The sequence below is a fragment of the Chelon labrosus genome (genome assembly GCF_963514085.1).
Source record: "Chelon labrosus genome assembly, chromosome: 6".
NCBI classification, from domain to species: domain Eukaryota; kingdom Metazoa; phylum Chordata; class Actinopteri; order Mugiliformes; family Mugilidae; genus Chelon; species Chelon labrosus.
The window spans coordinates 7,189,155-7,309,582 of NC_140342.1; the positions used below are offsets into that span (position 1 = coordinate 7,189,155).

Genomic DNA, 120,428 nt, shown 5'->3' on the forward strand with positions numbered 1-120,428 from the left:
GAGAGAGTGTGAGTATTGTGTATACTATAAGTGTTAGGTAGGGCTGTGGTCTTGATATGCTGTTTTTCAGTCTTGAAATACAAGTTGCGGGGGGGGGGGGGTGCAGGTGGGAGGATAGTGATGTGGTCTGGGCTATAAGGTCTTTTGTTCCAAATTTGGTGCAGTGCATCAAAATGCCTTTGCCGTCGTAGGGCAGCACACACAAAAGTCTCTCTCTTTCTCTCTCTAGCATTCAACTGTTTGGCCTACATCTTCTTTGCATTGCACTTTCTATTTTTTTGCATTGTTTCTTGTAGCCTATGCTGTGTGTTGAGAGTCAACACACACGTGTCTTTCCCCAAACAGGCTAGGTTCTTTACTTCTAATGTTTGAAAAGTCAATTCTAATGTATTCTGATAGGTTCAAATAAACATTCAAAGTGATAGTAAACACACTGTAAAAGGTATTTTGCCTGGCTTCTCCCCTTGCAGTCCGATTGCATCAGACAACAGACTGAGACACAAACGATCATCCTGCACCTCATATGCACCTGCCCATGGTAACCTGATTTTTTTGGTCACACGGTTTCCATGGTAACCGTGCAATAGTCTTGACAGGCAATGAGGCCGGTTGTATAAGCAGTGTACTATATTACACTACTACGGAATGCACGTACACAAACACACACACAGAGTTTGTCATATAATTTCAGGTATGAAACTGGAGTTGTGTTTGGGGTAAAGGTGTGACGGGTGACTGGTACGCAAGAAGCAGTGGGGACATTCCACATGCATCAAATGCCAGATGGAAAACAGTGAATGTTGGCTGACATTTTGAAAACTGCCTCCAGCTTGTGTATCAGACACACTACTGGGAACCACAACAAAAATGGCCTTTAAAATAATAATAAAAGTTAAAACATGTAGTGAAAGTCAAAGAGAAAGAGAAGTAGTTGTGTACAAATTGCACAACTGCAAAGGTATGACATATGAAAGTGGCTTATTGTGTGAAATAAATAAATTAGCCTTCAGCTAAATACACCAAAACATCAAGTTTCAGAGAGAGAGACGATGTCTCTTATTAAAAGAATTTCTGCTGAATTTTGCAAGAATGTTTTTTACATGGTGCGTTAACGTTAGCAGTGCTGGATATTAGAGAAAAACAGATGTTTTTCTCTGGAAAATGCCCTTGCAATCCATCCGGAAAAGTAATTTAGAATTACACCCCTCCCCTTATTGACATAAATGAATGAGTTAATTAAAGTTAGCTTGATTTATGATAATCAAATAATGATTGATGTAGATTTAATTAAAACACACAAAGCATGATATAATCTTTCAGGCCGTATCAAATATGGAAAAAGAATGAATAAAGTTATCTTACTATGTGTTATCTTATACATTAGGTTATTAATATCTGGAGGTGGCCATATGGAGAAAAATTGTTACTGATTAGCCAGAGTATAGATTTTGACAGTTTACCTACTAGCTGTTCTTCCAGAAGAGACATTTTAACATTATTAGTTGAATAAAATAGTGACATTTGTTCACAAAAGGGCCAAAAGACATTGGCAATAGTATACCTACTAAATAACTGTTATAATGTGCATCTAAATAGGATTGTTATTCTGTAAATGTCCAAGGCTCAAGATATATAATGTGTAACTATGATTATTTACCATAATTACCTTACTCCTTATCAGCCTTCTTCAGTTTGACACACGTCTCAGAAAGCAAAGTACACGGGTAACTGATCACATTCATTAAGTCCAGGACCCCTGGAACCAGAAGTGGCACAGCTAAACACTAATTTGTGTCAATAACTACACCTGTTCAGCTCCTGGTATAACAAATGTATCAATAAAAAGGACTTCAGCTCCACCACCTGGCTCTTTTCTTTGTTCTCTGAGAGTGCAAGGAAATGACTACACCTTTGCCACACAACACAGGAGAATATTTTTGACATTCAGCTTGGTAAAATCTGTACTGCAGAAGGAAAATGGGAAATTCAGTAATAGCACAAATTACCGTCCAACTACTCAGATTAGAGGACCAAACTTGCAGTAGAGGATATACGACACGTCAAGACATCTAGATTGTTACCATAGGTAAAACTCCAGCAGACCCTTTGTTGACCTTCATATGCTACTGTTGCGAAGTTAGACAAACAACAGCAATGCAAGAGGGTTCAAATATGTTGAAAACCTGCAGACTTTGTCAGCATTAAAACTCATTATGGTGATTCTTCAAAAACATGAAAGACATACAGTGATGTGGGGGTACAGCAGAGAAAATAACCATCCACAAACTGCTGAAAAGACTAATAGTTTTTCCAGTGTCAGTCGACGTTAGCAAGGTTGCTAACATTAGCTGACCCGCCTCCATGTTACCTCCAGACTGCTACTACAATGCTTTGGGAATGGACCCACAACATGGCTATTGCTGGTATGACCTAGCAACAGTAACATACAAAGTTGGGACTTGACAAAGGATAGCCTTCTGGTTGGTGGTCTGCAAACCAATCAGAAGGCCAACAAAAAGTTGATCTTAAATTTCACAGTGAAAAGAGTATACAAATTATTTCCAGTTTCCTATAATGATAAAGTCACGAATGTAGTTGCAGAGCTAATTGGAGCCGGATAATAATTTGTCTTCATACTGAATTCCTGTCAGTCAGGTCAATCAGGTCAATCCGGTTAAACAATGTATTTCATCAGTCAGAGTGTTTTTTCAGCAGTAGTTTGTTATCTTTTAGGCCATAGACTTAACACAATTTTCTGGTTATGTTGGAATGCATGCATGTAGTGTGCAGAATACTGTAGCTCCATTACACTACTAAGCATGCATTTCATGTCTCCAAATGAAAACATAAAAGGGCTCTTTGTAAAAGAAAAGTGGACAATACATCCATGCAAAATAGACTATAGGAAAAAGGGTAAAAAGAAAGCCGCAATTTTAATCTGTGTTGTCATGCAGCTGTGATAGAATGAAAACATTTACTTTGAGAGATAAGATCTGAAATGTGTAATAAATATTAGTATTAGTAAAATCAGAGATAAATCGGTACATGAAGGAGCAGAGAAATGCAATTAAACTTCCGTGAAAGCTGCAGTTAAAGTTAATCACTGGTAAACATGTTTAATAAGTTTAATATCACCAAATTTACATAAATGCAAGTCTAGGTTCTAGATACACTACCGTTCTTACAGTGGTAAATATTAAGAACTGGAATCAGGAAAATAAAAATGAAAATGTTACGCTCAAAGTTGAAATTTCACCATTCTGGGACAATTTTGTCATTTGAAACATGCATTCATGTAAAGTATAAATCACAATCACAAAGTATAAATCCTGTCTGTCGTCCTGCCACTGAAGCCTCAGAATCGCAATTGGTTCTTCAGTCGCAAAGGCTGCCTCTGCTCCTCATACATACTGACATACGATCTCAGAAGGTCCTCCATGGTGTGCGCCTGAAAAAGGAAGGAAAGAATGTTTTAGTTAGAAAATCCCTCAAATGTGCTCATCGTTCCGGGAGAAATGCCTTCAGTATGTATGAACATACAACATTTAAAGCGGTCTACTCACCTGTGTGGTTTCACAGACAAAGTTGCTGGTCCCGATCAGGGTCTTAATGCTCATCTGGAAGGAGTTACCTCTGCTGTGGTACTCTGTGATGCGGCTGAAATTGTGCACGACCAGCTGTTCCTAAATGGGTTTCAGTACGGTATAAATACGTTTCATTATTTTTGTGACGACAAAACACAATGATCTAGCAGAAAAATACATAAAGCTGAGATTGAATGTGACTAAAATGTAAGAATTGTGTGGAATTATTTTTAATTAACAGATGTGACAAGACTACACACGCTGGTATTAATCAGAAACAGTGAACATAATAATATCAACAACTTAAGGCTAATCTTTGAACATACCTTTGTTTTTGGGTCTATTAAGATGACCCCTAGCTTGCTGATGGCAATCAAAATTGCATTTGGGTAGCTGTTGTCACACGTTTGCTGCAAATGACAAGAAATGACAAATCAGTTTGTCTATTGGTCTGTTAATGTAACTGTTTTTTTTTATCCTGGTAACTTACTTTAACTTCAAAAAAGGCACAGCCAAAGGTTGTCCATTTTGAAATGATTTTCAGGAATGCAATTTTGGCCTCTTCCACAGTGATGCCACTCTGCTTGTTGTACGAGGAGATGATATGCTGCAAGCAGAATGCAGGAGGAAAACGCTCAGTGATTATTCCTTTAAAATGGATCGAGTTCCTGTCACACAGCTGTGCATCTCTTCCTTTACCTTCTTCCACTCATCAGCGGATATGATTTTTAGCTGGTCAGCAGGAACCAGCTCTCCCAGCATTCTGGGGATCATGACAAACTGCGACCTGTCCGAGTCTACTTGGACTCTGAACAGCAGCCCACCCAGATCATACATGTCCTCTCTGGTGCAACTGTGGTGTCCCCGCAGGTACTTGGGCATCTCCTATATGGAAGAAAAACATGTCATACATCATGATAAATATGCATCTTAAAAGCAAGAATAAAATCTCAGAATGGAAACTGTGATTATCGGATATATATACCTGAGGGAAATGGAACATGCGATCTGCGACCGGGTCTTTCCCTGGGTTCACATTGAACCAGAGCTTCCTCTTGAACATAAACAGGCACGGCATGTTGGCCTGATTGACTGAGAATCAAGATTTGAATTGAATAAATATGGAGAAGCACTGACATGTAAAAAAAAAAAAAAAAACTCAATGTGCCAGCGTGATGCATTACCTTCTTTCATTTTTCTAGCTTTTTTTGGAGAGTCTGACGTCTGCCTTATACTGTCAAAGAAATACTTCTCATCGACCAGGCTGGTCATCTAAGCATTGAAGTCCACATAACATCCACATAAAAAAAAGGGGAGAAAGCAAATGTAATTTTTATATGGCCTTGGATATCCAAGTCAGGATTTAGATCATTGTCATATAATCTGTCACATGACAATGTAGGCACTGGTTATGAAACGGATACTGACAAACATACTTGGAATGTTAACCGACCCCACCTTGCTAGCTGTTTTCATGTACAGGCCAAATCCGTCAGCTGAGCTTAGATGGAGGTGAGAGGCAATGCTGACGCACAGTTCTTTGATCGTGGTTGTCGACTTCACCTGGAATAGCTGCACAACAGCAAGACAAGACGTATTAGTGTTGGGATGAAAGTCCACACAGCCAGCAAAGCTAAAGCTGGATATAGATTCATATTTTACACACGACATGACATGGGAGTCATGCTGAATTTCCTGGGTTCCCAAAATCCCCAAAATTTTAATCTGGGATTTTACATTTTCATGGTAAATATATTTTGAAAAGACAGGGGGAACAAAAGGAAGCAAGACACAGTTAAGTTTAGTTCCAACATCCTTCCATTAGCAAACAAAAAGAAGTAAAAATGACAATCAACTGACACCAGGTTCACGAATAATAACTTCCTCAGAATGAACAGAATTCATTGTGTCTTACATCACTGGTGTCATCTGGGAAGTGGACTTTCTGGAAGATCTTAGTGCTCTTCTGTTGGATGGCGTCCACTTCTGTCGCATGGGGAGGAAGCATCCTGGGCTCCTTTCTGTGGATACAGATCAGCCGTATTCATTTATTGCACATACACACCCTAAATACATACATACACCTGATTTAAAGTTTTTATAAAAAGGCTGAAAGTGACATTTCAGTGACATAAAGTCAGCAGCTGAACTTCAGCTGTAAACATTGAGTAGCAATTCCATTTCAAATTTATGGATTCAGTTGTTAACCATTGTTCAAACCATTGTGGCAGTTGCTGTTTCCACACACAGAACTGTGACAACCTTTAAACAAGGAGTAAAAGCAATCATCAAAAAGTCATCTAGTTTGAACTATTCATCAAACTGATGAAATATTAAAATCTACTCCATGCTTGTATGGCTACGCTGTTCCAGGAAATATACCTTCTGGGGTTTTTTTCGGACACATCTCCCAAAAATTAAACCTGACATATTCGGTATCTTTAGAAACTTTGGAATCATCACTACAGTTTACCAAAAGGTAATGTGGACTTTGTAAAGAGAGTAATGCTGTGTTTTTGCCAGATGTGAAATTGTATTAATTACTGCTGCAATAATATTGAACTCAAAAGGCTTCTCAACCAATTTTAAACATAGTGTAATTCAGCACCATTCATTTGTCTTAAAAAGTAGGGCTCAACCTCAAACAGCTATCTAATATCTTCTGGTTTTAAACAATTTTAACCTTAAAGACCCCACCAAGTTGCATATATCAACTGTAGTAATCAGAATTTACTCTGAACCAGAAATGAGTTCCATCAGTTTTGACAATTCTGTCATTTTGGAGTCCATCAAGTTTAAGGTGCAACTTTAATGCTAAATGATTGGACTATAAAATAATAATAATGATAATAATAATAATAATAATAATATTCAATATATTTATTACAGTTACAATCATTATGGACAACGAGTTCTTCAAGTTTCAGATTTTGTGATGAGATGATTTGTTCTCATCTCCTCACATGTGATCTATTACTTCTAATTCCTATATCTAGCTCCAGACTGACCTGCATATCTCCTGCAGCCTCTGCAGGCAGCCGGCGGACAGTGGGTCTCTGGGCCGCGACTCCAGGAAGCGAGTAGCATGTTTTATCAACTTCGGACTGGGCGGGAACAAGCCTGTACACATCCACATCAGCTCCCACCCATTGTCCGTACTCGATCTGACAGTGAGGCAGAGCGAGGTAAAGGAAAAAAGGAGAGAAGATTAGATATGCTGGCTACTGATTCGGTGCGACGTATATCTGAACATAACGAAAGGAGCACCTGTTGCTGTTGTTGGTCATTTGTCTCATAATCTGGCAGTAGATTTCATCCTGTAGTTCTACATGCTGGGTGGCAGGACCGAAGATCTGGTCAGTGAGCTCAATCTGACTGCGAACGTGTTTGACGGGGTAGTCGCCCATGTACTTCAGGATAGGTAGCAGCAAAGGTTAAGGACTAAAACGAGGAGGTTCTTTTACCTGATCCAGAAGTGCTCTTTCCTTTAAATCTACATTTTAAGAATAAATTGGCAACAACAACAACAGCGTGTATTTCTATGCTACTAAAACTGCCCTTAGTCGCAGATATTCGTCAATCAATCAACAAAATCACCCTAATGTGCAAAAAAGCATATTTTTTTCACAGGATATCAGAGAAGGCATTGCAGGCCAGGCTGCTGAGATCAGAGTTGCGGACCAGGTTCATCATGAGTGGCTGTTTGAGTGGGTCTCTGGAATAGACCCACAGTTTCTCATGGACCCCTTTGGATGCGCCAAGCCGACCGCCCTCTTTGCCAGCAGGCCTGTGACACAGAAGCAATGCAGGGTGAGTGGACCATTAAAACAGCAGTGACTTAAGGTTTTTTTTCTTAAGTTTGCAATATTTTGAAACAGCATGGCATGCACACAAGAAAACAAAGAACTAGTATGATATATTTGTTTCTATATGCTCTGCATCACTGCAGCTTTATTTCTGCTGCCAACTAAATCTAAACTTATTTCCAAACTCATTGTTGGGTCAATATTCCATTTTGGAGAGGTGCCATTTTGAAAAGTGACTCTCATCCAGTTTTAGAATTACCTGAAGTTGTCAAGTGCAAAGTCTTTCAAAGATGCAGGAGCCATTGCGTCTTCTCCCTGAAATGTAGTCTTTGTGGCCATAGATTTCTTCTGGCTCGAACTGAGCAATTCCTGAAGGGTTAGAAACGAGGTGTCAGTTACATCACATGGTGGGGCTCAAATGAAGCAGAGGACTACGAAAACATTGCTGCACAGACCTGAAAGCTCAAAATGGAAAAGTTCCATGTCTTTACACCCTCTGGTCTCAGTCTCTTACTTCCTGTCACGACAACAGTCTTCCGTGGCATCTAACACTAACTAATAAGTTCGAGATCAAAATGTTACTGTACCAGCATTTCATCAGATGGCTTGTGGAGAGTTGGTAGAAACTGCACAGTGTCCTTGTTGACTACACCACTGCTGCTGGTGCGCTGGTTGGTAGCTCTGAAGCGGTCACGAGGTGAGTATCCTTTGTCTTTCTCGACCAGCAGCAGGTCCCCTCGTTTGCAAACTAGGAGCGTGGGGTCAGCTGCAGAAGCAGAAATAGAGAGAGAGAGAGAGAGAGAGAGAGAGAGAGAGAGAGAGAGAGAGAGCAATGAATGAGTGTTTTGGTGTGAGCCTCTTTACATATACTGTACAGTATGTGCTGCAGACTCTTACCTGGTTTGGTGACATCCTGCTGAGCCACAGCATACAGTGAACGCTGTCTCAGCCCTTCCACATTTTCCTCTATCAGGGCTTCCATGTCCACAACTTCCTCAGAATTCAGGACAATGTCCCCTCTGAGTGTGCTCAAACTCACGGACTTGGCGAATTGGCTGTCACAGGAGAGATCATAAACATCGAGGTTTTAATTCCGTCATTCTTTTTCAAGTACAATTAAAAATGCTTTGCAAGGGAGTACCTCGTCTTTTGGACTTTCTTTACTTCTATGTAAGGAATCTCGAGGAATCTCTTGTCTTTTCCTTCCACAAAAAAGATGCCACTCCAGTTTACAGCTACAATGAACCTGTTTTTGGGCAAAGGAGGTCCTGGAAACAAATATAAGAATGTAAATGTTACAGCAGTAGAGTTGTTTGTGGTCTGTCGTCAAATTAAACAGATTGTTCAAATCCATCAAGGATCTTACGGGAACAAAACAGTGCATGGCAAGACGTACATATTTAAAATATTAACTGTATTACATGGTGACATCAGGCCAGAAATGTTATGAGCTGCTATACGCATAGATTTTTAAAAATGTTTTTATAATATGAAGTATAAAACTAAAGCATTTTTATGTCATATTAAACACAAAGATACGTGGATTTTTATCACAACCTGTGATGGTAGTTAAGATTCTGCATGCCAGCCAAGCTGTACATTGACTGACCTGAAGTCATTGTAACTTCATAAAACTTAGAGAAGTAGAGTGGCCATTTCTCTCGGGCGCTGTCGACCAGTTCTCCTTTTACTCTTTCAGCAGTGTGCGTCCCCTTGGCATAAGGACCCTGCAAAATCAGGAAGTAAGAAGTATCCTCAGGTGCTTCGCCTCTATTCTACTCAATTGAAGATGAAATGAAATTGAAAACGGGTATAAACAGTACACACACACACACACAATTAAATAGGCACCCTGGAAATGAAGAAATTCTATATTGTTTAAACACTAGACATGGCTCTAATGCCACAAACATACGCTAATCCAGCTTGTTTATAGCCTTGCTCAAAAAAGACATAGAGCAGCGTTTTTGTTTTGTTTTCTTATTTACCTTTGAGTGTGCTGTGCTGATGAGCTGGATCCACTTAGACATAGATTTATTCTCAATGAGCTCTGTGGTGATGCACTCCTCAACCACCCTATGGACTTTCTCGCTGCTGTGTGGCATGCCAAACTGGATGTAAAAGTGCTTTGCAGCCATCTGGACGTAGTCATCCTCCTGAGAGAGAGTTAATTAAATACAGTTGACACGAACCAGTCTTTCTTCATGATGCTTATTTAAGTGTGACATAATTCAAGATCCTGTATGAGAAACGTGCATCGATAACTAAAACAAGTAAGAAATAATGAACCAATTTGCAAGTTTGGTCTCTGAAACTTTTAAAAACAAGAATGCTTATTGCAATATCCTTGAGCAGAGGGTGGTGTTTTAAAATGGTTTTTATAAACAAATATATTTATCTACTATTGCTTTAATTTAAGAATAGCAGCAGATTCTGTTGTAAGACATGTGGTAATTCAACTGTATGGCCAATTTGGAGGATGTAGTTTGTGGTGCTGTTAAACAGGATTAAATTAAACACAAGAAACAAGTGTTTCTAGGGTTGTCAAAATAATAGAAACATGTGTCGGTACAACACAGAACAATTCAACAGTGCAGGACTTAGTGCAGGACTGTTATATTAGAATGCATAGGTTTTCAAAATGCTAGCACATTATTCAAGAGTCACATGAACTGGACACTCATCATCATTATTTGCTCCATTATTTGCTTGTGTTCTTTATACTGTATTTGACAGGAAATTTCACAAATGAGATCAAAGTGGCTTTGCATAACATTTTATAAATGATCTATCCATTAAATGAATTAAATGAAGCAGTTTCTCCCCAGAGCCTTACCTTATCACTGGAGTAGTCTCCGGACTTGATTCCCTTGATGACCTGCCTGTAGATCAGATCAGTGCTGACTGGGTCCACAGAGCAGTCATGCCAGGGTGTGAACAGTTCTTTGCGGAAGGAGAGCCTCCAGGGGGCGTTCTTCTCCTCGCCGCCCTGCCTCATCATCTCTTGCTCGCACTGAGACACTGCATCAAACACGTGCTTCCCACGGCTGCCCAGAGACCACACCTGGAGACAGAAGACCAGCAAAGACTGAGTGAATGCGGTGCCTGTATGTACTCAACTTTCAACATCAAACTAAGTTTAGAAGCTGGAATAAAAAAAGGTGCAGAATAATGAAGAGGGAGACAAATAAGAAGCTGTCACTGGCCTTGTCAAAGAGGCCGATGTACAGGGAGAATCCATAGATGTCTTTAAGGCCAATCCTGTCAGCCACAGCTTGACAGACTTCAGCAGAAGTGGAGGCAGACTCCAAATGTAGCCTAACATCACGGCCGTCCATTAGAGTCACAGACACATCTATGGGCTTCTTGGACTTGGCAGCCTGTCAGTATGGAGGAGGAGAACAGTTAATATATTGATCATTTCAGTCATTGCTCAAAAAAAAAAAAAAAAAACCATCAAAATAAAATGGCGACTTCAGCAGCATAGCACAGCTGATGGTGTGTTTTTACCTCCAGCTCTACCCAACAGGGACACTCCTTCCGTTCTCCATTGGCCATTGTCCGACGCAGGCGCTGAGAACAGTATTCCTTGTAATCAGTTGGGCATCTTCTGATAAACCTCTTCAAGTACTGTGGAGCAGAGGAGAACAGGACAGAGTGAACAGGACGGCATCTGGCTAAGTGTGAACGATAGAGACAGAATGAGGACTGCATGGTAGGTTTTCTGTGATAAAAACTGCCTCAGAACAGGTTAAGTATCTGAGACGAATAAACACAAGATTGGTGCAGTAGTGGACCGGATGGATACACATTAAAAAAAAAAAAAAAAAAAGCAGCAATGACTTAACCTTTTTGTCCACTTATGAAGCCGTCTGTTTGCAGAAGCTAAGGCAGTGCACAAACTATACGAGGATTTTAAGAACAAAGGCAAATATTTCTCATAAGCCTTTTATGTGGATTAAACATAAAATGTGGCATTTAAAACAAACAGAACTAGAGTATTTAGTCAAATAAAATACATATTTAAGAAAGGTAATTATTAGCAGACCCAGAATATTTGAGTTTACAGAATATACGTATACCAGGAAGACCTGAACTTCTAGAAGTATGCAAGTTTATCATCCTTGAACAATACGAAGCCAAAGCATTCCTTCACAGTGATAATTAACCGAGTTATCTTTTCAAATTACAATGTGCAATAACGGGAACAAGAGTTTTGATAACAAACTGCGGGTGAATAGTATGACTTCCTGCAGACTGACCTCCAAGAAGAGGTCTGATGGAGGGAAGAACCCAACACAGATGGAGAGGAGAATCCAGCCTTGCTTGCAGCTCTTAACCCTATTATTGTTCACCAGCTGCTTACAGATCTGACAGTAGATTTCATCCCTTCATGGGCAGAGAAACACAACAAGAAAAAAAAAACTTTCAACTTTCAACCAAAATTTTATTCATACGAAGTTATACGAAAGACAAGAAAACCATTTTACCGTATGTCTGGCCTTGCCAAACCATATCCAACAATAATCTGAAGTTTTTCCAACGGGGAAAGTGGCCGGTCCAGTGTCGGACCCTCTCCAATCAAAACGTCCTGTTCTTCTATCAGGTCCTCTGGCTGGTTAAGAAGACAAGAATATGAACAGGTCTGACACAGTGAACATTATGAATGAACAGAGGAATAATGACTGAAAGATGAATGTTTTAACAACCTCCTCAGGAATGGCTGAGACTTTTCTGTTTCCTCCTCCAAGCTTTTGCTTGTTCTTCCTCAGTATTTTCTGTTCAGAATTGATCAGCAGAGGATAAATAACAGCATTTATTTCGCTTTCTGTGTTCTTTAGTGTACAGCACAAGGCAGTGAGACATTCGTAATAGTTTACCTGGTCGAGTCCCACTAGGTTGCTCAGCCTCCTGCCCTGTCTGGAAGGCATATGACGGGAGATGTTGCTTGTTGCCTGTGACGTCGTATCCAAGGATTTTGGTTCTATTATGTCATCCATGAAACGCAAAATAAGCCACCATACGGTCAGACATGCCTAGACGAGTGAGAGGAGAAGTGTGAGATAGAAATCTTTGGAGTTCACAGTAAGACAGCTGTCTGTGTGTCTTCTCTGCCTCTCACCAGAGCATCGCTCTCATCATCGTGGTGCAGAAGAGGCTTCTTGAGCCTGTGGCTGACATGAGTGTGAGTAGCGTTGTTCTGGAAGTGAATGACGCTGAACTGGTAGAACGAATACTCATCGTTGACGTCATCTAACATGTCATCCTCCTCTTCCGCTGAAGAGGTAGAGGTTGTTGAGGTTGAGGATGGCGTAACGACACGTGGTACCTCTGACATCTGTTTTGTTTCCTTAGCGCTTTGCCTCCTTTTTTCAAGCCGTAGTTCCCGGTTAGCAATTTCTTCCAGTTCCTGCTTAATCTGCAGGCCAATTAGAGCTTGGGACTCTTCCTCCAGACGTAAAAGCCCCTTCCTTGCCCTGTAGCCTCGTACCTACAACCCGTTGCATTTAAGTTAAATAAGAAATGCATGGTAAGATGCATTGAAAACACACCACATTTGCACTAAATTTAATATGTGACATTCATTTAGGTCATGGTATATCGAAAAATAAGCTGAAACTGAACAGGCTCTCTGAACAGGGGAGGTGGACTGAGGTATAGTCTGTCACCCAAAAGCTGCACCCCTGTTCACACCTTGAGACTGGAGTCTCTGGTCAATAATGGGTCGTTAGAGTACCATTCATTGGGAAAGAATAACATGATCAGAAACAGACTCCCAAAATTATAGATTGAGTATGGTGTTGTTAACAGACCCCAGCTGTGTGAGTTTCAGATCTCCCACAGATGTTCCCATTAAAGCTCCCCAACAGTATTTTAGAACTGAGGAGGCTACTTGGTGAACCATCTTCTAGAAACCTTTCAAGTCCAGTTGCCTTCATTTCAGCTTGTTGTGACGGCCACCTGCCACTAGGGCCTGTTTTGTGTTTTTCCCCTTGTCTTGTCTGTTTCTGCAGGTACCTCAGTGGGCGGGTCTAATTTGAGCAATTGGGAGCACTTGGCCAGTCTCCCTGAGCTTATAAAACCTGGCAGTCACAATCCTCACTCTCTTTCACCTTCCACCTGGACTCCTCCAACATGGGTTTTGGTTCTGTTGGCTTTGGCCTGTTTGTTCGTGACTGAATGCATTTTGATAACAATGGATATTCCCAAAAATATCTCAAATACATTAAAAGTCACAGTAAAACCCACTTAAAGAAGGCCCTCATAAAAGTACAGATATTTTCTAACATATCACAAACAATCTTTAGAGAACGTATAATAAAAGTACAACAAATGCTACACTGCAGTATCTAGAGTACACGTACCTGCGCCTGTATGGTAATCGCTGCTTCTCGCTGTCTCTGGTACTGTGCCTGGAGATTCCGACTTCGGATCTTTGACACCAGCCGTTCAAAGCCACGCTGAAGCGAAGTGGGGAGGAAACGTAGGACAAGGTCAAAGAACTGCCTTTAAGTCCACTTCAGATATCAAGATCAAAGCGTTATGTAATCAACTCAGCTGAGTTTTATAAGAGGCTGTAAATCATCAAACCTTGGTCCTCACCTTCTGTACAGTGTAAGCTCTCCAGTTCCTCTGCAACACCACGGTAGCCCTCCGCTTCGTCAGAAAAGCCTTCCTAAGAAAAGAAGTGAGGGACAATAAACTATCACTGCCAAAATCTGCTGTCTTTTTTGTGTAACATTATCATCATCATATCGTGGGCATCACAAAGGCCAATAAAACAGCACTATCAGTCGCTGTAGTAAAGTGACACGCACATCCATTCTAACAGGGAGAGATAATGTTGATGGTTTCTCTTTCTCATTTTTACTTTACTCTTCTTAGCAACTGCACCTGTAAATATGTCTCAGCATGACCCTCTGGATCACCAAAGCTACCCTGTTGAGTTCTTGCTCCCTCCGCCGCTCCAGGAAAGCATCATGTGCATCCTGAAATAAAGCAAGAAAATACTCATTTTTGATTTGTCCAGAAAATCTTTAAAATCAGATTTCATAGCAGTGAACTACAGTGTACACCAACAACTGAATAATTTACTAGAGAATGGAATGTGTGATTCATTTTGTTACATACATTACACAGGCTACAATACAATGTGCTTTGAATTCTAATCTTTCTGCACCTTTAGGAAAATTTTGGTCCTGCCCATTTTCCACTCGTGCTTTCCTTCAATCTCTGCCTTGCAGATGGCTTTACAACAGTGCCTAGGCGACGCCTGGAGAGACAATAAAACATTCATTTGATAAGTGCAAAAAAGAGAAGCTAATTCCTTAAGACATAAACTAAAAGAATCTCATTCATCCATCTGGTCATTAGAGTGACATTTGCTGTGATAAAAACATTTGGGGTTCCACAAACACATGAATGGATTTTAAATCAGTCAACAATTTTACTGCATGGTGACATTACAGTTTTGGGGTCACAGACGGTCGTCTTCAGGAGCACCCTGTAGCGATCCACGAAGTCCTTAATGGTGTGTCGAATGGGATATCCCAGTTTGCGGATACGGATCGTATCCAACATGCCCGAGTATCTCAGCTGACGCATGCAAAGTTCTCTGTCAAACACCTAGAGGAGATTAAAGTGGTTATGAGTAATGTATGTTGGTTACATCCAGAATGTTTAAAAGTGTCATATTCAACAGTGACAATTAAAATCAGACTTTGTGTTCTTTCTTTGTGTATTGTTTCTTATTTTAGACTATGTTTAATGTACCAAATGGGAAGACACATTGCTTGTATAATATTCCGAGCAAGGAAGTTTCCCAGTGATGATGCCAAGGCAAAGGGCAGGGGTGCCCAATACGTCGATCGCAATCAACTGGTAGATCGCGTGCCATTGGAAAAAAAAATATGTTTTAAATGTTAGTCTAATCATTTATCTGCTGCACCACCAAAACAAACAACAAGACAAACGTTTATTTATTTATTTTTTTCACTTCTTATTGCGACATGCCCGTTCAGCTGCACACATCCACAGCGTGCACAACTTCAATTAAGACTACCATCTTTCTTAAAGGGACATCGCCATTTTTCTAAAGGTGCAGTGCACCACTTTTTCTATATAAAAATTAAAACAAATATACTCAGTCTAACCGCACAGTGGATCGATGCTGATTTCCAGCTGCAAAAGCTTCTGCTCCATTACTATTTAATGTACACATGAGTGGGGTCAAGTTAAACATTCTATTTTGAATTTTATTTTATTTTATATTGTGCATTGTTGGAATGTGCTAAATAAATATGTTCATAATTTTGTAACTGATTTATTCTTTGAAACATTAATATTAATTTATGCAATTGCAATGCCTTGATTTTAGTGAGGTTAGTACACAGTCATAGCCATAAATGCAATGGTACTAATAATTGTCACAATAATTTCTTTCGGTGCTTGGTTTTCGGCCTTGGTTTCTTCATTTCGGTGCATCCCTAACATATGTATATATATATATATATATATATATATATATATATATATATGAACGATCACAGTGACAAGGCTAACATGATAATATTTCACATGTATAATATGCACATTCATTCATTCATCTTCTGTAACCGCTTGTCCTGTGAAGGGTCGCTGGGGTATTTGTGGGCGGTGGAGCCTATCCCAGCTGTCATCGGGCGAGAGGCGGGGTACACCCTTAACAGGTTGCCAGTCCATCGCAGGGCTAATATGTACGTTCACCAAGTTATTGTGATAAACTTACAGTACAACTGAATCCAATGGAAACTTTTTAAATTCTTTTTTGTTTATTGTGACTAAAGTCTTTCTTATTTTCCTACACAGTCACACACCAATAGTGGGAGTGCGACCACGCTAAGGGGTTAGCTTACCAATAGGGATCAACTCTGGGTTCGGTGCCTTGCCAAAGGACACTTTAGCATGTTGTGGGGCTGTGGATCAAAGTTGGTGGGCAACCAGCTCACAGTCCGCAAACTGCGGGGACGGTGATCATGTGCGCCAGATTTCATGGGGTTCCATCAAACAGTTACTGTGACTTTTTACATAAAACAACAAATGGCAACATCATGGATGACTACATTTGCATCAGTCAAACTAGTAGTTCATGTTCCATAAGAAAGGAGAAACATTTGACCAACTAGTGACTCTTTAGACTAAGAAAACTGACCACGTTAATCCTCTGGAGATAATACAGTGTCTGTATTTATGTCCCAACAGATATTTATGTCTGGACTAAAGTGACGGATCGACCAACAACTGATACTACCACCCTACAACCATGCTGCAATAAAAGCACCAGGAGAATTCATTTTTCCAATCTAAAGGGAGAGAACAACTCCCTGATTACTACCACAGCACTTCGCACTGTGCAGGTTATGTTTCCAGGAAATTTGCTCTGTTGGTTAACGGCACAAAACAGGAAGGAATCTTTATTTATCCAGCACAATGACTGATGCTATAGGGAGAGCAAGACAGATGGGAAAATCCCCTTTGATTGCCAACGTGTCTTTAAAGGGAATAAAAGCAAACGCGGGGGGGGGGGGGGCAGGCTCACAGCTACATCCTTATCATTCCAGGAAACAACACGGTGTAGAGGAAGTGTTGTAGTCTCTGTAAAGTTAACCTTTGTCCCACCCTTCATCTCGTCTGACTATTTCCAGCACAAGATCACTCGGCGCACGTAACGACTGTCATGTGTTGCTGTGGTCATCCACGTATACTGCAGTAGTTGCTCTTTTACCTTGGACTTCTTGGCATTGTTGGGTTTGAAGCAGCGGATGAAGAAAGGCTGGCAGACAGACAGAGCCTTCATGAGGGAGTCCAGAGAATGACGGAACTGGCCGCTCAGGGTCGGCACTTGTTTGCGGTTTTCAGAGTGAGTCTGCAAGGATGACGGAGAGAGAAATAAACTGATGAGACCAAGCCACCGGTTCAGTGGCGACTGTTGCACCGGGTTCATCATTAATGCATGTCAAGAGTATACAGCTGTAAAATAAATATTGAAAACAAGCAAAAAATAAATAAATAAATGAATAAATAACTATTACAATTGGCAGATATTTTAAATATCTGCCAATTGTAATAGTTATAAGATCAGTTTTCTGTGTTGGAAAAAAAAAAGATTTGTCTCAACAAACATGTGACATTAGCATGTATTGCAGCACAACCATACCCTTAGAGTGTTCCTGGACATTATGATGACCCTGCTGTTGTTAGAAGTCTTCATCCCATTGGTTGAAAGCTCTTCCTCAAATATCTGGTGCAGCAGCTTATTGGTGGACTCGTCAACCATCATGATGATGTCAAAACTGATAGCATCCCTGTTCTTTTCAAGGAACCCTGGAAAATAAACAAACAAAAACAATATATTGCTGCATTCTTGCACGGGTTAAGATTCTAATAAATCAGAGTTTGTTTGTGTACCATTTGACTCGTAGTAAACCACGCCTGCAAAGTGGCAAATCCCAAAGTCTGTGTCGTAGCTGCTCTTGGAGGCAATGTAGCAGCTGTTTCCTCTGTGTTGCTGGTTCATCTTGTTCAACAAGGTGAAGTCTGAACCCTGTGACCCCCCCATCAAAATATTTCTATTAAAAACGTTTTGTAAAGTTGTCATTATCAGGTTTGACAGTATAAGCACAAGACTTTAATGAAATAATACAATCGATTACAAAGCATCCCAATAGAACGCTACCTTTGGGAAATGGCTCTCCTCGTCGATCAGAGCCAGCAGGTTACAGGGTTGCCCAGCCAGAAGGTCGAGGATGTTCTGGTTGTCGCTATACTTGATGTTATTCCACACAATATCCTCCCTCTGGTACTCCTCCTGCTCAAGCTTGAAGATGTGCTCCACGAAGAACTGCTGCAGCTTCTCATTAGCAAAATTTATGCAAAGCTGCTCGAAACTGTAAAAACAGAGCATTGCACGTGCCCATCAAAATAAATTTAACTGTTAGGTTATCAAACAGTTAGGCTAAAGGGAGAGGTGCAGAGACGTCTCTTGACCTGTTTGTTTGGAAGTTCTCAAAACCGTAGATATCCAGCAGGCCGATGGACAGGTAGGAGTGTTTGTGCTTCTTGGCAATGTTCTTATAGATGACTTTGTTGATTTTCCCAGTAATCCATATGAACAGCTTGTCGTAGATTGCCTGAGAGGACAGCAGGTGATTACAGTTAAATTTAGTCTTACACGCATTTTCAATCAAACTAAACTTAACTGAACAATATAAAAGAAAACTGGATCCTGCTTGACTGCATGAATACAGCTAGTATCAAATATTTTACCCTCTCTGACATTGAATGATTGGGTCCTTTGCTTATGAAAGGCAGCGTGAAACATTTGCCAGGCTGCTTTCCCGTCATCCTGTGTCAGGATCCACACATAATGCTCTGAATCACCCACTGACTTCACTCATTGACCTCATTACCTTGACGAGGGCGTCTCTGCAGTCAGCCGCCTGTTTAGCGCTGAGGGGTTTTGTCACTCTTTCTCTGTTGGTCAAGAAGGAACGATGAGTCAGACTGTCTGCCAGGGAAGACATCTCGACCTGCAGGGACCAGACACAGGCAAAAAATTAAAAAAAAATAAAAATGTAACTAGAGCCTTTTTAATACTGAAGCACATATTCTTTAATAGACAAAGAAAAGCCCACCTCCAGTAGTGATGCCGCGGTGCTGAAATGTTCTGAATGGCTGACGTCGCTGGTTTCCAGGTTATGTTGAGTGGTGGCTGATGGGAACACCACATGTAACAATACAAACAACAAAGTGCAAACCCATGAGATGATATTTCATTAGATGTGTGTGTGTCAGATGTTCAGTCCGAAAGAGGAATGTAGTAATGTTACTAAAACACTAGCAGAAGAAACTTTTCTGCTTACCTTTTTAACACATTTTTATTTGCTAATACTTTTACTCAATCTTTTCTTTTTCTGTTTATTTTGCCTGGTGTATTCTTCTATCAAAGATAAGCTGTTGGTTGTGTTTAACAAATAATTGTTAAAGAAACAAGTCCATTCAGCGTGGCAGCTCCCATTCTTTACATCCAGAGCTTTAAATCTTGTAGTGTTCTTTTGACATTTATATTATCATTCAGGACCCCAAATATGAACATAGAATATGTATACCCCCTATGTGTTTTAATATCTTTAAATCCTATTTCTGGGGGCAAATAAAAAAACTAATTGATTAAGTAAGTGATTTAAAAAGATCATCATCCACCCCTTCTTTTCATTTCATTGTTTTCAATACTGAATGAAATATAGCACCCATTACAGTCAGGAATAGTCGTTTGAATTTAATAATAACCTTAAGTTCACAAATTATCTTAGACTACTTACACTCAAAGCAGATGTTTCCCAGGTGCAACATGGCCGCCAGCAGCTTGAGGATTTCCTGACACTGGTCTTCTGAGAACGTCAGGATTCTCATGGCGGAATGAATGCGTTTGTAGTCTTTAGCGTCGTTCCTGCTCTTGCACGCAGTGCAGTCACCCTAAAGCACAGATTTACAGTTATTGGACGATACAAAACTACACATAAAACAACATGTAATTTGGTAACTGTGGCAAAATGACTTGCAGTACCTTAGTAAGGTATGCATATTCCTCAGCATTTCCAAGTCTCAGAGCTTTCTTCTCTTCTGCTGTGATTCCTGCCAGCATGCAGTAAAAGATGTGGTAGTTGCGTTCCTCCAGGGCCTGAGGTTGTGAAGAATAATTAATTATTATTTGTACAAAAACGTTAATTAAAGGCGTTTTCTGACGAGTGGATGTAAATGAACTCAGATGGACGAGGTAGTACGGTTTCATGGTTCAGTGTAGTTACTGATAGAGATAGTAACAAAGCATATAAAAACAATATATAAAGAAATAAAGATACTGGATAAATAAACCTGACACAGATAAGGTTCTGTGCTTTTATAGCTTTACAGTACATACCTGCTCGCCACAAAGATAACAACTACCGTAAATTTGTTGGGGCTGCCTCACCTGATGGCAAACGCGGGACTTCTCCAGGAGATACTGCTCCACGCGAGCACCTTCAACCACTCCCTCCTTGTTGAAGAAGATCTCCAAGTATTTCCCAAAGCGACTGGAGTTGTCGTTGCGGATTGTTTTGGCATTTCCAAAAGCTGCAAGGGACGGCAAAAGGCAAATGTTACTGCTGTTCTGGCTAGAGGTTCGTTACGGTGGGGCAGGGGTTAGCACTGTCACCTCACAGAAAGAAGGTTCTGGGTTTAAACCGGCCTGCTGTGGCCTTTCTGTGCAGAGTTTGCATGTTGTCCCTGCGTGGGTTTTCTCTGGATGCTCCGACATCCTCCCCCATTCCAAAGACATACTTGTTAGGTTATCTGGCGATTCTAAATAAGCTATAGATGTGAATGTGAGTGTGAATGGTCATTTGTCATTCTGTGTTAACCCTGGGATAGACTAGCAACCTGTCCAGGGTGAACACCACCTTACTATCTCTGTCTGGGGATAGGCCCCACACGACTCTCTAAGGATAAGTAGTAATAGATCATGGATGGAAGAGGTGTAATGCATGTACATCAGTGTGTTGTGCTTGTGTAGTACCTTCTAGAATTGGGTTGGACTCCATTATCTGCTTCTCAATGTGCTGTTCAGAGAGCTCACCACTGATTGCTGTCAAGAACTGCAGGATTAGTTTCATGCTCTCCGTCTTCCCTGCTCCAGACTCCCCACTGACAGAGACGGACCGAAAGTCAGCAAAGTGCAAAGTGCTGACCAACGACATGCATTGTATTCAAGACTATCCAACATGCTCTGACCTTATTATGCAGCACTGGTTTCTGAGTCGGCGTGTCATGTTGAAGTAGCAGGCTTCAGCGATGGCAAAGATGTGTGGTGGGAGTTCCCCAAGCTTTTGACCGTGGTATAACTTCACCTGAAGGACAACATGAAGCCTTCATCTTTTTTCGAGCACACAATTTAAAGGACAATGATCTACAACTGGTGTAGGTCTATGATGTTGAAAGTCCTCGGTCATGCATGGCCTTACCTGCTCATGTGAGTATATTGGATAATCCTTGTATGGATTTACTGCCACCAGCACTGAGCCTGTGTAGGTCTACACAATCAGGATAATTGTCGCATTAGACATCTGGGACTTCATCATATATCATTACGTCTAACATCTGAAGTAAAGAATATCTCTTGGAAGATAGAAATTCAGCCTTGACCTCAAGAAAAATTCATTTTACAAGTCAACAGCAATGTTATTTTGTCAACAGAGCACCCTGGTGCAGGATGAGTCATCAACATTATCACATCATGTACCTGAGGGTGTCAAACTCTAAAATAACACTGAGAAAGCCTATAAAATTATCACTGTTGAGCCCTATATTGCACATACCGTGCAAGACAGAACAGATAAGAACAGTTAAACATGGAATTTGATTTTATGGGGACTAAGTTCTATTGTGAAATATACTTGTTTCCCCTTATTTGTGAAATATACATTGCTGCACATATACTGATCAGCCACAACATTAAAACCACTGACACGAGAAATAAATAACATTGACCATATTGTGACAATACAATGTTCTGCTGGGAAACCTTTTGTGTAGATGTTACTTAGACATGTACCACCCATCTAGACCAGACCAGGTACCCCAACCCCTTAGCAATGACACTCCTTGATGGCAGCAGACATCCCCAGCAGGATTACATACAAAAATAGTTTAGGAACAACTCAAAACACACACACAAAAAAAGCTCAGTGTGTTGACCTGGCCTCTAAATTCTCCAGATCCCAAACTGATCAAGTGTCTGTGGGATGCAATGGAACAAGCCTGATCCACAGAGGCCCCTCCCCTCAACTCATAGGACCCAAAGGCCCCCACTAACAACACTCTGTTGCCAGACACCACAGGACACCCTCAGAAGGCCCATGTCCATTGTCTGATGAGTCACAACTGTTTTGGAGGCATACGGGAGACTTAAACAATATTAGGAAAGTGGTCATAATGTTATGCCTGATCAATGTACAGTACAAGACAGAACAGATAACAGTTAAGCATGGAATTTCATTTTAAGGGGACTAGGTGACATGTTCTGAGATAAGTCGACTTGCTTTCTTTTGACTGTGAAATATACATATCCACAAATATAATGTGATGTTAAAGCAGGGATTTAAGATACTATCACACGTGTCAAAAGGCTGTTTTTGTTAATACTGTTCAAACAAATGAAACTGTATTGGAAACATGTGACAGTGAATTATTATTGTAGCAGACCAAATGTACTCTCTCTAGTGTGTGTGTTACACATGTGGCTCACATAGATGGTGCCTTCTTTGTATCTGAGCATCAGATTCCTGAGGAGGCCGGCCTCCGTCATGTCCCCAAGTTTGATCATGTCGTCCACCCCTTCGACTGACGTTGCATGCATGGTCCTGAGAGACGCTTCCTCCTCCTGCGACAGCCTGCGCTCCTGAAAAATAGGTCAAAAGGAGGGATACACCCAACGGTGTAATAAATGTTGGTGCTTTATGGCATGCGACGTGAACAACACTCGTTTTGCCCTAAGACCAGAAAAAGGTGTCTACCTTTCCCTCATCGTCCACCAGAAGCCGTTGACCCGATGGTGTTACTTTGACCTTGGCTCCGATGGGTACCTCGATGTTCGAGTCCACCCAAACCCAGTCCCCCTTCAGAAGCAACACATCATAAATGTGATGATAAACGCATCAACATTAAGTCTTCATTGTCTTTCAGAATCTACAGTTTGAGTTTACGTTATTTCCTTGAAAAGAATGACTCCAGGGAATTGTGACGTTAGACGTAAAAACAACTGAATGATAAAAAGTAAGCGTTACCTGGCATGCAATATTCTATCAACAAAATCCACACCCATAAGACTGTAATCAGTATTAAGTATTTTTTCAGCCTTACCTTCCTCAGCATCCCAATTTGCCACTTTCCTACTCCCTAAAAAAGTGAAATCCAACTGATGACGTTCAGTTCTGAAGGTTTCCTGATAGCCGAGCTGAACGAACTTCACTGCATTTGACAAAGTCCACTGTTTCGCTGGGTGCCACCGGTGAAGGTGAACGTGAAAACAAAAAAGCATTTATTGTAAGACATCCATCATCCCTTTAAGCCGTGATCTTCATTAACTCCCGTCTTGGTTTTGTCTTCATGTCTCATGAATATCGGACCAGAATGGGGAGGGAGAGCACAGCTCTCCTATCACTGTACTGAGGTTTTATGGCACTTTGACTTTGGACTGGCTGTGACGGACAGGAAGAAGGAGACGGATATTCACTTCTGGTGAAACGATCTGTTACATGTGGGGAGAATATATATTATGCCACCAAAGGAGTGTCTTCATGACCACCATGATTAAATTTCGGCTCGTCAGGGAGTTTTTACAACATAAAATGAACCCTTACAGTGTGAGCCATACCAGCCGTACTACAATGTGAAGCAGTGTGATATGCAGTCAGGTTGATTATATATGGGTCTATTTTAAAACATGTGACGACACGACGTATCAGATATTGATATCGAAACAACTTTTGGCACACACGCCCTTCATGTAGATTTACCAGGGTCACTGAGTGGGGTTATGAATTTATGTGCAGCCTTTGGACCCTGCTTGTGTAAACCAGAGATGCAGCTGTCAAAGCAATAAAGATCTAAATATGAGATTAATATTTTTTATATATTTTTTTTAAATGAAGGACTAGGTCTATCTGAAAAGAGACTCAATTATTCCTGTGGCTGCTATAGTTCAAAACATAGTCTGCTTAATATACTGCAGGGAGCCTGTGATAGTGGGTCAGTCAGATCACACAGTAACGTGTGTGTAATTCTGTTATGATCTTCCGTCATCTCCTAGTTGTCAGGTTAGAAATAATTAGTTTTTGTTGGATTTTAAGTCATAACAGGCTGAGGTGGGAGTCACCGCTGATTATTCCGTGACGCCAGCGTGTTCAGCTCTGATAAGGAACTCCGTGCAACAGAATCCAGGTGGAGAATAAAAAGCCTCATAAATACCACTTCATTGCACATGCTACTGGGAGCATAAGATATTGGACATAAAGATTATCTCTCTCTGTCAATTCATGAGCCTGATCTTCAGTGTCGTAAGCAGCAGGCAATTTTCACTTTCCAGTGATACTGAAAAAATATCTCAAACATCCTCCTACAAATAAATACTTTGGATTTATGGGCAAATAAACCAGTCCTTGGTGTGAAGGTTTTACTGCCGTTATGACCCGTGGGTGCATCGCTAAAAGACTTAAAGCAGTTAATGTCATTAAGTGATCTTGTGGCAAAGGTCACAAAGGAAAGTTACATCCATCCAAGACTTTATTTAAAAGGAACATAAGTATGAAACTGTTGTCAACGTAAATCTGAATTAATATACATTTTCTGGCCTTGCAGGGTCAAAAAAAGATATCCCAAACATAAACGACTGATTTATCTCATTTTCTCTCCAACTTCTGAGTGAAGTGTGTGATTGTTTTACGAGCCAAATGGATACGTTTGTGTTCTGTGTGATGCTGGGAAAGAAGAGAAATATTAGGTATCATTTGAGTTGAAAAGGGTGCGGACTATACCCATTGTTTATGATAGCAGTCATGCTGGAATAACTCCATGTAGCAGCGGGTTTATCTTTGATTAGGTGTCACTGATTAATTCACGACACCCACCTGACAATGAAAACCACAGAGATTATCTGTGTTTATGTGCTATATACTAAACAAAAGAGGGCAACGCCAGTGTAGTTTATTAGGGCTCATCAGTGTGTTTCAAACAGCACCTAACTAACGTAGGTTTAAGTCCTCTGTTCTTCAAGCACCGACGCCAAAAAGTGGTTTTCAAGAAACAAAAATAAAAAGAACACAGTCTGTCGTTCATGTTCTTTCCTAGAGACACAGACAACTGTTTATTGCTTTGTATGAGGTACAGCAGACTATACAGAGAATGCACTGAATACTGACCAAGCTACACTGACAATATAACTTTGCAAAAGATCCAAAGAAATTGTATCTGAATTTACTTTTGAGTTAACTGCATCTGAAGGGTCCCATGATTTCTTTTTTTTTTTTTTTTTAAACCCTCATCAGAGACACATCCCACTACATCAATACAGTTGTTATACAAGACCTTAACACATTGGGTTAAAATACATCTAAAGATTATGTCAATCCATGTAATACAAAATCATTTTTAAAAAATAGTTTGGTGGGGTTTCAAAAAAAAAAAATTAAAAATTAAAAATAAATCTGACACAATCCTTAAACCAATCTCACAAAAATGGATTTAACGCCAGAAACATTTATCTGTGCAGACGTAGCAGCTACTGTAGGAGACTGCATGGCACTGTTCAATCCGAGTCAGATGAGTGGCAACCCAGGAGGGACCCACATCCATTAAGAAATGTGCAGCTGCACTGAAACTTAGTCCTGATTTGATCATGTTAATGAAATTCACATTTTATATTAAGGAAGTCCATTAAGTATGTGTGCTGTGCAAATGAAATCTTACAATATACAACACAGAAAAAGCAGCTGGAAGCAATCTGAAGGACGAAAGCAAAGACAAAATTCATTACGATCTCAAGGCCACCAACAATTTTAGCAGCAATTCACATTCAAGTTATTCCTGTTTCCCATTAAAACAATAATAAGTTAATAAAATATTAAGCTTTGGCCTGGTTTTCACAACAAATATAGAAACCATGCACCTTTGTTTATACTGGAACAACAACTTGGATCGAGCATACCCTCCTTTAAAGAAAGAAATCTCATTCATGACTGTGACAAGACTAACCTGAAGCGGCTCATCCCCTGCATCACATGACTGACACCTGAGAGGAATCTAAAGAAAACTGTCCCTGGAGAAAACACAGTGAAAGCAAACTAACACTGCCATATATGGCATGCAGTAGTTGCAACGTTTCTGCTTTGTGAAGGTTAATGCATCTGTTGTGAAGTTGGAAGTAAAAAAAAGTTTTCACTGCTCCATTTTTACCATTTGAGGCATGTAGCTGTGTGTGTAACGCCACAACAGGCCAAGCTAAAATCCACCACGGCCAATCAAAGTAGTAAAGAAGTAAAATTCAGTAGTGTGGCACTCTGCTTTGCAAAACACAAACACTGGTCTCTTCTCAAGCCAAAAGCAGGAAGCCAGTCAGTAATATTAAACTAAAAATAGTTTAAAAAGTCAGTTGTCACACATTAGACTGTGTAAAAGAATCAAACCACATCTAAACTGACCTCATTAGATCAATAAATCAACAGCAAAATAAAACTGCTACAGTTTCTTTCACCTTCAGACCTGAGCCAAAACTCAATTTGAAATCCTTACTGATTTACAGAGTGACAACAGTATTGAGATCTGGTTAATGCACATTTAAACTACTTACTATATATTTTATGTTCCAACCAGCCACTTTCTAAAGTATGGTAGATTTTTCTTAAAGTCAACCTGCACAGACCTTTTGCTATATTTCCGATCATGTACGTGACATGTGCTCCATGCAGTGAGTGAGTTTAAACATCAAAAATCAAATCTTCAAGGGACATATACTCAGTGGGAATTTCAAGTGAAATCTGACTCTGATCTGACTGGTAATTTCCACGCTTACCACTGCTAACACTGGTCATGTCTTTGAATCAGTTAAAGAAAATGCACAATGTAAACTTCCTTGGAAACACGTAAGTGTTTATGATCTGCTGTCCTCAGGCCTCTTGAGCACTGCGCTGTATTTCATGGGCGCATTGTCTGATTGGAGCTGCACCTCCAATAACGTGAAGATTGAAATGACCTGTGAATAGAAACAACTCATTACGACTGCGTCATTGTACACTAGCTGTCCACTTGTTAGGTCAGAGACAATAGTTAACCATCCTAACCACCTCTAGCTGCTCTACTCTGCACGGAATAAGACTTTATTTTTTTAATCTTTTGGCATATCCCAATAATACACACGGAAACTGATAGCAAATAGTCTGGTAAACCTGTGTCTTTAACATTTTACTGCTGATTTGACTATACTACTATAAAAACTTCCTTGTAAAGAACTATAAAAACATGACCTCACGCATACATTACTACATATACTGAATACTGTTTTCATTTGTAACAATAAGAATAACAATTAAAAAGAATTTTCAGCATCTGTGGTTCTCACCTGCTCTACAGTGGGGCTCTCTGAATCCTTTGGTGCCCAGACCAGAGTCAGCTCTGATTTCTTCCCCACCTTACGATGGTGGAATGAGTTCAGGCCCGCAATAGACTGAAGGTGGAAACAAACGATTTTAAACCATTTCTCTTACCATTGTGACTTGTTGGATTGTTTTGTTGTCACTCATTGGGCTGTCCCATTTCTCTCTCTTGAATGACATTTCTTTATTTTTTGTAGATACTTTGAGAACTTTGCGTAAGTTGAATGACAAAGCTGAACACAATGTTACCTATACAGTCAAAAGCACAGCTCTAATTAGATCAACTATGAAATGAAACCACTTTTTAGTTCTTAAATATAAAAAAAAGGCATTAACTGAAAATACTAACTGAATCGATTTTAACTTTAAAACGAGTATGCACATACATTAGGATTGAAATTGTTGAGGTTAAATGAGCCTATTGGAGCTGACCTTGCAGTAGATGCGTTTCTGCACTCCGTACCGGAGAACCAGCACGTCAAAGGACTGATCCAGCACCCCCATCACCATGGCCTCAGAGTCTAGCGGGCCACACTCCTGTGGAAAACAGACCAAGACAGTTTCAACTGAAAAGGCGTCATATTGTGGCAAAGCCTATTCCCATCCTCAGCGCTGAGTCTATGTAAAGAACCCTCCATCATCCATGAGATTCCTGATTCCAGTTTTGAAGCTCATCAACAAAGTCTGGCACATTGACAATGCCAGACTCTCTGCTAATTCAAAACTGGGTCAAGAGGTGGAGTGTAAGAGGAACTGAGGTTGGTGGGTGATGCCTGGGTAGATAGCTAGCAGCCTGTGACGTTGCATACTTGTACCACAAAGCAGCCACACCCTTAATCATGTGTAACCTGAAGTCTAAATTCACCCTCGGTACAGCTATCATGACCATTTTTATTTTTCCTATAATGTTGGTCAGACATCCAAACATGGCTGTCAACAGGGATTTAGTTGCTTCTGAGACATCCCCAAGTGGTCATTGGAGGAACTGCAGTTTTTGGCAAATACAAAGACCTTTTACAGCAAATACATTTGTTTTCATTGGGTACAGAAGATTAAATGCTGAGATCTGGTTACCCACCTTTACAAATACTCCAAAGAAGAGCTCAGAGCTGAGCTCCTGGACCCTCTTGGACATAGTCTTCTTGTCATTACAGTGTGATGTCTGCTTTTGAACGTCCGTTGTTGACAGGCCTAAATGAGGTCCACATTCTGTATGAAGAGTCAGCAATATCAGTATGAGCCAAAAGAATACATACAGTAATTAACATATCACAGTACAGGGCTAGAAAAAAAGGTAACAGGGCGAACAATGAATCAGCTCAGAGTGAGGTATGAAGTTGTTTTGTTTGGTATTACAACAACAGAAGCAGTCTCTGAAACAACAGAAACTCTGTCTTGCTGTTTTAAAAGCCTGTTTTTGTGTGTCAAAGAGCCTTTTGTTAAATAAATGAAAAAAAAAAGAGCACATACTCAGTGAAGATGCCAGCAGCCGGTGCACAATGACGTCAGCATAGCGTCTGATGGGTGATGTGAAGTGTGTGTAGAAAGGAACGTTGAGGGCATAGTGCTTAAATAACTTTTCCTCCTTCAGTACACCAGAACAAAAGTACATCGCCATCTGGGAAAAAAAAGCAATGATCCAAATGAAATAGAGTAACTGCTTTTATACATGTTTTGTTCTGAATGAGGAGTGATTCAGTATATGACAATGTTGCATTTAACCTTCATTTGGTTTGCATTCACAAGGCAATCAACAAAGTCCTGACCTCAACACTACTCTAGAAAAATCGGAACATTTTAATGTATATGCTGAGAACGCACGCATAGATAGATGGATGAACAGATACTTTATTTATCCAATGGGATATATTTCAGATCAGGTAAACTGCTTGATTATATAATTATAAACTTAGAACTGCAGCTATGTGTGTTTTCACTGCCCTGGGAGTGTGTGCAAGAACCAAGGCCGATTAGAGAAGGTGGTTATGGTTGCTGTGTTAACACCAGCCCAAATGAACTGGCCTGGTAGGGAAATGCTCCTGGTTTCAGAACAACAAACTAGGTGTGAAAGCAACCGTATACAAATATTACTGACCATGTTAATATTAAAAGTGTATCTAAACAAGATATATTTGAACATATATCCAAATCCCACTTATTTACTTGCTGATGACTTTGACCTGAAATGGCCAGATCTATTACAAGCCACTGGGCAAATTATCTTCCCAATTCTGAAGAATAGTATGTACACACAAAAGCTTGATAAACAGAAAAACACATGTAATGAAAAATACTGAGTTCTAACCTGCATGGGTCTGGAGCACATGTGAGTGAGGACTTCTTTTCTGGCACTGGAATACTCATCATTACCAAGAATGTTATTGAGACTCTTCTGCATGTACAAGAAGTAGAAAGGAGATTTTACTTATTAATACTGATACGGGAGACAGAACTAGCCACATTTGACACAATGGTAATCTGCAACAGCACAAATGTTACTATAAAGTGAACCAGTTTTAGTAATTGGTCTGATCATGTATGCATTACATGTAATGCTCCTGCAGACGACAAGTCAATGTCAATCCCCAGCTGGTCACACAGCTCTTGCAGCTCATCCACCATCTTGGCTTTTGGGGGAGGGTGTCGCCTGAGAAGGGCCAACTCTGGGAATTTGCGGTAAATGTGGTTGGCTGTTGCCATGTTTGCCAGCAGCATGAACTCCTCCACCAATCTAGAGAACAGTTTCATGTATGATAGGTTAACAGCAAGAAGAGGAAATTACATATCTATGCTAGTCATTCTAAACCAATTCATTTGTCAAATCAATAAGCATGGAGATGATACAGACAGATTCAACTGAAGGGTGTACATAACTCACTTGTTACTGTCTCTGTACTGGTATACATAGCAGCCTTGAGGCATCATTGTCTCTTTGTCCAGTGTGAAAGAAAGTTTCATCTGAAAGAAACAAAGGAACTATAAAATATAGAGAAAATACCACAAGACTAAATGAAAAAATATGATCTTGGCTCAGATGAACTTGTTAAAAGTTGCTGAGCCATCTCTTGAAATTGCCCTGATGTGTAGTTTATATTAAAGGTATGGATACAATGAACTGTGACGTCACCTCCCATTGCCTGTACCTGGCACATACATACATAAGTACATAAGTACATAAGTATCTGGCACATACATACATAAGTACATAAGTGCATGAAAGGAAATAACTCTTCCAGGAAACCAATGAACAAGGAGGAGGTAGAAAGAGCAAGAAACCATAGTACAGAGCTAGCCTGAATGCTTCTGAATGATGCTGATCAGTTGTTTAATAGTATATTAATTTTAGATGATAATATTGTTGTGTAAATATGTGTGTTTAAATGTTCAGATGTTAGAAAAAGATTTAAAATGAGAAATGCCTTCTGTGTGCTCTTGAACCTAGTCATTTTGATCATTTCCATTTCCCTTCTCGAACACTGGTTCTATAAGCTGAAGAGCAAATCAGAGTGATCCCTCTCACCGATTCATTCTGCTGCCGATGAACAAATGGCTTGGCATGTCTCGGACCAAAGCGAGCGTGTGTGGGAGGCAGTTTATGACGTATCTACATTAGCTCATAGCAAGCATAGGTTATTCACCAGAACTAACCTGGTCTAGTCTGAGTGCTCCTCCTGAGAAGCGTTGAGCTCGGAGGTTCTTTGCAATAGAGTGCAGGTTGAGAACAGCTTGGTGGATCTCATCAATAGGGTGCATGGGGTCCACAGGTGGCAGCTCCTCAGCAGAGAATAACTTCTCAGGGGCCTCAATCATGCTCTGAGCGTGGTCGTAACTCAGCTTCACACAGGAACAGATGATTGAGCGGCCAAACCACTCACTCAGGATCTGAGGGACGGACAAGAAAAGTGGACCTAAATAGATGGACCAGACACGGGCATGGCACCAAAGGCACTTAGGGAAAATAATCAATGAGCCAACATGTGTCATTTTAATATGAGTATACCTTTCCCTCGGGTGTAATTTTCCAAATAACAGAGAAAGTGAGTCTGTCCGTAAGAGGATTCAGACTGCACAGCTCCTCACAGAGCAGCCTAGGCAACATGGGGATCACCTGGAGAGTGACAAAACACAAAGACTGAGAATTTAAGAGGCATATACTCAGAGAAACATTAGCAATGTGATCAATAAAATGTCATATCGACAAAGGACGTTACGAAGAAAACAAATCAAATTAAATAAATCCAAAACATTTTTATTATCAAGGATCACTCACCTTTTGAACCAGGTAAACACTAGTTGCTCTTTGACTGGCAACGGCATCCAGAGCATTGCCCTCCTCCACGAAATAACTCACATCAGCAATGTGAACTCCCACCTCAAAGTTGCCTGTTTTAAAACAAATAAAATAAAAACACAGTAAGGACACAATAATGCTATAACCTAACCTTCCCCACTCCCAGTAAATTATACCAACAATGAAAGTTTTGAGAGAACATGGATTATAGATTCGATTGATGTGTGCCCAGAATCTTTTTTTTTTTTTTTTTTTTTAAACAGACAAACTGACAATAAACCTAACAAATGAGACTGATTTAGAAAAATACAGACATCAAATACTACTCTTTGTCTCCATCTGGTGGTGAAAAATACCACAATCCTAGCCTTTTACTCTGGAAGTTCAAGGACAGACGTTACAGTATGACCCTAGCCTGGAAGGAAGCCAGACAAACTTCCTCCACTTTTTGCATCAGAAAGGAGGCCTGATTGCTCCATTGGGAACTGATTATGCTTGAGCAAAAATCTGTCTGGCCAATCAAATCATTTGGATGGGCCTTATATGGACGAGAGAATAACAGCAATATAGTCATCTGAGCACAGTGGAGTTAGAGTCTATTACAACTAAATGACTCTAATTGGCTGTAAGACTATCAAATTGAGTACAAAATTTTTTTTTTTCTCTGTATCAGTTGAAACACACCCCATAATGAAACCCCAAAGGCGTGTTAGCCGACTCATATTCTGATAAGAATTGGGTCTCGCTATGCTAGGCTAGTATGACTCTTCTCTTCTACATGAAAATGCACAGCTGACATTCTGGTCTCAGTCTGAGTTTACACTAAACTATTCAGAAAGCCAAAAGTGAGCATGACTGGCTTTAATTATTCGTGACACACTTCCTCTTTAACACGCCAATTCAATTCAGCTCTCACAAATGTGTGCCTCTTCAAGAAGTTCATTTGCTGAAAGTTTGTCGTTTGTTATTTCCAGAAAATCCTTTATGATATTCATGAACTACCAATTATCATTATAATAAGTAAGAGTTAAACAGCATTTTACCATCTGGAAGCTGTTTACAGGACAAGGCATCATCCAGATCTCGGGCAGTTGCAGGGTCGATTGTGAAGATACACTCCTTCCTAAAAATCATAAACAGTCCTTTGTGACATCATCAACTAAATAATGTGTACTGCTCTAATACCCACAGAAAAATGAGATGTGATGTATATAGTATAAAATATGATGCCACTTAAAGAATACATTAATAAATCAAACTTAAAAAAGAAATGAGAACTACACAAACATATGTGGGCTATGAAGTCCTACCTCAGGTCTTTTCTTTCTCTCAACTCCTCAGGTGGGATGGTCCAGGGCAGATTTTTAGGGAGGCAGTCAAGCACCTCATCTGAGAACTCAGAAAAATCAACGTCGTACTCCATCAGGATGCCCTCCGTCTCTGGCTCAATTTCTCCAGCTTGACCCAGCGTCTTAGCAAGGTGCCTAAGGGAAAACATTAAGAGTCAAAACGATTAAAGGCAAACCAGAGTAAACAGTCGCCTGCAAGATGATTACAAAATGATTACACTCACCCTTCTGCAAAGTTGCTTTCCCCTGCCCAGTTTGTGATCCGACAGATGAACAAGGTGTTGGCGTAGTCAGCTGGGCGGGAACTAAAGTCCTGGGGACAGTCGGCAAGGGGAACGTTGATCCGTGGCACCCGGTGATCTACAGGGGAAAACATGGCGAAGGGCTTGTCTGGGAGGAACTTCAGGAAGCCAGTTGCAGCTCGTGAGTGTTTCTTCTCAACAATGTACACCACCTGATAGACAAATGAAAAGGGAAAAGGAAATTAAAAAGTAAATATATCTGCCTCTGTATATACATCCTGAATACAAGAGAACAAATTACAAATCACTGCTAAAAAAAAAAAACAAGTACACTTTTGTGATCTCAGGCTAATGTTTATGCAAACTTGGTTGTTGTGGTAATATAGTGTAACCTATTTGGGTTTTATGTGCATTTAGTCACACTGTCTCAGCTTTACAGTTTCACAAAAGACATTTGTAAGACAAAGAGGGGGTTTGTAGAAGAGTTTAGTGGAGATGTATTAAAATCCAGTTCATACAACAAGTCATTTAGAAGTTTTTGTAAGGCCCCTGTTAATGCTTTATGTATTACAGTGGTTGATTTTATTTTAATCCTTTTGAAATGCCTGGGGAAAAAAAGAAGAGAAGGGGTGAGTAAGAAACACAGCACAACAAATATTCAGGTATCTCACTTTAGCAGTCTTTTGGAGGATTTCCCCATTGGACCTTGGGGCTGAGGGGTCATCCAGAGGTTCCCCTAATTCCATCACAAGAAAATATTAAGATGTATTAGCTGAACTTTCGCACAACCGTTTAGATTTGTGGTTGCTTCAGTGCTCTACATAATCATTCAAACACAGTCTTTTGACCATTACCAAATTCAGCAGCTAATTCCACATATAGCAAAACTTCTTCACAATACCTGTGTCAGTGATATTCTGACATTTGCTGCCAACTTCATCGTGGTCGTTGCATTGGTCCTCCTTAACGACATCAGGCCTGGGGATGTGTTCTGACTTTCTCCGAGTGTGTTCTCTCTGGGTTTCTGACTCACTGGCACCCTCACAGTCAGTATCGGACCTCACAACCTAGACAGGAAAACATTCATCGGGTCAGCCTTTTACTGTCCTGTGGAGGACTATCTAAAATAGAATTGGGCTGATGCTGTCACAAAGTGAAAGTATAGACAAGTGTTTACCTTCCACTGCTCCTGAGGGAGTACTTGCACCACCACTATGTCTCCATTTAGGGCTCTGTTGCGAGCTACTATCCCATCCAGAAATATATCCCGCTTGTCATCCTGCGAACATAAATGAAATGGTTTGCCTTCTGTCTGACTTTCACTTTTGATATTAGCTTTTCAAGATGGATGCCAATATGGCAGCCATTTTGAAAAACCCAGTGAACAGAAAAACAAGATTCTGAGTCGGTGAGCAGGACAAAAAAAGGCAACTTACAGGAGACGGGATAAAAGCCTCATAGAACTTCTTAGGGTTGATTCTTAATTGTCCCTGTAAAAAAAAAAAATATATATATATAGGTTATTCTACTGATCATTGCTTCAACAGTGATAAATATAGGTGCTCTGGCTGTTTTGTTTAGGAACCCAAACTAAATGGCACATTATAAAGATTTCCACATCATTTGATCATCTTGAGTTACTTAATCCATACTCCATACTTACTCAGTCTCATGTTTATACCTGAATAAGTTCTCCTCTTTTGAGGCCTTGGGAAACCTCCTCAGAGGTCATGTAGGATTCAAACACTTGTTTCTTAGATCCTCTTCCTCCTTTGTTCTTACGCTTGTCAGCAGAACTGGAACTTGAAGCTGAAAATAAAATAATGAATTTAATCACAAACGAGTAATTATAGCACATAGCATTATAGCAAACTATCATATTTTATAGTGACTTAAAATACACTCCATAAAAACTGACGTACACCTTACCTTGGGGCTGCTGCAGTTTTTTGTCTTTGGGGGATTTGGGTCTTAACTGATCATCAGACTTTACTATCCCCTCTTCTGGTTGCTTTGGCACGTTTTTCTTCTTGGACTTCTTTATTTTCTCATGTTCCTGCTCACTCGTACTGGCCTTCTGTGGGGACTGGGGACGTCCGACAAATGAGTCGGTCTCTTTGGAGGCCACATTTCTGTTACCGTCCTTTTTCTTCTTTTGCTGCTTTTGGTGTTTCTTTGCTTCATTAGGTTTTAAAGAACCGAGCTCCTCACCAGACTCGATGTCTCCATCGTGGCTGGTGGCGGTGTCCCTTCTCTGTCCCCGTCGCTGCTTGTCAGACACACCCTGCTTCCTTTCACAATCCTGCTGTGCGTTACGAAGGCTTAGTTTCTCCATGTACAAAGACAATGAGCTCTCTTCTCCTTTACTTTTCATGGAAGAGGGGGAGAAGTCCCTTGAGTCAGAGAAATCATTTGGCACGTGGTCCCTTTTTTCCTGTGGTATATTCATCTTGTCACTCTGGGCTCCGAGTGGTGGGCTTGGCCCATTTTCTTCCTTTTGACATGACAAGTCCTTTGAATATTGTTCCAGATACTGATTGAACCTGGTGCTACGGTGCTGGCTAAGAAGCCTGGCATAGGCGTCTTTCTGAGGAGGAATGCCTGACTGATTCTGGCTACGCTTTGGCTCTCGGCTGACGTTGGCCTTCTTAGGTTGCCTTGGTGAATCCATAAGGTAGTCCCTCTAGGTGCTGTATCTAGAAAGATAAACAAACAACAAATACACTGAGTGCTGCCATTCAATCATCAATTCATCAATCAATAAATATAGGTCTCGGTGAGAAACAATGGTTACAATTGACGATATGAACGAAAGATGAGGTCGTTTCTTAGCTTCAAAATGGAAGCAATTCGCTAGCTAGTTAGTTTAAGTTACAATGTATAGTTAATAATATTAGTAATAAATAATATTATTGTCATGGCTGGAAGTCTAAAGTAATGCTATCTGAGGTTACATTTAACTGGACGAGAAAACAAAAGTCTTAGTCCACTGTTTTCGGTTTTAACGTAAACCCCATCTTTAAGTTGATGTTACTTAACGTTGCCTAACCGTTAGCATCGCATGGCTAGCACCAGCTAGCTGGCTACTTTCTAGCTAACGGCAGACGCTGGTTAAGACTATTTGTACGTGAGACAGACTGCGACATTAACTACACGAATATAGTTACGAATATAACGAAAATAACCACAAACACTGCCAAATCCAATAATGGTAAACATTACCTCACTGACTACGAAACAACTTGTGTAACGCTCACTTATGGGTCATTCACATAAAATGATGGCTAGTCTTCTGTTTTTTTTCTTCTTCTTCTTCGGCTTCTCTCGGCTTGTTATCGGATCGCAAACAACTTTATGGTGTATACCGCCCCCTTTCTGTACAAGCGTGTGCAACACCGTGTCAACGTTTCGGCCCCGGTTGCTATGGCAACATTTGCTGGCGCTAACAACAACTAAATACAGCACGGTTTCCAAGAATGTTGCCACTTACACCCAGTTCATGCTGATTAAAAGATATAAATCTTCCAGCACTTTCATCGGTGGCTCAGTTGCTATTGTGTTTCTTCATATGGTCATTGATACTGACATTAAAAAGACATTAATGTTAATGAAAATGTACATGATTTTCATTCATTTTAATAAATACATAAAAATCTGAGATTTTCATTAAACTGAGAGTGCCAGTGATACACTGTTTTACTGTTTAATTGAATATAATTAAATCCGTCCATTTTCAACTTGTCCCCTTCCACCTCTTTACAGTTTATCTACTATAAGTAAAAAAAAAAATGCAGTTATGAGTGATCTTGTTATCACCGCATGAGCAACTGAAGACAAAGGACAGTGTTTGGGTGTTAGACTCTGAGTCTGAATCCACATCATCATTCCAGTATCCACTCAACAGCTCTTTGATTTTTCTGTTGAACTACTGTGCCCCCAGATGGCAGCAGAGACAGCATTTCATTCTGTGTTTAAACAGGCGTTCTCCTATGTGTGTCAATTGTGTAAACAGCTCCTCCTGTGTAATGAAGAAGATAAAGACAGTAAAGCAAATAGTCGGACACATGTAATGTCTAGGTGTGAGTGTGTGAAATGTTTTATTACAGGATGAAGGATGTAAGGTATCAGCTGGAGATTCTCCTCTTTCTCCTGAGGAGCTTCTTTCACACCTGTCTGTTCACGCTTCCGAGGTACAAGACAACTTATGAAGTCTTTTCCAAACCCACGCACGTAGTCAAGTTTTATGCAGCCTACGCACACACTCACAGATAGCTTTAGCTGTGATTGCCATTAAATCAGTCTGGAACTGGTAAAATACAAAATCTCATAACAGCATGTGTTAGCAAAGGCTCACTTAAAAAAAGGAAACACCCCATAGCAAATATTTTGCTCAACTTTCTGAGTGCCCTTTAAATTCCCCCAGCTGTCAACATCTCAATGCATACATTTCCTGAGAGCAATACCACCACTTGACGAGGAAACATCTGGTCTATACCACCTGAGCAGCACTGTTTGCAAAGCAGGGATGATGTGATTGGATTCTTTACATGAATTAATTAAGCCTCACCTGCTGTTGCACCATTAGATATACTGTATGTCAGATTCAAACAGCATATACAGATGGGTTTTATCAGCATAACAGCTGTTAGACAACTATTACTGAACTAATATGGAACTGAATTAATGTGACACAGTCCACATACTTATTTTAGATATAGTATGTTTAGAGTAAAATAATTCTGCTCTGTGTTTGTATAATATAATATAATAAAATTAAATAAAAATATAATATAAAGTGTAAAGAAACAAGAGAAACCAAGATTCAGCTGCAGATTTACTTCAACTGTATGAAGTAAATCTGCACCTTTGGTTAGCTCGCTGTTGCCTATTCCGGCAGACCCTCAAAAAACACTTAAAATGTCACCAGTGTTAGTTTCAGATTTGAACACAGAAACTCTGCAGTAATTTAGATTAATTCCAGGATTTAAATTTGATCTTACACATGTGCTTTTCAAAAAATGTTAAATGGCTTTAAACACCATCAGAATTAGAAAACAAGATGATCGAATGGTGTGTGTGTGTTTCGTTGGAGAAGATGCACAGAGGAAAACAGGGTCGGGAGTGGGCTGCTACAGTGTGCATTTTAATCAAGCCCTCTGGAAAATAAACAAAAAGTGATATTAAAGAGAGCCTTATACTTCGCTATGCTCCATCTATCCATCTGTCTATCTGTCTACAGATAGATAGATAGATAGATAGATAGATAGATAGATAGATAGATAGATAGATAGATAGATAGATAGATAGATAGATAGAACTAATTCACCGGGCTGCATCTGTCTTCTGACATGAGCTGTTCCAAGCCTTCTCTGTCATTTTTTTTCCTGCTGGTTGATCTGACTTCTGTCTGTCCAAAGAAGTCACCACTCTCGGAAGTCTTTTAAGTCTAACCTGCTCTTTCTATTCTTGAGGCTTATGGATGGTTTGCACCTTGTGGCGAAGCCTGTGTATTTTCTCTTGTGAAGTCTTCTCTTTGTGTGAGACTTGGATAATGACATGCCTTCCTCCTGGGGAGTGTTCTTCACTTAGATGGGTTTTGTGAAGAGGTTTCTCTTGATCCATGAAATGGATCCTATGATCATCCTCTACTGTTGTCTTCTGTGAATGTCTATTTTTTATTTATTTATTAATTTTTTTGCTGAGCTTACCATTGTGTAGTTTTTATCCCCAAAGTATTTATTTTGCCTGTCCCTACGTTCCTGCTTTCTCTCTGATGGTTTCAGTTTAGTGCAGCCTAAGGATGGTCTGTTTGAGACCTGCACTGAGAGGTCCTTTAAACGCATGTTGAGAAATCACGGCAACAGTTTCTAAATGTGAATATCACTCATGGAAACAACTCCAGACTTTTAACCTGCTTAATTAATGAAGTCATGATGAGGGAAAGTCCAAGAAACATCTTTTGAGTCAACTGTCCAATCAGGGAAGGGGGAGTTGTTATTCCTGCATCTTTCCTCCATGTGATTTTGATATGAATCCCCTGAAATTAAAGCTGAGCATCTGCTCTTTCAGTCCACATTCATTGTACAACTCTAGCTAGAATATGTTTAGATAAACAGCTAAACAATAGCAATAAAACTGTGCCCAAACATAAATGGACATAACATAGTCTAAAGGCTGGGTGAGATACTGAATAAAATCCTTTTAACATGCATGCTTTGGTCTGATGGGAAACTGGAAGAGACCCAAACAGACATCAAGCAAACCCTCACAGACACATTTCCTTTTGGTTGCACCATATACTTTGGCCATTAATCTGGAACAGTGCACTGATATTGGCAGATAACTTTTTTGACCAGCTGAGAAATTGTCCCATTTTTGGCAGACCGTACCTTGGGAAATCAAGGAACAGATTTCGGCAGAATTTTTCATCTTTATCAGCTACCGCCACTGATCTGGCAGCCAGAGTACTGGCATTTAACTGTGACTGATTCTGCAGTCAGGGGAAATGGGATCTATACACTGACGTTATAAACTGTGAGTTAGTCCTGATGGAAAACAGAACTTCGGACAATTCACCTCGAATTTAGTATAAAACAATCAATTAATTTTCACCACCGTTCTTCATCCTGTTCTTCTTCTTTTTTTCTTCTTCTTCTACATTTTTGATGCTTTCCCGGCTTTTCAAATGCAGCTGGTATGAGGCAATGGCACATGTTATTAAGTAAGTTGATATCCATGAGTTGCATCATGTTTACTGTACTTCTAGAGTCTATACAGCAACCAAAGTCCACTTACAGAGTTTGGATATTGTTGACTGTTTGTCCAGATATATTAGCATGGAGATGGGCAATAAACTTCCACCTTAATTCACTTAAACCATAATTGTTCTGAAGACAGATGACTTCATACGATTTCAAGAACATTTTACACCTGTAAAAAGGAGCTTCATGGCAATTAAACATGGTTGAGTGTCAGGGTATAAAAGGTACATCCACACTTATGTGTATGATGGTTACGGATGGCTTCTCCCGTTAGTGTCTGATTGGAGCCTTTTATTAAAACACACCCTTTAAAGCTAGACAGGTTAAAACCTCAGGCCACCTCCCCACTGAAAGCACCTTCACTTGCATTAGCTCGAACGCAGCTCACTGCAGCAGCAAAACAGACCCCTTCATGTTGGGGTTGGAAAAGAATAGGCATCAGAGGAAGCACCCTTTTGCTCCTAGCCACTTTTATTTCACTCCTTTGCTCTCTTCTTAGGAAACCGAAAGAAACCTCCGGGAGAACAGAGGGTGTGGGTGAAGAGAACGGCTGGTACAGCAGCCTGTACCAGTGTTGCGGTTGCATGGGCCCAAGTTGTAAAGGATGCAGATGAAGCAGCAAACGCCTATCAAATATTCATCAGACCAGGGGAGGCAGCGCAGCTAGTAAAAAAAGATGAAATATAGGAGCAGGAGCAGTCACTTTGTGCAGCTTCTCGTCGCTTTCGCTCGGATGCTTGCTCTCAACTTCTTTTCTCCTTCTTCGCTGCATGCACACCTTTTTAATATAGCCTGAAGACTGCTTAGTCATTCAGTCAAATGTACAGTATACAGAAAACATGGTTAGGCTAGTGATTTTTAGGATTTACATGCACTTTCCTGTCTGTTCTGTTGAGAGTGATCAAGTTACCCAGGTTGGTTGGTGTGAGGTGTGTGTATACTGTAGTTCTAGTTGTACATGGTGCCAGAGCAGACAGGCTCCAGTCCTCATCATTGGCTGCAGCGGACAGCATGGGGAGATCTCTGTGTCGTCACCTTCCACTGCCATGGCAACGGCCTGCGAGTCACCCCGGGCGAACAGCAACACCCATTTACAGTCAGGGGCGGACTTCTGATCAGACTTGAAGAATGTCAGAGCTGAGTAAGACAGAGACACAGAAGGACATAAACAATGCTGTCACGTTTTTTAGTTTTTTTATGATCAGAGGCAGATGGACGCTCTAAGTGTCTAACCACAGAAAGGCAGCACAGACCAGAATGCCCACTCTCGTTTACTCAGTGCGAATAAGAAATGTGTCATACAAGTGACTGATCTCATCTCTGACTCCTATTGTTCACGCTTACTCAGATTTATTCCCATCTGTATATTATGTCAGTTTAGCTCTGTCAGTGTACCGCATGTAACATTTAAACAGTGGGGCCATTGTTAAGTGGACATCCCTCTCCTTCAGTACTTCAAAATCTGAACTACTTTATAGTTTGGACTTATTTTATCATTAAAGATAAACTTAATGTAACACCTTATGGTAAAATGTCAGGCAGCAGCAAGGCTTAAAGACAGGAGTTTCTGATGGTAAAGAAATGGTGTGGCGGTTAGCACTGACCCCTCACAGCAAAATAAAAATAAAAAGTGAAATGACTAAACCTGCTGGCCAACTGAGGCCTTTTTATGCCAGGTTTGCCAGTGCGAATGGTGGTTTATCAGTGTATCACACTGAGTCTATCCTCAACCCAATGATAGCTGGGATAGGCTCCAACCCCCTGCAACCTCCAGGCTAAGCAGTAATAGATAATGGATGGACAGAGTAGGACGCCTTCACGTCTCCGTGTTGTGCTTCGAATTGGGTTGGACTCCAGGATCTGTTTTTCAATCTGCTGTTCAGAGAGCTCACCACTGATTTCATCCAAGTACTGCAGGGTTAGTTTCGTGCTCCCCGTCTTGTCTGCTTCAGACTCCCCACTGACAGAGATGGACCGAATTACTTGGGAATGTTGCATGTTGTACTGTGTGTGCCGTTTCTGTGCCTTCTGTCTAGTTGTGTCCATATAGTTGGGATTGCGTCTATTTTTAGCTACTTTATGCCCTTTAAATTTCCTCTTCAGGACAAATAAAGTGAATTGAATTTAATTAATGGTATGTAAAGTATAGACCAACGACGTGTATTGATGGATGAAATATTTTGCAATGGTTGTGTCAGTCAGCTGACCTGATCAGGCTAAATTTCACTTGCTGAAGTGAAATTTCCCATTTGCTTATCTCTTACCTTATCTAAAGTCCTTGTAAAGCATTGTAAAGCACGGTATTGACTTCTGGACTGTCTGTTTGGATTTCCTTGTTTCCCGTGTTGTTTTTAAGTGGCCCTGTTTCTTTCAGTTAGTTGTACTTTCTGTCTATTGGTCTCACCTGTTGTTCCCTTCATTAGTACTCAGCGTATATGTAGTAATGCCTCTCCCTGTGTCAGTTCATCCATTCACTTACCCTCATGTTTCCTAGTGTTTCTGGTCACTCACCTTGGATATGCAGTATATGATGTGCTTACCTATGGTGTTCTTTCCAGAATGTTTTCCCAGTTTTTTCCATGGTTGCTTGTTCCCTCGTTTGGAAGTTTGACTTTGTTGTTTTTGGATTATTTAGATTACCCTGCCTCATTCGCCTTTTATCTCTTTTATTAAGTCACATTAAACTGAATGTAATTATTTCATGCAATATTGCTTATCTGAGTGTGTCCTGCATTTGGATCGTCCCTTTCCCTGCCCCACCTACAACAAGCGTCACAAACGAGGACAGACGTTCTTTGGCGATGTCCACCCAAGAATGGTGCCAGACCAAGATTTATCAAAGTTTTAAAGCATTTTATCAATGCTAGGTTAATTTGTCCGATCACTTTTAAACCCCTGTGTACACAGATGGTTGTGATTCCTACACCCTTCCTCAAATTTGGGTACTTACAAATCTGCACTTAAAACATATTTTCATATAACGTTAATGTAACTTTAATAGATTTTAGTTAACAGCTAATAATAAAAATTGTGTCAGCAATCAAACTGTGGGCTATGTGGGTCTCTAGCTGACTGAATCCTGCTGCTGTAGTTTGTCTGTGTCAAGAGAAGATAATGATGTGATACAACCAGTGTCTCATTTTCATGGTAAAATATTTAGTAATTTGATAATATAGTAATATATGGGTAGTTTTAGTAAATGTGGTAAAACAGTTGGATGATATTTTTGATAATTAGCTGTCCGCATATTTTTGGACAGATTTCCCTGCACATAAAAGCCTCATCGACCCAATAACAAACAGTAGATACAGCCTAGTCTGATTGCCTCTCACCATATTCTGCTTTTTGGATTCTGTTTTATTTTCTATTTGTAGACTGAGTGTAATTCCCAGGTTGCTCCTCCATTCTCATCCCTCAAGGCTCTGCTTCATCACCACCGCCACCCTCGCGTTTCTTCCTACGGGCGCTACTTTCAGCACCGGACAGCTCCCATCGTTTCCCACGCTCCGCCCACCTCCGGCAGACTGGCAGTAAGAAACAACCACACACACACGGGTGGGCGACACTTCAGGTGGCCTATTAGGATTTTATTGGGAGGGACGGAACTTCAAGAACAATTTGCTCCCTTCCTCGTCGTTCCACTCCTCTCACATGGATCTCAGCAGGAGTAAAAAAAAAAAAGAAAAAGAAGAGAGAGCACTCGCTTATCGCTTCGTACGAATGGATTGCGGACTGATGGGGAGTCGGTGTTGTTTTTTTCATGAGTTGGGAGGCTGGGGGGTGTCTGGGCAGCTGTTGTGATCACATTGTGTTATTATAAAAACGGAGCAGAAGAGAGGGAAAGTCTGCGTTCTCTTTGGCGCAGACAAAAGATGCACGGATGAAGAGTGTTTGGTCGTTTTCCAGCTTGATCCCGGGGATGAAATCGAGACATTCTGTGGCGTTTTAAAGTGTTTGTGATCTCTTGAAGCAGCTGGGGAAAGAGGGTGGCTTTGGTAATGCTCGCCACACTTTGCCAAGTGGCCACGGTGTTTCCTCGGTGCCTGTGATAAGGAAGGAACGATGGCTCTCCTAGTCGTCCCTCTGCTCCTGCAAACGGGGCTCGTTCTGGGATCAAACTACGGTTACGTGGAGTGGTCCGACAATGACCGAGACGAGAAGAACCCACCGGTCTTCAGCACCCAGAACACCAACAGGGAGCCGCCCCACCACCCGACCTACCCGGTACCTGCCACCGAGCGCGCGGTGGTGGCGCACAAAATTGAGGAGGACTTACCGAGAGTGGTGACCGCTTTTCTGCACACGGGGGACTCCTCGGCGCTGAGACAGGTCAACTGTTCCCGGAGGTACGAGCTGAGCAGCCTGCGGGGCGGCCTGCACGTCGCATCCCACTATTCCCTGCACAGCATTCTGGACACGGTAGCGCACGCCACGAACTTCCTAAATGTGATCCTGCAAGCCAACAGGTCCCGTGAGCAAACCTTCCGCCGGGACATCCACTGGTACCACGCGCTGGTTCAGAGCATCCTCGAGGGGGATCCCAAGATCCACAGGGCGGTGGTGACCTTACACACGGACGCGCCAACGCCGGGGCCACACGTTTTCCTCCAGGCCACTAGAACCGAGAAGGAGGTGGTGTTGCAGGACTTGTCCGGCTCTGCGCACCGTCAGTTGAAGGGCAGGGGTCCGGAGGCGGACTGGTTTAATGAGTTTAGGGACGGCAGGAGATTCCCCATGCATAGAAGAGAGGAATCAGGGTACAAGAAGGGAAGTTACCTTCTGGACAAAAACCAAATCAAGTGGTCTGCCCCTTACCTGGAGTGTGAACATGGGGCGTTTGTGCCTTACTGGCTGCTCACCTTGTCCGCTGGCTTCTATGGACTGAAGAGCAACTCAGCGCCAGAGTTCAGGTGAGTTTGTAAAGTGTGTGAAAGTACTCGTTGTCTTTATGCAGAAAAACACATCATATTCTATTTTGTATTACATGTATTAAAGGAGAAGCTCTTTTTAGGCTACAACTGATTGACTGTCAATCAATCAACTAGACCCAGCTATTAAAGTCACCTAACATAAATACGAATCCATCTGAACTACTAATAACTAATAAAAATAGATGGTGTAAAGGGACCTTCACAGACACAGTTTGACTTCTTTCATTTAATATGCTCACCTGTCAAAGCACGACCGTGCCGCTCTAAAACTGCAGCCTACAAACTGATGAATACTGCAGGCTTTTACTCGCTGTGTTTGTTGGTGAAGGGATCTATTCAAGCTGGTGTTTGTGTGTGTGTGTGTGTGTGTGTGCGTGTGTGTGTGGGCAGCAGGTAGGTGCATGAAAACAGTGATCTCATATTTCAAGGCTCCAGTCCAAGAGTGTCTTGAAAAAATCGATTGAATCATGAATAAACAATGCAATATCAACAGCTTGCATTCCAGACCTACACCTAAACCACACTGATCAGCCACAGCATTAAAACTACTGACAGGAGAAGTAAATAACATTGACCATCTTGTGACAATTCAGTGTTCTGCTGGGAAACTTTTGGACCTGGCATTCATCTGGATGTTACCAAGACATGTACCACCCACCTAGACCAGACCAGGCACCCCCACCCCATAGCAATGACACTCCTTAATGGCAGCAGCCATCCCCAGCAGGATGCAGCCTGACACAGGCACACACACAAAAATGGGTTAGGAGCGAACACAAAAGGTGTTGACCTGGCCTCCAAATTCACTAGATCCCAAACTGATCAAGTATCTGTGGGATGATCCACAGAGGTCCCTCCCCTCAACCCATAGGACCCATAAGACCCCCACTAACAACATTCTGTTGCCAGACGCCACAGGACACCCTCAGAAGGGTCCATTCTCTGATGAGTCACAACTGTTTGGAAGCACAAAGGAGACCTATACAATATTAGGAAGGCGGTCATAATGTTATGCCTGATCAGTGTATCACTGACAGATATGTCAGTATGCTCAAATCATTCTATCATTCATAAATTCTAACAGAGAACCTTAAATCAGATCCTCATACCAAAATATAAGGATAATGTCATGAAGAGTTGTTTTTCTCTGTATGAGGAAGAGGGCTCCCTGCAATGTGACTATTTAAGCACATTTATGTCCCCACAGTGTATCTAATACAAATAAACAGACACAAATCTACTTCCACCTCCAGCAAGTTGTTCAGCAAAATCAACAATAACTACAGCCACGGAGTAAACACGACAAGTTGGATTTTGGCAAACGATGCTCAATGGTTTGTAGGCAGCAGTGTGTCGTGCTTGTGGTTTGGGCCTCAGCCTGGCACGCATCCACCCGGTTGACGTGTCCCTGAGCAAAGTGCTGCATCACTACCTGCTCCAGGGACAGTCACTCTCGCAGCTTCATGACGTGCCCATGGAGCCGCTATGGACTTTTTAGGGGAATCGTGCCGCATAATTCTTTGTTATCGCTTCAGGGGGTGTGATGAAGACGGCCGAGGACATTACCACAGAAACACTTTTTTCTCGCTCCTCAATTTTAGCTTTTATTGAAATCCCACAGACATTTACTGCAGCTGCTCAAAAGTTAAGGATCTCTCTTATATACAGTTTTCTGTGATGACTCAGACAGTCCGTCTGTGACGCCTTGTTCGTCTCTAAAAAGGATTTATTGCCTGTCTGGGATATTGCCCATATAAAACCACCAACACGCCGCCATGAGGATGTTTAACTCATGGTGAAATAGAAGATCTGCTTGCGTTGGTTGCCCAAGGCGTCCTGAAAACGTTCAGTGCGATTAAATGAATTTAGCGAACAAATTCATAATTAAATCAAATGACTATTTCCTGCTCAGCCAAGAGGGTTTTGAGAGAGTTTAAATGATTGTGACATTTTACAAGAGACTGTGATCTGTGACATTTAGAGGGAGGAAATTCGGATACTTTGATTCATGCATTAAATCCCATTTGTGAGGTTGCACAAGAATATTGAGAAGACACAGGATTACAGAGAAGTAATTCCTGCACTGCTTTTGCACTCTGAAGCAGCAGTTATTTTTAGCAGCTGACTTTTTGGAGGGGAAGATGTTAGGCATTGCCAGTGCCACGCTCTATTTTTCTTTCTTCGGCTAAAAAAGATTTTTGGAGCTTTCAATCATGTCACGCAGTTTTCACCAGCGATTAGGGTTTGCTCAGGTTTTCTTCTCTGACACGCAAGCTCGGAAGGTGTTATGACCTGAGCGCTTATGAGGAATTCTTGACCTATTTGCTTAAGGCATGACAGTTTATTTCTGTTTAAACTACAAGTCTACTTACTACATTTTTTCCCCCATACTTAACTTTCAGCCAACACAGACAAAAAGTCCTCAAAGGCTATACATGAAACGACAGCCGCTGTGAGTGCTTGTCAATAGATTCATCTCTGAAACAGAAGAACTAACCCCATATGTCGAGGAAATCAACGTGATACTCTTAAAAAGGCAATAGAATAAGAGGATCTCCAGGAGAATTGGTTTGAGGTTTATCAGAATTGACTGTGAAGTCAGCAGAAGGAGCTAAGACAGAAGTTAGAGGGGAACACAGTAAAAAGTGGTTGTACAGTCTACTCTGTACACTGAGCATAAATCTTGGCTGCAACTACACAACTACACGCAGGCTGTTTTTCTCCTCACTCCGCTGTGCAAATGCTGAGTTGTGTTCTGCCGCTCCTTGCGCTCATCTCAGCCCTGTGATGACATTTCTAAAAATAGTGAGGTGGTCGGCTCTGGACAGAAAATCATAAGCTGGTGGAGATGATGGAGTCAGTACCTCCATGTCTTCTGCTTTCTATCTCAAAGCAACCCTTTTTCCTCACACTCCCGTCTACCCCCTGTTCTCGCTGGCCGAATATAAAATTCATTCAGTTTACATAAAGACTAAGACAGCCGCTGGGTGCCGTAAACCTAATGAGAGCAAAAGTGGCAGAACTTGGGCATAATGATGGAGGTGGGGAGACTGCTTTGAAGCAGCGTGTGGTCATTAGTTTACATTCAGTATTGCTGTTTAATGCGATTTAGCAATTTATGTTGTTTGCTGGCTCTAAAGGTGCAACAAGCAACACTTTGATATCTGTAAATCATGACCGCAATAAAACAGTGAAATCCAAACAGAGCCAAAAGAAACAAATCATAGGAATCATTTAGAAGAATCCAGTCTCATCTCAGCTATAGGACAGAGGCAAGGAGAGAAAACATACTCACCAAGAGAGTAATAACTACAGAAGCCCATTTTTGGCTTGAAAAAATAAATACCTCTATCAAGCATAACATTATGACCACCTTCCTAATATTGTGTAGGTCTCCCTTGTGCCTCCAAAACAGTTGTGACTCATCAGAGAATGGACATGGACCTTCTGAGGATGTCCTGTGATGTCTGGCAACAGAATGTTGTTAGTGGGGGCCTTTGGGACCTATGGGTTGAGGGGAGGGGCCTATGTGGATCATCCCACAGATACTCAGTTTGTGATCTAGTGAATTTGGAGGCCAGGTCATCACCTTGTGCTGTTCTTCATGTATTTTTTAGTTGTTCCTAAATCATTTTTGTGTGTGCCTGTGTCAGGCTGCATCCTGCTGGGGATGGCTGCTGCCATCAAGGAGTGTCATTGCTATGAGGTGGGGGTGCCTGGTCTGGCCTTGGTGGGTGCAACATGTCTAAGTAACATGCACAGTATGGTCAATGTTATTGAGGGTCGCGGGGTCTGCTGGAGCCTATCCCAGCTGTCATCGGGCGAGAGGCGGGGTACGCCCTAGACAGGTCGCAGTCTATCGCAGGGCTAACACAGAGAGACAGACAACCATTCACACTCACATTCACACCTGAGGCCAATTTAGAATCACCAATTGACCTAACCAGCATGTCTTTGGATGATGGGAGGAAGCCGGAGTACCTGGAGAGAACCCACGCAGACACAGGGAGAACATGCAAACTCCACACAGAAAGGATTTGAACCCGGGACCTTCTCGCTGTGAGGCATCAGTGCTAACCACCTCTCCACTGTGCTGGCCCCAAACTGAAACAACAACTACAAAGGATTACAAAGACATTTTGATTTTGATAGTACCCTGACAATTGTTTCTTCTAGCACCATCCAAGATGGCATTTTTGTTTCTTGGTGAAGTATCTCCAACAAGTTTCAACAACGTACAATCATCAGGTTACAGTTTAAATGACTGCAAATAGGATCCTTTTCCCATCAGTCTTAGCTGTACATTGTGTTTATTGCTTGTATTGCCGTGTTGACACACTCAGCTGGGATTGTGACCATAATAAACTGCATGTTCCAGTCAATAGCATGACATTGTGAGTAAGCTGTACAGCCAGAGGCATTATAAGAGAGAGACAAAACTCGACTTGGACAAGTCGGAAACCCCACAGATGGCGCTTATATGACCCTTCAGGGTCAGGGTCACAGTTCCAGCTATGTGGTGACAGGAGCAGGTGGTCTTTGAACAGTATCTGTAGTGTGTCTCGGCTAACTATAGTCCTTACTTGAACTAGCAAGGCATCAACTGCTCTGGAGGGAAGAAGACCTTAGTCAAATCACAGCACCCTGGATTGAGTCATAAATTAAGTTGGTATTGTGAAACAGAAATGCAACCTATGAAATCCTTATTTTAGGGCAAAGTTACCGAAAGTTATGCTTTTTTGTTTTTGTATAAAATTTGAATGGCAATTCTATAAATGCAGTCTGATGTCCAGGTGACCATGGAAATGGTAGTTATAGCTGCTCACCCATTCATTTCGATAGGGTCCTGGTCTTGCTATACCAAATAACTGCCACACATTGTCAAAAATATTCTGTAAGGTCTATGATACAGTTTCACTGAGCTACTAATATGGATCTGTGGATTGGGAACAGGTTTCCATAGCTGCAAGTGAGAGAGGGGAGGATGATCCACAAACATCCATCTTGTTTAAGGGTAAAAAGGAGCAATTATGTCATATGAATTGATTTGAAAGAAAAGCTCTTTCAGTTCTACTGAGAAGAGAGGTTTGCTTTTACGTCTAAAATAATATGTTTTTTGTTAGCAGAAATATTAGTGAGCAAGTTGTGGTAGCAATGACCTTAAGGAGCTATAATGCAATGCCAATCACAAATGATACATATAATGATGCACATTAGAGTCTGTCCTGGCTGTACCTTTGCTTCATGATGATTAATTGCATGTGTTGCTGACATTTTTTTTTAATCCACTATCTGCCACATCTTTTACCTGAAAACTCAGACTGGATCTCACACACAGACACACGCACACAAGTTTTTTTGTCACTTAAAGGTATACACCAGTTTCCATCCCTCTCTTTTAGCCTGCTTGTGTACTTGTGGCCAAATCCTTTCTCCGTGGCTGTTTGTTCCACTTCCCAGCAGGCAGATGGAGGTACAGGTGTCAGGCTTCACACCACAACAAAGGAGAGAGAGAATGCATGTGAGTGTGCAGAAGAAGACGGCGTCCTTCACGGGTGTGTGTGCGGTGAAAGAGAGAGTCATGGAGAGTTATATGTCCCGGCTTGGGTGTAGACACAGAAGGCTGTGCGACAATAGCTGCAGTGAACCTAGGTCCACCAGTGTAAGTCCCAGACAGTGTTCCTCCGATACTGTATTGCGGTCACATCCCTGAACAGTATTTAACCTTATTCACTCCACAGTGTGATGGCTCACTGCTGCATATGCCTGCAGTCTCCATATATTAAACTTGTTGTTTGTGCCTCCAAGCAGCAAAAGTACAAGAATTTGTCTCACTTTAGCAACGAAAACCTCCAGTATCGGAAATGAATAGAGAACAAATGAAGAGAGAACACTACATCTTTTAAACTTTATGCTTGTGTTTGCAGAGGGAAACATAAGAAAAGATTCCAGGACTTCCTGCACTGGCGGCATTAATACAATATAGATAAACTCACAAAATCCATGTTTCAAGGATAAGTTGCTATTTTCTATATATATAGTTTTTGTTATTGTCAAGAAATCCCATGAAAATATCACACAAATGTTTGCTTCCTCTGTCACCCGAAACACAATAATTAAGTGGTTGACGTGTTCCCTTATGATGATGAACATAAGCATCATATATTCTTTTGATTATAAATATATATCATCCTGCTGCCTGAAAAGCTCACTACATGACACCACAGGACAACACAGAGCAAAAAGTCAAATAATCCACTGCTGAAAATAGTAAATGAATTGCCCAACATGTGCTAAAAACTGCAATACAGTACTGTAGGAGTACATTGATTCATTAATTGATTCATTCATTCATTCATCTTCTGTAACTGCTTGTCCTGTGAAGGGTCGCGGGGGCCTGCAGCCTATACCAGCTGTCATCAGGCAAGAGGCGGGGTACACCCTGGACAAGTCGCCAGTCTATCGCAGGGCTTGTAGGAGTACAGTATTACAATATTAAAACATAGGACTGGCAAGTAGTATTGATAGTCTATTAGCAGAAATGGAATATAGGATTCACAATTATGTTTTCATTAGAGTGTAATTACCTGTAGCTATGAAGCAATAGCTTGGAGGGAGCCCCTCACATGGAGGAAGGACTGACTCCAGAGAGGGCTTTTGGGGGTTTTAATTGAAGCAGCAATCACCATACAGTAGATTATCCTAGGGAGGTTTATTCAGCTGTTTGCAACCGGCAACCTCACCTCTAGAGTCCCAAATAGTTTTTGAGTGAGTGTCCCGTACCACTTGTACTAGTTGGAACCCTGGTGGTTTTCCAAGCGATCAAGCAGGTTGAAGCGGCACAAATTCCCACAGTTATCTGTTGTTCAGGTTACCAGTGTGCAAGAAGAGAAACAGAAGGGAGAAAAGTAGGTCCACGAAGAAGTCAGGAGGTCAGACACACCTTTCATCTCATATGAACAAATATGACACGCAGTCATTTTCAACAACACTATCATCTGTAATGAAAAAAAAAAATATGTTATTGAAAAGCATGATTCAGGAGAAGCCACCACTGTATGAGCTAGTCCTAGCGCTTCTTGTTTCCTCTGAATTGTAACTACAGTGCCAGCTGCTGGTATGGAGAGCTGTTTCTTCTCACGCATACTACTGCATGTGTTCAAGGGCAAATGTTTGGTCTACATGAGGTTGACATGAGGTATGTCATTGATTGTCAGATTAATTTACCTCAGCGATTTCATCTAGCACAGGGATGGGCAACTGGCGGCCCGCGGGTCGTATGTGGCCCGCGACCTCACTCAACGTGGCCCTTAGATTAATTTTTGAAAATTATAAATCTGTATCCTCTGCGGCACTGAATCAGTTGTAATGACACAGTTAGCCACTAGATGGCGGCTCTAATGCAGACGCCGCCTCGCACACGCTTCCACCGGGTCTTCTCTACCAGTGAAGAAGAGGCGTTGAGCCGTGGCTCAGAGCGGAAGAGAGAGAAGACTTGATCGAGAAAATCGTGTCTTTCAGGTGAAAGAAGGTTATCTGTTCACAGAATGTAAAGGCAAACCTATGTGCTTAGTCTGTTTGGAGACGCTGTCTGCCGTGAAAGATTTCAATTTAAGTTGCCGCTACAACACTTTGCACAAAGCTAAATACGAGAAGTATACTGAAGCTGCAAGGGCTGCTATCGGACCTTAAATCAAAAGTACGCAAACAACGGCGGCTTTTTACCAGTGCCCACTGCTGATAGTGGCGAGGTAGAGTGGGCATACAGGGAAAATATTGAACTGTTTCTTGGTGTAAAAATGCACAAATTAATTAAAAAAACCAAAAAAAATCACAGTAAGTGGTTATTTTTTGTTTGCTTCAATAAACACACACACACACACATACACACATACATATATATAATTATAAATATATATACTATATTCTAATTGTACACACACAAACATATTTAAAATGGCAGTTTTATCATATCTGGTTAAGTGCGCGGTCCTATGTGGCCCTCCGGTGTGATGAAAAATTGTGGCCCCCTCCATCATTTAGGTTGCCGACCCCTGATCTAGCATCATCAGGCCAACCTTTTTGTGGCATTTGCATAAGAAAACATAATATTGTTGTCATCTTGAGGTCTTGGTTGCTCATGTTAGGTGCTAAGTGCTAGCTTAGCATGTTAGCATGCTAAGTTAGCTGGTTAGGATTTAGCAGTTGGAAACACAGACGAGGTGGCCGAGTGGTTAAGGCGATGGACTGTTAATCCCTTGTGCTCTGCACACATGGGTTGGAGTCCCATCCTCGTCGGAAGTGATTAGAATAGTTTACTTATCAGAAAGGATCCCTGCATACAGTATGCAAACTGTTCTCCATCTTACAGTCTAACAGACGATACTTGGATACATGTACCAAAAGACTGAAAGGCAGTTTCTACCATTGGACTCCTTAGCTCATAACACTGGATACTGAACATACACCCTATCTACTAATGCGACTGCAGTTTTTACCAACCACTGGTCTCCTTTTGAAAATTTTGTAATATTTGTACTGTGATATATTTACTGTACTGTTGTGCTCTTTTGTGCTGCTTGTGGCTGAGGTGAGCAGTTCTCTTATCCACAACATTTCATTGCACTGTTAACCCTGAGTTAACCTGCAAATGACGCATTAACCCTGAATCTGAAAGTATGCAGGACTATCTGGAGCAAAAGTTGCTTGTGTGTTTGGTGTGTGCGAAGCTTAGTAGTCTAATATGAAGCAACAAGAGATGTACTAGAGGTGAGTAGACCCGGTGAGGAAAAAGAGGAGACTGTCAAGTCAAAATAGTTACAAAAATATATATTTTCAGCCAAATATCAGTAAAAACCTGATACAGCATCACTAGCATTCAGATATTGTTCAATAAAATGAGCACTAATGTTCAACAAGCACAATAATAGGGAAGGTTTAAGAAGGATCAGATGTAAAAACAACATTTTATTATTTTGTCAGAGGAAAAAAAGCTTCTTTTTACTAAAAGCACTTTTTAGTTATTAAAGAAATAACATAACTTAATGAACACTGCTGTTTCATTTTTCTTTAACTTTATCTCCCTCCCTCCCTCCCTCTTCTTTATTACTCATCTCTTGTCAATTTATTTCCCGTTTTCCATTTTATTCATTCCTCTCTATTACCACCTCCATTCTCCTGCTGCTTGCACCTTTGACCTTACTTCCCCTGAGCATTGCTCTTCCTGTTCTTTTTAATTTTCCTTTCCTTCATTCCGGCCTTATCTGCCTCTGCACCCTCCCTTTGCTTCCTCTCCCTCAAAATGATTTGCTTAACCTCATATAATTTTGTCACCTCTTCCTCTCTTTTCTCAATTCTTCTACATTTCTGTCCTTCATTTTTTATCTTGTCTCTCACCTTACCTCTATTTCACTTTTCCTGTAAAATGAACTTAATTTTTTACTTCAATGATAACATATATCTGAGTCTGCATTTTCTATTACATTTTTTTGCCTAAAATTTAATCCGGTCATCATTTTCATGACTCTCCTTCCCTCTCCCTCTTTCTCTCCTCTTTTCCTCGTTTCTTTCTATCAGAGGCGTCGTTCGTGTGGATGTGAACCTGCAGGATGTAGACATTGATCAGTGCTCCAATAGTGGCTGGTTTGCTGGGACTCATCGCTGTAATCTCACCAGTATGGAAGTAAGTCTGCTCGACAGTGCTTTTGTCACAATTGCAGCAATGACAGTGTGCCCTCTTTATTCTTTACTAATGTTTTATTTTTTTTGTGGTAATTTTGGTGTGGCGTAAATGATATCACTGTATTACCTACAACCATTGATTCATTCATATGTTATGCAGTCTGTTCACAAATGTCCTTAATACCTGCTCCAGTGCTAAAATCAAGTCATAAACGTGCCCTGAAACAAACTGTAAAAGTAAAGTCTTGCAAGGGACTTTTGATATGAGCTATTCCTGCTGGAAAATGGTACTTATTAAAGTGTATTTGACTTGCTTATCCACTTGGTTGAGAGCAAATTGACCAAAACCGGCCTAAAAGTATAGCTGTCCATTCACTTAGGCACAGTCAGCGTAGTGTAAAATCAAGGGAAACTTGTAATGGATGAAAGTTTTATACAGCTGCAGGCCCTACACAATGGATTTGAATCTCAGCAGATTTATCAGATGTAATGTTGTCATAGGGATTGCTCAAATTCAGATTTTTGCAACAATGAAATCTATATTCTTAACCTGAATACATATGCTGAGAAAAGACAGCTCATGTGCTACATACTGTGCGCTGCAGATATGTATAGCCTGTATAAAAACAGGCTGCAACTCAGCACCATCCATAGCCTTTAATAGTACTCCACAGTGTGTTGTAAGATGGGATAGTGTACCCAGGTTAAAAAAAAAAATGCAGTATTTCTCTGAAGCCTTCTCTGTGTACTTAACTAATAACTTTGACTATGAAATTCACCCGTAAATTGTTGATTTGCAGTCGCCTTCTCTCAAGGCGTTTGACAAAGTTGTTCATTATCTACTGTTCCTCTGCTAGCGTTAGCAGATTCCTTTTCAGATGAGTGTGCATTTTAGTGTTGATTTACATATTCTACATATTCATCTCTACTGAAGTATTTCCACACGCTTGATGAACCGCTGCTCGTTTGCTGCAATGACCCACTGGGCCCCTCGCCCGTCTTCTCAGAGGCATCCATGTCGGTATTGTCACATGATCAGTGACTAGTCGACATGATGCTTTAAAGCATCATGGCACAGCAGTGAAGTCAATAAACTGACTGGTTGACTAGTCCGTACAACCCCTGGTATGTCATTACTTAGTTTAGCATGCTAGCATTTGCTAATTACCGTAACACGGCGCATAAAATATAGCTGAAGCTAGTGATAATGTTTTACAGGTATTTATTCATATCAAATTTCATGGCAGTCCATCTACAAGGAAGAAAGAGGTAAATTCTGAACACTGCTGTGATCCTGAAATATTGTGTGACATGAAGATCAGAAGAACAGGGGATTACCTCAGTCAGTATGAACCATCTTTTAAAAAAGGCGACACAATTTTATGGTTGTCCATCTAATGTTGAGACATTTCAGTATGAATCCAAATGGGGACCTGGGAAACAGAAAGACATTACCATGCATATAGCCTCAACGCTCGCAACTGCTGCCATTAGTGCATGGAAACACGTCTGAGAAATGTAAACACACAATACTACACTACATGGTTCCTGGAGAGTGCCCTGTTATTGTCGAGAACACGGTGGTTGTCAGTGGCGTGTGTATGTCTTCTCTGAGACATGGTGTTTTTTTGGTTTTTTTTATCTGTGTGACCATCGTGATGGAACTGGCAGCAGACATATATCACATTTTGTCACTTTCCAAGGTGAAGGAGAGACAGAGAGTGTGGAGTTAGTTCTGTCTGTGAGAGTGCACGTGCACGTGAGCGGCGCTCGCCTGTCGCTCGTGTCGGTGCCAATGCGTTGGTTTTATGTGATGTTTTGCAGGGGAGCCTCCCTGACTCCATCAGGGCTTGGTGGCTGCTCAAGCTTGCGTGGCATGTTGCTGGCCATATGATGTATAATAAATGCAGTGTAATGGATTGCTGCACGATGAGATGAATTATTGACCATACTCTTTGTCTGTGTGCCTCCCCCCTTCTCGGCATATCATGGGGGGGGGGCTACAGAGGAGACAAAGCAGGTCTCCATGTTTGTCTTGATATGTTGCACTGTTTCCTCTGCATCGTTCCATCTTGATCCCAACTCTCTCATGGCTGCTGTCTGGTACAATCTGAATGGTCCTGTGGTGTTGCAGCTCTTCTCTTCAGATATGTGACTATGTGCAGACCGCGTGTGTGGTGTCTTTCTGTTATCATCACAACGGTGGGTGGAGACAACCTTTAGATTCAGTTCAAGACACAGTCTGTTGCCTTGTATGTTTTTGCTTCTTTAAATTTTCCTTTAAAATGCCTTTAAATAAACTTTAACATTGGGAGAGGACAGTGTCAGATTATCCTTGCAGAGCTTCCCACATTACTCTTTTCAGTCTGATTCATTTCCTCCACTCACCATATCTGGCAAACCGTTACCCAACGATTCAGTGCCAGCTTGAAACAGCAGTGTTATTTATCTGTCGTTGTTTGAAATTAAGGAGCTTAGGGATCAGGAATTAAGACACGCAGAGAATTAATACTATATATACATCCAGATGTTTTGCTTGGGGGGACGAATATTGACCGTGAAACTTCCTCAGCCTTGTCCTTCCATGGATTATTCATTTAGAGCACGGGTGTCAAACATACGGCCCGTGGGCCAAAAGCGGCCCGCCTGAGGGTTCAATCTGGCCCACAGCATGAATTTGCAATGAAAGTGCAAAAATGACATGGAAGACAGCAATTCTTTTAATGAAAATAACTGTTATCCCTAATTTGTCCATTGTTTTTAGTCAGAGAAGTGGACAGAACACAACACTGAGACCCCGGACTAAACAGCAGACAGCTACGTGCCCGCTTGAGATCAAATTGGGCTGCATGTGGCCCCCGAACTAAAATGAGTTTGACACCTCTGATTTAGAGTAACGGAATCAACAACTAGACCAGACTCTTCTTGCAGTATTTATTTAGACATATTACAGCTGGTCACTGTATCTGGATGGTTCTTTTCCCAGACTTGAGAATATCACAGTTAGAAGATGAAGTGATACAGAGTTGCTACAATTTTAATGAGGAAAGTGAATCTACAGAACATTTAATGTCACATCAGGCTGAAAGGCTGGAAATAAACATTGTTTGACTTTGAAGTAATATTCTAAGAAAGAGATTAATCAGCCACAACATTATGACCACCTGCCTGATATTGTGTAGGTCTCCCTTGTGCCTCCAAAACAGTTGTGACTTATCAGAGAATGGACATGGGCCTTCTGAGGGTGTCCTGCAGCATCTGGCAACAGAATGTTGTTAGCGGGGGGCCTTTGGGTCCTATGGGTTGAGGGGAGGGGCCTCTGTGGATCATCCCATAGGTACTTGATCAGTTTGGGATCTAGTGAATTTGGAGGCCAGGTCAACACCTTGTGCTGTTTTTGATGTCTTTTGAGTTGTTCCTAAACCGTTTTTGTGTGTGTGTCTGTGTCAGGCAGCATCTTGCTGGGGATACCATCAAGGAGTGTCATTGCTATGGGGTGGGGGTGCCTGGTCTGGTCTAGATGGGTGGTACATGTCTAAGTAACATCCACATGAATACCAGGTTCAAAGGTTTCCCAGCAGAACATTGTATTGTCACAAAATGGTCAATGCTATCTACTTCTTCTGTCAGTGGTTTTAATGTTGTGGCTGATCAGTGTACATTCACTGTGTGTGTCTTTGTTTCATTTCATAAAAGTTTTCAATTTTTAATGTGAAAATGCTCAATGTCTTGTTTCTTTATTCTCACCGCTGCCATTTGTCATTTTGAGCCATTTCTCTCTTTTCATTTCCTTTGTGAGCATGTTCCTGTTTGATGTGATCAATTGCTTTTTGGGGCTGCCAGCAGTACTCCTCATACTTTGATGTAGTTCTTGTGGAATTTTTCATCAGTTTTCCTCATCAACTCAAATGGCATAATCGAAAGCTTCTAGGAAAGAATATTTGACGGCTAAATAGAATTTCATACACAATACACGTCAAGTAGGAAGAAGGTGCCTTTCGTCCCACTGTCCCCATTAAACAACAGTTCATTTCTAAATCTCGTTAAATACATTTTTTGGGAAATGGGCTGTGGAAAGTCAGTATGTGGCTCATTGCTTTCCCCATCCAGTACAAACACAGCCCGGGGCTCTGTCTCAGAGAGAAACATAATAATGAGACAGTCTCTGGTAATGTGATTGAGCATCATACGTTCTCCTGAGTGTTCAGAGAGTAAAACTAACAATTCTCTTCTCATTGTCTCTATGACGTAATGGTTCAGTCGGTTTGGAGATGAACAAATTTTATCTTGCTCTGCAGTTTTTCTCCAGCATACTGGAGAAAAGCCTGTTTACAGGAAAGTGTCTTCTTTGTTAAAATTTTGTGAAACAAGTAGGGGTTTAGAGAGGTTTCATTATGCCTATTAATGTAACCTATGTCTCACCATAATAAAACTGTGTCTACTGCATCTGGTGAATTGATGATGTGAGTTTACTACAGCTAACATGTCTCCCAAGCCTGTTCAAAGCAGTCATTGCTGGCAGTTACATCAATTGTAAGTCAATTATTTATGATAATGCCACTAATTTAGCTAATTAAGACAAAAAACTCTCTTTGTACATGGTTGCATGAGCTTAGGACATTTGCTGCTGTCAAACTTCATGGTGGACGTGAAAGGTAACTTGATATATTGTAGCTCAGTTCCCAAGTACCCCAAGCCAACAGTCTGGCATTTTCTAGAGTCAGTGAACATCCATGGTCCTAGTTTTTCCAGTATGTCTCATTGGTCCAAAGGGCACATAGAAAGCTCATGTGAGACTAGCCCTGTATGACTGTTGGTTATACAGCTTCTCAGCTTCCTAGCCTCCCAGCTAATAGTAGTGCTGGTTTCCCCCAAGAGTTATTTCCTTTCACAGAGGAGCAGAACATACAGTATGTGCCAGCGGGTCGCTGACTGGAGTCTTTTCGGTGTGCCCAAGTACCGCTTTTTGGCACAGATACAGGCAACACGGGGTCAGCCTCTGCTGGCGGTAGTTCTTTGATGTCGGTTTGATGAGTCCATACCTTTTATCACAGTGACTTCTAGATGGCAGCCATGTTCTCGTGACTGAAGCCACCACTTTTGTGCACACACAAGCTCACGAGATCCAGTCGAGGGCCGCAACTGTGCTATTGGTGATTAGTCCCATCCTAACATCTATTCCTAACACAAAGTATTAGTTGCTGCTTAACTCCTCATGGTAAATCAAGATAATTAAAACATGCGCCATTGAAACCAAGTTTGTTTCAGTGAATAGTACTTCCAAAACTCCAGTTTAAAGTTTTCCATATGTGGTTGAGCTCGATTCATCTCCTGCTTCTTTTTCTCTGGATCTGCCCAGATACAGCGAGGCTGTGGAGGACAGCAGGATGTGTCACCATGAACCAAATACAAGACTTCATGCATTATGGATAGTCAGTCGTAAGGGAAGCATCTTACATAAGGAGCCACTGCTTATATAATTAGAGGAAGGCTTGAGGATGATTAGTGTGGGTGATTTGGGGCTGGATGCATCTGAGTAGGTTTATGTATTATTTTTTTTCTCATTTGTGTCTTTTGCGTGCGCTTTTGAAGTAGTTATCATTGTTTGTGCCTTCGCGAATGCCTGTATGTGTGTTTCCTGTGCCCGTCCTGTTAAAACGTGCTGCTGGAGATGCAGGGCTTCAAAGGCAGAGCTCTGCTAATGAGTGTAAACTGCTGTGACAGCCAAAGAGGGTTACCCCCTCTGTGTCTCTCCCAGCTTTCTCTTCTCAATCAGCTACACCTCCTCTTCTCCCTGGCTTTCTCTCCTCCACACATTCTCCGTTCACGTGGCTCCTCATGTCCTCCCAACATTTCTCTCCATCACTCCTTCCTCATCTCTCTTCTACTCTCTTTTCCCCCCTCTTTTTTAACACCTTACTCCTCACCTGTGTTTCCATTTTCTTGAAGGAAATTGACTGGGCCAGAAATCATCCTTCCCTCTGTCAACACACCGTCCTCTTCTCTATTCATGTTTTAATAGTGTGAACTGGTCATGGAGTCCCTCCGTTCCGTAGAATTAATCACCTGGACACGTGTGACCCCTCTCTAGCCCGGTTCCAGCAGAATCCGCCAGTAAGGGGTGAAATAAGGGACGTGAATGTAAATATTTGTTTCTGCCCCAGTGTGAGTATTTTGGCATCCTTATCGAGTCTGGCACATTGCGGAGATAGATAGAGGATTTAAGCTTCACAAGTCTTACAGTCAGAGGAAATGCAAAATGCAAAGAAAGGGATATAGCTGAGTACGAACCCGCAACAGCGTATGCAAATGTTAGCAGCGAAGAATATTCAGGTTTAAAAAGTCTGCCGAGTTCCGGGTTTGCCGTAATGTATTTGTCAGGAAAGCAGACTGTTACAGGTCTGTTTTACCTGCCTTATCTCTAACGGGGAAGAATGTGGGACTTTGGGAGCAGAGGAGACAAAAAATAACCTATTATTCTCTGCCTTTTCCTGTTTCACTCTCTTTTTTTCTGTTTTGTTCTGCCAGAGGCTTGCCATCCCCCCTCAGGGGAGGGTGAAGCTCTACAGGAAAAGCAAAGCTGAAATGTTTAAGGACACACTGTAGCTCACGTACACCCCATTAGATTTTTTATTTACGGTATTTATTTTTTTTCCGGCAGAGCTTTACATAAAAAAACAAACAACAAGATAAATATTCCCTCATTTTAATATATCGCGCTTTACCGCGGCGCAAAGCTACGTTTAATTCTTTACTCAGAAACATTTCTTTCTTCACAAGGCTTCAGGGAATATACATAACAAATCATGAATTCACTCACATGGATGGCACCATATCATCAAAGAATATTGCCATTTTGAATAGTTCCATACACCTCAGTGACGGCAAGACTGAGGGCTTTCTTTCCAGATGCACCCACTCATGCAAATCATGCGTACCAATGCATCGTGTTTGGCTTGAAAGCATCCAGGGTGCGCTTTATGTTCCGTGGAAGCACTAAATCCAGATTATGGACTACATAATTTGATAATCTGTTTCCAGATGTTTACACTGTTATCATCTGTGCAGTACATGGGGAAGAGGCATGGTGATGGGAGCCCACTCACACCCCGTCTCATATATGGATTTCAAAAAGAAACAGCAGTAATGAAATGACAGTACGGTGCGATGGCATTTTATGTGTGACATTAAAATGAAGACAACTGAAAAAGTAATTCCGTTCATTTAACAGATCGAAATGATTTTACCCATTATAGGCAGTATGATGATGTCGTCACAAATGTGTCCACTTAGACTTGAAACCCTGGGCTGGAGAGCGGGGACAAGACATTGGACAATAAAGGGTAGGAAATGTCCACTGGAAACGGTGCTTTGAAGATGCGTTACAAGTGACGGGTAGGATGCAGGGTTTTTGCACTTTCTTCCGTAATCCTCTTTGTCCGCGGAGGGTGCCATCATAAGCCGCTTGCACTCCTCCTTATGCTTGGCAGCATGGTGCTTCCCCCCAGGTTAGGTTCATCCTGGCTGCATCTTCTGTCGCATTCTTGTGCCAGGTCATTTTTGGTCTGCCAAGTGTTTAGTTTTATTTTTTTATTTTTTTTGCCTGCAACCTCAATGAGGTGCGAACTCAATTTATTACACGTCGTGTAACCATCTCAGTCGTGATAATGAGCAGGAAATGCAACATAGGCTTTACTAACGAACACTGAACGATGTGTTAGCCCTGTTTGTTCTCACTGTACGATGGACGTTTCACTTTGAGGCTTCAATACCTTGGATTTTACATGTTTCGGAGTTGAAAAAAGCTTTCCTTGCTGATAATGCTGCCTAATAAAACTTACATATTCCTCTGGATTATGGCAGTAATAATGTGAATAAACTAAGTTGGTCAGCTAACTTGCTTTGGAGTGTGTTTGAACCCAGAACCTTCAAACACACTCTATTTAAAGCTATTTAAATCCTGTTTTTTTAGCAGACCATCTTATTTTTGACAATATTTCTAATTGTTTTAACAAGGCGTTTGGGTAGCCCATGCTGATGCACTGCACTACAGCATATTATGATAAGTTCATCACATTTCTTTGATCTTTAATTCGGCTGATGACGCACATCTTGAAGTGAGGAGGGATAGCGCATAGGACGGAGAAGAGGATGAGAGATGACAGCAGAGAGGGGCAGTCGTCAGGGAGGATCCATCTTCCACAGAGAGACACCATTCACTCTCTAATCTCGCGCCTGCAGCTCAGCGGCTGCCACGGCGAAACGCAAGAGCCTGTCAAGTCGGCAGCAGCGGATGGATCTTAATTGAGTGAGGGCCCCCACCCTCCCCACTGGTCGCGTCCACGTGGGGAGCTGGAGACCACCCGCCCAGATGTCTGTGTGGGAAAACTGACGCTTCATTTAATAAGTGTTAAAACGCCAAGTGAGACTTGCATTTCCTGAGGCTGCACGACCAATCAGTGGTAACGCTGTGAATATTTTACTCGCATAACTAACCTGAATATAAATCACAGGCAAAAATGTTGGAATTTACACAACTATCACTTCCTAATGGCCTATAAGGAAAGCATCACTCCAGTCACATCAGCCAGTCTGGTGACTCCACCCCTGGTCGTAGCACTGTAACCACGACAAGCCACCAGCCAATCAATACCTGACTATTTATATTGGTTTTTTCTTTCCTCTTAGATTGATGGAGACTTTCCAGACAGGCTTGAGTCCAAGGTCTCCTCTCATCAGACATCCAGTGTTTCAGTGGTTGGTAGTCTTGTGAAACAACAGCAGGCAGCTTCTCTACCCAGGGGACAGAGCGATTGTAATGCTTTTAGGGTTTAATGCTTTTAGTGTATTTATAGATCTCGGAGGACGCTGAGTGCTCCCTCCCTCTCCCTCTCTCTCTCTCTTTCTCTTTCTCTCTCTGCCTCTTCTTGTCTCTCGCCAACTCCCATCTTGGTGTCGTGTTCACAGCTTTTTATTTATTTATTTATTTTTAAATCACATTGCACAGCGAGACAACTGAAACAGGTACCACACGCTGCAGCCCAAACACGGGGAGCCTTTGTTGACGGTGTTAATTCATTTTCAGTTTTCAGCCAGTCGGAAGGACTTGTGTTCACTTGTGTATGAAGTATGTCTTACACCTTGTATCAAGTCCATCGGGTGATATTGTCCTGTGGTGCTCCTCTCTGGGTTGGGCTACAACTTGACATTTTACTGTAATACTGCAGTATTTGTGTTGTTTAAATATTAATTCCCCAAACTTCTTCAAGGCAAAACTCTCCCTAAAATACCTTAACAGCTAGGTCTAATATGTAGTGTGTATTTCTTTCTGCACACAGTCATTTGCAATCAGTTCAGGCATGTCTTTTCATCTAGGTGACTGGCTCTATTTATATTCTGATGCAGGTGCAGTGCAATGCTCAGGTTTTTCCGTACCTTTGAATCACCTCCCACATCGGCAATTTGTTCAGTGATTCAAATAGGTTTGGTGTTGCAGTCACCGAAACACTCAAGTGAAGACGCCACCTATAAAGGCTTCCTAAATGGGGACATCGTCTTCATTGCTAACTGCCTTTTAAGCTTAATCTACAAAAAAAAACTGACAAGCATGAATGAGACTGACACATTACTGAACAGGTAAGACATTATTGTTACATGCAAGTGATTAGTTTGGGGAAAAAACACAACAAATATCTTGACACATTTGTCAGAGAATTTCAGACTCCAAAGACCTGCAGGTCTCAGGTAGAACATACTCCTTACAATAGACCCTTCATAATGTGTCAGGCTTTTCCAGAACACTTTCTGTGATTGGCAGTGCAACCTTGAACACTGCAGACAAAGTGTTCCACGAAAAAAAAGGGGGGGATTAAAAGCCCCCCTACTGCATCCAAAGTAAGAGGCAATTATAAAGTACTTTCTCACTTGGAGCCTGCAGCCTGATGAAGGTGATCCATCACACTGAGACGCGTCAAACGACCGTTTCATAGCCTTTTCATAGTGGCTGAGGAAAAACGAGGCTGGCCTTGGCACTGTTAAAGTCCCTGCATTCGTGTGTGTTGCTGCCTCGGCGCATGCAATTTTCCGCTAAAAGCAGCACTCGCGGTGGAGGACATGTGGAGCGCTGTGCGGTTCTGCTCGGTGCCATTAATCTAGTTTTGATGGTCCGTGTCAGTCTCCTCTGTGACATGCTTGTTTTCTGTGTTATACTCATGCCGGCTGTGTTCGGACTAGTTCAGAGTGATGTGTGGGCGCAGGTTGCAGGTAGCTCGGTAAAAAAAAAAACATTTGTTTCTGTGCACTTTACATGTGCATTGTAACTTTACATTGATTTATAAAATGTACTTACTCCTCTCATACAAGGCCAAACATGTGCAGGTGTTGGTTTTACACCCGTACCTACTGTGCACCTGGGAACCTGAAACTGCCTCTGCTGTGATAGCACACACAGGATTAATAAATGCAGCTGTTTGGATGCACGGAGCACAATAAAGCCCTAAAATAATCATCATATTTCATCCTTACCCCCCTCAGTGTCCCTGGGCATGTCATATTTAATGAGCCTCTACTTCCTTTGGCGTAAGCTGAAAGTAAGTTTATAACAAATGCTCCATCCATCCATCCATCCATCCATCCACCCATCCATCCATCCATCCGACTTGGACTCCTCCTGCTTCCAGGGTCCTCAGGGAGTCCTCACCTCCTCCAGTCACAGAGAGATAGAAACATCCTGGCTGAGACCCTGATTAATTTGGTTTCAGAGGTATCAGAAAGAAAAACAAATGCTTTTAATAGTGCCCCTTCCTGTGTATGGTGGACTAATTTCCCAGGTATGCTCATCTCCTGGGAGAGAAGACACACTAATAAACACACACACACCATTAAATGAACCTGCTGCTCGCTCTGGCTCAGTTTGTTGTTTAATTCTTGCTGGGTCTCCATTCATGGTGTGTATGCTAATTGCGATTCAACAAAAGAGGGAGCTTGCATGCAAAGGGCATGTTTAGAGAAAACATCCCAGAGTAATACTGTTGAAGGGGTTAGTCACTCAAAGCAACGGCACTAAATGACGGAAATTGTTTAAACATTTGAAATTAGAAACCCCACACCATGAAGGATGAATCACTGGCCCACAGGACGGTGGCATTTACCGGCTTGACTGTGAGAAACACCTAGTACAGTGTGTGTTTGTGTGTGCTTTTTAAGCACTGAGTGCTGTCCACAGTTTTCATTTTGCTCTTAATTATTCATGGTTTCAGGAGGAGGAAGAAGTCACCATATGCGATATGAGAATTTACTGAATTCGCATAGATATATACAGTGGGGAGAATGAGGGTGCACTCACTGTTGGTAAGTTTGGTTTTTATTAAAATGGTGCATCTCAGCTGAAATGTGAATGCAGCACAGACCAAAAACTTTCATACTGTACTTGGCTCAAAGCACAAAATACTCATAAGTTTGGCCCAGGCATCAGAACTGCCATCTCCTTGCAGCATGCCTTTATTCCTGAGAGCGACAGAGTAATTCCTGGCATTTTGTTGAATCTTTTATACATTTATTAATCTTTCTGTGTGTTGAGCTGGTAAAAACACCACCACAGATCCAATAAGCTCAGTGCACCTCATTGTTTTGGAAGTCGTCTTACAAAATATACGTCTTCAAATGACCTTATCCATACGCCTTTCGTTTTATTTGAAGATGCCAGTATGAACACTAAGCAAAGTAGGACTTATCTGCTTTGGTTGTGACCAAATGAATCGTTCTCTGATTCGGTCTTGACCAAACTGAAAGTGCTGACACACTGAGGGACACCCTTATCCACTGCAGACCTATTTTTGGATTTCAGGTGCACTAGTGTCATGACACTAAGGATGACAATTGTAACCGGTTGCTTGGTAACTTCAACTTTTGAGTCGAGACTGAAATATCTCAAGAAGAAAAATATAAGATATGGAAGTGCCATGAAATGTTTTGCAGACATACGTGGTTCATGAAGAATCAGTAGTGATAATTACCAATGCTAACATGCTAAACAAGGATCGTCAAGTTAACCTTGACACTTGTAGCGTTCTTTGCATGTAGATGTCAATTTAGCTCAACTGTGGCCAAGCACAGCCTCGAATATTCAGATATGTATCCATGCAAAGCTTTACACTTCAATGATAAGAGAGCAAATGAAAATAAGGAGGCAAAAATGTTGGAAAACAAAATCCCACAGACATGATGTACATCGCGCTTTAGTGACACTTTCATTTTCTCTCCTGTTTTGTCAGTTTTTCACCAGTGAACCCAAAATAGCTTTAAGTGTCCCCCATCTGACACAGCTCACATTTCCAAGCAGCAAACTTCTATCAATCACTCATGTTTTTCCAGATAGTGAATATATGGAAGCAGCATAACTCCCCAGGCCTCCTTGTCTTCACTGGTTAAACACAGGAGCAATGATTTGTGTGTTTATCCTGTCAGCCACTTGCTCCTCAGTTCAGACATGCATACCCTCTGCAGCCCATCCCTCCTGCTCGCTGCTTCCAAGTTTGGAGATCTGGGGGCTGTTTGTCAGCTTTGAAAAACAACTGATCTGAGCAGAAGTTCAGCGGGACGCTTTGGCATGCTGAGCTCTTCTACTTAAAAAAAAAAAAAAAAAAAAAAGGAGTGGAGAAAATAAATATTTTCCAAAATGGCATGTTGTTAAAGTACCTTGAAATAACACACTTATCTCTTGCACTCTAAATTTATGTGCCTTTTAAGCAGAAACAAACAGTTCAGAAAAGCGTGGCTCTGCGTGAAATTGCAGCAATTTCCAAATAGCTTATTATTTTTACACATGACATCCCGCCCCAGGTAGACGTGGAAATTGGGTAAATCTGATGAGGCATGAACATTTTGTGGTCAGTATAAGTTTGCTAAGGTTTTTTTCTGTTGCAGCAGAGCAGTGAGTGTTTCTGTCGACACACTCTAATCAATGCGTGATTCCCAAAAAGTGTCTGTCCCATATTTAATGAAATACTTGTGTGAATTCGGCTATATTTATCTGCTTTCATGCTGAGCTGAAAAGATCCATATCATTAAGGTCTGTGTGCCGGTTCTGCCTTCAAATGTGCATTGGGTTTACTGTGTTCATTAAAATGTACAAACTGAGCATCAGAATGAAGAAGAAAGGTGATTTAAGAGCCTTTGAATATGACATGGTCGTTGGTGCTGGACAGACTGTCTTGAGTATTTCCAAAAAAAAAAAAACTCTACTTTTTTCACGCTCAACCATCTCTAGGGTTTACAGAGAATGGTGTGAAAAAGAAAAAATATCCTGTGAGCAGCAGCTCTCTGAGCTGATGGAAAGGCAACAGTAACTCAAATACCCACGTGTTACAACTCGGGTATGTATGTAACACAGTAAACCTTTGAAGACTGGCTACGGCATCAGAAGGTCACACCAGGTGTCACCACTGTCAGCTAAGAACAGGAAAGTGAGGCTACAGTTTATAAGGGATTACCAAAATCAAGCCATAGAAAATAGGAAAAAACATTGCCTGATCTGATGAGTCTTGAGTTCTGGCAGCAGCATTTGGTTAGTAGGGTCAGAATGTGGGCCCCTTAGTACCAACTGAGTATTGTTGATGACCATGTCCATCTCTTTATGACCACAGTGGACCCATGGCTGTTTCCACCAGGATGATGACCAAGTCACAAAGCTAAAATCATCTCAACCTGGTTTCTTGAACATGGCAGTCAGTTCACTGTAGCTCCACAGTCACCAGATCTCAATCTAATAGACAACCTATCATGGACGTGCAGCTGACAAACACTCAAAGAAATGTTTCATTCACTTTGCTGAATCTATGCCACAAAGAATTAAGGCAGTTCTGACAAAAGGGAGTCCAAACCAGTAGTGTACCTAACAAAGTGGCCAGTTCTATAATAGGTCTGAAGAAAATGTTAATTCTCCCAATTTCATTATGCCATTGCACTGCATTTTCTAGTTCCATTTGAAGGCAGCACAAGTAGGGCCAGAGTCAGAGGGCAGTTAGCTAGACACTGTAAGCAAGGGCAACAAAAGTTGCCTAGCTCTGTCTGGAGTTGCAAGATAAGCCTTTGAAGAAGCTTAATATAGAACATTAATCTAAGATAAGGTGTTAGTGTTTTTTAAATGTCAGAGAATTAGGCTAGCTGATTCCACCTGCTGTCGGTTTTCATGCTAGGCTAAGCTAATCGCAAACGTCAACTCTCAGCAAGAAACCAGATAAGCATAGTGTCTAAAATGTTCCTTGAGCGTTGAATGATATTAGAATAATAAAAATACTGTATCAGTGACTGACACTGATTCCTGCGTTATAAATACACTCTTGCTGTGCTCCACGGCAGCAGTCCCAGAGGAAGTACACTGTTTTTACGAAGCACGCAATGCAATGCACTATTTATCAACGATCATGTGAAATTTATTGCAGCTTTATTTAGTCCAGCTATGTGCATTCACTCGAGTGTACAGCATCCATACTGGTACCTGTGTGTCACTGGCTGTGTGTGTATGTGTGTGAGTTTTCAGCTCCAGATGGTCTGCAAGCCAAAGTAGCTCCCACAGTTATCAATTCAAGCTGGAATTATGCAGGCGCGCTTAAATTCTGCAAACAACCCTTAATTCTTAATTTAGATATTAATTAGTTTCCTTGTTACTTGGCAAAGCCCAGTGATTTCCCTCGACACGAGGCATGTTCATAACTGGGGCGTCTGCTGCTCCGCGCTGCAACGGAGCATGTAGGAGGCTCAATAACATGGCCGAAACAAGTTTATTTACTGAGACCCAACACTGCAGCGGAGCGTCATTATCAGGAGGCAGCGAAAACACATACAGCGGGAGCAACTTTATTTGATTGCAAACTGCTGTCTAATATTCACATTCTGTGTTTGTTTTTTATTTCAGAATCTAAAGATTTTTTTTATTATTATTATTGTAGCCTGTGCGCAGTCTTCTGCACTACACATTTTATAGCCTTCTCCGTGGTACTAATCCTGCTGTCAGGTGCCGTGACTCATCCAGGTCCTAACAATGTTAAATATTTGGAATCTCCAAAACATTATAGTTCATATTTTCATAAGAGTCTTGCTGGCGTGAATTGTGGAGACAGAATCGCTGAAAATATCTGTGTATACAGCATACGACGAGGACGATCGCAAAATCACAAGTCAGGTTTTTGTCTCGCACCAATTTGACTTTGTATCCATTAAGTTTTTAATTTCTCGCCTGCTTGTCATACAGTTAACGATACCATTTTATAATATGGAACCAGTGAATTTGAAAAATGATTCAGTTAAGGATTAAATGTCTGTTGATGAAGTCATCCACTGACTAATCAGTATAATACTAATTTGCATTATCATGATGTAGGCCTATTTTTGTTCAGCTAACTTAAAGCAGTCCTTCTAAACAAGATTAAACAGTGTTAAGAAAAGGCTATTATCTGTTTTTATTTCTGACAGATTTTGTTGTTGCTGTGTGTGTACTTCATTCTGATGCTGACATCCAAAATACCAGATACATCATTTTACTCCCACTCGCTTTTGGATTCAAGAAGCACAAACAGATCGGAGCTGGCTGAGTGACCATCGTCCTCCTCCTCCGTCCTTTTGTTTTTGTTTTATATTTTCATCATTACGTCCTCAGCTTCTCACATTTGCGCCCTCATGCAACTATGTACTCCTGTAATATTCTTGTTGACAGTTTTATTGATCTTCACCTGCCTGTCTGTCTCTGTCCTTTCTCTTCCAGTGCACGCCCATTGTCGGCCATGGATTTGTGTTGGACAAGTACAAGTGCCAGTGCAGGAGAGGATTTTACCACCCGAGCCGAGTGGTGCTCAATGGCTTTAAAAGTAGGTTACAAATCCCTCTGTAATATGAAAATGCACATTGCAGCGAGCTGTCAGATCAAAACTTTGAATCTTTGAAAAGCAAGCTTTTGGGATTTATGGAAAAAAAAGAGGGAAAACAGCCTCTTTTTTTCCAGCTGACAGCCACACATTTCATTTGAACTCCTTGTTACAGCTTTGAATGGGTATCCCGGGGCTTGTGAGGTTATGAAACATCAACTGCCGTCAAAGGATTGTGACTGTTCTCATTGTAGAAATGTCTACTACGTTTCTATTCTGAGCTCCAGTGGAAGCCACAGGTGCCGTTTCAATCACAGACCTGTTGGACTCGATGCTACCAATGAAGGCGGAGAGCATGTCTCACTGGAATAAATTAACAACCATTTGCGAGCTCCCAACTATAGTTACTGTTGCTGCTGTTTTTCTGTTCTCACACACTTTCTGACGTCCAAATTCTTTCTGAAACAGCACGTTGCTAACTTTTGCTGACAGCTGAGCATTTTATGTCTATGTCTCACACATAGATAGCCACATGCAGTACGCAATGATACTAAAACATTATGTTTAAAGTTATGATGGTGCTGCTGTCTGTTGTTGTGCAGTGTCTTTTTGTAAGTGCATTGTCTCCCAAGTGTTATATACTGTCTGTATTGTGCTGTTTGTCTTTGCACTGTCTCTCATCTTTGCACTGTGTCACTGTCTGTTTATACTGTCTGCATAAGCTTGCACACACCCACTTTATGCTCAGTCCCTTGTGTTGTAGTTAGTCCTGCCTCTTCATGTAACTCCATGGCCTTGGAGGAACACTGTCTCGGTTATGTGTCAGGCAAGAACGTGGACTGTATTTAAGGTCCGTCCGATCTTAAATACATTGGTTTGCTTATGAAAACATTCTTGAAGAAGCCTTTTTGAAGTCCGAGTTAGTGGCTGCAGCCATCTCCATCTTGGCAGTTCCTGATTCCACCTACCTCCCGGCTAATTCATAAATAGTCATAGTGGTGGAGCATGAGTTGAGCTGAGGCGGGCGGCTGACCAGTGACACTCAAGGCAACCATACCATTAATTATACAAAACTTTAAGCCCTGATATAATTTAAACGGGGGGAAGAAACATTTAGACCTAAAAAAAAAAAAAAAAAAAGCTGTACAGTCATCATGAATTGGAAAACTAGCTACAGAGAACAAAAGTGTTTTGAACCAGGCTGTAAACATGTATATTTCTGCTATGAAGTTGGGAATTTTAGCAATCTAACATATCATATGAATGATGGAAAGATAAGGCACAACATTATGACCACTGACAGGAGAAGTGAATAACATTGACCATTTTGTGACAATTCAATGTTCTTCTGTGAAACTTTTGGACCTGGCATTCATGTGGATGTTACTTAGCCATGTACCACCGACAGCACAAGGTGTTGACCTGGCCTCCAAATTCACTAGATCCCCAACTGATCAAGTACCTGTGGGATGATCCACAGAGGCCCCTCCCCTCAACCCATAGGACCCAAAGGCCCCCACTAACAACATTCTGTTGCCAGACACCGCAGGACACCCTCAGAAGGACCATATCCATTCTCTGATGAGTCACAACTGTTTTGGAGGCGCAGGCGGTCACAATGTTATGCCTGATCAGTGTATGTTGCTGTTGAAAATATTTTGACAGGTAACATGATTCAACTTTAATGTTCTCAATTTGTATGCTCATAGGAGGAAGAGATATTGAATCAAAAGCGAGTTCTCCTCATTCAACACACTTTAACTCCATTGTGTGCTAGAATGCAATTTAAACCTCCTCGAACCAAACAAAGTGCAGACCAGAGCTGCTTATGGAATGAGAAATATTTTAAAGTAAAATGCAACCCCAATTAATACTGAAGTGAGCTAATAACATGCCTCTAGCTCTTGGGAATGACTCACTGCTGTTGACAGTAAGCTAGTTAGCCAGGCATGTTAATGCTTGTAGCTTATGTTGCACTAGAATTTAATTTGGGGCGGGCTTTATGCAGTGATGGATACAAGAGTGTCATGGTCATACACGTCATCTGAGCACCACTAATTTGAATTTGTTTACAACAACGTGGCTCTGATTGGTTGTAGGACTATCAGTTACGTGCAGAACAATTTTTTCTCTGTATCAGTTTAAACACATTCCATAATGAAATCCCAATGGAGCGTTACCAGACTCATAATCTGATAATAATTAGTTCTGTCTATGTCAGGCTAGTGTCTTGGTTATGTAGGAGCAAGAAAGGACACCACCACCCCAACTCATTACATTCTTAATATTGCTTTTAGTCTCACGCACATCTCTTCAATATGTGGAGAAATCCAAAGCATTAAAAGGCTACAGTGTCACAGAGCTCGGCTTTAGAACTTTTCTCCACTGATGTTCTGCTTTTCACCTTTGCGGCTTTCAAGTGTATCCTCAACTTTTAGCCCCCTGATCGTGCCTTGGATTTGAATGTCTGTGTTCTGACACCTTGACTGAAAGCGCTGCAGTGTCCTCGGGCAGAAAGCCTGGCCCTGATGAGCAGGATAATCAGGCAACTGCGGTGGTTCTCATCCCCGACTCCAACAATGCAGCACCCCAGGGGGGCTTATATGCTGAGCCGGAGCTTTATTATAATGCAGTGTGATGAGGCCGCTAGTCAAAAGGCTCAGTCTGTGAAGAGACTCATCTTACAAACTCCATTCAGGCCACCTCATTAAAAGTCACAGTGGCTCAGATTGGGTAGCGGTTTCTTGCAGCCTTGATTTCCCCTTGTGGAACCTTGGTTTTATTCCACGTTCAGCCCCCAAAACACAGACTGGGTCTTGCATTGTTTCCTAGCAACAGGCCAAACAGCATATATCATATTTGAGGGGGGAAAAAAAACACATCAAACAAATCCAAAGAAAGAGTGAGGTCTGTAGTAGCTTTAAGCAGGGCAGGTAGAACTGAGGATGGGGTGCAGCTGTGCATATAAGAACCCTAAACAGAACAAAGCAGCGCAGCTATAAAGAGCTGTAATCACTGGTTACTGAAGTACACTTATCTCTTCTATCATAAAGTCTCCCGAGGATCACGGCCATTAGTTTAATGAGCTGGAAGTGTGTGCGTGATAGCTGACCCCAAATAGAAAGGTGTGGCATCACTGCTATCACTACCCCACATGAGCTGTGTGAAAGTGAGTCGAGAAGCTCAGTGGGGTATCCTCTTTCCTGTTATCATTTCATTGTGACCATAATTTGATCATAAATGAGACATCAAACGGACGGTGTGAGGTAATACAAATACACTGTTCAGATAAGCGCTGATAACGTACTACGAACAGATACTACTTCTTTTTTTTTTTTCTTTTTTTTTTCCTGTGACTTTAGCCTCCCTCCCATTTGTCCTTGGACTCACACAGTCTGCTATAAATGAGTTAGAACTCAGTCAGTTTCTGGATATTGGGTTTTAGTTATGGATTTTTTTTTTTTGTCATCTGGCCTAGTTCGTGCGGTTTGGTTCCTGTTTTCCCTTGAAAGTATCACTTTCCTGTTTTCACCTGCGTCCTGTTACCTCTGCCTTCCTTTGTGTATTTAGTCTGTGTGTTCTCCCTCTCTGTTTGTCAGCTTGTCTCTGTAAGTCCTCCCTTGTGTTCCTTGCCAGTGTTCCTGGTTTGTGCTTTTAGTTTTTTGGGTCTTTGTTTCCTGCCTGGGTTTTGCTCCCTATGGTTTTGCCTTTTTGAGTTTCTTGCATTCATCTGTTCGATGTGTTTTGGGGCTTTTGTTGTGTTTATCAGCTTTTTATTGATGCTCATTTTTTTTGTTGTTTACCGGGCTGCCATGTCCGGTATTTGGACCCTTCTTCTGTTTGAAATTAAACTTCTATTACAATCAGAGTAATCAGAGAAGGAGTCAAAATGCAAAAAGGTCAACACATAAACCTACCCAAGTCTCATCCTCACTATCTTTTCTGTGTGATGAAGCTTGACTGACGCCTTAAGCCGATGGATCGCCTTATATGAGCCGAGATCTGTTCTAGGTTTCTTCCGGTTCAAGGGGATTTTTTCTTGCCACCATCGCCTTAGAGCCCAGGGCTTACTTTGGGGGTTTTGGGCTTGGAAATCTGAAAAGAGTTTGAGACAGTTTGGACTGTTATTGAAGTGATTCAGTTGAACTGAATTGAACGCACCGCACCGCAGGTGGCTTGACTTCAAACTGGAGCGACATGATTTGAAACTAAGGGACTCAAGTTAGGGGGTGCCTCAAAAGAGCATGCAGAATGAGTCATGGAGTTTTTCAGACTTTTCTCGAACTATGTCAAAAAATTTTGTTTTCACAAGCAAACCAATTTTATTTTTGTCGGCCTTTTAGAATGGCCCAATGCATTTGTCTTCTTAGTTTTTGTTAACTACAGACACTGTTAAAATAACGTATTGTTTTTGTGGCAGTGAAATGTACGTAGATCTGCCATCAACCAAAGAAAATCTTGACTAACCGATAACAGTTGAAGACACCTTCAACTTATGTGTTAGTCTGCATGTTGTTTTTAGATGAATTAGTTGGATGCATTGCATTCTATCTGTTAACGTTATATCACCATCATTTGATCCTAATTATTTTATACTAAATTGATAAAGGCTCACAGTCTGCTAGTGTGAACATGCCCACATTTTGGATATGTTCTGACTAAACCATAAAAGCTGGCCTTCAGTTTTTGGATGATGCACCATGTTGCTGTGACATGGAAACTCCTGTTAGCAAAGTTTAGGTGACTATGCTCATCCTTTTTAATAAAGTGAAGCCTCACAGTTGATGTCTCAGACATGGTGTCATTATCTGCAACTGCTTATCCTCTAGAGAGGGTCTCGGGGGGCCGGAGCCTATCCCAGCTGTCACTGGGCGGTGGGCGGGGTGCTCCCTGGAGATGTCGCCAGTCTATCACTAGGACTAACACAGAAAGACAAACAACCACTCACACCTACGGCCAATTTAAAATCACCAATGAACCTAACGAGCATGTCTTTGGACGGTGGGAGGAAGCCACCTGCAAACTCTGCTCAGAAGGCTCCAGATATGTGTGAGGCGTCAGTGCTAACCACTGGAAATGTCCCCACTTGTTTGGGCAAATTCAAAGCTGTGAAAACATGAGGTCATGATCAGTTGATCAGATGAGATGGCATCATCCAACCACATGACCAGTCGACCTGGACACAACGGCCCCAGATATACAAGTACGTATGAGGAGTAGAAATGGCAGAAAACACTTTATTGCTAAAAACTAAGCATATTAGAAAATGTTAGAGAAAGACAGTTTTCACCATGATATCCATGATGGATTTCAATATGGATACTAACATAGATAATAACATCTTGGTATTAATTGAGTCACATTGTGGATCCGTGAACACCACAGACGATAGGCAGACAGTGATTTGGTTGTCACAGTCACCTCCACCTTATTTGCTAAACCCTCCGGCTCACTGGGTAAATAAAACCGCTTCATGTGATTTCTCACACCAGTGACTGCATGATTGTTGGACTGACTCATTGATTTGTCTATAAACTAACCCGTCGATCCATGCTTAACTCGTTTAACTGTTGTCCCACTCCTTTCAGGCCAATCATGCTGCGCCGAAGCACTGTGCCGCTCCAGCAGAGTGAGCTCTGGGACTTACAGAAGAATTACGCGCTTATTTTTTTCTAGAGGATCTTCATAGAGTCTGTGTGGTGGAAATTGAGGATTTAAACTACAGATTGACTCCAAATCCCATTACAGCGCCGCGTGGAAAAAAGAATTATATTTTTGGCATCGTCTGTCGTGTCTTTACACAGAGTTCATTAAATTCAGGAGTCAAAGGAAGCGGTCATACTAAATGTGTGTCAAGTGTGCCGTGTGCTGGTGTAACAACAGATTTGCAGACCAGAGAGTGATAAAGAGAGCTGTGTCACAGTATCATGTCGTCCTCTCCCTCATTATTCCCTTGGAGGCTTAATTAAAGGCTGTATTCTTGTAATTATCTCTGTGAGGCTTTTTTGATTTATTGGACTGATGATTTCTTCTCCATCAAACTGATTAACTGAGCATTTAATAAGAAGCCGGTGTGACAGCTAAACGCAAACTGATTGCAGGGATCATGTGAGAAAACACGGGATTAAATAAGACATACACTATATTACCAAAAGTATTCGCTCACCCATTCAAATGATCAGAATCAGGTGTTCTAATCACTTGGCCTGGCCCCAGGTGTATAAATTCAAGCACTCAGGCATGCAGACTGTGAAACAAGACATTTGTGAAAGAATGGGCCGCTCTCAGGAGCTCAGTGAATTCCAGCGTGGAACTGTCATAGGATGCCACTTGTGCAACAAATCCAGTCGTGAAATTTCCTCGCTCCTAAATATTCCACAGTCAACTGTCAGCTCTATTATAACAAAATGGAAGCGTTTGGGAAAAACAGCAACTCAGCCACGAAGTGGTAGGCCACGTAAAGTGACGGAGAGGGGTCAGCGGATGCTGAAGCGCATAGTGCAAAGAGGTCGCCGACTTTCTGCACAGTCAATTGCTACAGAGCTACAAACTTCATGTGACCTTCAGATTAGCCCAAGTACAGTACGCAGAGAGCTTCATGGAATGGGTTTCCATGGCCGAGCAGCTGCAGCCAAGCCACACATCACCAAGTGCAATGCAAGGCGTCGGATGCAATGGTGTAAAGCACGCCGCCACTGGCCTCTAGAGCAGTGGAGATGCGTTCTCTGGAGTGATGAATCACGCTTTTCCATCTGGCAATCTGATGGACGAGTCTGGGTTTGGAGGTTGCCAGGAGAACGGTACATTTCAGATTGCATTGTGCCAACTGTGAAATTTGGTGGAGGAGGAATTATGGTATGGGGTTGTTTTTCAGGAGCTGGGCTTGGCCCCTTAGTTCCAGTGAAAGGAACATTGAATGCTTCAGGATACCAAAACATTTTGGACAATTCCATGCTCCCAACCTTGTGGGAACAGTTTGGAGCGGGCCCCTTCCTCTTCCAACATGACTGTGCACCAGTGCACAAAGCAAGGTCCATAAAGACGTGGATGACAGAGTCTGGTGTGGATGAACTTGACTGGCCTGCACAGAGTCCTGACCTGAACCCGATAGAACACCTTTGGGATGAATTAGAGCGGAGACTGAGAGCCAGGCCTTCTCGACCAACATCAGTGTGTGACCTCACCAATGCGCTTTTGGAAGAATGGTCAAAAATTCCTATAAACACTCTCCTCAACCTTGTGGACAGTCTTCCCAGAAGAGTTGAAGCTGTAATAGCTGCAAAAGGTGGACCGACATCATATTGAATTCTATGAGTTAGGAATGGGATGGCACTTCAGTTCATAGAATGAGTAAAGGCAGGTGAGCGAATACTTTTGGTAATATAGTGTATGTTCCGAAAGCAGATATGAAAATTGTGCTTTTTGTCATCATGAACGTTCATATATCTGATAACACGTGTAACGTGCCTTCACATCCTCAGGTAAGGAGCTGGGCCCTCACAGAGACGAGGCCTCCGACATGTCCAGCAAGTGCCTGCCGTGCCGTGAGGGCTGTCCCTACTGCCGGGACGACACACCCTGCCTGGTGCAGGAGGACGGCGCTCTGCGGCTCGCTGCGGCCTCCTTCCAGGGTCTGTGCATGGTGTTGGACCTGGCGAGCATGGTGGTGGTCTACCACTTAAGGAGAAACAAGGTGAGAAAGACAGGAGCCACCATGAGGAGAGCGACTTTCTTATTAGTCTGGTGGGTTAGAGTTAGGGTTAGTTTGAAAACTGGACATCTACTGGATGGAGAAGGTCTAGATTTTCAAAGGTCTGTCTGTTATTCTGAAGCAATTGTGGGGTAATGTGACTGCAGCGAAACAAAGATCTGATATTAAAATACACAATGGAATTGTAGGATCCAAGATTTTCTTTGGCTGACCCATACCAATGACTGAAAGCCAGGAATCCTAGGCCTGTCCTGATAAATCTATTTTTGCTTCCTAAAATTATTTACATACACTGCCTGGCCAAAAAAAAAGTCGCCATCTGGATTTAACTAAGCAAATAGTTAGGAGCCTCCTATTGGATAATTACTGCATTATCTTTCAACAAGTTATTTAACCCCAACTGATGCAATGAGTAGCTTCTCATTTCTTAAACAACCATGTCGAAAGACACATCCTGTGGTTGTGGAAAAGATGTTAGTCTGTTTGAAAAGGGTCAAATCATTGGCATTGGAAAACATTTAAGGAGATTGCAGAAACTATCACTTAAACGTTCGGTGAAATAAAATCGAAGAAAAACAACAGTAGAACTCAGGGCTATGCTTAATAGTGAAAGTAAGATCATTTCCACATGCACAATGTGAAGGGAACTCAAGGGATTGGGACTGAACAGCTGTGTAGCCTTAAGAAAACCACTAATCAGTGAGGCTAACCAGAAATAAGGCTTCAATTTGCTAGGAAGCATAAAGATTGGACTCTGGAGCAATGGAAGAAGGTCATGTGGTCTGATGAGTCCAGATTTACCCTGTTCCAGAGTGGTTTAGGTTCAACAACATTATGTGACCAAAGAATGAGGTCAGCTGACTACCTGAATATACTGAATGAACAGGTTATTCCATCACGGGCATATTCCAAGATGACAATGCCAGGATTCATGGGGCTCAAATTGTGAAAGAGTGGTTCAGGTAGCATGAGACATAATTTTCACACATGGATTGGCCACCACAGAGTCCAGACCTTAACCCCATTGAGAATCTTTGGGATGTGCTGGAGAAGGCTTTGTGCAGTGGTCAGAGTCACCCATCATCAATACAAGATTGTGGTGAAAAATTAATGCAACACTGGATGGAAATAAATCTGGTGACACAGCAAATGCGTGCTATAATCAAAGCTAAAGGCAGTGTGTGTGACCTTTTATTTGGAGGCAACTTTTTTTATTTGGCCAGGAAGTGTATTATTTATCTGATTTATGTTAATCTATCAAGATTAACATAAATCAGTTTCAGTATGTAATTCAAGAAGAGCAGCAAATCTGTTAACTATTTAATGTTTGTTTGCTGCAATTCTCTTATTCTAAAAAGTCAAATATATTCCATTATGCTGAATCTGAGCCAAGAAAAAAAACGTTTTTTATACCTTCTAATTGTTTTATTGTCTCAGTACACATTGTGATAATTAACATGCGTGGTACATTTACAATCCCATTCGAATTCTCACAGCTTTACAACAACAGGTAATTACACCCAGCCCTCAGGCAGAGTTGGGTTAAATATTTCCTGGTGAGCTTTTTATAGACATGTGTGTTACTGCCTCAGAATCCCCCCTGCAATTCTTTAATTCACGAGAAATATCGCCGGAGGCTTTTGGATTTACATATAAGACAAAAAGAAAAGAAAAGAAAAGAAATAAAGGCACATATTGTACATTGAGCTCCTCTTTGTGGGTTTTCTTTTTGCTTTGAAAAAGGCAGTGATGTGTCATTTGCATTTGCCTGCAATGCCAGTGCAAGTCAGAGCAACCGCTCTTTATAACACCTTCGGAATAAACATAGATGTCTGTGCTGTTGCAACAGAATCTGCGAAATATATATATAAAAAAGGAGAAAACAAATACAAGAGAGAAAGCACTTGCTTTAATGGAAACAAAACCAGAACAAGCACTAAAACACATACTAACTGCAGCAGCAGCACAGATACTTTCAAATGCCCGTCAGGCTTGCAATCGCATCACGTACAGTATACCTGCTACATCTGATAACAACAGACAGATATTGTTCTCCCTCGGATTTCCAATCTCCCTGTCCCCATCATTGATTGGTTAATTTTCTTTTTTCTCTTTCCACATTGCCAGAGCATCCGTACATCTGGTCTCATTCTGCTGGAGGCCATCTTGTTTGGGGCTTTACTGCTCTACTTCCCAGTAAGTCTCCATTTCCGATCTTACGTAGCACCCACAAAACACTCACCACACTCATCTACTGCAGATTTTGCTTCTTTCACACTGGAGTTCTCATCTCTAATAGTTCACTGTGTTACTGGTGGTTTAATAATACTACAGATTTCAGAGGGAAACAAACACAGCATGGACAGAGCAGACTCTGGTGTATCTGTTTACAGTCCAGCATCATTTTCATAAAGAAGTCCATCAATTGCTGCACTCTAGTATTCCACTTGTCATTGCTCAGTCAGAAAAAAAGGCCTCATGTAACCACTTGAGTCAACACAGACTGGTCTGATTGAGAGGGGTGCTCTGGTGTTGGACTTAATCCATTATTTCTGTCCATGTTTGACCCATGTGGGGTAAACATCAGGTGCCATGGCAAGTTTCCAGGGGGAACCGAAACATGGCGGTAGCAAAAAAAAGACAAAATCAAACCAAGAAACAGTGTGGGCAGCTCTGTTGAAAACGTGGGTCTGTCTTGGTCTGTTCATAATCTTCTGACAGGGTCAGGGTTGTTTGGTCTTGTCAATAAGGTTGAGGAAAGTATTTCTTCTCGTTATATTTCTGGCAGATTCAGTGCTCAGCTCGAAAAACCACTGTGCACTTGCCAAACACATACACATATCAGATCATTACATTAGGCGTCCATGAGTTGGAATCTCTGATCAGAACGATGACAGTCAGGTTAAAGAAATATGGTCCATGTAAATGTAGCAGATGATCGTAATGACATATTTAATGGATAACTGCAATAAGCACTAACCTCAAAACATACACCGATCAACATGAAAACCACTGGCAGACCAGGCACCCCCACCCCATAGCAATGACCCTCCTTGATGGCAGCAGCCATCCCCAGCAGGATCCTGACACAGGCACGCACACAAATAGTTTAGGAACAACTCAAAGAACATGAAAAACAGCACAAGGTGTTGACCTGGCCTCAAGTATCTGTGGGATGATCCACAGCTTAAAATCAGGCTGTTACAACTTTTGCTACATCAGTGCATTTTTTTCTTGTTGATCCTTTTCCAGATAATTTCTTACTTCATCTGAAAAGCCACTCTGGAGTAAAGGCATCGCTAGCCTGACATAGCCAGACTCAGTTCTTATCAGAAAATGAATCAGCTAACACAACATGTGGATTTCATCTTGGGGCGCGCGTCTCAACCAGTACGCAGAAAAAAACACCTCTGCATGTAACTGAATAGTCCTACAAGCAATCAAAGCTATTTAGTTGTAAACAAATTGAGCTCCATGTCGCTCAGATGACATAGATGACTACCCTGCTGTCCTTCACATAGGCTGTATGGGTCCATCACCGCATAAAGCCTGTCTTAACGGTGTGATTGGACCAAGAGATCATTGCTTGAGCATAATCAGTTCCCACTGAGGAGTTCCAGACCAGCTTTCTGCCACAAAAGAAATATGTGTGTGGAAGTTTATCTGGCTTCCAGACTATAATGTTGCTTTAACGTGCATTGTCAGTCATAGTGCTGCAATAGGTTTGCAACAATTAAAAAACAGACCTGGATAGACGGTCCTGACATGAAGTGGGTGTGAATGTTCGATTGCAGGTTACAGAAAGTTGAAACGTTCTGACACAGATGGAAGTGATCAAGTCAAGATTTTTCCTTTTGTTAATGTAGTACATTACAATGTAAATAAGCCAATGAATCGTGCCTGCTTCTTCAGCGATTACAGACGATAAGGGATAGTCAGACATCACAGTTTTTGTAAAGGTACAGCATGACTGTGTCTTATCATGCCAGTCTTTGTGTTGTGTGTGTGTGTGTGTGTGTGTGAGCGTGTCCACGTGGGCGTGCACCAGTGTGCATTGTATATGTGTGTATTAACACTTGTGCTCACAGCCCACAATGCACCTGGAGTGCCGCGTCAGAAGCCCATCTTTAGAAGGGAAACAGATGGAAGAAACCTGCTCGCCAGTTAACGGAGAGATCTGGTGTAGCCGGGGAATATACTCTCTTCAAATACTTGCACAGACTGCCAACAGCGAGCCGCGGCTCTAGTGAGACATAAAGCTCGGTCGCTGGATGGTAGCCATTGTTATGCAGGAAGAAAACAAAATCTGCTGAGAAGAAAGAGCTTCAGAGCGCTTGGCTGACTCTTGGGATAAAGGTTTTGTTCTTGTTCTTAAGTTATCAGGGTGTTACCATAAGCTCGATATTTGCACCACAATGGAAAACCTGATATTGGTTTTGTTGCAGCAGATGAAAGGCTGCAGGTATTGTCTCCTTGACTACATTGTGCTTGACTTTATATCCGTCCATCCATCCATCCATCCACCCTCCTCCCAGTTTACCCCAAGGATACCTCCAGTGCCCTGAATAGCTCCCCCCAAAATATCCTACCACTCGCTGGTGTTCACACACACTTGGATACACTCGAGGGTCTCCTTCTCCCTTTGTGCCATTGTTTGTCAATCTTTATTTGAATTTCTTTGCACCTTTCCTGTTCCCTGCCCCCACTTCCCTCCTTTCATTACCTCCTCTGCATGTTCTCTATCTGTCTCACCTTTGTGTCTGTCTCATTCCCAGCAACCTTAGCATTTGTTTCTTCTTCTTCTTCTTTCTTTTGCTGCCACCCCAAGCCTGCTCGGCTGCAACTGCTCCGCTCTGGCGCTCAATGAATTTTTAAACAGTCCATCAAGTTCTAGCACAACTTGTTTTAAAAATACTTCTGCTGATTAATTGATGGCGGAGTCATGGGAGGTTGGACGCAAACCAGGAGGGCCACCTTCTCTTCTGGGCGACGTAAAAATGTGTTTTTTTTTTTTTTTGTTGCAGTCCCCTGCGACTGTGGGGTAGCGCTGCAGAAAAGGTGTGATGCTGTTTGTGTCTGCCCGTTTCTGTGTGTGTTTGCATGTAGGCTGAACGGTGGATTGTGAGCGTGATTAGGTGGGTTTACTGCTCCACGTTTTCCTTTGATCCATGCACAAACCTGCGTGCATGGATTTGCATTCGTGGGCTTATGTACAGTATGTGGGTGTCTGAGGCAGTGTGGCCTACTTTTACCTCTTATTTGCTGTGTTGCTTTATTGTTCCAGTCTATCGTGTAGAGATGGAAAAACGGATTTTTCCTCAGGAGGTGAGGGGAAAAGTGTGGTAGGAAGGATGCTAATCCTGAACACAGATGTTTAGGATTGCATTGTACCTTCCTCTGGAGGAGGTTGAACAATTATGTTTAAGACACGCAACTCTAACAAACTGCAGGGCAGGAAAACACAGTTGCATGCAGCATCCGCTCTGCACACTAAACGGTGTTATATTTGTTTTAGCCTGACTTTCTTTTATTTCTGCGACAACTCAGAACAGACTGGATGCTAACTCACTGGTACCTCTGTAGGCAGTGGTGTTAAGAGACAGGAAGGTAAGGGGGATCGAGGTTAGCACACAAACTTCAAAAGACAACTATAATTTCTTCCAATTCTGTGTACAATGATAATCAGTCAACTATTTTTAATTTAAACTAAAAATGTGATGTTTCTTTAATGGTTTGATATTTATGTTGTTCTCTAGCTGTGTCTGTTCCTTTCAGTTTGATTTCTTTGTGTTTTCGTCTGCTCCGATTTAGAGCTATAATACGCCAGGGGGATCCAGTCTTCATGAAAAGCTAATCAGTGTTTGATAAAAGCACATATTTGTCAATAATGTATTATTCTCAGTGGTTGATGTGCTGAAAAAGCTATATAGAACACAGTGTAGAAATAGTCTTAGTATTGGCTTGAAAGTAAACTTAGTACCAAAAATACCACAATTAAAGCAACAACTGTGCACAGTGACCAATTTCAGATGAATGCGTTTTCTATCATTCAGTATATTATATACACTGATCAGCCATAACATTAAAACCACTGACAGGTGAAGTGCATAACATTGACCATCTTGTGACAATTCAACATTCTGCTGGGAAACTTGACCTGGCATTCATGTGGATGTTACTTAGACATGTACCACCCATCTAGACCAGACCAGGCACCTCCACCCCATAGCAATGACACTCTTTGATGGCAGCAGCCATCCCCAGCAGGATGCAGCCTGACACGGACACACACAAAAACAGTTTAGGAACAACTCAAAAAAACGTGATGAACAGCACAAGGTGTTGACCTGGCCTCCAAATTCACTAGATCCCAAACTGATCAAGTATCTGTGGGATGATCTACAGAGGCCCCTCCCCTCAACCCATAGGACCCAAAGGCCCCCACTAACAACATTCTGTTACCAGACACCACAGGACACCCTCAGAAGGACCATGTCCATTCTCTGATGAGTCACAACTGTTTTGGAGGCACAAGGGAGACTGAAACAATATTAGGAAGGTGGTCATAATGTTATGCCTGGCTGGTGTATATTATAATTACACTGCCACTTTAATGAGTCATCTGGTAATTGCTCCATATTCTATGACCAGCTTGTGAATTTCATCTTTGGGATCTATTAAGTGTTATCTTAAAACATTAAATCTTAATCTATTGGTCTTGTACTCAAGCATAGCGAACTTACGTGTTAATGTACCCTCACTCAGTATTCTTTTAAAAAGTAATATTTTAGTAAGGCGGATGTCATTTTGAAAACATATTTGTGTTGGAAATAGGCAGGGATTAATGTGGCCAAAAAACTGAATTCTCTCTTTTAAAACGTAAATGTCCATCTTCTGCTAAATAATCAGCTCCTGAGGAGCAGCATTAGGAAGGAGCGGCTATAATTTCTTTTTCTGGGTATAAAATGGACTTGGTGCCACGCTGTCTCATGACCAGCATACCAATAACAGACTTTGGCACTGCATGGTAGTGATGATGAGTGGGCATAGAAGAAAACTGGTGCTGGTGCTGGTGCTGTGCTCCGTGCTTTGACTCTGTTTGTCGCAGGAGGTGAGAGAAACGTCCGTATGCCAGAAATGAAACGTGATTGGACAGGCTGAAGGCTGAAATCATGCATGTTGTGACACTTCAACTGCACATTGGACCACAGTTTGACAAGGTTAGGGTTATCTTGCCATTTTTAGGACTGCATTAGAGTGAGCAACAAACATGACAAATTCCTCATGATAAGTAGGGAGAAATAAACCGTAGATTAGTTCACCACTCATGTTCCTGTGATATATACTATGAGTCATCTCGAGGCGCCGTTCTCCTTGTAATTTCCTGAATAGCTGCATAAGATGTCCCCAGATATGTATTTGTGTCACTTCATCAGTCTGTCTTTGTACCAAGGTCTCTATCCAGCATTTCTGTAGGTAACGTACAGTGCACACTGTGATGCTTATTCCCTATTATACGTTAGTCTCCCTCCATTTTCAACACAACTCAAAGCCAGACTGTTACAGCCTCAGGGTTAACTGGTTGCTTAGTGGAATCGGACACAGATGTTCTGCTTCTTTTCTCAGGAAGAGAGACTACAGGTGCTGTTGTTACTTAAGTTTAATTAGTCTGGGCAGCCGCTGTCTCTTGAATGTCAAGGCATCGTAAGAGCAGGGATAAATCACAATCTTTCTGCAGTCGGGTTGGCTCCTAGGCTTGTGGTAAATATAAAGAAAGGTTGGCAATTGCATTTAAATTTTTATTATAGAAGGATTTTACCCAGAATGCTCTTTTTTTTAACTTAGTTTTTATTTCAGTTTCATTCAAAATTATACATACAGAGTTATATTCAACATATCTGCTGCTTTTTCAAGTTTTTCAGTACAATGTAGTGCTTATAGTGGCATGATTACAATTATGACACAACAAAGGGGGCGGAGACTATGGAATGCTCTCTAAAGGATAGGACACAAAACCATATTTTGGTCATTCTTGTGAATGTGATATACAACGATCAGCCGCAACATTAAAACCACCAACAGGAGAAGTACATTGACAATCTTGTGACAATGCAATGTTCTGCTGGGGAACTTTTGGACCTGGCATTAATGTGGATCCCCTCAACCCACAGGACCCAAAGGTCCCCACTAACAACATTCTGTTGACACCACAGGACACCCTCAGAAGACCCATGTCCATTCTCTGATGAGTCACAAATGTTTTGGAGGCGCAAGGGAGATCTCAAAAATGTATGTGCTACTTATGACAACATTTCACATAAATATCTAATAGGGGTCCACCATCTTCCCAAGTAGAAAAGGGCATCTCTTGTTTTTATGATGCTGAGCTTCAGAAGATTATCGTTGAATCGTGTGATAAAGCTCTCAAACATCCTCTCTACTCCTCTGTAAAAGTCATCTGTACATAAAAACATCATGTTTCTCACTGAAAGTGATTTACTGGGTGTGAGAAAACACACTCGATACCTTTTATGCATTCCTTAGGTCCACACTACATATTCATAGTATATGAGTATATATTATTTGAGTCTAGACAGGCATGGATGGAGGCTGCGGCTTGACTGGATGGCAGAGGCAAACAACCCCAAGGGGGTGATTCTGTCTGTTTTATTACATCGCTACTCCCAGACCTGTTCCCTCTGATGCACTATATTATGGCTTGGCAAAGTCCTGTGCAGATGAATAGGGATTTCATTCAACCGCAGAGCACATAAAGAAAGAGAGACCAGGCAGAGGGCTAACATGTACGGAGAGAAAGCATGTAAATGGTTGTAAAGCTTTCATAGGTTTGAAGTCAACTGGCAGTAACCAATTGATTTATTATGTGTTTGTAGGTATCGCGTTTAGATAAAAAAAAATCTTAATTTCACTTTTTTAGTGTACAAAATGAGAAAATGATTGCCTCTATATGATGAGCTTTTTACCCCCACATCAACCACAAAGCTGCTCAGCTAAACACTTTGACCGTCAAATTTATTTGGGCAAAGCATCACACAAACTGTTCTTTTGGGCAGACCATTAACTTTTTTGCCATTACAACAAAAGCTGTTGTGCGCTGATTTGCTTGTCATGCGAATGAAATAAGGCTTCACAGTTTGTGCTGAACAGGCCACAGTCTTCGGAAGCACTTTGTGTTTATTCCCACAGACCATATTAAAAAGCCAGTTTAGCCAAACTCAGGAAGAAGTCACGCTTAAACGGTGCGGACGGTAGGTATCCGCTAAGTGGGTGATATGCGGTTTCTTTCAGTGGTAATGAGGATCTGAGAATCAGAATGTGGGACTCCGGGTTGCTGGAGATTTTCTACGTGGCACCATATTGAGCTTCAAACTAACGAAATGCAACTGTAATAGAAGTGCAAATGGAAGCGCTGTGTCTGAGACTCGTCTTTTCAGTCTCCATCACAACCTCATCTGCAGCGGTAATAGGTGCGAATAAACTTCCCATCAGGCACAAAATGAAAGGCTGATGTTTTATGAGCCGCCGGCACACGCGCGGCTTTACTACAAGCTACACACAGAAGACACATAGCATGACATATTAGACCCCATGCCAGAGCATGTCTGCATACAGACAAATAAAATCAACATGCAAATAAACAACACGCTAACTCCCATATGGAAAACAAGATTGTTAAACAACACCGCTTACATGGGAATTGAGCCGTCAGACTGTCACTTCAATTGTGTTTTTGCAGTCGACATATGAGCAACGTACAGCTGAGGAGGCGTGAGCTATCTCCGAGGCCAAATCTGCCTCCAGCTTCACACCACAGGCTGGAGATTTACCTCATTTTCATTTTTTTATGTATTTCTGGCGAATGTGAGAGGGATGTCATGTGGGTGATTCTGCGGTTGCATGGAAATTTAAAAAAAAAAACACAACCCAATCAGTGTGATTGCTGTGTGTGTGTCGGTGTAAACACTTAACGCTGCTGTGCCTCCTCGTAGGTGATGATCTTGTACTTCAACCCCAGCGTGTTTCGATGCATCCTCCTGAGGTGGGTTCGCCTGCTGGGGTTTGCCGTCATGTATGGCACCGTCGTCCTCAAGCTGTACAGGTAAACTAAAAGCATGACAACAAAAGAGAGTGCTGTCACCGTCTCCTTGCCTCCTCTCCTCTCCCCTCCTTGTGCTAACCTGCCCATGTGTTCGCCTTTCTCAGTTTCAGTAATTCAGCTCTCTCTCGGTCGCGAGACCCTGCCAATAAGCGCATTTGAATTTCACATCAGGTCCCGTATTTCAGCGTCTGACTGCTGAAGTATCTCTTCACACGGCTCCCCGCTCTTCATCTGCGAGCAAGTGTTGCCGAGATGATGGAGGAAAGGAGGTCAAAGGCCGGCCGGAGTGTTCCCTTCGCAAAATTACCAATTTGATTTTTTTCCGGAGCTTGCCGGGTGGGAAGTGTGCCCTGGAGGCAAGCTCTTAAGCCCAGTCCCAGTGAATATATCAGAGATAGATTTGTCTGGTCAAGAGAAACCATATGAGCACAGTGAATTGGGAGGAAGGATGGACTCATTTTCTCTATGTCTAGACAGTGATATCTATACAATTACATGATATCTCTATCCCTGTATACCATAGCTCTACTTCCCTCCCTTTCCAGATACAATACACTGAGTATATCCTGTGAAATATACTACCTCTGCATGCATTCTGTCTAACATGCATAACCCAGCAAATTAATAAAACTGACAGCTGGAATGAAACAACAGTGCTACTTCTCTCTGCTCCTTTTAATTCAAGTGGGCATGTTAATAAGAGCAACAGCCGCGGGCGGGAGTTGTCACAGGCGTGGAGAGCAGCACTTACTCCCCTCCGCTCCTCACCATGATTCCATCTAGCAGTTTCTAGTATTGAAGATACTTCCTGCTGTCTTCCCCTCCCCCACGCCCCACCCCCCCTCCCAGGGTGTTAAAGGTGTTCCTGTCCCGCACGGCCCAGAGGATGCCTTACATGACTAGCTGGCGTGTCCTGCGGCTGTTGGCGGTGATCCTGCTGGTGGTGCTGTGGTTCCTGGTGGCGTGGACCTCAGCCGTGTGCCAGAACCCTGAGCTGAGTCACGCTCTCATCGCTGCAGGCCTCACCCCAGAGGGAATGCAGTTCAGCATGTGTCTGTTGGATCGATGGGATTACATGATGGCAGTTGGTGAGTGTTTGCATGTGTGTGTGTATATTTGTGTATTTCAGTACTTACTGTCCATGTATCCCATGTGTAGTGATGCCTTTAGAAGAAACCTGAACAAAATACTTACAGGCATGCATCTTTACATGCAGGAAAGAGACAAGTTAAACCGCTAAAAGCAGATATTCTTTTACTCTTTAAGGTAAGGACACACCAAACTAAACTTGGGCCTTACACTCTTGGCATTTTCTCAGTCAGCCTCATGGTTTTCCAACAGTCTTGAAGAAGTTCTCAGAGGTGCTTTACCAGCCGCTTTGCCATCTCATCGCTAACCATCCCAACTGGGTTAATGTCAGGTGATTGTGGAGGTCAGGTCATCTGACACAGCCCTCCATCGCCCTCCTTCTAAATCAAATAGCCCTTGTGTAGACTGGAGGTGTGTGTGGGGTCAAACATTTTGAAAAACAGATGATGGTCCCACTAAGTGAGCTCTAAAACCTTTTGTCTTCTCCTCCTCCTTGACAGTGGCGTGGGCCTACAGTCTACAACCCCTCAGCCCCTTCTCTTCTTTCGAGTGCTCTCCTAAAAGAGAAATCCACACCGGTGAAAGTCCATGTTTGCTCTCACTGTGGATAGCATCAGTTTTAGACTGTTGTCTTTCTTTTCTCAGATACTTCCCATCCTACTCCGTCTCTGTCAATACGGTTGCTCCGCTCTTTAGTTCTGGCTAACCAACCATTGCTAGTTCACATTTAACGCCTCGCTACCAGCGAAGCAGTGTTCCCAGAGAAATCTGATTTAAAATTGGTACATTGTGAAATACAGAGAGATTTAGATGACCCTGGTTATCTCAACCAGCTTTTCTTTGGGGTCTTGCACTCCAGCTTTAAACACATGTGCTCAGTCATGTGCCACATATTCACTTAAGTCTCGTTTTCTAAAACAGACCACATAAAAGTTTAACCGTGCCGTACCACTGACGGCTTAAACTTGAGCATCCTGGCAGAATCCATTTGTGAAAACGAGTAGAGATCATCAGCAGTATGTTGGCTCAAGTGTGAGTTGTTTAAAGTACTGAGACTCCTAAGCCTTTGTGGTTAATAGGCAAACAGCCACAGTGCAGAAAAGTCACTTTCTCTCGACCTCAACAGATTCAGTTTCCAAAAGCTTAACTGCACTGTTTCTGACTCACCTATTGTGGACATCACTGTACTTTATAGATGGTACTGACAGCAACTGGATTGCACACAAGTAGAGAGGACTCTTCAATTCCATCTTGAAATTTCCAGGGAGTTGAAAGCACAATACATTGTTGTATTGTGACAAATGCTGTCAGACAGACATAAACAGGTACAGACCAGGATCTTGATGTAGTAGCAAATGTGATAAATGCCCCTGCTTTGATGTGTTTTATATTGGAGGTAAATTGTGCTGCCTTTTTAAGCAAGACATAAAATGTTCCAAAACACCCTGCCTGCTTGCCAGAAGACATTATCATCCAGTAATACATCTGCTCGTTCAGCGGCCCGCCTGCAACGCGCCGTTATGAAAACCTCTGCTCCGAGGCTAAATTGATGCGTTTGTGAATTCTGATTACATAGTAGCGTCCATTGTTTTATTCACCTTTCTCCATAAAAGCAGTTTAATGAATGGTATGGCATGTTAACAGCGGGATGCTCTGATAAACAAGATGAAGTACCACCCCATTAAATGAACGAGAGCCACCACTAGCAATGAAGCAGCACACGCCAAGAATGCAGGAGGTATCCCCATTCATTTTTGTAGCCATATATCACATGCATGGATCTGGAGAGTTTCCACAAGGAGAGCAACTCTAGACTAAAAATGTATGGATCACGGAATAAAATGGTATAATGTCGAGGTGCTGCTTGCTAAACTGTTAAATGTCGTTTGGTTGCTGTTGCTGCTCAACTCAACTCTGATTTCAAGCTTAATAATGAGCAGTTTTTCTGCTAATTGGTCATTGGGGTGGAATCAGCAATTGCTCGTTTTATTTCACGGGAAAACACAACAAATGGTGCATCCTGTTTACCAAACGTTCCATCTGCTCTCCGTTATTATAACAACCGGCTCTGCATGTGTGAACGGGCAGAGGCAAGCAGCTCTGTGGTCAATGAGTGGCTTCAGGGGCGTAATAAATCTACGTGATGGCTCGGATGCGCTTCTGTTAGGATGCACAATAAAGTGAAGCTGTTGCCCTCTGCAAGGCAAAAGGCATAACAATTGCAACTTTAAATCTTGCAAGACAAGAAAAAGACCCTCCACTCTCTAGCAAAACACCCTGACTATTATCAAGACCAGGATATACACCTTTGTCACAATTTCAAAGTGCCGAAGCAGTTTTCACACCAAGGCTGTTGGCACATACGCTGCATATTATTTATATAAAAATATAACACAACGTCCTCACTCCAGTCTTGTCATGTTAATATACCAACTCTAAAACTTTCTGAGATGATTCAATCGTTTTTCTTTTATACGTCTGTGAATAACTTCTTTGACCACTCAGAGCCACTGTAGATGCAAGCACTGTCACTGGTATTTGTTAAACTGTGCATTCCTAACAAGTGGCATCCTCCCGTGTTCAGAAACGGAGAAAACCCTTAAGTGTCAAAAAGTGCAGTTCATCAGGCTCCGGAAGTGAATCAATCTCCATAGACCTCCATGTTAAAACGCCCAATTTTACAGCAGAAATAAACATGTTTATACCCCAGTACAAAGAGGTCTGTATTGGGGAACTTTATGACAACTGTACAGCATTTAAATGATTTCAATGATTTACAGTAGTTTTGCACAATTAAGGGCTGGCATACGGTGGCCAGGAGGTGCGAATCAACATTACTAAATGCGAAACACTTTTACAAAGCTTGAGACAAATTAACATTTTAGAAAACATTTTTACATATCATAAAACAAAATGACATTGCCATAACACATTTACAAGTCACAAAATAAATTTACGCTTCACGAAACAAATTAACAAGACGCAAAACACTTTTACAAACGCCAAAACAAATTTACAAGTGGTGACAAGTGGCGAAACACGTTTACAATTCCTGAAACAAATTTCCGAATATTAACCATCAACGGGAAAGCGAATGTACCAACTCCGGGGTTGAACAGGAAGTGATAATGGTACGACCAATAAGAGTTGTTGTTGTCGTTGATGGAGTTTGTGGTGACACAAGATGGACAGCGATTGAGTAATGTTTTGCCTGTTTTGTGGCAAACACAATGATGATGATGGACTTTTGAAAAATACATTCCATAATTACAGTCTCCAAGTGTAACCTTCCTAAGAGACACTGTTGCAGTTCCTGTTCCTCAGGTATCCCTGATGGCCCAGGCGGCCCTGTACGTGAGTAACAGTCGCCTCTTAATGACAGATTCTTGAAGCAGGAGCCGCTGATGTGCACCTCACTGAAGCCTGACAGCAAAGGAGACCAATCCAGTTTGGAAAGAGGGCGAGGATGGATCTCCCAAAGAAGCTTATTCTGCTTCTGAAAACAGATAGACAGGCAGCCTGAGAGAGTGGAAGTGGCAGTGAAAAACAAGAAATGAGCCTGTGAAGTACGAAGCTTGTAGGGATGTGGGCAATGGTGCAGAGAGATTTCCACTAACAGAGGAGGGGGTACTGAAAGGAGGAATGCCTGAGGACACTATGGAGACAGGACAGAGGAATAGGGTCCTCAGAGACAGTGTGTGAAACAGTGAAATCCTTCAACAAACACATCCCTCTAAACGGAATAGGAATCCCTCCGTTTGTGTTTTTGCAGCAGTGTGCGTTTGTGTGTTCAGAGGAGATTGGAGACGAGGGATCCCTGTTGTTTGCTCTGACGCTGGTGTGCTGAGGCTACACCGAAGGACAGGAAGCACCCCGCAAAGCTGCTTTTAGGAGGATTCTAACATTGATGCATGTCATGCTCTTGAAAATTAGTCTAATTGCTTTTCTGTGTTTTTGCTTGTTCTGTCATAATGTCGACAAGGAAACACGCGTCCGTCAAAAAATGATTGAATCATCCAATTTTATTCAAAAACGCAAAGCAAAACATTAGTGATAATGTCAACAATGACCAATTAATGTGATTCCCCTATTAATCTGCATTAGTTGGAATTGTTATCCGTTCAAATTTACACGCAGCTCTCCATGCACCCCGATTCAGAGGCTAAGTACCATGTAATTAGTCATAATTTATGGGCATATTCATGAATATTAATGGTCTGTAATCACTGTAGACTTTATGAACTCATACTTAATCTTCTGTTTATTTCCTTGTATTGATCGTGCCGGAGGAAAGCCACTGACTTTGTGGCGTTCTTTTGCAGTTTTCACATGCAATGCATAAAAACTAATTGTGTTTTTATTTGAAAACCTATTGTATTTTCTGGATTTATGATGTTTTTGTTCAACTCTGCAGAGCGACAGTATACACACAGATCGCTTCAAGACATCATTTCATACCGCCAAAACGCAGCAGTCCACGAAGGAATGCTCTACTTTCACGTTCCAAAATAATTACTATTGATTGTTGTGGCTGGTGTCCTTAAAAATACCATTTGAGTGACGCTTTGGAGGATAATGAATTATCTGTATCCTGCACTGAATATATTCTGAAATACATTGATAACTGAGGAGACAGACAGCTTTTTAAATACATCTTCCCTGTAAATTGCTGACGGAATGTGTGACCTTGGTGAGATTAGATTAGATAGCGGGAACGTTTCAACACGCTGTCGAGGGAGCATCTGCCTCACAGGAGGGAAACACTGCAAACATGGGGATGTCTTGTAAAATTAGAAACTTCAGAATTTGTCATCAACACTGTCAGTGTCAAGTCTCAGAAAGTGCTGAGGATCAGCCTCCTAATGCCTGCTGCTGCTTGCTTTTGTACAGTATTTAGTGAAAGTCAGTGATGCTGTGTATCAGTGCTTTTAAACCGGAACACAAAGGAGCAGTTCATCATTTTGAGAAGAATAAGAATAAGATGAACCAAAACCATAGATGTAGAACACCAGGTAGGATCTATGCTCTTGTGTCAGATCTCAGCAGGGTTAAATGAATGTGCAGCATGTCTGTGAAGGTTCTCAGTCATCCAGGGTATATTCAATAAAGCGTTTAAAAACTGGACTTGTAGAGTTTTTTGAGAAGGCGTTTCACCACTCACCCTGAATAAGCTGCTCGGATGAGTGGTGAAACATCTTCTTAAAAAACTCTACAAGTCCAGTTGCCTTTTTTCATCACTTTTTTTTTATATGAATGTGCAGCGTTTAAGAGAAAAAGATCCTGGGAATGTCGTTTAGCTGGAATTACCCTCCATCGAATCAATGTGTTGCAATAACAGCACTTGATATGTTACAATATAAATGTAATTCAACAAATCGTTTTAAAGTAAAAGTTGACCTACAGTTTTAAATTTATTGGACAATAGCGTAGCCTAGCTAGTTGGTAAACAATGTAAGCAGTATGATTTATTATATACTGTATATGTATATGTATATGTATATACGACTGTTGGAGATCGATGTTTTTACCCCACAGAATGAGAGCAGCTTTCTGAAGAAGCATAAAGTTCCCCAAAATGATGACCATGAAAAAGTAGAATTCAGAGCTCTGATAGTTTTTAATACAAAAAACAAAAGGTTCAGAAGCAATATAACCTGGCAGCAGTGATACTGGATGTTAACAACCTTACAGATTCCCAACTCCACAAAAAAACAAAAACGAAGAGATGGAATGTCTTAACATATGGGGCGTGTTCGACTTCATGCAGATCTGTGCAGATCTGACTTGACGTGATGCATGCTGGGTTGAACAAGTTCATTTTAACCAATCATATTCGAGGTCTATGAGCATGAACAACACGCCTACGATCTTAATTCCCTTTGGATTAAACCGTCTTTGGTTGAAATAAAAACAACCTAACCAAGAAACTACAAATGTAAACAAATGGGTTTTTAAATTAAACCCTTTTAAATACAATAACTTCAAAAGAAATACTTTAATCTTAAATTAATGTTACTAGGCTTAACAGAAAAGAAAATACAAAACAAACACAATCCCCCTCTCTCCCCCTCTAAATACTAGATGGTGCGGTCCAGATTGGAAGCACCTGGTGGATATGTGGCGTTCAAGTTTGTGCTTCTTGAGCACCAGCTCCAAACAGGAAAACCTCCAAAAGAAAGAATGATTACAACTCAGACCAAACAAACACCAATGAAACAAATATTCATTCATTCATCTTTTGTAACCGCTTGTCCTGTGAAGGGAAAGGGGGTGCTGGAGAAACAAATATTTGGAGGAAAATATATTAACTTAAGTAAATGTATAGATCAAATAAACAGGATCCATATTTAGTTAAGAAACTCAAAGAAATATTCTAAATAGTGTTAATAAAACTGAACAAAGCTCACAGACAGAAACAGACCTATATGTATATATTACAGGTTGTGGTCACCTATATTCTGAATGTATGGGCTTGTGGCGTATCCTGATGCCACTGCGGGTTCTTCAGCAGACAGTCAGAGAGCAATGACGATTTTAGTTCTTTATTTTTCAGTTCACAACAACACATTTACACATTCTTCGGTGTCCTCGCAGGCATACTCTCGCGCTGCCGACAGCCAAGTGTGTCTTCCCCTGTGTCGTGTCTGGTCTCTCCTCCAGGTCCAACACGCTACTGTGTTAAAAGGAGAGAGTGATCAGCTCAACAGGATGCAGGTGTGCTAATCACTCTCACCTGGCGCTGCTCTCCGGAGCCCTCTCCACACCTCTCTCCTGAAGCTGAAGCACCATGCCCCCTCCACAGGGCTATTTTAGAAATCCAGCAGATAAATATAAATCATGACACAGCAGTTTTGTCCAAACCATTAATATTTAGAAAACTGCCTCTGTATTGAGGTGAGTAAAATGGCGGCGACAACATATCATATCATGCAAAGGCTGTGTACCATGTCTTTTGATCTCCCACTGTTTTTCTAAGTCCAAAACACTGGAAGAGAAGTCAGTTTTGCAAAAACAACCACAAATTCACAAGAAGTGGTTAAAAAAACAAACTGCAATGACTGCAGTCCAGTTAAGCCTGGCGGGATTCATTTTGCTAAACCTAATTTACCCATTGTTTTCATTATTGGAAGTAAAAAAAAAAAAAGGGTTTATAATAAAAAAGTCCATTTGTAGGAAGGAATGGTGATAAACTAGTCGATATAGAAGCTAACTAGTTAAACCCAGGCTGCTTATAGTAGAGTAGCCTACATAGATTCAGCTAGAAGCCCTTGTACTTCAAATCTTTCTTTCTCTGTCTGCCTCTGTAAAGGAGATGGCCTCTTTCTTTGAATTCAGTACAGTTCTGGTGTATATTTATCTTAGCTTAGGATAAACGGGGAAAACAACTTCCCTGGAAACAATCTTTGTAATCCATGAAAATGATGACTCGTTTGGATTTTAGGGGAAGTTTCCTTATCACATTCTAGGTGTGGTGCCTGTACACAGACCTGCGGCATACTATTATCTCTGCTAACATATTTTTTATCTTCTTGGCAAATGGAATAACCATTCACACTCACCGAAAATGTTATTATTTTTTTTATGGATGTCACAAATGAGATATAACTTTTTAATTAGTGAGCCAGTGGGCAGGCTGTTTCCCCCTGGTTCCCATCCTTTTGCTAGGCTAAGCTAATATCCCCCTGCTCTCAAAATCCTGGAAGGTTCGTGATGAGAATATAAAATTATAGCTACACAGGAGGCATTTTCCTTCTACTATATTGTCCTAATTTCTGGGTGGAAAAAGAAGACAGGCATCAATGGCAGAATAAAGAAATCACTGTCCGTATTGGCTTTATATCAGGTGAAGTCTTACAACCCTGCTTGTGTCTTTTGTGGCTCAGCTGAGTTCCTGTTCCTGCTATGGGGCGTGTACCTGTGCTACGCCGTCCGCACCGTACCCTCGGCTTTCCACGAGCCACGTTACATGGCTGTGGCCATCTACAATGAGCTCCTCATATCAGCCATCTTCCACATCATCAGGTGAGTGAATTAAATAGGATTGAGATTAATGGGCATGGTAGGTGAGAGAAAGACCAGCGGCTCCAGCGGCAATGGCTTAATGATACAGTATCTTCTTACATGTACAGAGAGAAAGAGTAAAACGAGAAGATGTGGAGGAGACGAAATAATGGAGACATGAATGTAGAACAGAGAAATATAATGAAGTATCTTAGTGTGAGCTGATGAGGATCTCTGTCACAATAATTAGGAAATGGCATAGCAATGATAATGGCCTTAATGACTTACAGCCCTATCTGCAGTTGTTTAATCACAATCATAGAGACGTTTGCCTGTTAGAGGGGGCATTACAAGTGCAGAACATGTCAGATGAAAGTCTGAGAGATCACCCGCCCCGTTCATCAGGGAAATGAACAGTGTCAGCAGAGCGCAGGGTGAGGCGGTTGAAAGGAGGTGAATAAAAAATGTCTTCCCCAGGCTCAGACACAGCATAGATGTACTGTGCCAGCGCCTAAAATAAACTCTCAGTTCGCCGCCACTGGCTGTCTGTCTCTGCACGTCTGTCTGTCTTTCTGTGTCTCATGGTAGTAGAAAGTAACTCAGTTTGGTAACTTTCTATAATTTAAAATGTCCCTTTTAAATGTGGTAAGTGTTGTATATTTTTGGCAGAGTGACTTATTTACAGGGTTCTACACATGTACAGATGTCCTTAAAGCTGCACTGATTAAAGGGAAATTACTGTTTTTTACAACCTGGACCTTATTTCTGGCATAAAATATGATTGTTTAGCAAATCAGCGGCGCTCAGAGATGACATCATCCAGGTCAGAAGTTAGTAGGTCAATCTACAGACCCCGGATGATGATAACAGGTAACTCCGGACTCAACAAGGAATAGCACTAGCGTATCATAACAAAATATTGGTGAAATGAACGAGTTTCGTGGCAGATAATGTGTTATTTAGAGGCTGCTTTTCAGTGCCCCAGTCACTCCCACTATATGGACATACACGGCACTCCGCTGGATCTAAAAATCTTCCGAGCGACTCCAAATGACACCAAAGTTATATGGATGAGTAAACAATCGTATTTTATGCCAGAAATAAGGTCCAGGTTGTAAAAAACGGCAATTCCCCTTTAAATGAGTGTTTTGTTCTGGCTCTGGAGCCATTTTTTTAGTTTTTGTTTTGCAACTACATGAGTTTGACTCTCACTACTCTAATCAGTATAGTTTTGGTCTACGGAGGCAGCTGTCAAGACCAACTAACCCCAAAAACTAGACTGTACTGCTACCTGCACATTATCTACGGCAATGGCAGACAAACATTAGAGTTAAGCTAGTAAGCTAAACAAGCTAGTGAAGCATTTAGCTGCTAAACATCTACTTGACCGAAAATTAAACAGCTTAAATGAGAATGATCAGTGGAGTTGCATCCGTCAGGTGGAAAGAAACATGACTCCATCTTTGTGCGTTTCAGCTGGATGTGCATCTAGGTCAACTTTAAATTTTAATTTCTTGCACAAAACTTTCCGTTGCTGCTGCATGGAAATCAGCCTGTTTAATTGTTTGATGGATTGATTGAAACACAATTTCAGTAATTCTGAATACCATTACAGGCAGATTGTTTCAAAAAATAAAACCTTTTGTCTTTTAGCTTATCTTATCTTAAACCATGCTTAAAACCAAACCATTGTTTGACTACTGTACCTGTTTAGTCCTGATAATCGTTTTTGGACACAGATGCTTTGACGGCCTGAGCTGAAACAACAGCAATGCCTTAAGAGTAGAGGAAGTATTAATACCAAAATGTGAGGAAGCTAATAGCATTTTGTCAGTCGTACAGTGAGCCCAAAACTGGTAAGATGGTTTTCGTGGAGCGACTGCAGGTGCCTCGGGCAAAAAAATCCATTTGTCACACGCTCTCTGATAAAACTGCTCCTGATTGAATATTCTTTCATTTAGCCAGCGGTCTATTGTGCTCGGTGCGACAGGAAAGAAAAGATCACATCCTTTTAATCTGTTGAGAAGCTGAAAGGTCCACTGGGTGCACCTTCATCAGTGGTGTGATTATTAGAAATCTAAGCTGTTGTGGGGAATAAAACACTGTGAGCTTTGAATCTTTTGAAGGAGCGTGAACCGACAGACTGAGCGTGTTGCTGCTGCAGCCTAGAGATAAGGCCGTGCGTGTGCGATGGGATGTGAGCCTAAAACACGCTCGTACTATTCTTTTGCAAGCCAACTTGGTGAATCTTTAAACAATGCACATGCCCTCAAACAGGCTGAAGTATTTGGTGATTGAAACAGAGAAATCTCCTCACGCAGCACACACCACTCAACTTCATTCTCCTCCCTAAATAATTGCATTGATTTATCTGTCAGGGCGTCTAGCTTTGAATGCTTGTGGAAAATTGGTGCCAAATTTATGCTACTCGTTAGAGGCCTTTGTTGGGCTATTGTGTACTTTTCACAGTCTCCAGCAATAATTGAAACGATTACCCACACTTGTGCTCATGAATACAACACTGACTATGACTTAAAAGAGCCACAATAATAGCAATGATGACATGAAGCTTTTAAAATGATCCTCAAGTTGCCAAAATTGCTGCTACGTGCTCTGACAAAGGTTCCGCACATGTCTAGGGTGTCATGTACGGGACAGAGGTCCTTTAAGTACAATTACTTGATGTGGTGTTTTCCTAATGGCTACAGAAAACAATGCCTCTCCTCTACTCTGTAAACTTTTATCAACAAGGTGACAAATTGCCATACATCAACAAATAGTCTTTCACATTTTTGGACCTGGCATTCATGTACCACCCACCTAGACCAGACCAGGCACCCCCACCCCATAGCAATGACACTCCTTGATGGCAGCAGCCATCCCCAGCAGGATGCAGCCTGACACAGACACACACACAAAAACGGTTTAGGAACAACTCAAGAAACATGAAAAACAGCACAAGGTGTTGACCTGGCCTCCAAATTCACTAGATCCCAAACTGATCAAGTATCTGTGGGATGATCGTCACAACTGATTTTTTGGAGGCTTAAGAGAGACCTACACAATATTAGAAAGGTAGTCATATTGTTATGTCTGATCAGTGTATATCATAATACATGAAGTCCATGTATTAATCCAGGAGGAGCACATGCATTCATACAGATGTTAGTAGTCTCAGTGATTGGGAATCCCAACAGAACACCTGACATTCAGATTTTGTCCACATGTACTGTACAGATGGCATGCACACAAAGAAATACATCATATTATTATAATGAATCACCATTATGAGGGATCAGACAGGAGGTGCAGCGCTTTTGATGCCAATGTTAACCTAAAGGGAGTTTTCAATATTTTCAGCATCTGGTCTATTTTGTCAAACAAATCTAGCAGGAAAAGATATCAATAATCTACTATAAACATTAAAAATGACAGTATTTATGTGATATAAATGAGCTGATTATGATGAATGCTAAAATATGCACCCCATGCTGGCCTACGCTTTTGATGTTCTTGCCCTACTCCCTGCCGTTCTCCTGGAGTTTTAAACCAATCCCTCCTTATGATCACTTTAAGTGTCCCAGAAGTGGACATGCATGCAGCTGTTGTCCAGAGACACATAAAACACTTTACATTATAGTTTGATCTGGTTATTTTCAGCTCTGCTTTGAGCAGAGGAGCTGGTTTATCAGCACAGATAAAGGCAGCTCTGGTGTGAACAGGCAGGATACTGACAGAGTTGGCATTTCACAGCTCCTCCACTTCATGTCTGAACTGATGTTAGCATAAAACTGAAACCATATATACTGTCAGCATGCCCCTGTAAACAAGAAGCAAAATAAAAGCCAAACAACAAGCAGGGAACTGGGGTGGTTGAGCTAACATTGGTGAATTAAAAGCACAGGATTGTCAGACTTGAATGCCGCATATCTGTTTTATGCACAACGTGTTTCCTGCAGGAAGTCAAGCAGATTCTGATCAACACTCACATGTGTCTTCCCCAGTTGTGGCCGTACACAGGCTAACAGAAGCATGGTAACATGTTGATGTCAAGCAGGTATATTTTGGACATTTTAGCGTGCATGTCCACAAGTGAAAATTAGCAATAAACACAAAGTAAAATGCGTTCTGTTTAAACGTATTTGTGGCTAACGGCTTCAAACACATCTCGCATGCTTGGTGTGGTGAAGCCTTCAAAGTATATCATGCCTTCCAAGCAAGTTTAGAAGAAGAGCTCTTTCATAGTTGGTTCAAGTAAACAGCTACTTCTATAATTTTCACAGTTTTGCTTTCATTCCCATGTTTTCAGTTAGCTTTTAAGAAGTGCAGGGATTGCCTTGGGTTGAGGGGCCTTTAATTGTGTTGTCCGTGTCCGGAGGATCACTAGCGGCTGCTTTTAATGTCTGTGTTTGCTTGTGAGTCGGAGCACATTTCACAGACACACATTACTAAAGGAAACAGAATTTCTCCTGTTGATGTTTTCCTGCAGGTTCTCTCTGGTGCCGGGGCTGCACCCTGATTGGATGCTCATGTTGTTCTTCGCTCACACTCATCTGACTGTGACTGTGACTCTGGGCCTGCTGCTCATTCCTAAGGTAAATACTTCCAACCTGTAGATCATGAACCTCACTAATTTTCTGCTCTGCTGGTTCATAATCAACAAAATAATAGGAGAAAAACAATAATAAGCGAACGGCACATTACTTTGTAAATAGTCGGGCATTCAAAATTTTGATGAGAGAAAATATAGCCGGCACATTAGCTGAATGTTAATGAGCAGTGCAGTGTGTGAATAAGTCCTCTGTGCTGTCCTTTAGAACCATTTCAAAGTGCTGTTGCACTTTCAGCTGAACTACATCTCTACTTTACTACATTTCTTGACTGAGACAGAGCTCTCTGATGCTGGACGGTATGTTTTGCTCCAGGCGTCTTAATAATCTTCTCTTTTCATTGTGCTGTGCACAGATTCGAGACGTAACACATCTGAACCTCCTCCATGTTTCACAGCAGGGGTGCTGCTCTTTGCTTTGAAAAATCTTAATATCTTTCTTCTGCTACTGTAGAGCTGATGGGACTTACAAAGAAGCTCTGATTTTATTTTTCATCTCTCTAAATGAAATTGTCTCAGAAGACATATCATTTTTTTTTGTAAATATGATGTCAGGCTTTTTTTTAATATATATTTCTCTTTCAAAAGTGGATTGTTCTTTTTCCACAAAGCCCACTTTCATTCTCTGCTGGCCCCAGATACTATTAAACCTTGATCCTCGAGGTCAGCTTGTAGGTGTCCTTTGGTTCTTTTTCAAACATTTGAACAATTCTTCTTTTTTTTTGTTCTGGCTAAACGTATTAATAGTTGTTTGGACATGTTTTCGTACACTTTATACTCCTCTTCTTTTTCTATTGTGTCACTTAGGACTTATAAATCATATATTCACACGTAAGAATTTGTCCTCTGCGTTTAATCCATCCATTTGCACACACAGAGAGTAGTGAGCACACATGGAACAGTGGGCAGCAATCCCAAGTCCACCTCTGTAACCACTAAGCCACAGTTACCCCCCACTTTTCTCCATTAACATAAGATGAAAGACTGATTATAATACTTAAGTCAACTCTGATACTAACTAAAGATATTTTTTTTTTACTACAAATCCACTTATTTATCACCACTTCTACGAGGAATTAGGGTTATTATTAGGGGTGATTGTCCAAGCTTTTTTGGAGCATCTTTGTAAAATAAGTACGAAGTAAGCAAGTGTTAATCTATTGCAAAGTAATACAGAGATGTACAACAAAGAGCATCTAAAATAGTAATCTGTTGATTTATTGTTTAATGAGGTACCTGTTTATGAATATCCATTAACTGGGACTGCTTATCCTGTAGTAGAGGGTGGTGGTGGCTGGAGCATATCCCAGCAGGCAGTGGTCCAGAGACAAAGTACACCTTGGACAGGCTGCTGGCATACTCTGCATAAAGAGAAACTATCTCACCCAGATTATTTAATCGAAGACCCAAAAATCTCTTTTCCATTTTCCCCTTGAGCACACCAGGAGTGAGAGTCATGTGTTGGGGAGCGAAGAGAGAGAACTTAAGCTGATAATAGATTCTAACACATTCATTGAGCACAGGGCAAATTTTAAGGTTGGCCAATTTCATTTCCCTTTTGTGTGATTCTCTGGGAATAATTTGTCCGAGCAGCAAGTCATTTGCTGTGCTCCAACCGTGTTGCCCAGAAATTAAGAACAACCTCTAACTTTGCTTTTGACTGACTGCTTTGTATACATAACGCTCCATTAATCCTCTTAAATTCAATTTGATATTAGCAATCTGAGGCACACACGGACGTAGCCAGGCACGGTAATGCTACCATTACCTTAAACTCAATCAAACCGCGTTAGTGGTTGTTGTAATTTAGCTGAGCGCTCCCGCGGGCGTCTTTATGTGAGATCTCTCAAGTCTGATGGAAAGCATTTAATTCTCCTGCTGTGTGAGAAGTGCAACACGCCATCAACACTCTCTGTTCTTTCAGTCTTTCTTAATTAGGCACCTCGGCACAAGTCAGTCGAGTACTGAGGGATAATTAAGCACAATGGGAGGACATTAATCTCGTGCAGCGTCTGTTCCTGAAACCGGGATAAATATTTAGTCTTTCTATGTCCACAGACTTGTTAGTCAAACAAAGTTAAATAATTCGTCTGTGAAATTCAAAGTCACTATCTTACTATTTATTGTGTTTTTGTAAGGATACAGCCTAATCTCACCTCTTGATTCTGTGCTTAAGAATCCAAATGAGGAGGAGACTGGCGCCTGCAAACACTGAACAGGATTCATTAGAATTTGTTATACACTATTTGCATTGTTGCATGGTATTAAAATAATTATCAATTGGAGGAAAAGTTTCAACTTAATTAATATGAGACAGTACTGTAGTGCTTGCAGCTGTCGTAGTGTTCTTTGTTCTTAGCGTGCATGAATGGATGGGTTAAAAGCAGAGGCCAAATTTCCTTGTGTGTGAAAACCTAAAGCTTGTAAAACCTATAAGTTACCTGCTATAAGTTGGGAAAGTCAGGCTTGTTGACATCCATGCATTTGACCTGCAGCAGTCAGCACATAAAGATCGATTTTAATAAAGAGAACTTGGAAAAAAAATGGAACAAGACACAATTCAGTGGTAATTATTGACTTCAACTGTCAATAACAATAACACAAAATAAATAATATAAATCTGTGTACATTTTTCAGTATACTAGAGTTCATTTTATATTTTTAGGTAGAACAAACCGACCATAAAAACAAATCAGAGGCAATCTCTAGCCAGGGGGGAAAAAGTCCAGTTGTACATCTTTTTCTCTCTTTCTCCCTCCTCCTGTAGTCTCGGTGATGTGATTCTTTAACGTTGCTCTCCATCTGTTTTAGTTCCTGTCCAAAGGGACTCAGGCCAGGGACGATATTGCCACTGAGGCCTATGAGGAGGAGCTGGACATGGGAAGATCTGGCTCCTACCTCAACAACAGCATCACCTCGGCCTGGAGCGAGCACAGCTTGGACCCTGAAGATATCCGGGTGAAGTAGCATTCAGAATAGTTAGTTTAAACGGGACAGTCTTCTGTTATGGTACACTTGCTCAACCTAGATACACAAGCTAACCCAAACAGCAGCATTATATGTTGGTGATTTCTACTTGGAAGCTAATAAGACATAAATATGTCTCTATTTTAGGATGAGCTGAAGAAGCTGTACGCCCAGTTGGAGGTCTACAAACGAAAGAAGATGCTGGCCAACAACCCTCACCTCCAAAAGAAGCGCAACTCCAAGAAAGGCCTGGGTCGCTCCCTGATGAGACGGATAACAGAGATCCCGGAGTCCATGCACCTACACCGCCAATGCAGCCGCGATGACGGCAGCGAGCACGGCAGCAACCGAGGCACCTTGAGGAAAAACCACTATGAGTCGAGCCACCACGGTAGGAGCCCCAGGTTCCAGCTCTCTCTCTCTAATCTAGTCAGCACTCAATCACTCACTCTAATCTGGTCAGCATGGAAATGAAGAACACTGAGTTTCACTTTTTGAAGTGAAGCCCATTAGTCATTCTCAGAGGGGAATATTTTTAGAGCCTACAAGACTGTCAATATAAATTGATTACATTCCTGACTCTACATTTAAACGACTGATTGGTTACAACAAAATGGAGATTATATTATAATGTGAGCATTATAGAACTCATACATAGACCTTTTTACCAGCAGACATTTTGACTTGTCGTAGCAGGGAAATCACACATGCTACTAACATTAACAAACTCAGTCCTACTCAAGTGCCAAGTACACAACGACAATGTGACATCCATTATGAAAGTGAAGCAGAAAAAAATATTTTGCCATCAATGATTTAGTTATTTCCACTGCATAGCGCTGTTTCTTCCTTACTTCCTTGCTAAATGCAAAGTCTGAACACGGCCTTAGTGTAGTGTGTTAGCATGCTAGCATGTTTTAATTAGAACCACACAGCTAGCTTTTCAGGTGTTTGAGCAAAGGAAACTGTTGACTCTATTGGATGTAATGCAAAGTCCAAGGATTTTATAGATCTTACAGTGCATAACACAAATGCCAATCTAATTGTCAAGACATTTCACCCAAAACTACACATGTCAACCTTAGGATGTAGCTAGCAAAGCAGATTGTCAGAATCTTTAGGATTCATCTTCCAAGGACTATGAATGTGTGTTGGCTACAGAATTCATGATAATCCGTTCAATAGTTGATGAGATATTTCAGTCTGGAGTGGTGGGCCGACTAAATGACACACACACCACTTGGCTTGTTTTTAGCCATGTCTGTCTCCTTTATAAAAAAATACAGATGGAAGTAAATAATATTCTTGAATTTGTTCTACTTTCACACTAATCTGCTGATAAATCTTCTCTCAGGAAAACCACGAGATGACTCGCTGAAGAACAAAGTCATGGGCCTGAAGAAGTCACTTAGCTATGACCATGTTTGTGACCCGGAGGAAGAAGCTGGAAGTCAAACAGGCTCAGCTGCAGGGGACAAAATGACTCCTGTCGGAGGCAGCGGGGAAGGCTCTCTTCTGGGCTCTCTCATCGGCCGGAGACATGCCAAGAAACAGCTTGAACCTGCTGCGACTCCGCCGAGACTGGAGCCGGCTGAATCCACGGAATCTGTGCCACTGTTCTGGAAATCAGCCAGCGCTCACAACTTAATGCACGAGAAGAAGCCTGTGCACCTGCGGACGTCCATCATGCAGAAGTCTCTGAGCGTGATTGCAAGTGCCAAGGAGAAGATGCCGGGACTTACCAACAAGACTCAAAGTGTGGAGGATGCCAGTAAGAAGGGTCTGAAGGGACAGGAGGGGAGAATGCTCTCAGAGGTTGATGAGACACCGGAGCATTACCCCAAGATGATCATCAGTCAGTCAGTAGAGTACTCCAAGACACCCATGAAGATGGGCATAATGAAACAACAGGTACTCCTGCACATAATGACATCAGTAATACAAAGTGCCTTTATGTCTAACACTACACAATGTGGCACATTTATGCCAGTATCTGGTCAGGTTCTCTTAATGATATCTTTGAGTTACATATACAAACTAACTATCAACTTATTGGTTTTATTTGAGGTCGTAACTGCATCTTAGTGGATAGTCCTGAATGTTGCCATGACTAGGTACAGTGGGTTGTCCTCCAGCCAGAACAAGTGGGTAGATGTGTCATTTGGCTTTGAGTACCAATAAGTAGCAAAGCGCTATATAAGTACAAAGCCATTTACTTCAGTCCAGCACATATCGCAACAAGCAGGGCCAACAAAACCATTGATAAAGCTTGGATTAAATTCATTTTCCAATTTAATGGAGAGAAAACCAAGGAAGTATATGAAAGTGACCAATGGAATAATATACAGCAGACACAGACACAGGATTCCTTTACAGTCACGTCTGTGGCTTCCAGATAAGAATAAGTCCAGCCATTCCCATTTAGTCCGAGGGAAACAAGTTCTTACAATTACATAGCTGCTTACTATTCCTTACACCTTTTTACCAGCTAGTTGATAACTCTGCATGCAGTGTTTTTTTTAGGGACCACTAATGGTGAAAGTGAAACAGTAAGGACTGGAAATATCACCTTAGCCCTCCACACGGCTAAGGTGATAAAAGAGAAGCAGTCCAGAGTCGGCTGGTAAATCTGGGGCCTTGTTGCTATTGACTACTTTCACATAATTCTCGGTTCTTGGTCCGTTGCTAATATAACATTGTTGATCAATTCAGGATTAAGTTACATACCACAAACCACCTCTAGCAGTATGGCCTGAACACAGGAACCCCCGGAGAGGAGAGGAGAGGAGAGGAGAGTGGTCTATGGTATCAACTGTAACAACAGTAGGGAGCACAGCAGTTGCAAAATGGCTCTGCATGCTCCCTTTAAAGTAATAAGTGGACTTTAGTCAAAATACCCTTTTTTAATATTTTCTAAGTAGTAAGAAAGTGTTCTTTCTATTTAGTGTTTCTTTTTTGTCTTTTGCATGCTTGTAACAGGTAAGCGGCAGCCAGCCGTCCATTTGCTCTGAGACTGGGAGGAATCTTTATGATGTGTCTGAGGTTTGTCCCTGGGAGCTAGAAGAACCTCAGACTCCCTCTGAGTCGAAGACCCAGAAGCATGTTTCCATCGCTCCTGGAGAAACCACGACGGGCCGGAGAGGCAGCAGCAGCTCTGGAATCAGCAAAGGTAGTCGGTCCCAACAGAGGCAAAAAACAGGGCAGTCTCCCTCCAACAGACGCCGCTCCAAAGATAAAGGAGGAGAAAGGGATGATGGGAGGGAAACACGGAAATCTAAGCCGCCCAGGTCGCCTCTCCCTCTCAAGCCGGATGTGTGCCCCTGGGAATTCGAAGAGCAGCCCATGCTGGGAGGAGATTCAGATTCCATCTCTCCAGACAGAATAAGACGTAAGAAAAGTGTCACACCCACTGATGGGAAACCCAAAGGGCTCCACTCAGACCACTCCAAGTCCACAGGGAGCCTTTTACAGCCTCCATCTCTAATGGTTGAAATCTGCCCGTGGGACTACACCAGTCCGCCTTCACCCAAGCAGGAGAAGAGCTGCAACAGTCCCACCACGCACAAGAAGAAACGGAAAGGCTCCTGCTCGTCCAACCACAGAGCCGAGAAGGAGAAAGGGAGGGAGAAAAGCAGAGAAAGGCGGAGCTCCTCCAGCAAGCCACCGTCAGAGAGGAGGCGGGTCAGCCAGTCGTCAGAGTGCAGCGGGCCGCATTCTGAGCGGCGGAGGAGCTCGACAAGAGACCCAGAGTTGATGGAGATCAGGAGGGCAGAGGTTTTCTCCCAGGAGACTGAGCACTCACACACCAGCTCGGCTCAGACTAGAAAATCACCAGAGAAGAAGAAAGAGGGCTCTTTGAGTAGTGGTTACAAACCTGCGGTCACGAGTGGGGCAAAGATGGTTGATGTTTGCCCCTGGGACTTTCAGGAGAAAGACTCTGGAGAGAGGGCATGATGACCGGTATGACGATTGCATTGTTTTGTATTCACAGACTGACTGCGCAGAGAACACAGCAAAGGAATGATAAAAAATATGGCGATACATTCAAAAAGATTTTTCTCTGGGTCACCTTAGTTATTGATATTGTGAGGACAGGAACATTTTTCCACAGATGCAATCTGGATGTGACAATTTGAACAAAAACAGTAAACATCTTATCATTACACTGCAGCGATTGCAACCTCGAAGTCACTATCGAAGATTTATTTTTTGTCAGCACTTTTGCTTACACATTTGTCAGAGTTACATAGTTTGTAGGTTTTATCACATTGAGTACATGATGAACATTTTAAAAAGAGGAGTCATATCTGTGTTTACCAGCAGATCTGACAATCATTCACTCAAAAACACAGTGAATTTTTAGGCTGAGCTCACTAAATATTGACATACCATGTTACGCTGATGATAACCTACGTTACGCAGCAAGCCAACAGAGACTGTATCAGACGCTAAAAGGGAAAAAAGAACAGGGAGCTCTGAGAAGCAGGACCAAAGCCCCAGACACAGCTGTGTTGCCTTATCTTTAGGCCAAATACATAATTCATGACACGGAGATGATCTGTTATATTAGAGAAATGTGGGAATAGTGAAGCCAAATGAGGAAAACTGTATGTTTTAGTAAAAGGTCTCCATATTCAGTGTGTGTTTTTCTAAAAACAAAAAGAAAAAAAGTCATTGCATGTGGCTATCAAGCATCCAACAACTAAATGTTTATTGGTCAACTTTTACTCAAATATGACAGTGGAACTTTTGATGTCGTTGTCTGTGGTATTCGTTTCCTTATGTACCACATGATGATTTTGAAATGAGGTGCATTGCTATCAATAATGTACACACGTATGTCAAATGTCTTGCAGTGACAGTTGAGCCGTACTGAAATATCCATGACATTGACATGTATCTACTGTTTATTCTGTATTCTTTGCCCTCGTGATTAAGAAGGACACTCTGACATCATGGGCTGTAGTATCTGCACAAGCAGCGAAAATGTGATGAAGTCTTTCATGGACCAAAACTGAGCCCGACAAGGGTGGATGATGTGAATAATGCACTTTTTTTCCCCCTGTTACTTAGTTGGCCATTATACATCTGTATGCGCCTTCTTTCAAGTATTTGCACATTTTTAATTGCTCAAACCACAAGTATGCATGACCAAAGCTTTTTTTTTTTTTTTTTGCCTTTCTCTTGCTGACAGAATATGAGTAATGTAACATCTCTGCCTCGTCTCCAGCAACAGCAACAACAACAACAGTCAGCCTTTCTGTCCTGTGATCAGCCACCCACCACTGACACCTAATGCAATGCAGTCACACATGATAGTCACTTCAGCTTTATTATGGTTGGGTTTGTGCATGGGGACCACTAAAATTCACCGTCAAGCATTAAAAACAAAAAAAAATCATTGCATATGTTATAAAAAAAATAAAAATAAAGGGGGAATGGGAGCATGTGAAATGTTCATGTGGAAGGTTCCTGAAACTTTAATTCCCAGGAGCTTCTATCAAGGAAGTAAAAGTTTCCTTCGGACTTGTCTGTGTTTAAACCACGATGTAAAGAACCAAGAATTTTCAGAAAGTTGAATATGCTTGAAAAGGCTACTACACTCCAGTCCAGCAGGTGGCAGTAATCCAGAAGACAATCTTGTATTACTGAAAAGTAGAACTACTGAGTCTTTTGGGGGGTCAAATAATTCCACAGGAACTTAAATTAGAGTTCCTCCAAAGATTCCTAGTCCCTTGGGAAAGGCTATGGATATATTCATTGTGCATGATAGGATGGAACTTCCTGTTGGTAGCCCTGGAAAAACGTGTGTCATACATTGAAAAAAAAAAATGAAAGGCTTCATAAATAAACATGATCTACCGCTCTTACGTTCACAAGTTTCTTTTTCTCTCAGATGACACTGTTTGAAGTGGAGCCTCATGTATTTTATGCTTGTTATACTCTGTAGTGCTGCTCCGAAATGTTGCAAATTGTTGTAGCATCCACATGGGATTATTTATATCGTTCATATTGTGTTGCATGTACATACGGTAAATACTCTGTTCTCAAATCTGGATTAAATATTTCTACGAAACCCCACGCTTACCAATCTTCAGTTCATTTTTGCCTTGTGAATAAATATGAAAACTAGCATCGCTTAGATCATTTAAAGGAATAATAACATACATATCTACAACTCTAATTATTGGGTTTACAAAAAAATATTATTTTTCAAAACAAGACAAAAGAATATGTTTTCTATCCTATGTGTGCTACACTTCCAAATCAAGTAGATTCGTTTCAACTTTCTCTAAATTCTTTTTCGGCACAACTGGCACAACACTGCCACCATGTGGACAGTGAAAGTTGTTGTCTTGTAATTACTGTGATTCACATTTCCTGCTTTGAATGTGGGACTGAAACCAACCAACATTTTACGAAAGTTTAAATAAGTTTAAAAATATTATTTATTATTGAGTTTTTTATTATTGAAACATTACAATGATTCTTCAATGTTTATGCATCAAAAATAATCATATAAAAATAATAATGCATAAACCAACTCTGATCCATTCTGCTGCTACTTTTTATACTCTACATAGATTTTGCCGATGTTCTTGAAGGACTATCAGTTTGGGAAGTTTTGCGGTTTTTATTGAAGAAACACATTGCTGTACTTAATACTGGAATTAAGTAATTGCATGGATGTATTTTGCACTGATCTTAGAAAAGGTAAGTGTTGCATCGATTCACATTTGCAACACTAGCGGTGTCTGAACTCAAAAGTACATTAATCTAAATGAAAAACGTAAAAAGAAATAGAAATAAAACCCCTGCTTTCAAGAGTTTCCTTGAATATTCAAATAAAAGTGCAGGGTTGTCAGCAGTAGTTAAGGTAGAAGCACTCAGTATGTGACAGGTTGTCCTTTCTTGTCATATGGTCGCTGGTTTCTACTTGTGCTGTGCATTAGGGTGTAGCTGGAGTTTGAGCACATGTATTCACTTACATGATGCTCGGCTGCAGAACAAATACTGAAAGCGGTCTAACTGGTGACTAGACCAGCACCTCCTCCTCCAGCACCCTGTTAAAGCAATGGGCGGCGGTGACGTCAGCCCTGCAGCACCGGACAGGGTAGCGTCCCTGCAGGAAGAGGCCATCCAGCTTGACAGCGCCGCATCAACGACACAGCTGCGCAGCATCCGCACACGGCTGTAATTTGTCACTTCAGAGCTTGGGAAGTCCGGTGTGAAAGAACATGGGCAACGTGCAGGTAAGACGGATTCTCCAACTTTTGCCGATGAAATACGATTAACTCCAGGAAAGTGCAATAAAGTCACTGCGTTTAATTTATTCAGGGGCGCAATTAAAGTTTGCAGTGATTGTCGTATCAGTGACACAGACGGCGTTCGAATTAGGACTGCAGCTTTAGTATTAGAGATGAAAACAAGACTTGTTTGTGTGGCCTACGGTCTGTAAACAGGACTTGCGCAGTTAAGCAGATGAAGTGTGCCATGCCACGCCGAGGAGGCAACAACAGCGGGGGGGAAAATGGAATTTCTCAGAAACCAGATCTATAAGGCCGCATTGTGTTAAACGGGGGGTGGGCGAGGAGAGGAGGCTGTTGCTGCTGCTGCTTCTGTTGCCCCATGACTCAGCGATCACACACAGGCTGCACCCTTTTCCTGCGGGAGACTGTAGCCTCGATGCACATGACACATCTTTCCCAGAGGCTCGCCCTGTAATCTGTTACAGTGGAAAGCATTCTAATTGTAACTTTTATATATAATCATATTGTAGTTCTTACATCAGTTTAATTTCACATTATTTTTTAGCTGCTTTGAATGCACAGTAATGTCAGTAATAATAACTTTAAATTGCTCTGACTCTGTTCATTCTCCAGCCCACCATAGTCCCATATGAGGACTTTGATGTTACAGCTGATATCAAAGCCATTAGGAAAGCATGCAAAGGTTTGGGTAAGTAGCTGAGGGTGACTTTAGTTTTCTTTCTCCTCTGCGAGTGTGTGTCATGCTGATTTCCCCCCATTCATTGATCTGGTGAAGCCTCTGTTTCTCTGTCTGCGTGTGATTAAGTCATCCATTATCACACTGACAAAGTCACAGTGGGTGCAGTTATAACTAAAGCTTTCCTAAATTAGAAATCAACAAACATTAGCTGATATATATTATTTGTGGAGTGAAGTGACTCAAAGGTTTCATTACTGATCAGTTTGGTGCCACTCGTAGTTACTGGCACTAACATCAAACTCAGTTTAATATTACAGTTCACAGAATTTCTACAGGCAGCTATATTCAGACTGTAATTGCTTCTTTTCCATCATTCTGTGGTCTGATTTTATGCTGCACACAGCATGAGTCTGTGAACAGCAGGGCACAGTGGAAGGAGCTGGTTACCTCTGAGTAGTTGGAGATGTCCGGCCTGTCGTCTGCAGCTCTTCATCTAAGAGCTCAGTGCGGCTGCTCCTTCTGGTTCCATTACTCCCTGAAATATTCCACCCTGAAAAATATACTCCATAATAAAAGTCAGTTTATGTTTTACCAGTTCAATTCTTTTAATGTTTCAGCAGCAGGAAATGTCCATTTTGAATTAGCAGCAACCTCATAAACTCATCGGCTATCTTCTGATGACAGTTTAACATATCCAGATATATGTTTGCATATATGCATTATCAATCCTTAGCTATCAGTGAATCTTAAGCTCTGCCACCATTGTGTTACATCATGTGGTGATAGTGACTTAACAAACATTCTATTTAAATGATGGCAGCATTAGAAGACAGTCTACGCATCTGTCCAGTTAAATGTTATAAATACACTGGTCCAGTATACCTCACAGCGAGAAGGTCCCGGGTTCGAATCCATGGGCCGACTGGGCCTTTCTGTGTGGAGTTTGCATGTTCTCCCTGTGTCTGCGTGGGTTCTCTCCGGGTACTCCAGCTTCCTCCCACCATCCAAAGACATGCTCATTAGGTTCATTGGTGATTCTAAATTGGCCGTAGGTGTGAGTGTGAATGGTTGTCTGTCTCTCTGTGTTAGTCCTGTGATAGACTGGCGACCTGTCCAGGGTGTACCCCGACTCTCACCCGATGACAGCTGGGATAGGCTCCAGCAGACCCCGCGACCCTTAACAGGAATAAGCGGTTACAGAAGATGAATGAATTAATGAATGGATGAATGAATGGTCCAGTATACTGACACATTAACAAGTGGTATTAGATTCTGAATCAGAAATATTTCAGTAAAAAAAATGACCTATATACAATAAGACAATATAAACAAGACAATATACAAGACAATATATACAATAAAATATAATGTGTGGTAATTATTGCACTGCATATATTTCACATTGTCATAAAACAGTTGTTTCACCCCGAATACGAGCCTGTTGTCTGTTTTTAGGTGTCCAGTAATATCATATTTCTATTATTGTTAGGCTTTTTACTGTATGTGATCAAGCTCATGTTTGTATTGCTGCGTGCTGTCCAGGCACAGATGAAGAGGCCATTATCCAAATCCTGGCCAATCGTTCAGCAGCTCAGCGCGTGGAAATCAAACAGGCCTACTTTGAAAAGTACGATGATGTGAGTGTCTCTGTTTATTCTCACAGATAGAGAGAGAGGGAGTGAGAGAGAGAGGGAGTGAGAGAGAGATCTCAAGAGAGAGATTCCAACCATAGACGATGTGGCCTCTGTGTTTGTGTGTTTGTTCAGGAGTTGGAGGAGGTGCTGAAGAAGGAGCTGACAGGTAGCTTTGAAAAGGCCACCATAGCCATGTTGGACCCCCCTCATGTTTACTTTGCCAAGGAGCTGAGGAAGGCCATGAAGGGGGCAGGCACCGACGAAGCCGTACTGGTCGAGATCTTGTGCACGGCTACGAATGAGGTCTGTGTTGATTAGATTAACAGCGTTGTGCAGCTGTGTGTTTCTCTTTTCATTCTCTCTCAGAATACGAGATTTAAGTCATAAAATATGGACATGAGATTTGTCTTGATTTGTTAGAATAACAATACAATTAAATGTGAGTTACTCAAAGTCAATGTGTATTTTAAAAGCTCAAGTAGTGCAGTTCTGTGAATGAAACATTGTGTGATAACCACCTTTCATTCCTGATGTAACCCTGTTTCTCTGCCGTCTGACTGAACCTCCTCTTTATTCTGCCAACAGGACATCCTGAGCTACAAGGAGGCTTATGTCCAGGGTAGGTTTTCCTCTAAAGCTGAGTCATACCATGCAGCTACCAATCTGATGTTCCTTCCAAAATGGAAAGTTAAATTATTATAATGGTGAAGTGACTTGTGTTTTCCTGTCTGTAACTATTGTTTTACAGTGCATGAGCGTGACCTGGAGGGTGATATTGAGGGAGATACCAGTGGAGATGTGAGGAACCTGCTGATGTCACTGCTGCAGGTGATAACATCAACTGGCTAGCACTTCTAACTGGTGCCTCTAGTACGGTTTCTAGACTCTGAAAGGAAGCTATAAAGAGAAGTACAAGTGCACTTTTTGTCTGAGAAAAAGGCTTGCAGATTTTTTCCTCTATACTCTGACTCGCCTACTGGGACATTCATCGCATTGTTTGGCACGCTATGCCACGCCATCCCCAGCTCTCTCAGTGCCTCCACCCTTTTCTGCTTCCCTTCTCTTTTCCTTCCCAGACCAAAAAATAAAAAAAGTACAAACACGGAGTGACTCATGTTTTACAGCAGTGCCACTCCAAAAGCTGCGATTGCAACGCTTTTGAAATATTTCACTCTAGTGTGGAGCAGATGATTGTTGTTCTATGAAATGCTTGATATCATTTTTTGTAATCCACCCTCTTCAGCCTTCATTCTCTCCTCTCCCCTTTCTTCCACTCATGTCTCTCTCCTGTATCTTTCTCTACAGGCGGCCAGGGACGAGGGCTATGAGGTGGATGAGGCCTTAGCCGAGCAAGATGCTGCGTCTTTGTTTGAGGTGCGTTCTCAGATAAGGCCTGTGCTGTGTAAGCCATTAAAACGAAAAGGCCTTGTTACAGTTTGCCCTTTAGATGACGCCGATGCAGCCTAATTTGATCCTAGATTTAGATATTTAAGCATGTGAGCCCAGGATTTCATTGAAATCCCATAAGCCAAAAACATTGCCATTCTTTTATTTTGCACTGTGGCTCACGGTGTCGTTGTACAAATATGAATGTTCTTGTCTGCAAGGAAATTCTCAACCACTAGTGGATGGAATTGTTTGAAATATTGCCGAATACTTTGTGTAATTAGCAAATGTCAGCATGCAAACTCACTAAATAAAGATGATGAACATGGTAAACAGCACACCTTCTAGGCATATTTTGTCACTGCATGTTGATTTTATCATTCAGCTGAAACAAACATTGTAACTCTCTGACATCTTGGAGTTATGGTCCCACCCTCTCCCCTGTTGCTTCTACTTAATAACAATTCCTCTCTAGATCTGTCCTTGGACATTTTAGGAGCTGGTCTCACTCGCCCGAATTCATGGAGCAAGCTTTTCTAGTGACAGAATATTCCTCATAGGCTGGTTATAGAAAGAGTGCAACATGGCCGATGTTACAAAGTGCATTATATGTACTGTAAGTCTATTGTGTTTTATGTGTATTCATTTAGTATATGGGTTTTCTTTCCTCTGTGTGCACTCATCAGGCGGGGGAAGGCAGGTTTGGCACGGATGAGTCGACCTTCACTTACATCCTGACTCACAGGAACTACCTGCAGCTTCAGGCCACCTTTAAGATGTATGAGTCGGTAAGTGTTAAATCGCATAGTTGTTTTGTTTCTCTCATTTCAAACACTCTTATTATTAATCTAATCAGGTCTCATGTTTGAACCCGCTTTATTGCAGCTCTCAGGAACAGACATTTTGGACACCATTGACGCTGAGGCAACAGGGACTCTGAAGGACTGTTACATTACTCTGGGTAGGTTACTAGGGAACATGATCATTGACGAGTCAGTTAAATATCACATCTGTTATATATTCTTTTATCTAATTATACTATATGTAACACTCCTTCATTTATAGTCAGGTGTGCTAAGAACCCACAGCTTTATTTTGCCCGGCGCCTCAATGCTGCCATGAAGGGAGTGGGCACCGATGAGGACACGCTGATTCGCATCATAGCAGGCCGCTCTGAGGCAAGTGTGTGTGAATAGCCCAGTGAATAACTGTACTACACAGGTGACGCCAAAGAACGTAAAATGTACTTTGCAGCATGTCAACTTTAAGACAAAATACTAAGAAGGTTTTGTGGTGACACCGCAGATCGACCTGGAGACGGTGAAGGACATGTACCTGGAGAAGTACGATGTGACCCTGAAAGAGGCTCTGGATTCTGAGTGCGGCGGAGACTTCAAACGCCTCCTCATTGAGATCCTGCACTAAACATTTCACCCCTTCCTCCTACTGGCCTTACTTAATTGTGACTTAACATGACACAGCCTGTCCTCCCTACTCATTCCTCCCTTTCCTAGTTTCCCTAATTCACCATCATTCTACTTACATCTATTTTCTTCTCTTTCTTACCCTTAGAGACAGTCAGTTCTCTCTGCAGCATGGACCAAAACTCAATATTATACTGTTCTGTGTTTGACACATGGTAAACTTTCTAGTCTTGGACGACACACATTTACCAACAACTGGAATTTCCTTACAGTTATTGTCCAGTATACAGTGGCGACATTATGGCAGCATTATATGGATCTTATGTGGACCTCATGCAGCTGAGCACCGTGCTCACATATTTATCTGGACCGATACTACCAGTAAAGACTTTGTAATCTTTTCATAGTTCAGCATTTGTTCAGTCTTCTTCCAAAGCCGTTGTTCAATATAACAAACACAGCTTCTTGTAATTTCTCTCATCCATCATCCGTCAACACTGTTTGCCTGAAAGATGCCTTTCATAAAATTAGAGCGATGCAATTTACTTTCTGCTGCAACACACAAGTGCCGAATTATCACGTTTGACCTCTCACATCTGAATAGATTAGGAAACCGACAGTACCCTGATATCAAAATGTCAAATGCTTTAAGTACGCACTGCTGGCTTTTTTGTAGTCACATCCCTAACTGTGGGATTTTTAACTGTTCATAGTCTTTCAACCACAGCTCACAAGCTGCCTTGTTCTCACCTATACACATATAATTAGACAATAGTCCCCTTCCTGTTGCTGTTCAGTGAATACATTAACTGCAAAGTGAGATTGTCAGGTGATTTTGTGGTGTGACCCCTGAAGTGCAATCGTTAACAATGACTAATCGGTGTGAAATTGTGTCCAGACTGTATTTATTTTAAAATGACATAATATGACTATTAATATAAAGTATCTTCATATACTGTTGTGTTTACAGAGCAAATTAATTAGTAAACACCAGATTATAATGGAAGACCTGTTAACCTGTTGTAATGCCTTTTAAAATGTGGTTGTCATATTTATGATGTAATAAATTTGAACTGCACCAGAATTCGTTGATATTCTCTGTATCTCCTTTAGAGGTCAGTGTTGCACCACCTCTAGATGCTGCTATTCAGGGAAATGTCATGATGTTTTTTTGGGAGAAATCACAGACACTTAAGATGTTTTTAATGTACAGGGCAAAACCCAGAATATTATGATGCTTTAACATTATGTGCTTTAAGAAGTAAATTTTATAATTATCTATTGATAATGACCAAATGTTAAATGTAAAGATTTTCTGAGCCGTTTGCTATTCCATAATGTTTGTGTTGGTGGCCGGTGATCTGAACCTTTGCAAAAACTGGCTTCTGCAGCATCTGCTCATAAACATTTTGACTCATTCTGGAGCACAGAAACTGTGAGACGCCTCTGGGTGAGCTAAAAGTGGAGAGTGAAGTAGAAAATTTGTGAGAACTGCTTCCAGATGCACTGACACCAGAGCAGCCGATTTCACTCTCTCTTTCCTTCAGTTTTGTTTCTTTCTCAGAACATTTTTCTTCTAGCTTCTTACTGTCCAACATCTCCCTCTTAATATTTCTCTCGTTGCTTGACGTCGGTTCGGTATGGAGGGGTTTATGGAGGAGTTTAGAGTACTCCTGCTTTCTGCACATTCTTGCTACCTGTATGTCTGCAGTCTGTGCAACATATGGAGTCCACCTTGCCATTCACCTCATACTACACTCAGACTCTCAGCCCTTCTGCTCCTCTGGCTGAGAGGTATGTGTGCACCACACATGCCTGCTACATTTTAAGATTTAAGATGGAGGTTCAGGTTCTGTGCATATATGTCGACAGGTTTGATATTGATGTAAGGATCTCAAGATTGTACTGTAGGTCGTGCAGCAGCTCTACTACAACTTAAATAATCTCTTACTTAAAGCAACTAAACAATTGTCAGAAAGCTGTTGGTAGTAATGGGGCTGAATCTCTACACATACAAGTAGAAAAGACAAATTAATAAAGAAATATGTGATAGTAGCTGTGCAACACAGTGATGCACAGTTGCGCTTGTGTTAGCAGCATAATTACAGAACAACACGGACACACCAGCGCACACATATAAATGCTTTCAACAGCGTGACACCTAAAGAGTTATTATTTCATTTTATTAAATTCAACGGCATGAATATTGAGACTACAAATTTAAAAACGTATTTAATAATCTATCATGCAAACACATGTACCAGACTATGACATATTCATACCCCACCACCACCACCACACACACACACACTTATTTTGTCCAACATCTGCTCTCTATTACCCACAGTGCTAATGTGCTTGGCCAAACAGTCGTGGCAGACAGAGCACTGTTGTCTATACTGTGGAGCTCTGACCTTTTTCCTTCAGCATTTATCTTCCTTAGAACGCCATAACTCATTCAGCCGGTCTCCCATCCACCTAGAGGTGGTTTTAATTTGTCTCAAGACATGCTCTCTCTTTCTTATATTAGTCAACTCACGTCTGGTTACTGTCTTTGGTCTCCTGTCAAGGCTTCTAACAAAGATAGTGCACGGTATTGAGTTTAAGTTCATGAACTGTGCTGCATGTGCTTTATTCATATTCAGCTCAAGAAACGTTGAACGAGAGAATCAGAGGAGCTTGAAACTCCTTCATGACACAAACCTGCATATTAACAGCAATAATCCCCTCTGAGAACCCTGATTTATTGAATAATCTACACACTAACCTGGAGGTCATGACTTCAAAGACTGAAGTAATAACATCAAGTG

The 120,428-nt window shown here is 41.6% G+C and overlaps 4 protein-coding genes across 5 annotated transcripts; 2 read left to right on the forward strand and 2 right to left on the reverse strand.

Moving 5' to 3' along the window:
- Window positions 1-3,326: 3,326 nt before the first annotated feature.
- Window positions 3,327-22,838, reverse strand: LOC311489865 (unconventional myosin-VIIa-like). Its single transcript, XM_084547176.1, has 44 exons — window positions 22,713-22,838; window positions 21,430-21,498; window positions 21,200-21,315; window positions 20,985-21,112; window positions 20,400-20,542; window positions 19,995-20,108; window positions 19,750-19,903; window positions 19,063-19,139; window positions 18,838-18,957; window positions 18,416-18,558; window positions 18,105-18,315; window positions 17,837-17,972; window positions 17,586-17,752; window positions 17,154-17,294; window positions 14,858-15,016; window positions 14,571-14,663; window positions 14,285-14,379; window positions 13,994-14,066; window positions 13,756-13,899; window positions 12,513-12,881; window positions 12,271-12,426; window positions 12,097-12,168; window positions 11,881-12,005; window positions 11,653-11,779; window positions 10,901-11,020; window positions 10,597-10,770; window positions 10,227-10,454; window positions 9,379-9,546; window positions 9,000-9,117; window positions 8,532-8,658; window positions 8,288-8,445; window positions 7,978-8,156; window positions 7,650-7,759; window positions 7,213-7,371; window positions 6,852-6,998; window positions 6,593-6,748; window positions 5,500-5,605; window positions 5,043-5,156; window positions 4,769-4,856; window positions 4,570-4,676; window positions 4,284-4,469; window positions 4,075-4,191; window positions 3,911-3,994; window positions 3,327-3,683 (listed from the first exon to the last, which is right to left on the reverse strand). Exons 1-44 carry the CDS (start codon window positions 22,821-22,823, stop codon window positions 3,546-3,548), a joined length of 6,027 nt encoding a protein of 2,008 aa, XP_084403302.1. The 5' UTR covers window positions 22,824-22,838; the 3' UTR covers window positions 3,327-3,545.
- Window positions 22,839-25,290: 2,452 nt separating this feature from the next.
- On the reverse strand, window positions 25,291-36,797 carry dis3l2 (DIS3 like 3'-5' exoribonuclease 2). Of its 2 annotated transcripts, none has more exons than XM_084547123.1 (21): window positions 36,717-36,797; window positions 35,424-36,190; window positions 35,176-35,303; window positions 34,931-34,984; window positions 34,672-34,773; window positions 34,396-34,561; window positions 34,166-34,230; window positions 33,477-33,706; window positions 33,214-33,387; window positions 32,947-33,026; window positions 31,883-31,995; window positions 31,613-31,720; window positions 31,261-31,494; window positions 30,491-30,570; window positions 30,160-30,343; window positions 29,918-30,004; window positions 29,083-29,230; window positions 28,691-28,821; window positions 28,045-28,149; window positions 27,579-27,683; window positions 25,291-27,212 (listed from the first exon to the last, which is right to left on the reverse strand). In XM_084547123.1, exons 2-21 carry the CDS (start codon window positions 36,163-36,165, stop codon window positions 27,111-27,113), a joined length of 3,138 nt encoding a protein of 1,045 aa, XP_084403249.1. In that variant the 5' UTR covers window positions 36,166-36,190; window positions 36,717-36,797; the 3' UTR covers window positions 25,291-27,110. The 2 variants fall into 2 exon arrangements, with proteins under 2 accessions (XP_084403249.1, XP_084403250.1); XM_084547124.1 differs by having other exon boundaries at window positions 36,767-36,796.
- Window positions 36,798-44,317: 7,520 nt separating this feature from the next.
- On the forward strand, window positions 44,318-111,353 carry LOC311488973 (metabotropic glycine receptor-like; the record flags this gene model as incomplete). Its single annotated transcript, XM_084545849.1, has 13 exons — window positions 44,318-45,165; window positions 54,763-54,868; window positions 70,628-70,730; window positions 78,209-78,420; window positions 80,566-80,634; window positions 88,449-88,558; window positions 89,408-89,646; window positions 97,531-97,669; window positions 102,138-102,243; window positions 105,069-105,215; window positions 105,372-105,615; window positions 106,579-107,135; window positions 108,204-111,353. 13 exons carry the CDS (start codon window positions 44,318-44,320, stop codon window positions 109,176-109,178), a joined length of 3,855 nt encoding a protein of 1,284 aa, XP_084401975.1. The 3' UTR covers window positions 109,179-111,353.
- Window positions 111,354-112,365: 1,012 nt separating this feature from the next.
- Window positions 112,366-118,881, forward strand: LOC311489434 (annexin A13-like). The gene is made up of 11 exons (XM_084546507.1): window positions 112,366-112,477; window positions 113,108-113,183; window positions 114,717-114,811; window positions 114,941-115,111; window positions 115,394-115,427; window positions 115,557-115,636; window positions 116,114-116,182; window positions 116,881-116,982; window positions 117,080-117,155; window positions 117,260-117,372; window positions 117,500-118,881. The coding sequence occupies exons 1-11, from the start codon at window positions 112,463-112,465 to the stop codon at window positions 117,617-117,619; spliced, it is 951 nt and encodes a 316-aa protein (XP_084402633.1). The 5' UTR covers window positions 112,366-112,462; the 3' UTR covers window positions 117,620-118,881.
- The last annotated feature ends 1,547 nt before the right edge of the window (window positions 118,882-120,428 follow it).

Coding starts and splice junctions, on each gene's coding strand:
- LOC311489865 (XM_084547176.1), bottom strand. CDS start 22,823: ATGCATGCAACGTCAGTCGAAGGGGTGGACGACATGATCAAACTTGGG. Junction 18,958..19,062: donor CCGCGGCATCACTACTGGAG/GTGGGCTTTTCT, acceptor TGGTCCCTGCAG/GTCGAGATGTCTTCCCTGGC. Junction 14,380..14,570: donor GGACCAAAATTTTCCTAAAG/GTGCAGAAAGAT, acceptor GCTTTATTTCAG/GATGCACATGATGCTTTCCT.
- dis3l2 (XM_084547123.1), bottom strand. CDS start 36,165: ATGGATTCACCAAGGCAACCTAAGAAGGCCAACGTCAGCCGAGAGCCA. Junction 30,571..31,260: donor GAGCACTCAGACTAGACCAG/GTTAGTTCTGGT, acceptor TGTTTCTTTCAG/ATGAAACTTTCTTTCACACT. Junction 27,684..28,044: donor AGAAACGCATCTACTGCAAG/GTCAGCTCCAAT, acceptor TTCCACCTTCAG/TCTATTGCGGGCCTGAACTC.
- LOC311489434 (XM_084546507.1), top strand. Junction 115,112..115,393: donor TGTGCACGGCTACGAATGAG/GTCTGTGTTGAT, acceptor TTCTGCCAACAG/GACATCCTGAGCTACAAGGA. Junction 117,156..117,259: donor GGACTGTTACATTACTCTGG/GTAGGTTACTAG, acceptor CTTCATTTATAG/TCAGGTGTGCTAAGAACCCA.